The sequence below is a fragment of the Osmerus mordax genome, chromosome 19, assembly GCF_038355195.1.
Source record: "Osmerus mordax isolate fOsmMor3 chromosome 19, fOsmMor3.pri, whole genome shotgun sequence".
Classification (NCBI taxonomy): Eukaryota; Metazoa; Chordata; class Actinopteri; order Osmeriformes; family Osmeridae; genus Osmerus; species Osmerus mordax.
Genome location: NC_090068.1, coordinates 9,930,382 through 10,065,272, shown reverse-complemented (window position 1 = coordinate 10,065,272; position 134,891 = coordinate 9,930,382). Strand labels below are relative to the sequence as shown.

At 44.5% G+C, this 134,891-nt stretch overlaps 24 protein-coding genes, 1 long non-coding RNA gene and 2 other non-coding genes across 27 annotated transcripts in view; 12 read left to right on the top strand and 15 right to left on the bottom strand.

Annotated features, from left to right (window-relative positions):
• caln2 (calneuron 2) overlaps window positions 1–1,154 on the bottom strand; it is a 12,973-nt gene extending 11,819 nt beyond the window's left edge. The window contains exon 1 of the mRNA XM_067257488.1: window positions 1,135–1,154. The gene's annotated coding sequence lies outside the window, so the exon portion shown is untranslated. The remainder of the gene's footprint in view (window positions 1–1,134) is intronic.
• A 13,644-nt stretch (window positions 1,155–14,798) lies between these two features.
• nf2b (NF2, moesin-ezrin-radixin like (MERLIN) tumor suppressor b) lies at window positions 14,799–19,856 on the bottom strand. Its single transcript, XM_067257052.1, has 17 exons — window positions 19,485–19,856; window positions 18,947–19,064; window positions 18,699–18,824; window positions 18,488–18,610; window positions 18,189–18,272; window positions 17,910–17,978; window positions 17,741–17,823; window positions 17,571–17,646; window positions 17,292–17,429; window positions 17,106–17,180; window positions 16,890–17,003; window positions 16,666–16,788; window positions 16,329–16,546; window positions 16,111–16,213; window positions 15,850–15,980; window positions 15,467–15,635; window positions 14,799–15,231 (listed from the first exon to the last, which is right to left on the bottom strand). The coding sequence occupies exons 2-17, from the start codon at window positions 19,034–19,036 to the stop codon at window positions 15,184–15,186; spliced, it is 1,770 nt and encodes a 589-aa protein (XP_067113153.1). The 5' UTR covers window positions 19,037–19,064; window positions 19,485–19,856; the 3' UTR covers window positions 14,799–15,183.
• A 175-nt stretch (window positions 19,857–20,031) lies between these two features.
• On the top strand, window positions 20,032–22,787 carry mettl27 (methyltransferase like 27). Its single transcript, XM_067256883.1, has 5 exons — window positions 20,032–20,176; window positions 20,480–20,608; window positions 20,747–20,882; window positions 21,086–21,178; window positions 21,272–22,787. The coding sequence occupies exons 1-5, from the start codon at window positions 20,060–20,062 to the stop codon at window positions 21,511–21,513; spliced, it is 717 nt and encodes a 238-aa protein (XP_067112984.1). The 5' UTR covers window positions 20,032–20,059; the 3' UTR covers window positions 21,514–22,787.
• Window positions 22,788–22,920: 133 nt separating this feature from the next.
• Window positions 22,921–24,658, bottom strand: LOC136962947 (claudin-4-like). The gene is made up of 2 exons (XM_067256882.1): window positions 24,460–24,658; window positions 22,921–24,364 (listed from the first exon to the last, which is right to left on the bottom strand). Exon 2 carries the CDS (start codon window positions 24,203–24,205, stop codon window positions 23,249–23,251), a length of 957 nt encoding a protein of 318 aa, XP_067112983.1. The 5' UTR covers window positions 24,206–24,364; window positions 24,460–24,658; the 3' UTR covers window positions 22,921–23,248.
• A 1,188-nt stretch (window positions 24,659–25,846) lies between these two features.
• LOC136962954 (claudin-4-like) lies at window positions 25,847–26,899 on the bottom strand. Its single transcript, XM_067256888.1, has one exon. It carries the CDS (start codon window positions 26,808–26,810, stop codon window positions 26,178–26,180), a length of 633 nt encoding a protein of 210 aa, XP_067112989.1. The 5' UTR covers window positions 26,811–26,899; the 3' UTR covers window positions 25,847–26,177.
• Window positions 26,900–27,092: 193 nt separating this feature from the next.
• On the bottom strand, window positions 27,093–29,601 carry LOC136962956 (claudin-4-like). The gene is made up of 2 exons (XM_067256890.1): window positions 29,051–29,601; window positions 27,093–28,355 (listed from the first exon to the last, which is right to left on the bottom strand). Exons 1-2 carry the CDS (start codon window positions 29,544–29,546, stop codon window positions 27,787–27,789), a joined length of 1,065 nt encoding a protein of 354 aa, XP_067112991.1. The 5' UTR covers window positions 29,547–29,601; the 3' UTR covers window positions 27,093–27,786.
• A 1,724-nt stretch (window positions 29,602–31,325) lies between these two features.
• LOC136962952 (claudin-like protein ZF-A89) lies at window positions 31,326–32,191 on the bottom strand. Its single transcript, XM_067256887.1, has one exon. The coding sequence runs from the start codon at window positions 32,111–32,113 to the stop codon at window positions 31,481–31,483; it is 633 nt and encodes a 210-aa protein (XP_067112988.1). The 5' UTR covers window positions 32,114–32,191; the 3' UTR covers window positions 31,326–31,480.
• Window positions 32,192–32,841: 650 nt separating this feature from the next.
• Window positions 32,842–33,768, top strand: cldn29 (claudin 29). Its single transcript, XM_067256889.1, has one exon. It carries the CDS (start codon window positions 32,876–32,878, stop codon window positions 33,503–33,505), a length of 630 nt encoding a protein of 209 aa, XP_067112990.1. The 5' UTR covers window positions 32,842–32,875; the 3' UTR covers window positions 33,506–33,768.
• Window positions 33,769–34,169: 401 nt separating this feature from the next.
• Window positions 34,170–35,624, bottom strand: LOC136962951 (claudin-4). The gene has a single exon (XM_067256886.1). It carries the CDS (start codon window positions 35,278–35,280, stop codon window positions 34,645–34,647), a length of 636 nt encoding a protein of 211 aa, XP_067112987.1. The 5' UTR covers window positions 35,281–35,624; the 3' UTR covers window positions 34,170–34,644.
• Window positions 35,625–36,886: 1,262 nt separating this feature from the next.
• Window positions 36,887–38,119, bottom strand: LOC136962950 (claudin-4-like). The gene has a single exon (XM_067256885.1). The coding sequence runs from the start codon at window positions 37,917–37,919 to the stop codon at window positions 37,257–37,259; it is 663 nt and encodes a 220-aa protein (XP_067112986.1). The 5' UTR covers window positions 37,920–38,119; the 3' UTR covers window positions 36,887–37,256.
• A 5,003-nt stretch (window positions 38,120–43,122) lies between these two features.
• cldn3d (claudin 3d) lies at window positions 43,123–44,886 on the top strand. Its single transcript, XM_067256884.1, has one exon. It carries the CDS (start codon window positions 43,370–43,372, stop codon window positions 44,039–44,041), a length of 672 nt encoding a protein of 223 aa, XP_067112985.1. The 5' UTR covers window positions 43,123–43,369; the 3' UTR covers window positions 44,042–44,886.
• A 2,168-nt stretch (window positions 44,887–47,054) lies between these two features.
• cldn3c (claudin 3c) lies at window positions 47,055–49,250 on the top strand. The gene has a single exon (XM_067256644.1). The coding sequence runs from the start codon at window positions 47,188–47,190 to the stop codon at window positions 47,839–47,841; it is 654 nt and encodes a 217-aa protein (XP_067112745.1). The 5' UTR covers window positions 47,055–47,187; the 3' UTR covers window positions 47,842–49,250.
• Window positions 49,251–52,737: 3,487 nt separating this feature from the next.
• On the top strand, window positions 52,738–57,114 carry abhd11 (abhydrolase domain containing 11). The gene is made up of 6 exons (XM_067257145.1): window positions 52,738–52,928; window positions 53,313–53,448; window positions 53,604–53,777; window positions 53,979–54,149; window positions 54,381–54,562; window positions 54,733–57,114. Exons 1-6 carry the CDS (start codon window positions 52,801–52,803, stop codon window positions 54,866–54,868), a joined length of 927 nt encoding a protein of 308 aa, XP_067113246.1. The 5' UTR covers window positions 52,738–52,800; the 3' UTR covers window positions 54,869–57,114.
• A 386-nt stretch (window positions 57,115–57,500) lies between these two features.
• bicdl2l (bicaudal-D-related protein 2-like) lies at window positions 57,501–60,422 on the bottom strand. Its single transcript, XM_067257143.1, has 6 exons — window positions 59,726–60,422; window positions 59,162–59,281; window positions 58,909–59,067; window positions 58,651–58,742; window positions 58,444–58,564; window positions 57,501–57,990 (listed from the first exon to the last, which is right to left on the bottom strand). The coding sequence occupies exons 1-6, from the start codon at window positions 60,341–60,343 to the stop codon at window positions 57,604–57,606; spliced, it is 1,497 nt and encodes a 498-aa protein (XP_067113244.1). The 5' UTR covers window positions 60,344–60,422; the 3' UTR covers window positions 57,501–57,603.
• Window positions 60,423–61,058: 636 nt separating this feature from the next.
• sumf2 (sulfatase modifying factor 2) lies at window positions 61,059–63,531 on the bottom strand. Its single transcript, XM_067257002.1, has 9 exons — window positions 63,346–63,531; window positions 63,092–63,236; window positions 62,875–62,989; window positions 62,722–62,766; window positions 62,237–62,387; window positions 62,070–62,125; window positions 61,812–61,896; window positions 61,475–61,616; window positions 61,059–61,347 (listed from the first exon to the last, which is right to left on the bottom strand). The coding sequence occupies exons 1-9, from the start codon at window positions 63,398–63,400 to the stop codon at window positions 61,242–61,244; spliced, it is 900 nt and encodes a 299-aa protein (XP_067113103.1). The 5' UTR covers window positions 63,401–63,531; the 3' UTR covers window positions 61,059–61,241.
• A 184-nt stretch (window positions 63,532–63,715) lies between these two features.
• Window positions 63,716–68,819, bottom strand: LOC136963027 (T-complex protein 1 subunit zeta). The gene is made up of 13 exons (XM_067257000.1): window positions 68,597–68,819; window positions 68,001–68,064; window positions 67,289–67,423; window positions 66,984–67,157; window positions 66,711–66,814; window positions 66,309–66,579; window positions 65,821–65,903; window positions 65,228–65,324; window positions 64,978–65,125; window positions 64,650–64,783; window positions 64,336–64,438; window positions 64,151–64,223; window positions 63,716–64,043 (listed from the first exon to the last, which is right to left on the bottom strand). The coding sequence occupies exons 1-13, from the start codon at window positions 68,731–68,733 to the stop codon at window positions 63,971–63,973; spliced, it is 1,596 nt and encodes a 531-aa protein (XP_067113101.1). The 5' UTR covers window positions 68,734–68,819; the 3' UTR covers window positions 63,716–63,970.
• Window positions 65,420–65,550, bottom strand: LOC136963679 (small nucleolar RNA SNORA15). Its single transcript, XR_010879025.1, has one exon. It is a non-coding gene; the product is annotated as a small nucleolar RNA SNORA15 (small nucleolar RNA).
• Window positions 66,054–66,191, bottom strand: LOC136963680 (small nucleolar RNA SNORA22). The gene has a single exon (XR_010879026.1). It is a non-coding gene; the product is annotated as a small nucleolar RNA SNORA22 (small nucleolar RNA).
• Window positions 68,820–69,236: 417 nt separating the features above from the next.
• Window positions 69,237–73,986, bottom strand: LOC136963049 (protein NipSnap homolog 2-like). The gene is made up of 10 exons (XM_067257039.1): window positions 73,892–73,986; window positions 72,946–73,085; window positions 72,694–72,739; window positions 72,495–72,589; window positions 72,096–72,166; window positions 71,676–71,816; window positions 71,522–71,553; window positions 70,860–70,954; window positions 70,620–70,703; window positions 69,237–70,496 (listed from the first exon to the last, which is right to left on the bottom strand). Exons 1-10 carry the CDS (start codon window positions 73,981–73,983, stop codon window positions 70,432–70,434), a joined length of 861 nt encoding a protein of 286 aa, XP_067113140.1. The 5' UTR covers window positions 73,984–73,986; the 3' UTR covers window positions 69,237–70,431.
• A 147-nt stretch (window positions 73,987–74,133) lies between these two features.
• mrps17 (mitochondrial ribosomal protein S17) lies at window positions 74,134–75,861 on the bottom strand. Its single transcript, XM_067257555.1, has 3 exons — window positions 75,778–75,861; window positions 75,271–75,423; window positions 74,134–74,717 (listed from the first exon to the last, which is right to left on the bottom strand). Exons 2-3 carry the CDS (start codon window positions 75,391–75,393, stop codon window positions 74,376–74,378), a joined length of 465 nt encoding a protein of 154 aa, XP_067113656.1. The 5' UTR covers window positions 75,394–75,423; window positions 75,778–75,861; the 3' UTR covers window positions 74,134–74,375.
• A 16,466-nt stretch (window positions 75,862–92,327) lies between these two features.
• LOC136963573 (fibroin heavy chain-like) lies at window positions 92,328–113,224 on the top strand. Its single transcript, XM_067257726.1, has 41 exons — window positions 92,328–92,523; window positions 94,659–94,742; window positions 94,923–95,003; window positions 95,087–95,233; window positions 95,413–95,439; window positions 95,604–95,678; window positions 97,493–97,633; window positions 97,717–97,785; window positions 97,910–98,314; window positions 98,543–98,614; window positions 98,899–98,961; window positions 99,035–99,082; window positions 99,188–99,267; window positions 99,712–99,831; window positions 100,164–100,694; window positions 100,909–100,980; window positions 101,047–101,469; window positions 101,919–102,149; window positions 102,345–102,434; window positions 102,543–102,575; window positions 102,676–102,747; window positions 102,814–102,951; window positions 104,993–105,209; window positions 105,294–105,326; window positions 105,459–105,713; window positions 106,204–106,269; window positions 106,401–106,439; window positions 106,520–106,759; window positions 106,954–107,067; window positions 107,230–107,286; window positions 107,389–107,445; window positions 107,563–107,664; window positions 107,844–107,876; window positions 108,268–108,294; window positions 108,405–108,431; window positions 108,517–108,531; window positions 108,660–108,683; window positions 112,522–112,581; window positions 112,673–112,788; window positions 112,832–112,951; window positions 113,138–113,224. Exons 1-41 carry the CDS (start codon window positions 92,448–92,450, stop codon window positions 113,222–113,224), a joined length of 4,767 nt encoding a protein of 1,588 aa, XP_067113827.1. The 5' UTR covers window positions 92,328–92,447.
• Window positions 113,225–113,245: 21 nt separating this feature from the next.
• On the top strand, window positions 113,246–113,800 carry LOC136963076 (uncharacterized). Its single transcript, XR_010878965.1, has 3 exons — window positions 113,246–113,506; window positions 113,601–113,636; window positions 113,743–113,800. It is a non-coding gene; the product is annotated as an uncharacterized lncRNA (long non-coding RNA).
• A 522-nt stretch (window positions 113,801–114,322) lies between these two features.
• LOC136963073 (uncharacterized) lies at window positions 114,323–115,689 on the top strand. The gene is made up of 5 exons (XM_067257073.1): window positions 114,323–114,507; window positions 114,599–114,655; window positions 114,743–115,273; window positions 115,416–115,451; window positions 115,586–115,689. The coding sequence occupies exons 1-5, from the start codon at window positions 114,457–114,459 to the stop codon at window positions 115,628–115,630; spliced, it is 720 nt and encodes a 239-aa protein (XP_067113174.1). The 5' UTR covers window positions 114,323–114,456; the 3' UTR covers window positions 115,631–115,689.
• A 363-nt stretch (window positions 115,690–116,052) lies between these two features.
• Window positions 116,053–118,433, top strand: LOC136963074 (uncharacterized). Its single transcript, XM_067257074.1, has 5 exons — window positions 116,053–116,156; window positions 116,252–116,308; window positions 116,406–116,438; window positions 116,756–116,821; window positions 116,929–118,433. Exons 1-5 carry the CDS (start codon window positions 116,063–116,065, stop codon window positions 116,973–116,975), a joined length of 297 nt encoding a protein of 98 aa, XP_067113175.1. The 5' UTR covers window positions 116,053–116,062; the 3' UTR covers window positions 116,976–118,433.
• Window positions 118,434–119,653: 1,220 nt separating this feature from the next.
• On the top strand, window positions 119,654–126,919 carry LOC136963071 (LIM domain kinase 1-like). Its single transcript, XM_067257071.1, has 15 exons — window positions 119,654–119,892; window positions 121,706–121,844; window positions 122,585–122,694; window positions 122,779–122,955; window positions 123,073–123,178; window positions 123,275–123,546; window positions 123,873–124,062; window positions 124,285–124,371; window positions 124,506–124,637; window positions 124,785–124,844; window positions 125,011–125,076; window positions 125,208–125,394; window positions 125,481–125,536; window positions 125,735–125,892; window positions 126,032–126,919. Exons 1-15 carry the CDS (start codon window positions 119,849–119,851, stop codon window positions 126,591–126,593), a joined length of 2,346 nt encoding a protein of 781 aa, XP_067113172.1. The 5' UTR covers window positions 119,654–119,848; the 3' UTR covers window positions 126,594–126,919.
• A 783-nt stretch (window positions 126,920–127,702) lies between these two features.
• Window positions 127,703–129,682, top strand: LOC136963572 (septin-4-like). Its single transcript, XM_067257725.1, has 9 exons — window positions 127,703–127,837; window positions 127,923–128,019; window positions 128,175–128,261; window positions 128,333–128,456; window positions 128,563–128,697; window positions 128,798–128,915; window positions 129,013–129,114; window positions 129,307–129,403; window positions 129,498–129,682. The coding sequence occupies exons 1-9, from the start codon at window positions 127,703–127,705 to the stop codon at window positions 129,680–129,682; spliced, it is 1,080 nt and encodes a 359-aa protein (XP_067113826.1).
• Window positions 129,683–132,396: 2,714 nt separating this feature from the next.
• LOC136963072 (septin-4-like) lies at window positions 132,397–134,647 on the top strand. Its single transcript, XM_067257072.1, has 9 exons — window positions 132,397–132,506; window positions 132,620–132,743; window positions 132,841–132,975; window positions 133,085–133,202; window positions 133,332–133,433; window positions 133,509–133,605; window positions 133,712–133,868; window positions 134,193–134,229; window positions 134,395–134,647. Exons 2-9 carry the CDS (start codon window positions 132,658–132,660, stop codon window positions 134,464–134,466), a joined length of 804 nt encoding a protein of 267 aa, XP_067113173.1. The 5' UTR covers window positions 132,397–132,506; window positions 132,620–132,657; the 3' UTR covers window positions 134,467–134,647.
• Window positions 134,648–134,891: the final 244 nt, after the last annotated feature.

The following is a 134,891-nucleotide window of genomic DNA, read 5'->3' as shown; positions in this document are numbered from 1 at the left end:
CGGTCATGATGACAAAGTCACCTTGCACTCTTGTACATCCTATGCCACCATTCAGGTACGACCTTCACTGTGGTCCCTTACCCGTCGGGGCTGTATTCTACCGTGATTGACATCTCTGCTGACGCCCTCGCATGGCTTTCCATAACGTCGCCCCCCATTGCGCGTGGCTCATCTTCTGACAAACCACGCGGAGGTGAAGAATGGACATCCACCTGCCGCAACGGCAGCTCCACGAGTACCGACCTCTCCGGTCCCATCTTCAGAATCTGAGCTACCTGGATTTCTCTGATGTCTTCCGTTGCACGAACATGCGACCGGAGACCGAAGAACGTCCGTTTCTTTTAACGAGACTCCGAGCAGGCGTGGATCTGTAGGTGCCCTTGGTTCTGTAGGCTACTTTGACAAAGAGACGTTAGCTAGTGAAGAGGACACAGTGAGCCTCCATCGAGTAGTGTCAGTGGAAGAGATGTATTTTATCCAACAACCAACCCCGCAGAGCGTCCGAAGTAAATAGACTGCGCGACTGAACTCCATAGGCTATATGCCTGCCATGCGCCATCCCGCCAAGTCAACCCAGGAGATTGGGAGGACAGAAAAACTCAGGCACGCCTTCCGTAACAAATTCTCTCTCACACACTTCCATCCATTATCACACTCATACGCTGCACTCACATGAGGCGTTTTAGCACCAGCAGCCATGGCAAGTCTTTGGGGCAGGATGAGGGATGGTATTTTGACGGGTGACAGATTTGGTCATTATAGCAGTGGAGTTCAAGGCAGGATCTGGCTGGTGGACACGCTTGCGCGATGTGAGATTCACATGTTTCAGAAAAAGCCTACAGGTCTAATCATCAGACAGAGCGAAAGGGGGTGTTTCAGACACTGAGATAATGAAATAAAAAGGAGTAGATTATTTTAATAGTGCTAAGGCATATTCCTACACTGCTTTTTAAAGGTAAAACAGTCAATGTGTTCAACACATACAGTCTCAAGTGCTGACCATCCTGTTCGCTTCCTCTTTACACCAACAGGTGCAGCTGCAGTCTAGGCTCTGTCCATGCGTAACTGGTTGCAGTGAGTCACAACGGTTACCGCCTTCATGGATCAGGGAATTGGTGCCAATAGAAAGCTTACCTGTTAAATCGATGATTGCAGTCAATCAAGGTTCAATCTCCCATGGGCTCCTCTCTGCGCGTGCAGAGGCTTATCCGACTTTGACACACTGTGTTTGCATCAGGTGCTGAGCAATTTAAGAGCCAAGCAGAAGTAAGGGTTTCTAAAATATTTCTCTGCTTGGACTAGGTTCCGAAAACCGTTATGTTAAACATCAAACTGCACTTATTCACTGGCAGTTGCGATTTCCATTTAAAATTCCACTTAGGTGCTTAATGATATGCTATTGTTTCCTAAAATCAGCTGTGATGTGTTTGAATGGCCGTCCATCCGTCTTCATCTCCAATCTCCATATCTGAGAGTTGGGTGATGATAGTGGTACTGGTCTTCAGAGCCCCCTCCCTGTGATTCACTCCCGCGGCACAGACGGACGACACCCAGCCGCCCACGAGTCTGGAGCGTGGTGTTAACCGTAGCCCACTCTGTCTCTATAAATCTAATATCAAATGCTCTGTCGAAAAAAACACGGATTAACGTGGGTAGTAGAAGATCTATTTAACGACCGCGTCCACTCTTGAGATCGATAAAACAACAGTTGACGGACGGTTTCGGTTGAAAGGGATCCCCCGTTGTTGCCAGTCCATTTGTCTTCTGCTGTTGGGAGAGTTAACCCATTTATAGTCCAATCGGGGGTGGGAGGGACGATAAGCCCCGAGCAGAGGTGGAGGTGTGTTCGTGTGATGTCGATTTGCTCTGTGGACACGGTTTCTCTCGCAGTGATTTATACCAAGTGCGCGTGTGTGTATGCGTTTTTGGGTTTGTTTGTGTGGGTGTTACAACTCCACATCAAACACTCAACATTCTGAACTGGTCAATTCCTTCACGAAACCTGATATTTGACTGCTGTCAAATGAATTTCACCACAAGCAATATGGGATTTTTCTTAGTTCTTCCTTAAGGAATAAATGAGAATGTTCAGCTCAGCCCTCCAACAGGAAGTTGACCAAAATCTCACAATCATTTATTCCAATTGCCCATTGACCATTACGGAGGGGAGGGGGGGGGGGGTATCTTTTGGGATTAATATACAAAAATAAATGTATTGAATTCTTAAAGCAATAGTATAACCTCCAAACAAGAGGTATTATTTCAGTATTTGCCTTATGTATTGTTTACATGATTCCTGTAACCAGGCAGTGACAACAGTGCAACATGGGCTAGCTAATTGTGAGTGCTACATTACATGATGGGAATGCTAAAAGGATAGGCTCTTGTGGTAGTGCTAATGTGCCGCTCTCCATGGTGCTGAGCAGTTTCTCCAGTTCTGCAGAGTGAAAGAAACCAAAGAAAGGAGGAGTTATGAGGTTGTGTGTTTCTACAGGTGTTTGTACGCTGAGGAGGGCTTGTCCCTTTCTATGTTCAGTTCTGTTTTCCATATAGGAACCTTGTCAGTGTTTCTGTGACTGTTGAAAGAGAGAAATGAACTGAAGCAGTAGAACATTTTTTATTTAGTTTGTAATTAAGCTGACAGGTCACCTTCAATTAGAGAAGCGAGAATAGGGAACAAGAAACCTAGTGATGCAGATGAAATCCATATTATATAGGATGTAAGAGTGCTTCCTTCTGCATGTAAATGAACTGATCACACGGGTATCCAGACTTTAATGAGAACTTTCTGCTAGGATTACATGCCTTCCCTTCATCTGGTTTGAGTGTCTGGCCATGAGCCCTGAGGGAGGACAGCTGGGCCGGTATCGGCGATAATGATCCACACATTTTCAGGTGCTGGAGAAGGGGACTCATTGACTATAAATAGGTCTGATTGCAACTGATCACGTCTGAGTGGAACACAGGTGCCTTTTAAAAAAAAATCTCCCACAAACTCGTTTTGTGAGTGAGTCATGTTTGTGCGCAGGACATTTCACGAAACAGTCCCTCTCGATCCCACACGCAAGCGTCTAATTGCCATGAAACACGGGGGGGGAGGACGCAGGTATTTTCTTGTCGGTTTAAACATCTTGTGTAATGCTACCTGCATCTTGTGCAGTGACCTGTTTCAAAGGAGGAGAATATAAAATGTACTTGGATTAAATAGTGATGTCTAGCTTGACCTCCTTGTACCCTAAACGTTTGAAGGTCAAAGTTGATGTAGATTGACAGAGGGTTGTCGATGCTGTTACCCTCAGTAAGAGTTACACACACACCAAACACAGACACAGACACACACACACAGAAAGAGCAGTTTCAGCTTGCAGGCCTGCAATAATGTATTCACCCACCCTTTCCAATTCAACCTCATTTTGATTAGCATATAAACATTTTCATCATCCATTCCACTCCATAGCTATTATTCGTCTTCTCCCAGAATGTGTTGACCTTCCACGTGGAAATGGGGGGTGCTGTCAAATCAACACTCGGGTCTAATAATAGTAGCATCAGGAGCAATTCAACCCCTGAAATAATACATTCAATATATGCACATTCACCCAAGATAGTGCTGACGAACTGAGATACCCAAAACAATCAGAAAACAGGTGTGTGTGTGTGTGTGTGTGTGTGTGTGTGTGTGTGTGTGTGTATAGGCGGAAATCTCGGTAAAATCCTGGGAAAAATATGATTTGTCCCCCCAATAAATCACTGTAAACATAAAGGAAATGTCAATAATGTTAATAATCTACATCTAACATATTACAATGCAGGCTATGTGTTACAGCAGTAATTTTGGTGTCCCCCTCAGGAATTGCTCTTGAAAGTTTTTAATAATTGTCCCCCCCAAAATTGATAGCAGATTTTCGCCACTGTGTGTGTGGTGCGGCAAACATATGTGCTGGAGTGTACCTGTCTTCCTATGTTCAGTTCATTGAAATTGTCTCAACATCCACTTAATTTACTTAATAACTTAAAATACTTGTGATGCGTATGAATTGACAGACATACTGATTTGTAGATGTAAAATGTTCTTCTGTTGGATAATACAGGTTAATACTTTTTTTTACAATCACAAACACACACATGCACACACACTGACGCTCTGCCCTGTAAAATAAATGATTTTCCAATACGACCAACAGTAAAACTTTGAGCCCCTGCAGAAGGTTATGCCTGTGGCAACACAGGCATTATGCAACAGCATGTGAATTTAACATGAGACCTTCAGAGTCAGAAGTGATAGCAGTAAACTAAAAGGAACAGAGAACTGCACATACACCCATGCATTCACACACACGCACACACACACACGCACACACACACACACATGATATGGCTTCCTAGAACAGACAGTGACAACACACAAGGGTAATCTGACATCTTCAATGACTACATTCCGTGTTGGGTGATGGAAATGTGCTCCGAGATGTCGTTTCACTGAAATGAATTTCCAGAGCAGGCCTTCTGATGCACAGCACCCATCGATGGAGATGAAATAGGTCTGTTGGGGAACACAGCAGGGAAGTTGCCTGTGTGGCCCTAGCATTCGGCTCACGTGCACAGGTGAGTCTCTTTAAAAGCTCATAGAATAAATTCCAGCTCAGTGAAGAGTTGGTTGTGGTGGCCTCACAGAGCTGTCAAATGGATTTCTGGTTCTGTTATGTGAAACCATAAGATAGTATTAATTCTTTTCTTTTTTTTTTTACCCCTGCTTAAATGTTGCAACCACCTGCACATATATTTTCCTATTATACTGTGTATAAAGATGAGAGATATGGACGTTGACAAGGTCCATGCTGTTTTAGTGTTAATAAAGTAAGGCATGGATTCCATCTGCTTTCTCTAAGGCAGTAAACACATGCTAAGTTTTAAAAAGTCACATCAAATAAAAATACACATTCCACAGGGAAAATGGATTAAAACACAATTTTATTAGATTGAATGCATTTAATGTTAATTTGGCCTGCATCTCTCTGCCATCTAACATAATTATGTGTTGGACGGACATCAAAACCTCAGTTTCTGACCTACAAACATCCCTGCATCCGAAATACATGCGGCATCGGTGGACTCCAAATCAAGAGCACTAACAATCAACATGTGGAAGAAAAACGAATTTGTCCTGCAGTACGTGTGTGTCTGTGTGTGTCCCCGTGTGTGTATCAGATCTGTGCAGTATGCATACAATCAGTGTGACCTTGTACATTGAGACTGGCTTTGGAGAAAACATTGAGAGGAATGAAGAGGGGAGAGGGTTGCGCTTGTCTGAAGCCACCAGATAACGACTGTTGCTGCGTCTAAAACGTTAACTTGTAACAATGACATGAATATAATACATTTCACAAATAGTAAATCACATGAAAAATGGTGAGCTGAACTGTTTCTCACACCCTCAGGGTCGGGTACAGAGGTCGATTCAAAACTCAGAGCTCATTCTTTATTGCTCATTCCTATAGCTGCCTGTCAGAGCAACCATTTAGAGGCTGACAATATCCTCTCCAGCTCTTAATAAAGCAGTAATCTATAATACATACAGTGTCACATATATCCCTCTCCTCTCCTCCTCCCCAGCTCACCTTGTCCACCACTGCATCCTCCAGACACCACTTTCCCAGGTCTGCCATCCATCCTACCCTCTTCCCTGCACTCCCGTCTCTCTTCCTCCCTCTCCTCCACTGTGTTAATAAGTGATGACTCTGGCACTAACGTTGGTCTGTTTGTTTATCTGAAACAGTGAGGGGAGACAAGCCCGTCGGGAAGAATTAAATATGTCTGAAATGCTGAGGCACATGTGCACATGCATGCACACACACAAACACACACACACACGCAAACACACACACACACAAACACACGCACACACATACACCCATAGTCAGCTAACCTTAGAATCCCTTCTGAGCCATCTCGAGTCACGGCTCTCTAAATTAAATAACGATGAATTCAATTAGAGTAAATGAAACATCAGTGAAGTGCGGTGAGGGGGAGAGGGGGAGAGGGAGAGAGGTGGAGAGGTAGAGAGGTGCAGAGGGGCCGAGGGGTGGGGCTGTGGAGGGGATGCAGAGGCAAACTAGGGATGGACTGAGAGGGGAGTGGTAAGGAGTGTGCACAAGGTTAGGAAGGAACATGGGTATATGAGGACAGAAATGTTTGTTTGGAGAAAATGGATGGTTAAGGAAATGAAGGAAATTGTAAGGCAGTGTGGAGTAAGAGGAACAGAAAAGAAAGTGGATATCAAGAAGGATTAAGCGAATATACAAGAGGGTGGGTGCACTCATTGTGGCAGAGTAAATGGTTTCATGTTGATGCATCACTGGGATAATGGATTTGTTGTGATGATTCAGACACACAAAAAGTACTCTTAGACAGAGTTTTCTTTGTGAACGTTCCTACAGGGCCCGGAAATGACTGGGGATGGAGTGACAAAGTGGCCTCTCTGGTAGTATAACAACCCATGGAAATGTGAAGAACATCAGATCTGGAGCTCAATCTGCGCCACCCCCCTGCAGACAGTGCCCCTGTTCACCCCCCCTCCCTGCAGACAGTGCCCCTGTTCAACCCCCCTGCAGACAGTGCCCCCCTGCAGACAGTGCCCCCTGCAGACAGAGCCCCCCTGCAGACAGTGCCCCCCTGCAGACAGTGCCCCCCTGCAGACAGTGCCCCTGTTCAACCCCCCTGCAGACAGTGCCCCCCTGCAGACAGTGCCCCCTGCAGACAGAGCCCCCCTGCAGACAGTGCCCCCCTGCAGACAGTGCCCCCTGCAGACAGAGCCCCCCTGCAGACAGTGCCCCTGTTCACACCTCTTCTCTAAGCTCCCTGTCCTCAGCAATCTCCCCATATTTTCCAGTCTCTCTTTCCTCCATCCATCCCTCCCTCATTTCCTCCTCCCCCCCCCATTCCCCCAATATCTCTCCACATCTCTCCCTCTGACAAAGTGGCCTCTCTGGTAGTATAACAACCCATGGAAATGTGAAGAACATCAGATCTGGAGCTCAATCTGCGCCACCCCCCTGCAGACAGTGCCCCTGTTCACCCCCCCTCCCTGCAGACAGTGCCCCTGTTCAACCCCCCTGCAGACAGTGCCCCCCTGCAGACAGTGCCCCCTGCAGACAGAGCCCCCCTGCAGACAGTGCCCCCCTGCAGACAGTGCCCCCCTGCAGACAGTGCCCCTGTTCAACCCCCCTGCAGACAGTGCCCCCCTGCAGACAGTGCCCCCTGCAGACAGAGCCCCCCTGCAGACAGTGCCCCCCTGCAGACAGTGCCCCCTGCAGACAGAGCCCCCCTGCAGACAGTGCCCCCCTGCAGACAGAGCCCCCCTGCAGACAGTGCCCCCCTGCAGACAGTGCCCCCCTGCAGACAGTGCCCCTGTTCAACCCCCCTGCAGACAGTGCCCCCATGCAGACAGTGCCCCTGTTCAACCCCCCTGCAGACAGTGCCCCCCTGCAGACAGTACCCCCCTGCAGACAGTGCCCCCCTGCAGATAGTGCCCCTGTTCACACCTCTTCTCTAAGCTCCCTGTCCTCAGCAATCTCCCCATATTTTCCAGTCTCTCTTTCCTCCATCCATCCCTCCCTCATTTCCTCCTCCCCCCCCCATTCCCCCAATATCTCTCCACATCTCTCCCTCTGTCTCCAGGGACCAAGAAAAGAGGCCAGCACCGTCTTGCTGCAAGTTTGGGCTTTATCGCCGTGGCAATGGGGCTGTCAAGGCGGGGGAATTAATTGTTTCTGGGATTCCTATTGGCCCAGAGAAGAACTTCATAGAATGGCTATTATCTGGAGAGAGGAAAGAGCGAGAGAGGGAGAAAAAAAGAGAGAGAGGGGGTGGGGGGGGAAGCAAGAGAACGGAAGAGGGAGGGGTTTTCCTTCCTTTTTCCATCCGCAGGCCGCTGTTACTTCTCTGTTGCTGTCCCCCTGTCTCCTCCTCCTCTGCCAGGGCGAGGCCCCCCCACTGAGCTGCATGCGCTGGAGGACATAGGTCAGGGGTCGAACAGGGGCGCGTTCACCTTGACACGGCACAGCCAACCAGCAGGCTGCATGTCCATCTCAGAAGTGATAGCGCTATAAAAAAATTGTCTGGTACTCTGGAAATACAACAGTACATCTGGGGTTCCACAACCATGCCTTTTAATGAGGTGCTTTAATGTAACACCACTCTTCGTTTTCATGTCCTTCTATAGGAGAGCTTACTGTAGACAATGTTGAAACCACACTGGCTGAACATCTGGGGCATGACTGTAGATGAAAACAAGACAATGTTCCTTTCAGTTATGTGAAAAGCCATGATCGATCTCCTAATGCTTGTTAACTGATATCTGTGTGAAGTATTGATTGGGTAACAAGGCTCCAGTGGAGACTGATTCTAACACACAATTAAGTGCTTGTTTCTGTCACTCAATGGAATGAGCGAGCTAAATCTGTTTACATTCTCTCAATGTCAGTTGATCTTCAGTTTGTTTCTTGCACCAAGGGATGGAAAAGGTACCATGGTACCATTGATTTTTTTAAGTAAAAAAGAGAGTGGTATGTTTATGTGCGTGTGAAAGCAATAGGAAAATCATGATTTACTGAAATGTTTTCTGGCATTAGTAAACTGTATTTTTCTCCTCTGTTGCATTTAAAAAACAATTGGTCTAACAAGTGAAACTCAAATTTGCCTCTAAAAAATGCATTCTGACCAAGGGGAAAGTATCTCTCACGCACTCCTTCTCTCTGTAACGACAGTTACTAAGTAAGGAAAAGGACTGGAGAGAGAAGACAGGAAGTTGATACAATTGAACGAGAGAAAATAGAAAGTGAGTGACATATTCGTGTGTGTGTGTATGTATGTGTGTGTATGTGCACGTACACTGTGTGTGCTGAAGGTATGATGTGATTCATGACTGCATTCGGAGGGGGTAGAGTAGAATCAAGGACGCACTTAATATGGAGAGGGGCTCCCATTAACATGCCAGCTAACCAGAGACTTACAGAGCGGAAGAGAATTAGCTCACGCACATGTGCATATACATACACACTCTGTAGTCAGGCAAATACCTTTGTGTTGCTATATCTTGATACATTTTGGCTGAGCTTGTTTTCACACATTGGCTTGTTTGACTAGGTTGTGCAAAATACACAAAACAATGGATGACGTGTATTTAAGACATAACATTGTTTCTTCTCTTCTACTCTGCACTGTGGTATGGACTATAATCGTAGAGTTTGTTGACTTGTTAACGGGAGTTACAAACCTGAGTGCTCATTAGAAACATGTGGAGACTCTCTTCTAGAGTGTGGAATGGCTTTCCACACACACACAAACACACACACACACACACACACATAAACACACCAACACACACTCCTGGCGGCAATGCTCGCTAATTACAGGGAGTAAGATCTCAAGGGGCCTGGGAAAACAGAGTAATGCCCCAGGGCATGCTGGGACCTGTAGTGCCCTGCAGCATCTTGGGACGAGGAGTTCTCCCATTTAATCACAGTCTCTTGCCTGTTGGTCACATGACCAAGAAGTAGGCCAGGTCCAGACAGAGGCCACGTGTCTGCAGCTGGAATAGTATTGTGTGTGTGTGTGTGTGTGTGGTTGGGGGTGGGGAATGAGAAGGGAGGGGGAGATGGACAGAGAGTGTCATCAGCTTCTGGGGTTTCAACATAAAGGATAAAGAGAAATTACACACACACACACACACACATCACACATACCCAACTCTCCCATATACACACAGAGATCCATACAGCCACGCTGCCAAATCTAAGATGATAAGATGAGGTGTCTTTTGGAGATTGAGCCAAAAGAACTAAGGAAATGGACACACGCACACTTTCACATATATATATACACACACACACTCTATTTTGGTCCATGGCTTATAAAAGCTCATGGAGACCAATAAACAGAGCTGGCAAAGGTTCTCACTCAAAGTTACTCATATTTTAGGCTGATTGCAGTCAGATTAATCTAGTTTAAAAGGCAGTGGAACAATATGGAGAAGGAGCAATAAACAGACACAGACTTCACAAAGATGGCTATTTGGTTTAATAATTGAAAACAACCAAGTTGATTTGGATGTCTCAGTTCGCTGAAGTGAGTTTTCCATGCATTTATATTATTTATCATCCTGCTGATGTTTCATTAACGTGAAAAATCATTTCTGGCAGTTATGTACGTGTGTGCATCCAGGGAGGAGGGAAAACAGGAGATCTCTTTGTCTCTCATGTCCTTATGAGACAACTTTGTTAATGTCTCTTTAATGGTAGACCGAGCTTCTCAGATTCCTTTGTATGACATGCATCCAGTCCTGTAAACCTTGTTAATGACCAGCAAGCCTAACGACATAACCTGCAGAACTGCACCTGAGATGGATACAGATTCAGGATGTCACCTCTACACACTGCACCAGTCCATACAGGCCAATGAACGTTCACGGACTACAATACCCAGCATGAAAACACATGTGGGTAAACCCCCAGTGAAACATCAGATAAAGGGCTGGATATGAGGTGACCGGCGGTTTGCTGAAGCCTTCAGGCTCACAGGTTAATTGATCAAATGGGACAAATACTGTAGAGACTGTGTGTCTGACAGACTGGCCAGCACTGATGGACTTCAGAACATTGGCCATACACACAGTAAAAGACAAAGAAAAGGGTACACCCTGACACACCCAGCAGAAATACACATACACACACACACACACATACACCTGAACACACACATGAATACACACTACAAGATCAATATCTCATTTGACACAGCTACCACCTTCACCAGGTCTGGCCAGCACAGCGAAATGTGACCTCCAACTCTAATCAGTGGCGACAATGACCCCATCTCTCCCTCAAACTACATGTGACACTGCAGATTCCCATCACACTGTGTGATTAGAAAGGGTTTGCTCTTGAGAGGGGAGTAAAGTGAAAACAGTATTATCATTTAGAATAGCTAACTGTGACTGAGATGAACAACTGACCAAAGTGGAAAACACATTGTGGTTCAACCTCGCATTTTGTGTGTATGTGTGCATGTGCGAGAGAGAGAAAGAGAGAGAAAGAGAGAGAAAGAGAGAGAGATGAAGAGAAAATGGGGTGTGTGCATGTACCTCAATGTATGACTGCCATAGGTGTGCAAATGTGCGCGTGTATGTCATTGTGTGGGACTGTCTATGAGTGTGTGTGTTTGTGTGTTTGTGCGTCAAACCTATGCTGGGCGTGTTTCTCCCTCTGTGCTAGATTTGCATCTCAATGACAAAGTTTATCTGCCAAACCGGCTGCACTCTCTCTAACTCCCAAAGAAAAGCCCCATTAAGACCCCTCTCAGAACCCAAAATCCAAGCTAGATATATTCACTACCTTCCCCCTTGGCAGACCTGCGATTCTCACAGCTTCCAGTAAAATGAGAAAGATAAACAACAAAGAAACAATCTTCCTGTGAAGGTGCCCTCTTTGTCCTTTCTGGTCAGAACATCAGAGACCACATTCTGTTTAGCTCACACATACACACACTCACACACGCAGGTCTTTCAAACCCCTGTAGATATTTAACACCATGTGCTGTCAATCATTCCATGCAGCCAATCCTTGAAGGATTTTGACAGATGGAGTACTAGACTCCCACTGGACAACACAGTTGATCCGGCCCATTGACCCTGTCAATCTTGGTTCAGCCATCCCATCTTTCAATTCTGCAGAATGGTTGTGCAAAGCAACCTTGTTGTGTTAAACACCCTTACATACTTAAACACAGACACACACACACACCCACTCATATGAATTTCACAAAGTGGTGTGTGAGACTGTGGTTATGTTTGCAGTTTTTGCAACTTCCTGCTTTGGGCTGCAGGGCACACAGGTCTAGAGGGGAAACCATCTTTCGTTCAGAGTGTTATCATCACACAGCAGAGACAGCTCAATTGTAAAACACAATTGCCCTCTCACAATGAAGTGCACATCCCTACTGAAATACAGTGTGGAATGCACATTAACTGCAGAAGGATCACATTTACCCAGAACAACCCCTGGGAAGGGGAGCACCAGTAAGAAGCATCCTTTAGTTATACAGGACCAGTCCTTATTGACACACCCACACAAGCACCAGACAACATTCAATGCACGGTAAAAATTCCAAGGCATGCAAAAAAAAAAAGAAAGAAAAAAAAAAGCAGCCTTCGACAAGCAAACAAAACAAATATAGCTTTGTTTCCTTTTTTATCTTTTCGCTCAATAGTTTCTGGGTCATGTTATTTCAGTCTTTAAATGCCTCCACGGCTAAAACCCATTAAATCCCTGTATTCTCGTTCTCCGTGCAGAACGTGTTCAGACTTCCTGGTGTCTTTAGTTTCTGCTGTGTGCTGCCTGAACCCGGCTAGGTCATCCAGTCCCTAAATGTGCCTCTGCCTCTGCTCCCTCGTTGGTCTAATCTGTGTGTGGGATGCCTGGAGACTTCTCCCAGACAAAACAACCAAAAGATAAAGAGTTCATGTTCTGGTAAGTGTTCTTGTCTGCTACCTAACAGTGTTTGAACAATTAGAACAAATGAAGACCAAGGCCAAAACATGGTCACACTATCCTTTTCTGATCAGATAGTAGAATGAGGCCATGGGAAACCACACCTTATTATATTTGAGCTGATGAAAGCTGCACAAATGGTCCTCATGACTTACCTTCACAAGCTGGTTGGCGCTAAACACACACACAAACAGGTTAATAACTTGTATTAAAAGATAACAGGAGCTCTTAATGGGATCGTTTTATCTGATTCCATTAACCTGATTGGCTTGACTCTCCCCCCCCCCCCCCCCCCATTATTGAGGAGCTGGATCTCTAGTGCCCTCTGGTGGACCTTAGCTCCATGTAGCACCTGCAATATTACAGTGTTTCGAAAAAAACAAAACTTGGAACTTTTTTCTTCTTCTCATATTTGTTTATTCGCATAAGGTTTCAGTCATACACAAGCATTAGCTAAGCCCTTGATGTCTTTAAATATGACATTTTTATTCAGTTGGCAACTTGGCACCAAACACATTGAAGTGCCATTTACCTGGTACTGTGACTTGCTTCACCCAGGAACATCTTAAGACCATTAAGGCTGCTTAACCCTATCTATGAGGTCGGATCATTAGTAAGCTGACAGTAAGGAGACTGATGGGGAAGCAGTACAGTGGACAACAGTGACGAGGCATCATTAAGAGTTGACACAAGGCACACAGCAAGGACCATGTCACCCACATCCACGAAAACGGCAACCGTCATTCAACTGAAATCTTCACAAACGTGGAATTCTCTGACACGTCTGTGTTTAACTGGGCTGGCTGTGTAGAGCTGGGATGAGGGACAGACGATGCACTCGGATATTTGACCATCTGAAACCGCAACTATTCCAATCCACTCATTCATTTACCATTCTAACAAAATGTAGGCTGAGAGTTAAAAAAATATATATGGCAAGAACTCACATCAATGTAGTGTTTCTGGTCTTTAGTAGTTTGCATCCTCAGTCTTCCCTTGAATCAGATAACGTCTTCATACAATGGCGTGTTTTTCTCTGTGTAGTGTATCTTTTGTATAGTGTGTATCTTGTGTATAGTGTGTGTAGTGTATCTTGTGTATAGTGTGTGGGTTGAGGAAGAATACAAACACAGAGCAAATCCCTAGCCTTGAAATCTTGCCTGGACTGCCAAGCAATTTTCCATCCGGACATCTGCCCATGCAGCAAGCATTGGCTCTCATCCAAATCTTTAAAAGGTTGGGATCAATCCCCAGAGAATGCCAGTTCAAACTGTTAGTCTATCTATAATTCAATAGGTTCACCAGGACTGACCCCTAACATTGACTGTAGTTTATAATCAAATGGCTTTTTAAACCTTCTTTACTGGAAAGAACAAAACGTCTCCTCTGCACCCCAGCATGTTCTGAAACTCTTCCCTTTTTCAAAAGATAAAACCTAGGCATCCTAGTAAGAAGAAAAAACAACTATCACAGCAACGTCTTGGTGGTAGCAAGATAACTTAAAATTGTGCTCATAAGATACCTTTGCTCCACAAAGCTGACCACACAACCCATATAGTTATGGCAAGTTATGGCAGGGTCAAAGTTCTCAGGCAGTGCTATCTGGACTGGAGTATAATCATCTTGGTCGACTTAGACCCCAAACGACAGTCCAGGGCTCAGGGTACTTCATACCTCATACTCACATTGAGCAACACAGGGAAGATGCTATACCTGAGCCTGGGGTGGGGCTATATATGTGGGGGCTACTTCCTGCTCACACAGGAAGTAGGCCCACAGACCCTGCAGGGAGCAGGAAGAGAGAGGACAGGAAGTGTCAGCAAGCTCTCCAGACAGCCCTTAAAAGCACTATGGCATAACGGGCTTCATAAACTACCTCCCAACAACACAAAGAAATTAACAATATGAAAACAGTAAGGCACATCGACGATTGATCTTAATAATAATATAATAATAATAATAAAAAAACACTTGAAATGACATCTTAGCTGAATGTTTAGGTTCATTTGTTTCTACAGCCAAGCATGATGCATACATTGCCGCATGCAAAGCTACTGTTGGGCAAGGCTGCCCAGGTACCAAGCATCAAGCGCTACCAACAAAAAGCAAGTAAAACACAAACAATGAAAATATACTGTGCCGTAACGCCGCTATTTCTTGGGAGGATGGAGTGTGGGCCCTGAATCTGGAGCTCAGAGAGACAGTTCCTGTCACTGCTGTCAGGAACACACACACACACACACACACACACACACACACACACACACACACACACACACGCACACAAACACACCTTAAAGTCCCCACCATAACGCATGGTCACAGCTAGCCTCAGGTACGCACACAGCGTCAGCACCCTGGTCCTGGGACCACAGCACCAACCCGAGGGGCAGCCAGTAGCATAGAGGACTGCACACCTAGCTTTGGGCTAGCATCCCCACACACTGGCTCTCCTGTTCTCTCTCACTGAGAGCCCACGGTGCTGTCTGTCTGGCCTGTGGAACACGGGGAGCATGCGTGAAAGGGTGTTTCTTCTCTTCAGAAATGAGTAGGCACGTCTTGGTAGCAAGCAGCAGTGAGTCAGTAGGTCACGGTCGACGCCTCGCCCCTTTGTCCGTGTCCTCCTCGGGGTACTGGATCACACCTCCTCGAAGAAGGCCATCTGGGCCATGTAGGCCGAGTTCCTCTGCCAGGAGAGAACAGGAGCCGTCAGAGAAAGAAGCTTTGAAGGACAGGGTATGCGTAGCGGGTAATACAGTAGCCCACCACTAAAACACACAAGCTGACTCTGAGGTGTCCCCTGCTCGCATATCAAGTTTTAATCCGTTTCAGAGGTTACGGTCAGATATCCTTGGACGGTGGCATGGAGTAATGACGAACATCTTTAAAAGACAAAAAACAACACACATACGCAGACGTACGTTGCTGTGGGGTATGTAGGGAGGCTCGGGGAGGTAGCCCCTGGCCTCACTGCGGAGGCTGTACACGGCCGAATGCTGCTGCTGTTCCTCCAGCTTCAGAGACTCGATCTCTGACTTGAGCTCCTTCAGCTGGTCCTGCAGGTGCTTACTCTTCTCCATGTACTCCAGCCTGGGGGGGGGGGGGGGGGGGGGAAGAGAGAGAGAGAGAGAGAGAGCGATAGTAAAAATGTGACTGAGAAAGAGAGGAGGGGAGGGGGCAACGTGCGACGAAAGGCAAAGGAAGGATTGCAGGGCTGAACAACACAAGGCCACACACGCACACACACCACACTGTCATGCGGGTCTCTCAAGAGACATGAGAGACGAGCCGGCCCCCAGCTCACCTCTCCCTCTCTATCTCCATGGACAGCCTCTTCATGTCGGAGTCCTTGAAGTCCAGCCTCATGGACTCGGGCTCGTAGGCCAGGTCTCCCGTCTCAGGGGGAGGCGGCGGGGTGGAGTACGCTGCTATGAGCTGGAACACACACATCCAGGTGGAGTTCAACAGTGTACGAGGGAGATTCGGTTTAGACTATATGCATGCTCCAGTCCCAGCTGCTATGTCTACAGTGTGTGTGTGTGTGGGGGGGGGGGGTGTTGGGTACCGGGTACGTGGTCTTGGTTATGTCCAGCAGCTTCTGCTTGGCTCTCCTCTCAGCATCCTTCGCCTCGTTCAGGTCCTGCTTCAAGTGGTCCGCCTCCTTCGACCTGGGGTGGCAAAAACAAGCCAATCAGAGGTTTGAGTCGTGTTTGCCCACTGTGAGGACAGCCCTTCTGAAACGAGGGGACAGGAGGGTGAAGGAGGGAGGAGCCTTCTGCGGACCTCCTCTCGGACTGCTCCACCAGTTTGACGGCCAGCTGCTCGGCCTCTCTCATCTTCTGCTCCATGAGCCTCTTCTCCTCCTTGGTCTTGAGGGCGGTGACTTCCAGCCTCTGCCTCTCCTGCTCCGCGTCGGCAGCCTTGTGGGCCAGCAGCTTGGCCTCCTCGGACGCTATGGTGGCCTTCTCCGCCAGCAGGTCAGCCGCCTCCTCCGAGCGCAGCTGGACAGGACACACACGCACAAAGACACACACAGACACACTTTTCCTTTAGTGCTGATACTGGTGCTGGCCCTGGTGATCTGCTACTTTCCACCTCCGCTAGGATGACCGGCTCATACCAGCGCCTCATTGGCCAGCCGAGCCTCGTCCTGCAGCTGGAACAGCCGGCGCTCCATCTCGTCCTTCGCTCGCTCCGCCTCCTCCCTCATCTGCTTCTCCCGAGCCAGGATCTGACGCTCCACCTAGCGGCAGGGAAGCCAATCACAGATGGGAATCAGCCTTCGATAAATCGATCCAAACCAGATGAATAACCACGGGATAGACTCTCTGGCTGAGAGCTGACCTTCTTCCTGGCCTTCTCCTCTTTAGCCTGAGCCTTCATCTGCTGCACCTCGATGGAGTCCACCTTCCTCCTCCGCATGAAGAGGTCATGGTTACCGATGCAGAGCTGCAGAATCTGCACGCACACACACACACTGTTTCTGCTGGTGTTTATCTACCATGGTGCACAAAATCTGTTTGATGTTCAGATCACGTTGACATGGAAAAATCTAATAACCAGTTTGTTGACTCTCAGCTGGGAGGAGTAGAATTTGAACACATCCATCTTCTTGTCCAGAGGCTTTATCGTGAACTGCAACAGGGGAGCACAGAGAGTTCAGCTGGTGGCACGCAGACACAGCTGTTGTGTATCTCCACTAATAGGATCTTACAGTTGAAATCCAGTACTAAACCAGAAGCTCACCTCTTTCTCGCTGTAGGAGATGTTGCGGATGCCGCTCCAGGTGAAGGACTTGTTGGGGTTCAGTTTGCTGTTGGGGCTGTAGATATGAAGACCTTGGGCAGCCACTCCCAGAAGCAGGTCAGTGTCCCTCTTGTTTTGCTACATGGCATCATTTGTTATTGGACCACATTCGATTTCCCATACCTTTACATTATCAGTCAATTAAGAACAAGGTACATAACAAACAATAGTAAACAGATTTATTACAAAGGGAACAAAAACTGCTGTTCAAGGACTTACAGTGATGGCAAAGTAGCTGACTCCATACATCTCCAGATCCTGAGCGATCTTCAGATAATCCATCTCAGCCTCATCCCTGGTGACAGAAATACAGCACTTAACATTCAACTCCACTCAGGTCCGTGGATTTCGTTTCTCATGCTGGTTGAGCTGTCAGTGAGCACTCGTACCTGGCGATGCCTCGGTGTTCAGCGTACCAGGCTGTGATCTTCTCCTCCCACATGTCTGCTGTCATCTGGTACTGCATCAGGACCTGCACACACCAAACACCGTTCGTGCACAGCTGACACTGGAAATGCCTCAGGCACCCGCAGGCACCCGCAAACACACACTACTTACACTTTTGGGCAGGAGCTCATCTTGGGCCAGGAACCCTGGCTTGTGGAAGTTTGGGTCATAGTCTCCATACTGTAGCAATAACAAAAGGACAGGTGTGTCATCCTTGCACTGCCGTCTATTAACATCAAACACCGAGGACAACTACAAACTTGAATATGCTGCGAAGCAACAGCTATGAATATGAATGACATAGTTAAAGAGATAAAAATCAATGAGAGACTTTGAGAACAGTACCAGTCTGGATGCAACACATAGTATGGGGAGGTCAGACTCTCTTACCTTGGCCTGAACTGCATAGGATGCGAGGAGGACAGAAGCTTCAGGGGAACAGAAAATCTCTTCATCTAAAATCTGTTTTTTCACCTGAGGAGAATCCAAGACAGGGAGTCAGTGTTGCAGAACACAGTGCAGCCATCAAACTTGAATTATGTCCTCAATAAATCTCTCTGACAAGAGCACAAATTCAGAGCGAGACTAAAGAAGTCTAAATACAAAAGAACACCTGGGCCATATTCAAAGCAATGAAGGAGTGGCTTCCTTAATAAAAATGATTGACAGGCAGGAGAAGGTGATGCTACCTGCAGAAAGAAAAGATGCTGAGTTATTTCCTGGACCAACTCCAGTTCCACCTTCTCTGGGAAAAACTTGGCCAGGAAATGAAACGTTATGGGCGAGTCCTTCGGAACCTCTTGATCTAGAACCTTAATTAAAAAACAAAGATTTGACGTTAACACACCGGTTTAGTTTCAACTGTAAAACAATGTACCGCTGCTCATCCTGGTCACTCACCCGTTTCTCTGTCTTAAGCCAAGCATACGTGTCCTTGACCATGTACCTGAGCCCAAAGAACCAGGTTTCCCTCAAGCCCACCGTGCGACACACCAGATCAAACAGGTCTTTCCCTTTCCACTTCACCTGAGAGCAGCGGACAATAAGTGGAAAGAGAGCAAGAGAGGGACATTTATATTGATCGCTAACGCTTTTGTTAGTTGTTATGACACTGATGCAGTTTTGGGCTGAAACAACTAGACTATTACCTCGCAGCTGAACTCCACTTCAGCATCCATAGTAATGACTTTAACCTTGAAAGTCTTTGGTTGTTTCTTTTTTAAGCCTAATATCGACATCTTGGCGTCTTGATTTTAGATGTGATACCTTTTGAAAACGCAACATAAAATCCATGATCACATTACCATAATTCTTGTGGCATCAACATCTACCAGTAAACGTTGTTTAACAGTTAGCTCTAGCTAAAAACACAGATACATGTTGCTGTGTTATTGTGGAATTTGCAAGGTACTGTAGATACGTTTAGGCCTACCAATCAGCAACATTTTAACAAAAATGTATATACAAAAGGACATTTGTCAGCTCATACATTTGCTGCTGTATCGCAGGGAGTGATTGCTAGCACACTTCTTATTTATAATGATTAGCACACAATTGTGCAGGATAGCTAGCTGGAAATAGATAGCTAACCAGTACTGTAAGCTGACCAGCTGTGTGCTAGGCTTTCTTGCTCTGCTTCTAGCTACAACAGTTGCTAAACCGGAAGGAATGATCATCTAACAATACCTTCTAATGTCGTTTTACTAGATGTAGTCCGTGTAGCGACCTGAAAAAAATAGTAAACTTTTTCGGGCCCAAGTCAAAGGACGACAGGCAGAAAAGGTCTGAGCCAATGGTTAGCAAGCTAGCAGTTAGCTAGCTAAATTAGCAAGCACTAGCTACCAAAATGCGATTATCCCAGGACTTTAAAACAAATCAAAAGCAAAGTAGAGGGATGAACAGAACTTTTTACAATCGTCCATAATGACAAACACGCCATTCAGAAAATTCAGATTCATACGCTACGGGTGTCAGACTGGACGGTAAGCAGGTTGCTAGCTAGCTAACAAACTGGCTAATGTAACGTGAGCTAGCTGGCATGTTTAGCTAAGACTTTCCAGAAACTATTGTTTTGACTCCAAAGTTGCTCGCTCAGCACTCTACAGGTGGGAACGTGAATTACATCGGCAGTGGTTACAAATCCGGCGCGTGCGCTTTGACAAGCTGAACATTGCACTCGCAATGCAATGTATTGCTAATGCAACTGGCCACGACTCTGTAAGCAAAATTCAAATACGACAGTTCTCTACAGTTGAAGAGTAATGTCAGTTACCAGAACGTTTGCGGAGGTGAAGAAAGTTATCTTATCTGCACACAGAAACACAGGAGCCGACGATAAAGTTGGCTTCTACGACACATGGGCAGATAATTATGACCAGGTAATGTGTAAACCTAAAATATTTCCAACTATAAAAACATGCACGTAACATTACCTCCTGCGTTAAATTAATCACCACGACCTTGCCAATGGTAGCTGTAAATAAACAGATTGAATGTATGTGCTTTGGTTCAGTGTTCAGGAAACGCTACACACAAAACAGCAAACCCTAGCGGCTGTCGTGGGTTACACTTGTGGAACCCCATACATTCCCAACAACGTAAACAAACGAAGGAAAGCAATCTTGTCGATTTATACCATGCGTGTGTGTGTGCACTTTTCGTTGTAATTCCCGATTTTCTAGGATGTTGGTATTCTGGACTACAGAGCTCCAAATCTTGCTGCAAATTGCCTGTCCTGTAGTTTCCATGGGGATCGAGAGGAGGCTGTAGTTTTGGATGTTGCTTGTGGGACTGGATTGGTCGCTGCACAGGAAAGTACACAACCGGACTTTCACTCAGTCAATAATCACAGAAATTGAAATGTGGTCACGCTCAGATACTATCCTTAAATATTCATACGTCACAATAATGAATAACCAAATGTCTCTTATATGTTTACTTATAAACAGATGAAGAAGATGGGCTTTGGTCATTTTGTGGGTGTTGATGGGAGCAAAGGCATGTTGGAGCTGGCGAGTAATACAGGGCTTTATCAGGACCTCAGGCACTGCACGCTCGGAGTGGAGTCATTGCCTGTCCAGTCAGGTATCCTATGCTTTGAACTGTCAACTCCATGTAAATATCAATTTATATTATTGATAATATAATTGTTTTAAATTAATTAATTAAGGTAATTACTGTGCTGGGATCCAAATGGTAATCCACTCACTTATCCTGTATTATCAGCCCTCAGTGTTGCCTTTTCTCATTATATTCTTCTCTCAATGTCTCACCATCTTCTCCTGTAGGTTCGTTTGATCTAGTTGTGATTGTCGGAGCTCTGAGTGTTGGTCAGGTACCTGTAGTTGTGGTGAGAGAGCTTTGCCAGGCTGCCAAACCAGGTAAAGGCTAATCTGTTTCAGTATAATGAATAAGGCTTGACAACTACATACAAATATGAGCAAACCCACATACCTTCTGCTACCTGTTCCCAGGGGGCTATGTTTGCATGACAACCAGAGGTAACCACGACAACGTGGATTACAAGGCATCCCTGGAGCGTGAGCTGGATCTCATGGAAGTGGAGGGACTCTGGTGTCGAGTGATGGTCACAGAGGTTGAGAACTGGGAGAGAGCAGTTTCCGATCAGGAGGATGGATACATACCTGGAGCAGTATACCTGTATCAGAGGTCACTACGGCAACGGAGCACATCATCATCATCACCACCAAAGTGACTATGCATCTGCAGGACATATAATAAGCTGTTTGTTTGTGCAGGAAACAATTGATTTTGTTGGTGTAATCCTCTATTTAGGTTTCTACAGACCCTACTACCACAAAGTCCTGTTCACACCCTAGATTTGCAGTGCTGTCTGATCAAACTGTGGTAGGAAGGTCTGGGGCAGTTGAGACAATGACAAGGCTAACCAGTTGTGACTCTAGATGACTGTTTATTTTGATTTTACTCAAAATTAACCACTAGGTTGCAGTATTTACCTGGCAGTTAGGAATACCTTTGGGTCTTACTCTGAAAAGGGACTATATCACGACAGAAGCAACTGAAAATCTTGAACAAGCTCAACAGATGCGTCAGTCTTGTTTGCCTGTGACGTTGTTGCTAAATTTGGACTGGATCTTTACATTCAATTGTCTGAGACTCTTTAACCTGACATCATCCTTCCCTCTGCCTGCTCATGTAGTGATCTCACCCCTGCTAGCCATGACTGATACACACACGCACACACACACACACACATACACAGACCAACATCGTTCAAGTTCATGTCAAGAACATATTATTGTCACATACACACTTTAACACTTCAGACACACGCACATATATACTGTTATCATACAAGTCAGTGCCACATCAATGTATTGAACATCTTTCATGGCATTCTTTTAACAACATGGTTAGAGAAGACCTGAACATTCTATCCGATAAACACAGAATCTGTCACAGTTCAGGAGATTACTACAGGAGAGGCTACCTTGGAGATGTAGTAATCTCATCACCCACATATCCTATGTCAGCCTTTGAAAGACTTTATATTGACATTTGTATGTTGATACATCTTGTTAAGACTCCATGTACCTTACAAACAGCTCTGTATTTAAGTTGATGTTTTAATCACGAGTCATTGTGAGCCTATTTGTGAGCCTATTTGTGTCCAATGTTCATGTATTATACTATTTTAATTGGAGACATTTTTTGATTCCTATTTGATCATTATTTGGAGTTTACGTAAATAAATAAAAAATCCCCCTAAAGAGCATAATTGATTTTCTTTCTTTTTAAAATCATTGCATCTGGACCAGCAAACACACTACAATATTCTACACTTGGAAAAATAAGATGCAGATGAAAGTAAACCAATCCAGGAAAATCACATGGTCTGGACTAAGTGAAACTCAATTTGAATAATTCACAAACACACCTTGTTTCTGTTCTCTCTCACTGCCAGTCTGCCTGAGCTCGCTCTCTGTCAAACCGGTTTATCTGGTGGCTTCTAAGTATGAATGGTGACGTTGGAGGTAATGGCTTTTTTCAGACCACACATACAAACCAGAGAACGGCCATTTTCCTAACTCTATAAGCAGTCCATACCAGTGTCCATTTTACGATACAAAAACAAACAGAACACTTTCCTTATATCTTTACTGTAAAAGTATCAAAGAGCTTTAACATAAATATACAGCTACAACATCAACGTAACATATTTACATCAAATTACAAAACCTTTTGTGTAGTTCATCTAAAGTGTATTACAAAGTTATAGTAAAAAGACAAAACATGCAACCTCTTTCAGTGCAAAATAGACTAAATCCTTCATCTATTATAATGATCCACTCCATATGAAAAGTGATCATAGAGCAAAAACAACATTGCATATTATTAGTATTTGCATAATATTTTGTATCATACTTCAATGTCTCTGAGTGTGTGTTTGTGTGCACGTGCCTGTGCTCTCATATGTATGTTTTTCCTGCATCTGAAGATTCCTGAAGATTAGACTTGGCTGACTCTGCAAAACTCTCCTCAGACACAACTTGTTTCAGCTGCTCAGACTTTGTAGACGCCACTTCACTCAGCTCTGACCTACTGGAACCTAGTCTCTGCATCTGAGACTTTGTGGACGGTGCCTTACTCCCTCCTGAGCCCCAAGACCCTAGCGGGACCTCCTGTCCAGCCACAGAAGGTGCTACCGCCCAGGGAGGCTGCTTGTACATCAGTCCCCTGGTCGGAGACATTGTGGGGGCTCTCCTGCTGCGTTGTGAGGCTGTCTGGCTGGATCCTCCAGTGGACGAGCGGACCACAAGGTAACGCACTGAGGGGCTCTTGTCTTCCTCGTCATCCTTCCGGGGTAAGGAGGTGAAGATGAATAATCCCCCTCCCAAGATGAGGAGGATGGCTGCTCCGAAGCCCATGTACAGACACGCCCCCAACTCCCTCCTCTCCGTGTCCGTGGCGACGCTGTAGAACTGTCGGACAACCGTGCCGGCCGTCCAGGACGTAGGGATCAGACACAGCAGCCCGGTCACCGCTAACGTGACTCCTGCCGCCAAGGAAACCTTGACCTTAGCCTTGCCTGCTGCTTCATCCAGGAAGCGAGTGCATTTCCCGCCGACAAAGGCCAATAGGAGTCCCACGGCGCCGATGACGATAGCAAAGGAGATGAGGGCGCGGGCGGCCTGGAGGTCGGAGCTTAAAGCCAGCATGGAGTCGTAGGGCTTACACTGGACTACACCCGTGCTCTGGCTCGCACACGTCATCCAGATGCCCTCCCAGATGATCACCGCAGTGATTATGTTGCTGCCCACGAAGGCTGTGACCCGCCAGAAGGGAAGCACACTGGTGACAATGACCAGGCCCCAGCCCAGCAGGCTCAGGGCGCTGGCCACCATTTGCGTCCCTAGAGAGACCATGGTGGAACAGGTTGCTTGGTTCTGTCTGCACCCTCTGGTCCTGTTTTGTGTCTCTCAGGCTGTAAGAGGACTTGCTGGTCCAACCCTGGCTCCTGTTCCTCACTCAAGTCGACGTGCCAGTTGTCCAGTCAGCTTTGTTTTGTTCCAATCTCACCACTCCTGTCAACATATCATCAGTGTACAATTGACCTTAGTCCTTCTCTATGCACTCATCTAATGCTACCTGATTGCAGTTGTGCACCTGGATTGCCTACTGGTATCTGTTTACTGACAGCATTCCCTGCTCACTCTCCTTTGCTCTCTCTCTCTCTCTCTCTCTCTCTCTCTCTCTCTCTCTCTCTCTCTCTCTCTCTCTCTCTGTCTCTCTGTCCCCCCCCCTCTCTCTCTCCCTCGCTCTCTCTCCCTCTCTCTCTCTCTCTCTCTCTCTCTCTCTCTCTCTCTCTCTCTCGTTCCCCTCTCTACTTATTTTTCTCTCTGTATTTTTCTCACTTCCACTCTCTCTCACTTGCAGTGATCTAGGTATACTACACCTTTCTAGTGAGAGAAAGAAAGAGAGAGATGGTGGGAGGGTCAGGACTAACTGTGTGTGTCTTTGACAGCTGTGACATCATCACCTTCTGTCCCAGTTAAGCAAGATTCTTTGTCAGTAGAAAAAGTTGTCTCCTTGTTTTGTAGACACTATAAAATCTTCGCATAGAGAATTCGAAAAAAAGTTAGATATTAAAGCAGAAAGGTGGGCTGATACACTGATCTTGCTGTCTTTTTAATGGAGGATAACATTTTATTTTATAAATCTATCCATCTAGTTTGGTTACAACTGTTATTTGTGGATTTCAAAATGTGTTTGGGAGTGTAGTATAATGCGTCAGTGTGTGTGTGTGTTTGTGTGTATGTCTGCGTGTGTGTGTAATAAGATATCCTGAGAAGTCCATTTATTCAAACAAAAGAGAATTCTCTGTGAAACCAGTTTGAAACCGTATGCCCCCACACCATCCTCCCTGTTGAACATCCCTTTTCAGCTTTACAACCCCGTCGTTTTTTAATCCCACTCTTCTTTGATGTTTTGATGTAAGGAGACCTTGTGTGTGGAAAAACTCAGTCTGTTCAATAATGTCTCCTTTCATTAGGAAAGCCTTTCAACAAGAAACACACATTTCTAACTGAACATGACAGTGTTTATGTTGTGTTTGAGGTGATCTATATCTTCTCAGCTGGACATGAAAAGAGAAGCCACCATGTTTATACTGAAAACAGAGTCGATGATGTAACTTTTTAAAAGATAAACATTCTGTTTCAATTTTCCTTACCTGTGTTTAGCCCGCACATATAGATATAGGTATGTTGATCAGTAATGAATGATGCTATGCAAAAATTTGTATAAACTTGTTCTGTTACACTCACACAGACACACATACCTTATTGTGACATTGTTCTTGCAGTGTGTCACATGTCCTAGTTACATGACCTGTTAGTACAGATTCCTTCATATGTAAATACTCGTAAACAGCCCAATGACTTCCTCCGGTATTTATCACCCATTGGTGAGCCTTCATAAACAAACTCATTCACATCAAAATACAAGAAATTCATATGAAAGCTTAGGTCTGTCTTTCATAAACATTTATTTGCAGTAATGATGTCTGTGTTTTAGTAAAGCAGCATATGATATACCATGTTGAGTATGTTACAGAAAATCGACACACAAAAACAAACAGTACGCCCACCAATAAACAAATACGAAGACCACTGATGAAGTGCTTGTCTGAATCATGAACTATTATTGTCATTTTTGCAACTTCCTTGGAACAAGTTCCACAAAGAATGTAAAAACATACCACATATGATTCCACTCAAATACTCACAAACCCACATTTACATAGACATCTTTGTCAGTTACACCAGTTAAAAGAAAGGACCCAAGTAGTGACTAAGCCGGAGCTCTTCCCCACGGTAAGTCCAACTGATTTATTCCTCACACATAGGCTTTGGTACTGGGAGAAGAACTGGCTTTGCCGTACTTCACATTGTATTCATTCTCATCTCTGGGGGGACAGGAGCTGCACAGGAGCGCTCCACCCAGGAGAAGAAGACCCGCGGTCCCCCAGCCGATGTAGAGAGAGGCCCCCAGCTCCCTCTTCTGACCACTGGAAATTAAGGGGTTGTAGAAGTCACGGATGATGGTATTGGCTGTCCAACACACGGGAACCAAAACCAGTAGCCCTGCGATGAGAAAGAGAATGCCACTGCTAATGGCCACCTTGGCTTTGCTTGTCTCGTTTTCCACAAAGTTGGTGCACTTCCCTCCTGCAATGCCCAGCAGGGTCCCAAACACGCCAGCTATGATGGCCACGATGGTCAGTGCCCTGGCAGCCTGCAGGTCCTTAGGCAAGGCAAGGAGGGAGTCGTAGATCTTGCATTGCATCTGGCCAGTACTCTGGGTGATACAGTTCATCCACAAGCCTTCCCAGACCACCTGTGAGGTGACAATGTTGGCTCCGATGAAAGCAGTGACCTTCCAAGTGGGGAGAGCACAGATGATTATGCTTCCCAGGAAGCCAATGACGGCCAATGAAAGGCCCAGAATCTGTTTCCCTGCCGACACCATGTTAAGGATCTACAGATGTTTTCGCTGGTGACTTGTTGTATCGTCCTCCTAGTCCAAAGATGAGATTGACAATGCCTCACTCCTGCATACAGTATACACAGTCCTTGGTTTCATTGTGTAAGTTGTTGAAATATGGGGAAGGGTTTTTTCCATCGCTCTCTGTCTGTAAAACTGGTTTCTTATGTTAACTAACCTTGCAACATCACTGACAAGATTTCCCCCTTACTCATACACAGTCAGGTAAAAACACACACAAATACAAACACACCATTTGTTAGTCAATGAAGACTAGGAAGTTTCAGTTTAATCAGAAACATATTAATCAAACACTGTACTTCAAACTATTGCATTGTGTCTTATGATTTTACTTATGACAAGATCATAAGTTATTGGCTACATTATTATACAGTAAAACTTCTGCTATACATTGTCATATCTTCAAAAATCTATGTTTTTACATTAAGTGTATACATATGTACTGGATCAGTTTGTCATCAAAATCATCTCATGTATCAATACAAATAGCTAACTCACATGATAGTTTATGCAGGTTTATTTATTAAAAATAAATATTGTCCTGTGAGGAGGCCCACGTTATGTGGTGGGCTGAGCCCATCTCCCTCCTGAGGATGCTACAAAGAAGTCACAGTAAAGAAATACAGCATGCTTAGATTACACATATTACTCTGGCATTTTTTCGATAGATAAAGTCAATTGATCAAATATGTACGAGTATTATACATTTCATTAAAATCTTATCCCAGTTCTTTGTAAATCTTTCACAGCCCCCATGACATGCCGTTTAATCAAGCTAATTGTTTACTTTGATGGCCTGTCCAGTAGTTTGGATTCCACCCTCTGGCTCATGGAGCCACACATGTACAGAGGGCTGAGTGTGCAAAGCAGACAACCATAAGCATCTGCTAATCCAGTGTTCATCTAAAATCCCCATGGTCCTTCAGCGATTCCCTGCGTCTTAGCAGGGAAATGAGCTGCACAGCATCCCCCCTCCGATGATGAGCAGAGCTCCAGACACCCATCCAACGTAGATGGAGGCCCCCAGCTCCCCTTTGCGCCCATCGGTGACCAGGGGGTTGTAGAACCCAGTGATTATGGAATGGGCCGACCAGCAGACAGGAATTTCACAGAGGACCCCAGCTGCTATGAACACCACACCTGCCGCAATGCCAATCTTGGACTTCCGTGGCGAGTCATAACTCAGGAAGTTGGTGCAGTTGGCCCCGACTACAGTCAGACCGATTGCAACCACGCCGACAGCAATGGAGAAACAGATGAGAGCTCTGGCAGCCTGTAACTCCTGGGTCAAGGCTAGCAGGGAGTCGTAGACCTTGCATTGCATGTGGCCTGTACTCTGCAGGACACAGTTCATCCATAAACCTTCCCAAAACACCTGGGCTGTGATAATGTTGGCTCCAATAAAGGCAGTCACCTTCCACATGGGCAGGGCACAGATGAGGATGGTGCCCAGGAAACCAATGAAGGCCAAGATGAAGGAAAGAATCTGTCTACCCATTCTTTTTAAAGACAAGTTTGAGAGTCAATTATTTTACTACAAAACGACATGATCCACAAAAACACTGATCCCACGTACCGAAATCAGCGTTATTTCCAAAAAGGGAAATTCTAAAAGTCCGTGGGAGCATTACGCGAACTGTTCCGTTTTCTTCCTTTTCCACACTGCAGGTATTGAAGGACTGGGAGGAGACTTGACTGTTCAGCGACTCGGGTTTCCTGCTTGTCCTGATTCTTTTTGCACAGCGTTGGGGCGTGTTTCCACAAATGGTCAATGCAATCCCCCCAAAGAAAACAATTCTCCCCTATTCCAATATTTCTGGGCATTGAAACTAGCGGCAAAAATGACGCAACCATGTGCACGCAAATCTACACGCACCGCATTATCAGGGGTAGTAAAAACGACAACACGCTGTATTATAGAAAAGTAACACATTTATTGAAGCAATACAATAAAATAAAATACATTCAGATTAAAACATTTTAAAATCCATGTTTTACTTTGGGTTGAACGAGTTGAGAAATCTCACTGATTAACCCTTCACTGCAGAATCGTTGAGTTCCATCTTATCAAACGTAGGCGCCTCCGTTGGCTGCAGATCGCGGTGCTGAATATTTGGCGGTGTATCGTCCCTCCTCGTTCTTAGGACACTGGCAGCAGAGCAGGGCGCCACCGATTAGCAGGAGACCAGCTGAACCCCAGCCGATGAACAGTGATGCCCCCAGCTCTCTCCTCTGGGCGTCAAGCATCATGGGGTTGTAAAAGTCCCTGATGACGGTGTTGGCGGACCAGGACACAGGGATTAAGACCAGTACCCCTGCGACGATGAAGACGACTCCTGCAGCAATGGCAACTTTTGCTTTTGCCTCCTCATCTTCAATGCAGTTGGTGCACTTCCCACCAGCCATGGCGAGGAAGATCCCCATGAAGGCCACCAGAATGGAGATAACGACCAAAGCTCTAGCTGCCTGCAGGTCCTGGGGCAAGGCCAGCATGGAGTCGTAGACCTTACACTGCATCTGGCCTGTACTCTGCTGCACGCAGTTCATCCACAGACCCTCCCAGAAGATCTGTGCGGTCACAATGTTGTTCCCAACGAAGGCTGTCACTTTCCACATGGGTAGTGCGCAGATGACGATGTCTCCAATCCAACCGATAATTGCCAGGGCGATGCCCAAGAGTTGGAACCCAGCGTTGGCCATAATGGTGGATGACTGAAAACTTGAATACCCAAAATAAAATCAACACCCGACTGTGGTAAGCAACAGGGAAGCACAATGATTCCGAATGGGAAAGTGTTATATATATGGCCTACCCACGTGTTCGGGATTAATTAGTTATATTGAGAACATCTGTGAGGACCCTAATTAGAGATAAGGAAACACAAAACTGGGTGCAGTTACACGCCTTTTTAACACGTATTTTGGCTACAAAATAGTAGGCCTACTACCTGTAATAGGCTCTCAGATCATAAATAGAACTTATAATGGTCTCACACTTTCCAACAATTGACAAGCTAATTGTAGGTTTAGGACACAATTAGCTTATCAGGACAATGCATTTGTGGAGATCCAATTAAGATTTTGAGTCGAATTTGTGTGAAATCCGATGGTTGTAGAAGGTTTAAGTGAAAAACAACCAACAACAATTCTCCCCTATTCCAATATTTCTGGCCATTGAAACGAGCAGCTACAATGACGCAACCATGTGAATGTAAATCTTCCGCGCATTATCAGGGGTAGTTTAGTTCAAGTTCAAGATCAAGTTCAAGTCTTTTATTGTCAGATGCACAGAACAACAGTCAGACTGGCCACTGAAATTCTTAGGACAAGACAACTCAAAGCAACCTGGCATAACATAAGTACTCAGAACATAAATTACACCTATGATAAGCAAAGTATAATAAACCTAAATAAACAATACAGTATACTAAACCTCTAATACACAACCTATACCAACCTTAGATCTATACTAACCTAAAGACAAGTGGGGTAACAATTAGTGCAATATTGCTGATAGTGCAACCAGTAGCTGTAAGTGACAGTGTGTAAAGTGGCTAGTGAGAAAGTGGCGAGTGTATCAATGTCCATTCAGAAGCATGATGGCGCTTGGAAAGAAACTATTCTCCAGTCTACGTGTGCGAGAATGAATGCTTCGGTATCGCCTGCCAGAAGGCAAGGGGTAAAAAGACTGAAGGATGGGTGGTGACAGTCTCTTAAAATCCTGCCAGCTTTCCTGAGGCATCGTGTGTGGTAGGTGTCCTGTAGGGCTGGGAGCTTCCTGCCGATGATCTCAGCAGACCTGACCACACTGCATAGGCCCTTGCGGTCCCGGTCTGTGTAGCTCCCATACCACACTGATGCAACCAGTCAGTATGCTCTCTATAGTGCATCTGTAGACGTTTGTGAGGATGACTGAGTCCATGCCAAACGTCAGTCTCCGGAAGAGGCGTTTGCGGGCCGCTTTGACCACCTCAAGGAATCTGAAGCAGCTGACCTTTTCCACTTCGGATCAGTTAATGTGTAGAGGTGCATGCTCATCCTCCTGCCCTCCGAGTCCACAATCTCCCTAATCTTGCTGACATTGAGAGGTAATTGCCTGAGACCATGTCAGGGTATCAACCTCCTCTCTGTAGGCTGACTAGTCACTGTCAGATGAGGCCCACAATGGTTTTATCAGCAAACTTAAGGAGGTTGGAACCGTGCTTTGCCGCACAGTCATGTTTGAACAAGGAGAACAGGAGAGGGCTGAGCACACAGCCCTGGGGGGTGCCTGTGTTGGTGATCAGTGTGGATGAGGTGCGGTCACCCTTCGCACCACCTGTGGCCTCCCCGTCAGGAAGTTGAAGATCCACTTGCACAGGGAGGTGCCAAGTCCCAGGTCCACAAGCTTGGAGGGGATGATGGCATTGAATGCTGTAGTCAATGAACAGCATCACATACGTATTCCCTTTGTTTAAAATAAATCAAGACAACGCTGCATTATAGAAAAGTAACACATTTATTGAAGCAATACCATTAAATAAAATACATTCAGATTAAAACATTTTAAAATCCATGGGTTACTTTGGGTTGAACGAGTAGTGAGAAATCTCACTGATTAACCCTTCACTGCAGAATCGTTGAGTTCCATCTTATCAAACGTAGGCACCTCCGCTGGCTGCAGATCGCGGTGCTGAATATTTGGCGGTGTATCGTCCCTCCTCATTCTTAGGACACTGGCAGCAGAGCAGGGCGCCACCGATTAGCAGGAGACCAGCTGAACCCCAGCCGATGAACAGTGATGCCCCCAGCTCCCTCCTCTGGGCGTCAAGCATCATGGGGTTGTAAAAGTCCCTGATGACGGTGTTGGCGGACCAGGACACAGGGATTAAGACCAGTACCCCTGCGACGATGAAGACGACTCCTGCAGCAATGGCAACTTTTGCTTTTGCCTCCTCATCTTCAATGCAGTTGGTGCACTTCCCACCAGCCATGGCGAGGAAGATCCCCATGAAGGCCACCAGAATGGAGATAACGACCAAAGCTCTAGCTGCCTGCAGGTCCTGGGGCAAGGCCAGCATGGAGTCGTAGACCTTACACTGCATCTGGCCTGTACTCTGCTGCACGCAGGTCATCCACAGACCCTCCCAGAAGATCTGTGCGGTCACAATGTTGTTCCCAACGAATGCCGTCACTTTCCACATGGGTAGTGCGCAGATGACGATGTCTCCAATCCAACCGATAATTGCCAGGGCGATGCCCAAGAGTTGGAACCCAGCGTTGGCCATAATGGTGGATGACTGAAAACTTGAATACCCAAAATAAAATCAACACCCGACTGTGGTAAGCAACAGGGAAGCACAATGATTCCGAATGGGAAAGTGTTATATATATGGCCTACCCACGTGTTCGGGAGTAATTAGTTATATTGAGAACACCTGTTCTCAATAATAAGTTAATTATAGATGAGGAAACACACAGCTAGGTGCAGTTACATGCTTTTTACTTATTGGCTCCAAAATAGTAGGACATTTTTAAACAAAATTGAACTAATAATGGTCCCACATTTTCCAACAATCAACATGCTAATTGCAGTTTCAGAACACAATTAGCGTAGCCCTGTTTGTGGAGATCCAATCAAGATTTTAAGTCAAATTTGTCGAACAGAACATCTTTTATGTGTTCCATATTTGCCACATAAGCAAGTTCTAAACTAAAAAAAAAGAGTGAAAACAACATTTCGAAATCCCATTTGATAAAGTAGTAACTGTTGCAACGAGGCTACAATTTTTATCTGGACATGAGCCTTGCACATTCCAGTGCTTCTTCGTTGGATTTCGCCATAGATCACAGCTGTTGGTGTGAAATCCGGGGGTTGTGGGAGGTTTACGGGGAACTTGATGGATGTGATCTCCTAGTAACGAAGTCAAAAAGCACTCATGAAGGGGGCTTACAGGGGGTTGCGTTTATAAAGCTATCCAGCGCAAGGGGCCTTATTCTGCGAGCTCTTGAAGGCTGAAATCAAAAGACCGGGGCAACAGTAGACAGCGATGGCATCTTTAGGGCTGCAGATTCTGGGAGTTGGGCTTGCAGTTCTCGGCTGGATTGGAAACATCCTCATTTGCATCCTGCCCATGTGGAAAGTATCGGCGTTCATCGGCAACAATATAGTGGTGGCGCAGACCATCTGGGAAGGACTGTGGATGACGTGCGTAGTGCAGAGCACTGGTCAGATGCAGTGTAAAGTCTATGACTCTCTCCTAGCTTTGCCTCCGGACCTACAGGCTGCTCGGGCCATGGTGGTCATTGCTATTCTGGTCTCTCTGTTCGGCGTGCTACTGTCGGTGGTCGGGGGTAAATGTACCACCTGCATTGGGGATCAAGTCGCCAAGGCCCGGGTCGTTATCTCCGCGGGTGTTTTCTTCATCGTGAGTGGGTCATTGTGTCTAGTCACGGTGTGCCTGCCTGCCAATGCCATCATAAAGGACTTCTACAACCCCATGATCCCAGACGTGCAGAGGAGAGAGCTGGGTGCGTCCCTATACATAGGATGGGGTGCATCCGGGATGCTGCTTATCGGGGGCGCGCTTCTGTGCTGTCAGTGCCCATCGAAGGGGGACCGCTATGGAGCAAAGTACACCGCACCGAAGTCCACTGCGTCAGGGAAAGAATTTGTGTGATTTTCTTTTTGTCTTAATTTTTTACTTTTAAAACATGATTTCTCAATTCAATGTGTTGGATCCCATGTGAATGTTATGCGAAATGTTTTATTCCGTTTTCGAGTAAACTAGACTAGCCCTAACATTTTCTGAACAATACTGAACTAGTTCTGTTTTTCTTTTCTCTGGAATCTTAGTTTTGTACAGTAGCACTTAAAACAACTTAAACACTTATAAGCGCTCGTGTTAGCTGTCGTTTATTTTTATACTAAATAAAAGCCTTTGATCAGCCTTTTTATAAGAACATTGTTTTTTTATGTGTTCCTTATACAGTGAAAATACCGTATGGACAGAGTTGTCAATCTCAAAACAAATAAGTCACATAATATTTTATAGATGTTTTTACATAAAGGCAAGCACGAAAATGTATGGTGTATGGTGTGCAAGCCAGTCACCTGACCATACATTACATTTGCATAATGAACAGATGCACACTCAGGAGACAAAATGCGTTTCTTAGCAACATGTTTCCATGCGACGGAGTGTGTTGTCTCAGAATGTGACATCTGTTTTATTCAAGGCAGAGACTTTAAATTATAGTTTTGGCTCACTTGGCTTAACTGGGCCAAGAGCCCAACGGTTGAGAACCTCTTCTGAAGAAATCCTAGAGCAACTTTCTTTTGTCAACTGAATAACAGAAACACAACTTCAGCCCAAATAGTGTGCAGAATAAAACATTTACAATAACAAAAGCCTAGACATGTTCACCTTTATTTATTGAAATTACAAACAAACAACAGATTTGTGCAGAAAATACATGTATTGGCCAACATCTGCAATATACCAGGAACATACACACGATTTAGTTAGGCCTATCATGATTATTTTACACAGTAAATTTGAGAAAACCTAATTGTTGTAATGGTATATTTCATAAGTCACATCATATTTTTCATACAATGCATTTCATGGGTTGGAAAAGTTGGAACAGTCAAATCATTAACTGCAAATGTACAGCATTCCCCACTACTAATCAACGAGTTGCACATCAAATACTATTGTGCAGTCTAAGAAGAACCTTATGAGCAGTGCAGTTAGTACATGCACCTCTCCACACATTACATTGAACATGCCAGGATTTGGAATCCATAGAGACTCACTCAAACATAGTTCATGGGAAGGGAGGCTGCTCTAACCGGGGCAAATTTGGCTCCTCCGTACATTTGGTTTTCCTTAGGGGGGCAGTTCTGGCAGAGCAGCCCCCCTCCCAGCAGCAGGAGTCCTGCGGACCCCCACCCTATATAGAGCGCTGCCCCCAGCTCTCTCCTCTGAGCCTCTATCAACAGAGGGTTGTAGAAGTCTCGAATGACCGCGTGGGCAGACCATGACACTGGGATGATGATGAGGAAAGCCCCGATGATGAAGATGACCCCAGAGACAATGCAGGCTTTGGCTTTGGCGTTCTCGTCCTCTATACAATTGGTGCACTTCCCTCCGGCGATGGCCATCAAGACTCCAAACACTCCAACCATCACTGAGATGATGACCATGGCTCTGGCTGCCTGCAGGTCCTGGGGCAAGGCCAACATGGAGTCGTATATCTTACACTGCATCTGGCCTGTGCTCTGGACCACACAGGTCATCCACAGACCTTCCCAGATCACCTGGGCGGTGACTATGTTGGCTCCTACGAAGGCAGTGACTCTCCACATGGGCAGGGCGCAGGTGATGATGGTGCCCAGCCAGCCGACCAAGGCTAGAAGCACACCCATGATCTGAAGGCCCTGGGATGCCATGCTGATCCTTGCTGTTGCTGCTCAGAGACAAGTAAAGTATTTAGGGCACCTGCTCGTTTCTCCACCGCACAGACAATTATGAACAATCGTGTTTGTGGGCCGAGTAGACTTCAGTCAAGACAACCTCTGAAGTATTCTCAGTCTCTCACACAGACAACAGATGGAGGCTGTCGTTTGTTCCTTTTCCGTCAGACTGGACTGATAGAGGTTATTCCTCCTGGGTTGGGATCCTGAGGGTTTGTGGCTGAGATATCTTGTTATAGAGCTGCAGACTTTCGAGGGTGGGGTTTCTGTGCTCCTAAACAAAGAGGGGAAAGCTGACATAGGATATGCCTTGTTTTCTCTCTCGGGTTATTGTTCGCTGTGGCATAAACTGAGGGATCATCAACATCGTTCTCCTCTGCTCAGTGTCTGTTAGAAACACCCGCACACACTGCACAAGTGCAAAAACAGAGCACACACATACAATGGTGCTTCAAAGGCATCAAAAACATACATCTCATTAGCCTGATTGTCTATGGAACTCTATTTTAGGTTAATACAGTTACAAGCGTCAGCTGTACCATGTTTGTGCTGCAGGGGGCAAAATAGACAACTAAGGAGATAACCTCATTTGAGCACGTTCACCTGAACACCTGTTCAGGGGCAGGCCTGCTTTTGCTCCTACCTCTTCAGTTCAAATAATGGCAACACCCCTGGGGCTAAGTGCCGTTGCGAAGTGAATCAGTGAATGTCAGTGAATTTGTGTAGTTTTGCATTTTAGCATTAGTAGGCCTACCCTACCTGTTTAGAGACAAATAACAAGTTCCCCACAGTGAAAAGAAAAGCAACAGAAACAGAAAACCTTAATTAGTTGCATTCTTGCATGGTTGCTTATTCCAATCCTTTTATATTTGTTTAAAAAAACGGTTGAGATTGACAGTTGACACTGAACGTAATTTCAGTAGTGTTGATTGCACTAGTATACTCCGGGCCAATTCATGTTCTTTATAAGTGGCCTATAAATCGTTATCTATGACGGTGAATCCGGCGCATCCCGATTGTCCAACCAACATAAGGCTTCTTAACAATGGACATCTGTACGGGACAGTAACTTTGTATTCATTTATTTAGTTTGCGTCTTGTGCAATGTTTTGTTGAATGTTTTTAGTTCACACTGTGCGAACACAGACGGTATCTGCCACAGCCAAATGATAGGTGTCTGTGACATTTCTATCCCACAATAAACAAATGTCTAATTGACGGCATTTTACATTTTACATTCTACATAACAGCAACTAAATTCGTTTCTAGTCTGCAAAATGGTGCAATTCAAAACACCTCTATTGATCATCGTTTTGCACCCAAACCGGTTTTTAAGCCAAGCAACAAGCCGTTGCTCCATCGCACTGCCACACCTAGACCTGATCTGGAAGAAAAGAAAATTGATCCTTCTCAAGTTCTCATGCACTTGTGGCAAACAGGGCCTTGGTTTCTTATAAAATCCTATTACACGACAGTATCTGGTCATGTTGAAACAGTTGGAGATTCGATTCTCTTACTAAACAATCTCAAAGAATTGATATTCATATACACTTTCAAACTGAATCACAAACGCATTCACATATAAAAATAAAAAGTATTTATTAATAGTTGTGTGTTGTAAAAAGAAAACAATCCTCATAAGGTAAGATTACACAATTAGGATAAACAGTGAAAAGTACAAAACACAGAAACATTTATTTACATACACACCTTACAACATGTCAAAAATAATTATATACCAGTACATAACTGAAGACAAAACATTCAGTTCTTTTTTTTTAGGCGTGGCTCATGTAACTTTTACTCAACCCACAAACTCAGAGTTTTTCATTGCAAAGCTCCCCTAAAAAATACATCCCCCTATCAAGCAGTGTTGGATTTGACTGCCCCAATACACAGTTCTGCCTGATCTCAGCTGTACACAAAGACAGACCTCAGTAGTCTTTGTCCATTCACACATAGTCCTTTCCAGATGCAGGTGCCGAGCTCTCAGACCTGGGTCCTGACCTGGGAGCCGCCTTATATCTGGCGTTGTAGGACATCTTATCCTCTTTGGGAGGGCAGTTGCAGCACAGCAGGCCACCTCCGATGAGCATGAGAGCGGCGGCCCCCCACCCAATGTAGAGCGCAGCCCCGAGCTCTCTCTTCTGGGAGCTGACCAGGAGCGGGTTGTAGAAGTCCTGGATGACGGTGTTGGCTGTCCAGCAGACGGGGATCAGACAGAGCACTCCGGCCACAATGAACGTCACCCCAGAGGCTACACCCACTTTAGCCTTGGACGCCTCGTCCTCAACGCAGTTGGTGCACTTCCCTCCGGCCACGGACAGCAGGATGCCCATGATGCCCACCACGATGGAGAGGATGGTCAAGGCTCTTGCCGCCTGGAGGTCAGAGCTGAGGGCCAGCATGGAGTCGTAGATTTTACACTGCATCTGGCCTGTGCTCTGCACCACACAGTTCATCCAGATGCCCTCCCAGATGGTCTGCGAGGTGACGATGTTGCTGCCGATGAAGGCTGACACACGCCACATGGGCATGGCGCACACTATTATGGCTCCAATCCAGCCTATGAGCCCCAGGGCTGTACCCAGCATCTGCATCCCAGCGGACACCATCTTGGATTAGTTGTTGTTTCTTTGTTTTGGTTAAAATCAAGTCCAGTCGGTCTGTGTCCTTTATCTTCTCTCTCTCTCTCTTGTGACGTAGGCCTGGCAGTTCTTTGTCTCCCTCACTGTAAGCTGAAGAAAATTTGTACTTTTGTGGATGTGTTTGCTTCTCTTGTCTGTCTACAAATGGGGGAGGACTAATAGCAGAGCAGGTACTTATGGCTTCTTCTGATAAGGGGAGGGCTTGTAGGAAAAACACCTCACCACCACCAACCTGCTAGTCAGGTATCACCCCTCCCTGCCTCTGCCTCTGCCTCCTTCTCGCTCACCCTCCCCCACCTGTCACCCTCAGTCATATTATTCATTAACAGGACAGGCATTTTCATGTATTTTTTAGCTTTTGTAACACATCGAATGAGTATGTTCTCCTTTCAGATAAACAATGTTTATAAAATGTAATTTATAACAGTAACATTACTCTCCTCTTCAATCTACTTCTCCCTGCCCCTCCCCCATCTGGTTTGTCTCAGTTGGTGGGTGGGGGTTGAGGGGTTGGGGGTTAGACTAGCAGAAACTGTCTTCCAAATTCCAGTGACTCAGACGACTACCATATCATGCCATATATGGTCACGTCCTTTGTGATGTCATATGTCACACTTTTGTCACAGTGATGCACAGTTTCCCTATACTCATTAGGGACTGTATTAGAATAATGGTTACACATGCTTGTGGAGTATTATCAATCAAAACCCAGCAACGTTTTAGTTGAAAACCTAGATATTATTGTGACAGGACGGATAAAATGTAGTATGTAATCCACAGTTTTATGCAAAGAGACTGGATAACAAAATATTTTAGCCAATGTCCGTGTTTAACTAAAGGTCAATGTTGAGAGCAATCATAGCCACCTTCAAAATGGAGCTGATGGAAGAGAGGAAGTACCTATTTTATTGATCCTTATCTGGTCTTTTAAAAGAACAATGACCATTGTTAGTTTGTTCATTGGTCATTGGCATCTTTATTTAGCTAATGAAGATAGGAGTTGCTTCAGTCCTTGCCCATCTGTTCTATCAGAAATGTATCAGTAACTTACTAGAGAGAAGATTATGTTATACCCAGGAATACTAAGTGAAAGTAAAAACAAATATGTTTGTCATGGAAACTTTTGTTATATTAGGAACTTATATATTGAGCTGCAAAATACATCTCAGTTTCTTCTGCTTTGATCTGACAACTGTTATGTAATTGTTTTGCCTTTGTGGCCCATTGTACAGTACACCAACTGTTTTCTGTATGTCATAATAACATAAACAATTATTTTTTTTCATAAGCACAAAGGCCTTAGCTTTGTGAAAGGTGTTATTGGATGTGTCACATCCTCTAAACCAAGCAGTTGTACTCCTGTAGTTTCTGTGGCCAGTGGTGAGGTGACTGACTCACAATATCTTCATCCAGCTGGTAGTTGTGGGCCAAGTAATAGAGGCAATCAACAAGATGTTGATGAGGTAAAGGGCACTACCCTGCCAAAAGAACATCCCCGAAATTATCCTCCCCATGAACCTTATCCTCTTGAAGCAGTGAAACATAGTAATGGTTGTTCCAGAAACGCCCATTCACTGGACATTGTGAGCTCACTGCTGGTAAAAATTCAGATTGGCAGACATTTTAACAAGTTGTTACAGAGCACTGAAACCTTTCTATCTATGGTTGAAACAACGTTGGCTCTAAACTAGCTGAGAGCAAAGTATAACATGTTTCATCAGAACATTAAATACGATTATTAAAGTATTAGATTTCAACAATTGCTTGACAATTTGACAATTACTTTTCTCGCATTATTCCATGGAAGCTATGTTCCAAGGAAGCTCTAAATCGTTTTAACAAAGATCTAATCGGGGAGGACTGTTCCCACAGAGACTTGGTTCCTACTTTGGTTGTAGGTTAGACACATGCACCTGACCGAACCAGTCAAACCTGTTCCTCAGTGGGTGTCTCCACACTATTGAAGCAGTAGTCACACCTCACTACAGGTGGTAGTATGTGGGATTCTTGAATTTAATTAATTTAATTATCATGATTTAAACAATCCATCCCAACGAGATCTGTGGTAGTCTGACGAGTCAAAGAGGAGGAGACGGGCTTCTGAATACTTGTTCTATCCAACTATTGGCTCACTGACAGCCACAAAAGACTCACAGAGTACAAATAAAATTCGTTCACTTTAAGGAGAAGAGAGAGAGAGAGAAAAATACTGGTTAGCTTGAGAGTGAATGCATCCTCTGTGCGTGTTCTGAAGGACAGTTGTAGTCAGATTGTGAGAACAGAACAGACAGGGTTTGTTGACCAGAGAGGTAAACAGGCAACGACCCCTTGCTGGATCAGATAGCGGGAGTTCTGGTCCCTCGGACAGTCTTAGCTACTCACTTCTAAAGTTAACCTTTCATGTCTAAATCTGACAAAACAGAAGGACTCTGAAGTATCTGCAGTTCTCTCATGTATCCAAAGGGAGGCAGTATCTTACTGATTAGTCAATTTGTTTTAAAATGTTTGTGTAGGCCAACGTGAGAACATTATATTGTGAGTGCTCTGTTTCTCTCAGTTTCGATCTTAGATGTATGGTGTGTGTGTGTGTGTATGTGCAGGTGTTTGTGTGTGTTTGTAATACTTAGGTATTGAGATCCATTGGTTTCAGACTATGCTAAAAGAAGGAAATGTGAATATTTGTCCTGAAATGAACCCCAGTCAAGTAATCTTGCTTGACTGCTCATAAACATGAATGGTTTGAGCATATAGCTTCATGAACTAAAGGAAGCAAAGGATTTTTGAGTTTTATCAGTTATCAAAAAGTCTTAGCACAAATGTGTGAACTGCAAGAGGAACATACACGTCACATCCAGTTTGCCATGGCAACAAAAAAGTTACACAGCTTGCACAAAGGCAGCATTTGTAGAGGCCCCAAGGCTAGGTCCACATGAGGGATGGGGGGATTTTCAAGGCTTTGCCAAGTCCAGTCAGTGGGTGAGACTTTGAGGCACTTTTATGTGTCCATAAATCTTATGGGAACATAAAATACAAGTCCTCCATTTCAACGGATATCTCATAGTTCATGGGGCACCAAGAATGGATCTGCCAACCAGTGATCTGACCTACTAAAGATAGCTACAGGAACACGCTAGCTGCTCAAAGATAACGTATGAAATAACAAAGTTTGTTGAAAATATATAGCAAGCATGCATAGTTTGTTGGCAAGCCAAGGTTGAAAATCCATAGTTCATGAAGGAAAATGATTCCCTTAAACCCAATTTATTTTTACTCTCTTGTAAAGTTCATTTGGTGACTCTAAATTTAGGTTAGTGCTGCACCCATTATGCCATACTTTTTATGTGTGTTCTTCCTTGAAAGGACAATGGCTGCACTCTGAACTTACAGGTGTGGGGAAGTATACAAGCAAACAGATGGAATGTGAAAGAACGCCGATGATCTATCTGCTAACTCAACTGAAACTTGTTAATCAACCGCCAGTGTGTGCCAGCTCAGGCTGTTTCCTGAAACCTCATAAAGGACTTTGCAAACACAAGGGTTGAAATTGTCCCTGGTCGATCAATAGAGAGATACAATATTGATACTGAGAAGGTGCAGCACTTTTCCTGTGGCTATCTTCTCTTACTGAGTCAAACAGTAAAAAAACAACCTTTGTCTTATTTTCAGATGTGAAATATATTATATATATATATATTATTTTGAAGAGGGTTAAAAACCCCCATCTTATTTTATTGGGGAAACAATTAAGGGTAATTGCTAATATTCTATTAGGCTTGACTGATTGAAACCTAATCAAACCACATTCTGTATCTGAGATGATAAATTATTAATGACATATTATGTTTACATTATTAAATAGTTTATTGGCTTTTACCATTGCTGTGTTAAAATGTGATAACGTGCATGTGCAAATAAGATAAGAAGTGCATTGGATTTGAATTATGATAGCGCAGGTTTTTCAACCTTCACTGGACATGGAAGACTTCAGTTTTTTTTAATCCGAAAACAACTATTTTGATAGCCAGTTGGTCAGCATTTTGGGTCGTCATAAATCAATTTGGTTTGTATTTGGGTGGGTATTTACTGTACAATTTGTGCTTGTCTCTGGACAAGCAGTGCTTAGGGCCTGTTCCAGACAAAAACTTTATGTTCTCTCTGCTCTAGGTATTAGGCCAACAGAGTTGCCATAATAATAATTATGCCAACAGTAATAACTCGTTGGATAGTTGGCTGTTCCAAGTTTGACCTGCCTAAACATCGGTATAAATGTAACACTCAGTCACTCCTCCCACCACCCCTCACCTCACCCCTCCTCCACACCCCACCCATCCATTCCTCAACACCCACCCCTCCACCTCTTCACCTCTCTCCACTCCACCCCCCACTTCTTCAAACACTAATCTCGACCTTGATAAAAACAACTACACAAAGTCACCCTTGAATTAGATACATGAGAACTGAACAAAGTACATACTTTTGAGAAGAGAGATTCCACTTATGTTTAAATAGGTTATGTACAAAATACAGTAGAAACTGATTAAGGTGAGGATTTGGATTGGTTTGATTTCAACCAGTCCATGTGTTACCACAGGCACTAGCACACAGAATGTGACCGGCCTACACTCGAACCATTGGTGTCTCCTCAGAGTACATGTGAAACTAACCTTGAACTGAACATTTCATCTCTGCAATCTCCGGTTTCCCTTAGAAAGTCAGTTACCTACTTTTATACACAAACACCCATGTACACACTAATTCATTCTATCTGTGAGCACCCCACCCCTGATCCTCACATGGTTACCAATCAACCACACAACAAGCTCTGGCTTGGCCATTCATTACCCTGCAACACCAATAAAAAGGAGGGAGCCTGCGCTGCTATGAACTAACTAAACCATAAAACCTTTTTCATATGAGAGATTAACACACATTTCTCTGTCTCAGTATCGCTGTCTTAAACCCACAAACACTTACACGCACACACACACACTGGCAACAAATGAGGACGATGCCCAGGACACACCTGATTGGCCTGCTGCAGCGTCTGATGTCATCCCTTGTAGGTGGGCATGACGACTTTGCAATAGAAGGCATATAGATAAGAGTGAAAAGGCTATCTTCAAGTGAGCACGAACACACAGGGAGCCCGAGAACACTGTCAATCGAAGTGTTACACTGTACAAGAACAGAAGGGAAAGAGAAAGATCTGAGGAGGGGCGTGCGAGCAAGCAACTGACAGAGGAGAACAGGTTCGAGTGAGAAGGAAGGACGCTTATCCGGAGTGGGAAGCCGAGAAAAAAAAGGACAGGAAGGGGATCATCGAGGAGACCAGAGAACAACAAGGAAGAGGTGCCGTTGACCTAGAGGCCGAAAGAAGAGAAGCAGGCCATCCTGAGAGCTGTGTGTGAGAGTGTGCCATGGCGTCGTTCGCTCTGGAGCTGGTCGGTGTCCTTCTGTCGGTGCTGGGCTGGGTGCTGAGCGTGGTCAGCTGCGCTCTGCCAATGTGGAGGGTTTCCGCTTTCATAGGGGCCAATATTGTCACCGCTCAGGTCTACTGGGAGGGTCTGTGGATGAGTTGCGTGGTCCAGAGTACGGGCCAGATGCAGTGTAAGATCTACGACTCCATGCTGGCCTTGCCCCAGGACCTGCAGGCAGCCAGAGCTCTCTCGGTGGTCTCCATCATTGTGGGGTTGTTGGCTCTCTTGGTTGCCATGGTGGCGGCCAAGTGCACCAATTGTATTGAGGAGGAAGGTGTGAAAGCCAAGGTGATGGTGGCCTCCGGCGTTGCCTTCATCCTGGCCGCTCTGTCTCAACTGGTCCCCGTCTCCTGGTCTGCCCACACCATCATCATCGAGTTCTACAGCCCCATCATTCACTCGTCTCAGAAAATGGAGATCGGCGCCGCATTGTATTTGGGGTGGGCAGCAGCCGCATTGCTATTGGTCGGGGGGTCCATCCTCTGTTGCAGTTGTCCTCCCCAGGAGGATAAACCCACCAGATACACCATACCCCCCCAGAGTCGGATGGCATATTCCGGAGTTGCCAGGTCAGTGGCCCCCAGCTCATACAACAGGAGAGATTATGTGTGAGAAGGGTCTCCCGTGGGACAGGATGGGGAGATGCAGAAGGGCCAAGCAGAGATCACAGTGCGCATTTGGGCTGAACTAAGAATAGAAAGGCAGGTTTCTACCTCCAATGACCAGAGGAATAGGAAGACTCTTTATTTTTAGGACAGGATGCTAACCAAAAACTCTGAATCAGGTTTACTCTCATTCAGTCTGTTTAACTGCCCTTTTAAATGAAAAACATATTTTCTACTCTCATGCGTTGTGAAATATTTTTGGTGCCATATAAACATGAATTAATGAGCAGCCCTGTGTGATACTAATGCAATACTTTTAATTGAAATTTAGTTGATCAATTGGATGTATCTTAAACTGAAGCCATTTATGGTTCTGTATATATGGTGCATAATTTAGTTTATTTAGTGCATCATCCTTATGCAGCTACTTGACACACTCCGACACAATTCACTTTGTAGAAAAAGACAGCGTATTATTGTGTTTTCACAGTGTTTTCAATTTGTTAGTTTTTTACAATGAACAACACTAATTCAGCATATATATATATATGCTTTGATGCATTTTGGTGCATCATTGTAAGGTCAGACTGTAGGTGAAGCACACCAAGAATATGAGGGGCAAAGTGCATCTGACCAGGACTGTTTGGTTTGGGAGTATCGTTTGTTTTAGATAACAAATCAGTTTTACTACCAGGTGTTGCAAACTTTTTATTTCAAAGTTTGAACTGTATTGACATTTCTTTGATGACGTTTTCTTTTCACTTTATTGTCATTGTATAATACTGCATATACCTGATTTTGAGTTTTAGATGATGTATGCAACTTAAAATAATTTACCATTGATGGATTAAAATAGTGTCTGATCCATGTTTATAATAAACATTTAGTAAAATACACGTGTAATTGTTGTGTAATTAATTCATGTTGTATTCCCCAAAAAAGTACATTCTGCTTACACTTGGTTGTTTTACAGTATGTGTATTGAAAAATACTATCTTATGAAATGTTACTTTCTAGATGACATGGAGGACAGAAATACCCTTCAAAGTGACACTGAGAGAAAAGGGCTTGGAAAGAAAACACATTAAGTGAACCTCGTTTAGCACACAGTAGCCTAGTAGCTACCAACATCAGAGGCTGGGAAAATCAGCTGAATTACATCAGAATTATGAAAAACGGTTTGCCCATTGGATACTGTTGTAGTTAATTAGTGGAATTGTTTTCTTCTGTTTTCATGACTTGTTTTTAGGGTTAGGGTTCCTGAGGAACTCAAACAGATGAAGTAAAAAAAAAAAAGAAGCTGAACAGCTGAACAGAATGGAAGAAAACACAGGTTTTGATGCATCAATTCTACACATTTGCATACAGAGCTGCACAGTTTCGGTGGTGGGTAGATTTCCAGTTGGTATTACGTCAGAGGATTATTTCTGTGAACAAAAAAAAAGATAGGAAAAGTTGTTATTCGTATTAAGTGCTGAAGGCCTCATTTGAGATGAGGCCAGCTGGTCTGAGCAGCCCGATGACAGATTGGCTGGTGTGGATGCTGATAGCATTTACCTCATTTGAAATTTACATTACATTACATTTACATTTAGTCATTTAGCAGACGCTCTTATCCAGAGCGACTTACAGTAAGTACAGGGACATTCCCCCGAGGCAAGTAGGGTGAAGTGCCTTGCCCAAGGACACAACGTCATTTGACACGGCCGGGAATCGAACCAGCGACCTTCTGATTACTAGCCCGATTATCTAACCGCTCAGCCACCTGACTCCCGAAATTTCAAGCAGCTCCTCTGTGGTTGAGCAGGTGCACAGTCTCTGTAGGAAGTCAGGTGGCTGAGCGGTGAGGGAATCGGGCTAGTAATCCGAAGGTTGCCAGTTCGATTCCCGGTCATGCCAACTGACGTTGTGTCCTTGGGCAAGGCACTTCACCCTACTTGCCTCGGGGGAATGTCCCTGTACTTACTGTAAGTCGCTCTGGATAAGAGCGTCTGCTAAATGACTAAATGTAAATGTATGGTCTTCATCTCAGGAGGAAAGAGTTTCAAAGATGTCATTAATTTGTCCCTGTTAGGAAACTCTCTGAAAACCCTTTGGAGTACAATTGTATTAGTATCATTACTGATAAAGCAGTACCCTTAAATGTGGGTCTGAACAGCACTTGAAAAAAAAACAATATTTTAATTAGTTAAGTTACAGTTTTAAGGGCCATCTCACAGTTATTATGGATATTGATAACCTAAGGGGCTTGTGTAGGTAGGATGCGACCGAAACCGAGCTGATTGAATAGTCTGTGTGCTAAAGGAGTCAGAGCGACATGTGAGCTCTGGTCATATTTGCACTGGGAGCAGTTATTCAGGTTTTCCTTCACCAATCCCTTGTTAAAGTTCCTGATTACCAGGAAGCATAGGTCCAAACAAACTTCATTATGACCACAAGAGAATGGGTCTGTGTGACAGGTAGTCACAGACCCAACTATGTAGAAAGGGCTACAAACTGTTGACCATATCACAGCGGCCTGCTCTTAAAGCTTCTGTTTGTCTCTTGTTTTCTTGCTAGGGGCATGCAAGAAGGAGGGGGCATGGGGGCTCTCTGGTTTACAGCCTCTGGGGTGATTGTTTCTAAGACAACAAAGCCTCTCCATCTCCACCATTGTTTGAGGGGGGTGGGAGTGTGCTAAGGTACCTGTACATCAGGTTACATCAAGGCTGCAGTTCCTATACTAAACATACCAGTGTCCAGTTGTAGACCCTTGCCTACTAAGCCGAGTCTCTCTCTGTTCCTGGTTGAAATCATCATAGCGTCATGTCATCAGTGAAACTCAAACTCCCTCCTCCTCTCCTCTCCTCCCCTTTCATCCCATCCCCCTACTTCGCTTAACCCTGTAAGCCACCGTGGGCAGGTGTTGTTTTGTGAAGATCCACAAGATACCTGTTCTGACATCATCTGGGAACTCCTCCCTCGCCTCCCACGGCAATAAAGGATCTTTGTTTCTGTGGCAGCATCACCAAGCAACACCACTCCCTACTTATACATCAGGAAGAAGGAAACAATACTATACCTCAGGGTGAAAAGAGCTGGTACAAAATCCTATCTAAATTCACATTTCAGTTTATTAAGAGCTGGTGAAGGGAACACAACCATCCACACAGGATGTCGATGGGCTTGGAGATTGTGGGCATCGCCCTGGGAGTCATAGGATTCATCATTGCCATCGTGGTCTGTGCCCTGCCTATGTGGAGGGTCACAGCCTTCATTGGATCCAACATCATCACCGCCCAAGTGATCTGGGAAGGTCTGTGGATGAACTGTGTGACTCAGAGTACAGGCCAGATGCAGTGTAAGATCTACGACTCCATGTTGGCCTTGCCCCAGGACCTGCAGGCAGCCAGAGCCATGATTGTCGTCTCCATCATCCTCGGGGTTCTTGGGGTCCTAATCTCCATAGTCGGGGCCAAGTGTACCAACTGCATCGAAGACGAGGCCTCCAAAGCTAAAGTGATGATCATCTCTGGGATTTTCTTCATTCTGGCTGGTATCCTGGTCCTCATTCCTGTTTCCTGGTCAGCCAGCTCTGTCATCCGTGACTTCTACAACCCCCTCCTGATCGAAGCCCAGAGAAGGGAGCTGGGGGCGTCTCTCTACATCGGCTGGGGGGCCGCCGCCCTGCTCCTGATCGGGGGGGCCCTGCTGTGCACCTCCTGCCCTCCCAGTGAGAAGAGGTACAAGCCCCCACGGATGGGCTACTCTGCCCCCCGCACCGTGAGCGGGGGAGCAATGGGATACGACAGAAAGGACTACGTCTGAAGGAAAGGCAGCTTCACCCCCACCAGCCTGATGTTGGGATGGAGAGAAGATGCGGAGAAGATGGAAACGAAGGCATTTCTATACTGCACATGCATTTGCTGTCTGAGAAGACATACAGGGCTGAAAGGTCCTGACTAGACTCCGATATGAAGGGATGAGTATTGGGTTGATTGCTTGGCTTTTCCTTGGGAGTGCATGCATGTTCATTGTCAATGTTGTAGGGCCAAATGCTGTACATTTGTGTTAGTAGAAGCTGTTAATGCAAAGGCTACTTGTATAATCATAAGGATTGTACTGTAATTCATCTCTACTGTGAAACACAGAGAAGGAAAAAGAAAAAAACGTTTGTTGCTTTAGTTAAGCCTTAAACCTTTAGTTTTATGTACATATGAGAAGAAACTATTGCAACCCTAAAGTTGTATGAAGTCATGACATATGTTTGAGCTTCTTTTGTGTCTTAGTAGCTTTTGGCAGGATGGTATGATGTTTCACAAATGTTTTCAGTTAAAACTCTACTATTTTTCTGATAATGGCAAGGAAGTTTTCACTAGTTTTTTTTTTTTTACATGGATTTGGTTATGTGATTGTGTGTGTGTGTACGTGTGTGTGTATGTGTGTGTGTACCTTTGTGTACTTTGCATGTATTTGGTTGTATGTATTTGGTTATGATAGATTCTGCAGGGACAGAAACTGAAGATGATAAGCCTCAGGTCGTGACATTGTAGATGCCTCTTCCTCTTTGCAGTTTCACTCTTCTACTTAGGAACTGGCTGCAGTGTGTGTTGTGTGAAGCACTGAATGTGTTTTATGGTGATGGTATTATTTTACTTTCTGTTGTTTTTTTCTTTAAAAGGCAAATGTTCTTTACTGTCTGTGAAGCATATTTTCCTGTTATTTTTGTAATATATTTTCCTGTAAATTGTGTTGGGCTTTTGTGCACCATAAGTTGTGAATAGATGACTACTGTCATTGTATAGTGGTGTTGCTACAGTAATTTGAGAACTTGAGGGGGTAGTCCAGACCTCTCGCAAACAATGGAACCAAAGGAATTGTTTGGTAATGAGGAGTGGTAGTTACAATAGTACCTCACAGGTGCATTTGAATATGTATGGTTGTATTTGTATGATGTGCGTGTCTTTGTAGGATGTGTGTATCTGTGTGTGGGTTTGTGTGCGTGTGTGTAAGGGTGTCTTTTTATGGTATGTGTATGTGGGCATATGTGTGTCCTTGAATTTTATGTTACACATTTACACTTTTAATGTATAAAAGCAAAATTAACACATTTTACTTTTTATTGGATTACTACCATTTCAATTCCTCTCTTTTTCAATACATTTGTTATGGTTTGGTATACAATAGTTCAGTTGTCTTTATTTTAAGCCAGATCACAATAAAGATTTAAAGGTCAATGCTTTTTTGTTAGTGTGAAGTGTTTTCTGATTATGTGGAGTGTTCGGATGGGTGTGGGTTGTTCTGAGAGAGCATGCATATTTAGATATGGCTTAGATTTGCAGTCAAGACAACAAAAACTAGTAACACTCAAAACAAACACTACAGCACAGAATCTTGGTTTGGAAGGAATAATGTTAAGTAATTATTATGTTTTTTTATTTTTTTGTTTGACCCCAGGAAGATTAGCTCGTCCCACTTTGGTGAAGGCTAATGGGGATCCTTTTAACAATAAACAATAAACTGACTGCATTATCTGATAACAGGATATCAAAGAATATGTAAACACACAGTAGCACACACCTGCACGCCATTCACACATCTCCTCCGAAATATTCTGAGGAAGTGATACCGCTTCAGAGTATCTCCTTTGTGTTCGGATGAGTCGTTTCGTTTAAACTTCCCTATGTAAAGCAGAGAGTGAGGAAAGAACATTTACTGTACATAGAAAGTACTAAAAAGATGAAGTAAAATACTGGTGTACGTTGTACAATATGTTTTTGTCCCTCACAGGATCCTGTTGTGTCATTGACTTACTTAACCACATGGGTTCAGATAGGGGTTGTTCCGAAACTATCATAACCATAAAGCCATGTCGATGTAAATTTAACATGGGTAGAGATGGCTCCAGGGAACATGTTTTATTGCCTCATGTTCATCCGGAAATACCTCAGAGAGGAACCTTATCTTCCAATTACACTCCTTAACTTTAATTCTACACACACAAACTGGCATCACCCTTGTTCTTAATATATTTCTTTCCGGTATTCATGAATATCAGTCGCCATGGGTTGCAATGGAACACGCACGGTCACCATGGGAGCCATGTTCCGGGGGAGTCAGGTGGCTGAGCGGTTAGGGAAGCGGGCTTGTAATCAGAAGGTTGCCAGTTCGATTCCAGGCTGTGCCAGATGACGTTGTGTCCTTGGGCAAGGCACTTCACCCTACTTGCCTTGGGGGAATGTCCCTGTACTTACTGTAAGTCACTCTGGATAAGAGCGTCTGCTAAAAATGACTAAATGTGTAAAAATGTTCCAGGGACTTCCACACCCATAGATATATATATCTCTATGGCCACACCTTTATCTTAAACCTGAGGTGGTCATAGAGGTCATCTCTTCCCTGTACAGGAGAAAGGGATAAGAAACGGTAGCTGGAACACAACCCACTTTATGTGTTTTTCATTATTTTCTGTATACTTATTAATCACCACAGCATTACATTCAGCCAAACTGAATTGGAAAGCGCATGGACACATTATCTTTGCCAAGTAAAAAAAAAAAAAGGAATCAAATAAATTGAAAGAAAAAAACATTTTTTCACAAGTTTCCTTTGGCTGGCCTGACAGATTTCCCAATAACAAGGTGCTCAATAGTAGGCAAAGTCCAACAAACCACTGATATGGACACTAGTCTAATAATCCAAATGACCCGCATTAACCTAAGGTCATCAGAGAATTGTTTACTTCTACGATTGTGTGGTTGTGAGATGCCAACACCTCAAGTGCCTTTCAACTGCAAACGTGTCAGATATGAGATCACAATCTGTCATTGATGAAAGCAAGGTGGCTTATCTTACGTAACATCTTCTCGTAGTAGTCGGTGATGAAGAGAAGCCTCACTGTTCAACTAAAGATCTTCAGATAGAGGTCTAATCAGTCACACTCCTGTCAATCATACATTACTGTACTAACATGGATGTAGTAGCTTACAAAAACAAATAAGTACACACACACACACCGGTAAAGTGTTATGTACTTCTGGACTGAACTTGTGAGATAACGTTTAACAATCTCAGGAGAGATACTGTCTGACCCTAAACTAAGCCACACAGATTTATTCAAACCAACTGATGTGTTTGTTTGTATACTACTCCACATTATTAGTACGTAGGGTGAGCAACGATTTCTCCACCAGTCAGCATGAATCCATGTTTTTTTTTACATTTTTAATCCATCAGAAAGAGACCAGATAGGAATCTTAGAGGTTATTCTCAGCTCTCAAGAGCACACAACAAGGAAGGACTGGCATTGAAAGCAAGTCTGCAGAGTTGAATACTAATGCCTCACATTGACACACTGATTTTCCATGGACATGAGAACTGTCCTCTTCCTATCCCACCACCCTGTAATCACTTCCTTATCAGGTTGTCCCAAGAGATTTGAGCTTTTTTATGACTAAATGAGACATTCATTTGTAAACATAGATAAATGAGCACTGTTGAGAAAGACAAAACCATTTATCCAAATAAATGACCAACTAAAATTACTTTTCACAAACTTCAACTTGTGTTAGAAATACTAGTGACTAGCCTCATTGACTAAAGTGAAAAGTTTGATCATTTATAAAGTGATCAAGTCAAATTTTCAGTAATTCTCTCTCTTTCACACACTCTCCCAGTCTCAATCTCTCTCTTTCCTGTCCTCATTACTACGACCCTACTCCACACATTGATTCTAGGCACTTAAAACCAGGTTGATGACACAAATGATGTGTCTCTGTCCTATAATAAAACTTTCTTTACAAAAGAATATAGAGATCTTCAAATAAATTGTTCAATAGTCTAAAGTCAGTCAATGGAATTGTACACAGTGCACAACAGAGTTAGAAGATTGTCTAAATTATTTTCTTGAATACTTTTCTTGTTGATTGCTGGCATGGCTACCACTTTTTGATGAACATGTGGGATTTGGTATTTGGCTCCACCTAGTGATTTGAACAGACTGCTCTTGAAACGTCGGACTATTTTTATGTTGGAACAAGGAGGGAGTAACGACTATGGCTTCATGACGCAGAGTAGGATGGCTGCTAGTTGTAAAGAACCCCCAGTGATGTTGATATATTTTGTACATTCTGCACATTTGTTAGAGATGATACAATTCCCAGCATTCAACTCAGTATTTTTTCGTTTTTTGTAGTTATGAAATGTCTGTTCATAAGGAATATTATTTGATTAATTTGCTGCTTTTTTTTTGCAATGTTTAGAGATTCATTAATGTAAGGGTTCGTTAGGGTTAAACGTAAGCTGTAGCCCAAAATGTATTGAAATATGTAAAAAATAAAAATTGTTTAAATTCTTTATTTTTGTATCTCCTGCTATTGTTGTAAACGTTTTAAAGCATTAATAATAATAACGATTTAAGTCTAAATGCGTTTGTGTGCATGTGTGTGTGTGTGTGTGTGTGTGTGAAAGAGAGAGAGACTTTCTTCAACATTAATGTTTATCTTGTCATGGAACAGAAAATTGCACTACACAAATAGATAAAACCATCTATACTGTGTAAATAGACAATTTACACAGTATCTGAGAAGATCAATTCCAAGAAATCTGAATGCAGACTCGTTTTTTTGATACACGGGGGGATAATACTGAAACCTGGCAACCTGGTTTCATTAGCCACACAAGCTCGCTCTCCTCCACTGTCACTGTGAAAGCGACTAGCTAGAATATACTGCTGCCGAATTTAAAACATATGTTGGCAATCAATCAATTAATCTATCACGACCTGTCATGAGTGTTTTGTGTCGCATAATTCAGAGAGGACTTCTCAACGGACGGACATCATGTCGGTTTGTAACGGGACAGCGAGACATCTTTGGTGGCGTGCCTCTGATGGCTCGTTCAGTTGCTTCCAACTGGTAAGCTAGCTAGCACACTAGCTAACGCTGCTAGATATAGATGGCTAATGCCCTCTACATGTTCAGGCTAATAGCTCAGCAACGCAGCTAGCTATCCAGACGACCCAATGATGACAATAACAGCAACTATGTATTTAGACAAAGAAAGTAGCACAATTTTGAAGTGATGTGAATTACTTTTTGTCTTTCTAGTATTGCAAGATAAACAGCGTGTTGAACTTGATTGGCTGACTAGCTAGCGTGCTAGCCAACATCAGTTAGCCAGTCAAATATATCAATCAATGCAATCAGATACTTGTCATATTGTGTGCTGTCATTGCCTAGGACTTCTGCCCTATGTGAGAACCTTGCAGGACTTATGACGATAAGTAATTTCTTTTCCAGCCCTGTCAACCTGACCTATGACGTGTTTGACGGGAAAGGAGAGAACACGCCTCTTGTGTTCCTACATGGTCTGTTTGGCAGCAAATCTAACTTCCACTCAATTGCCAAATCCCTTGTGCAACGGACAGGCAGGAAGGTAACGCTGATTGGTGGGAGACTGTCTTAGAGGATCTATCAAGACCTAAAGTCATAGGAGTAGCTCCAAGTGATAACATTACGATTTCTCCCTGTCACATGGTCTCCTCCCTCTCCCCCCATCCCTAGTGTTCTAACTGTCCTTTGTCCAGTTAGGTGCTGACAGTGGATGCCCGTAACCATGGTACCAGCACGCACAACCCAGAGTTGACCTACGAGGCAATGACTAGTGACCTGAAACACCTGCTTGCCCAGCTGCACATTGGGAAGTGTGTCCTAATTGGACACAGCATGGGAGGCAAGGTAGCCATGACGACTGCTCTGTCGCAGGTGAATACCCCAGAGTGATAAATGGCGTTCCTGATGTTGCATTCATCACATTAATGGATGACTTTGATTGGAGTGTTTTTTGTATTTTTTTTTATCCGTCAGCTAGTCACCATCTTTATCCCTCACTTCTTCTTACTCACCCCCCTTCCTCTGCCCTCTCAATCTGTTTCCTTCCTGGTCCCCCTCCTCGTCTCTGTCCAGCCCAGTCTGGTGGAGAGGTTGGTGGTGGTGGACATCAGCCCAGCTCAGACCACCACACGCACCAACTTCCGCTCCTACATTCAAGCCATGAAGGATGTGAAGATCTCCAGCGACATCCCTCGCTCCACTGCCAGACGTATGGCCGAGGACCAGCTACGCAAACTGGTCAAGGTCAGATCTACCATGCGGTTGTTCTCCCTTCCCCTTAACCTTCGAGGGCTCACAGGTCTAAAAGAGAGCTTGGCACTGTGTTGGGTGCACCTCTACGCATCTGAGTTCTGTAGATTTTCATAATCATTCTACATACTTTTTCCAGACCCAGCGCAAAAGGTCAAAGTACACATCTTGAGCAGTGGTGTCATATTAACAGACTGGATTTACTGTGTTCTGAATGCTTCACAGGAGCACTCAGTGCGTCAGTTCTTGTTGACCAATCTAGTGGAGCAGAATGGTCACTATGCATGGAGGGTCAACTTGGATGCCATCTCGGCGCACCTTGATGACATCATGAGCTTTCCAGACTTTCCTAACACGTACGAGGGTCCCACTCTTTTTTTGGGTGGAGCTAGCTCTGCTTACATCAGGTAAACCTCCCAGACAACTACTGTTACTAACTATGAAATAAATGTAGGTTGATCTCATGAAATGGTTGTCACGGACACCAGGTGCTTGGTCGTACATCTTATCAATAATTAATTTTATTTCTCTTTCACTATCCCCTGTGCTATCACCCTACCATCCACCGCCTTCCCAGCTCTGATGACTACCCAGAGATCCAGAGGTTGTTCCCTTGTGCAGATATACAGTACATCCCTGATGCCAGCCACTGGATCCATGCTGACAAACCTCTAGACTTCATCAGTTCCATCATATCCTTCCTGCAGTCCTAGCTCCTATTACGGAACCCTTCAGCTACGCTCAACCACAGCAAACAGACAGTCAGAGGGTGTGGCATCACCAACAGGAGACAGACAGAGAGTGCTAAATGCTAATCCAGGACCAACCTCACCCTGTCAGTGCAGTCAGTCCTACTTGCATTCTTATTAATACTCTCAAGGATACAGTGTACAAATGTCTGTTAATGCACTTACTAATCACATTTTAGTTAGATAGGTACATAGTTTAGGCAGATAGATTAGGTAGATTTAGGTATTTATATGGATGGAATAGATGGTTAGAAAAAATGTACGTAGATAGGTTGATAGATGCCTAGAGTTGCAGTTTTAGGATAAGGGAAATATTTTGGGCTATTTACTAATCCAAAGAGCCTCCCATTGTTGCACAATAGCGTACTGTATCTCAAATCAATTCATATCAGCACAGAAGAATGGCTTTTGGTCAATTCTAATGTAGGTAGTCTTGTTCCAGCTGTTCTGTCTGAGCTCCTTTCAGGTATGAGTTATAAGGGATATTGGCAGTAGATGGGGACAAGACCATTCCTAAACCATACTACTGCATAATAGGAGCACAGCGCTTAGTAGGGAGTCAGATGGGCATTAAGTAAAGCAGCACTGGGTCTGTCTGATGGAAAGATTCAGCAATGCCTGAATCTCTCCAGCCACCATTGTTCATAGAGTAACCAATTTATTTTATTATGATGTTGTTTGGAAGCACTTTTAGTCTTCGGTCTGGAATTCATCACAGTATCTTTGTCACATACTTTAAAAAAAATCGCTCTCAACTTTGTGTTTTGCAGATGTGCTTGCACTTTTACAATGTGATGTCAACAAGATGGATAGCTACCTTTTTCTGCTAACACAAATTAAGGCTAAGTTTACAGATACTGTATTCAGTAGATGTCTTAAACACCCCAGGTTACAACAATCAATACTGTGGCTATACTGTACACTACACTTTAATCTCAAGCAGCCATTGTAGTTGTAACTGTATAGTCTTTTTTGTTTGCAATTTAATCTGTGTTTTAGTGCAACATTATTTTGTAATACTTAAGAATCGGAGCTAACTCTTAATATAACATAAAAAGTTATATACTTTATGAATATTCATCAAATGATGTGCTGCAAAAAACATATAATGTATCTACTAATATTTTTTAATGTTGTCAGTTACCATCTCCTGTGTTCCTCTGTGAAATGTGTGGGAAAAGTACAGTTGGAAAAGTGATACTGCCATATGTCTGTTACTGAGTAAGCAGTGTATGTTGTAAATGTGTGTGCCTCTTTCTCGTCTTGAGCTCTTTTATCTTCTAAGCGTCTCGATAACAGTTTACTCTTAATAGCCAGCAGCATTGAGAATGGCAACTATGTTGCCAATTGTGTATATTATATCAGAGATGCTACTCTACAAGGGTTTTGGTGTATGTGTGTGCTAGACTTGTATTGATCATTTTATAGCACTGTCTTTTGAAATCAGCGATCTACTATGGATGTCAGAAAAACCCCTATATCAGATGACCCCTATTTATAATGAAATGGGTAGATTGAGTAGCTAAGCAACCCCCTACCCATCATAACTACTGACCTCCAATCAGTTTCATCGTATTGCACATGTGGTTAGGTGGGTAGGAAGGTCAAAAATAGCTTTAGAAACAGGTCCCAGATCAGTATTGTTATTGCCTTGATGTTGGAAAAGAATGTGTGTGGTGGGGAAACAACTGGTGATTGTATGAAGATGTTATTTTATTTGTGTTGAAATCTACAAACACTAAACTCAGAAGTGTGAACTGTTTTTCTTCTGTGAGCATGCCTTCTCTTCTTTGGTTCAACTGTAAATTAATGCACAGCTCCAAAACATTGATTCAGTGATGGAGTAAATTGGCTCTTAAAACCTTGCAACAGGTAAAAAAAAATTGTTTGGAAAATGGCAAACATGAACTTGACAATGTTATTTAGTTGTGTGAAATGCATATATTATACATGTGAATAATTGAGACATACAGTATATGGAAATTGTATAGAATGTATAACTGATGTATAATAAACATTTTAAAATTAACTTGTCTTGACCTTAAAATAAACTTGTGTTTTCACTGAAGATGGCCCTTAGCCCCAAAGTGCAGGCCAGCCAAATAGCCTTACAGGCATATAAACAAAATACATAACTGCTGTGTTTTTGTATTTTCATTCTTTCATTTTATGTGAATGTGAAGACCCACATCTCACATGACCACAATGTAATTTGTAAGTTAAAATAAACCATTTAAAATTTGAATCCAGGCTGTTGCAGTACTTCCGCAGCTTTCAGAGCATGCACACTAACCCAGTGAGTTAACAGGGGAGCCCTGCTTTCTTATGGTTTTCTGACACCCCAACTCTGCAGGTTTTACAACTAGCTAGTTAAATGTCAAATTTAAATGTTGAGTGGAACTTGTTATGATCCCTGATAGCTCAGTGGTTAAGGATGTGAGCTACTGTGTGAGGGGTCTTGTGTTCAAATCTGGCTGAAGGATCTTCTTACATAAAACAGAATAATCAGCTTTCTAATCATACTCACAAAACAAATGAAAGTTTGCTGAAGGATTTCTAAGAACTCGTTCACGAAATACAGTGACGATAAGTAGACTTAAATTTCAATCTTTATGGTCTTAAGATGTCTTAAAAAGGTATTACATTTGACTTACTGAAACCTGCAGGAACCCTGTTCCTTATGTACGTCATGAATTATCTCAGTCCAGCGCTACATTATGGAATCCTTCATTCTCTCTGCTGCTGCCTTTGGAATGCTGAGACTCCTGTCTGTCATTCTGGTCGCAAGGACGATCACTCTTCCCCCGACTCCAGATTTTTTTCCATTTTGTCGTAGGTGCTGGGGAGGGGGTGGGCACAGGGACAGGTTTAGGGGAGGGGGTATGGACAGGTGTTGAAGGGGTGGAGTTGGAGGAGAAAACCATGCGGGTTTTTGGAGATGGGTTGGAGACAGACATACTGACTGGTCTCTGGATGGGCGGTTTGTTATTCCTTCTCAGTAGCCCTGAACGAGAGGGCTTCTTCTGGCATTCCTCTGCCTGTTGCTGACTCTGGAGATGGTGGTGGAGGATTATCTGGACATCCTCCTAAAACACAGGCAACACAAACTGCCAGTAACCAAACATGGCCAAATGCACTAGTACAAGTATGGGTTTGTTTGATGTTATAATGATGAAACAGAGACAAAACTACCCAACGAAGTGGACAGTATTATTATTCACTAGGTTCACGTAGCCTATTGCCAGATGGCCACACCGACCTCCAGGGTTTTAAGATATTGTTCTGCCTCAGTGCACAGTACACTACTTTTGTTTTGTCAGTCAATTAAAACACAGATGTGATTGTGTGAGTGTGTCTCCGAAAACAGTTGCAGATACCACTTATGTTTATTCTTTAATCCACTAACATTCTCACACCTGCTGAGACCCACATGTTTATGATCCTTTCACTAATAAAACACAAGGTCAAACCTTTTTTTGATAGTCTTAGTTTTCCTCTGACATTGATTCTTTCTCATTGGACATTCTCACAACAATTACCTTCCAGGCTTCTAGTTCCAGGGACATCTCCAGTCTTTTCTGTACTTCCTCCAAGAGATGATTGTTAAGTGACATCATCTCAGTCTTACTGCGCAGAAGTTCCGCCTCCATGGCCTTCTTCCTGTTAATCAAAATCGCAATCACAGATTATTTGTTTTCTGTTACAAGAGAACCTGCCACTCTTTGTGTATGTGTGTGTTGACTCACTTTTCCATGGCCTCATCTCTGTCCCTTAGAGCCTGCTGGAATACAGAGCTGTCTTCAACACCTTTGCCTTTCCGTGACCCACATTTAGAATCCTGAGAAAAGAATGGTTGCAAGGATTCTGATGGTGTTCATTTCAACAAGTCGGAAGGAATATTTTCATCTCGATCACTAAGTGTGGTGCAGGGTACAGAAGAGGAAACTCGGAACTGTTCTTAAGGTTATTGGTTACTGAGTGCATGTGTATGGCTTACTCCTCACCTGTGCGGTGTGGCTGATTGCTAACTTGCGTGCTACATTCTGTAACTTGATCAGTGCAGAGTCAAGGCGGTTCTCCTGATCCAGGGGTTCTACTGGCATGGACTCTGTTTCTGTTAGAGGAAGCAGCAACCTCAGAACAGACAGAACCTCCTCAGTGACCTACAGACATAGAGAGAACATTTTAAAATGATGGAATGAAAACTTCCATGGATAGTTTTTTGTGTGTGTGTGTCTGTGTGTGTGTGTGTGTTACCTTTTCTTTGTGTTGGCCCCATCGAGGGCCATCTTTGTTCTCCTGTAGTTTGTCTACCTGAGCCTTCAGTCTCAGACTGCGTCTGCGAGACAGCTCCACCTCCCGACGCACCTCCTTCAACTACACCCATACACAAAAACTATTCAAACCAGTGCATCAAACAACATTCCACTTACACACAGTCAACAAAGTATAAAACAAACGTCTTGCTACACGAGATTCCTGAAGTAATCAGTGTAAACATCCAGACACCACTGACTCAGCTAATATAAATCCCATTGTCCCTTAACATTCATATCCCAAGGCACAAACAGCTAAGTTTCACTGACAAAGAGGAGAAAAAAACAATTGCCAACACTATATTTGCGATCACGATCACAGATCAAGACCATTAAGTTGTTTAAGCACACATAGTTTAACCACACATGCAAGTTCTGCATTAGATAAAAGACATCTTAATATGTAAACCCAAACCCGACACAGAATACTAGTTTGTTCAGGGACCAAACATGCGCTTCCCATGTGCAGTTTGTCATCCTTATGAAAAACCGACTCTTCTCTTACTGTGTCTGAGACGGGTCCTAGAGTTCTCCGGCGGGTAAGAGGTCGGCCACTGCTGATCAGGTCCGGTAAGGCTCTCTCTATGTAGCTCATCTGGGACAAGCTCTCCCCTTCCCTGACAGCCTCTCCTGGATCACAACCATCTCCCTCCCTGACCATGATCCTACCGTCTGGACCCTCTCCCTCCATGGCACTGAGCAGACCGACATGACAATCTCCCTCCATGGTCAGAGTGGGGACACAGCAGTCAGTGACTGTGGTTGAATCATTCAATTCCAGGCACTCTATTGTCGGACAGGGGAACAAACAGTCACCGGCCGCAGTTAATGATTCAGCACAGACGTCCTGAGGAGTTGATCCATCTGAGTCCACTTCCTCTTGCTCTTCTTCCTCTGTCACTTCCTCTTGCTCAGGGTCATCTTCTTCTTCTTGTGTCCCAGTTAGGATTTCATTGACCTGTGGCTCAAGATGTGTCAGCATCGTAGGTCTTGTGGTTGGACTGCCTCTGATCGAGTCAGGTGTGTGAGATTGGTCCTCCAGTGAGTAGCAGAGTCGCTCCATAGCGGTGAACTTTGGTCTCAGCCTCTGGTTAAGGACTGAAAAAGATACAGATTCTTCCATGGCCTCAAACGTTCTCTGGCTCCAACTAGACACACACCAACAAGACAAACAGGAGAGGACTGAGCACTTTGTTGGAGTGAAAGAAAAAGGGGAAGATAGAAAACAGGGAGGGATTGCGAAGCTTTAGAATGTCTCCCGACTTGTTTTTCCTGATCTTAAAGAGACTCGTGTGACTCAGGACTCATGTCTGGTGATGTCACAACGTGATGTCATGGGGGCTGAACCTAAAACACTTTTGTTCCTCATTTTTAACTATCGCTACGGAGACAGCGGAGCCTGGATACAGATGCGTAAACATATCAGAGCTTGAGGGCAGTCGTGAGGGAGGAAAACCTTTGATCCCTCAACACAAGTGAAAGATTATGCAGGTGTGACGTCTGCCACCTGTCTGAACTCCAATCCTCTAATCCCATTGGCCCCCTCTCTATCTGGGTGAATCCACACAGTACAATGCTTAGCAGCAATCCAGTCATGACAGAGTCAACAGTAGAACAAGGTCAGAGACTGAGCTCCACTACCTCTCTTTCATCCCCACTTATCACAGGAGGTTCATTCACTCTCTGCCCACAAACAAACGAAACCATCTCAAAACCACTCATCCCCAAAGACAATAGCTCTGTTGCATGTTTGAAGTACTTGTGTATGGGGGTAGGGAGGGGTGTAATGCTATACTGTAAAGACAATAAAAGGTGTAAAGCATAAAAACAAGAGCATATTTTATTATTCTTTATGTCACAGTAATAGAAAAAATCGTCTTTTTTTTTAACCTCAGGTCTCCACAGGAGAAAGGTTTACATCCCTCCCTGCATCCATCACCATGAACGCCAAAACTGCAGTTGTTTTCTACATGTATATTTGAATCCATTTGACCTCCTCATCCATGTTAAATCCTGTCCTATCACAGCTCTGTTTTCATCTTCTTCTTTTTCTCTGGTTTCTGGTCTTGGCTGGCAGCACACCTGAAGCCCAGATTATCAGAGGCTGAGTCTGGAGTGTTCCCCATCCTGGATGAAACACGACCATCATGTTGCCGTTAGCAACATCCCACTTCAAGGCAGATCCAAAGTAGATATTCAATTCAAAGAGAACCAGCACCAAGGAATCCAAATAGGGTCCAATCATGCACAGTACCTGGTGGTGATTCGAGCCTTGTGATTGGCTGATCCATCTGAAGTATCAATCCAGGAAGCGCCTCGGAGGACATACATTGGTCGAGCTCCAGGAAAGGGCGTGGCCGTCCACTCCCATGCATTTCCCATCATGTCATACAACCCTTGAAGAAGAAGACACACACTTAGTACAAAACCTCCAGCTGAACTACACACATCACAGCCAAACCTTTATGTAGCTAAATATAACAGAGCTACCTGTAACTATCAATACAATCATCTATGCTTTTTGACTTTTAAAGATAGCTCTTCATGCGTTAATAGGACATTGTGCAGGAGGTTGATAGGTGCATTGTTACCATAGCTGTTCTGAGGTGGGAATGCAGTTACTGGAGACAGACCATGGTACCCATCCTCTGCCTTGTCTCCATCAGGGAACAGACCCTAATATACAGTACACATCAGGTGACCTTACTATGTAATATCAGGCTGATTCCAGGTCAGGTGACACAAAATACATAGAAAATGTGATGAGGGATGTAGACAGTACTGTTTTATTTGTTCTTTTCTTCCATTATTCTTGTTAATTTAAGGAGGGTGAATATGATTAATCTGACCTGCCATAAATTGGTCCGGTTGGGCTGGAACTTGTTTCCCCATGGATATGTCCGTCCTTGTAGAAGAGGATGGAAGAAGGTATGTTAAAAATGACGGATCAGTCGCGGATCTCTCCCACCATCTTAACGTGAAGTTAAATCCCCACAGAATCAGCAATCCGTCTCACCTTGCAGGCCCCCACGTGCAGCCCATTCCCACTCCTCTTCCGTTGGAAGTCTCTTCCCTTTCCAGTGGCAGAAGGCCCGTGCATCGTTCCAGCTTACCTGAACCACTGGGGAGTCCAGGTGATCCCGGATCCCAGAACCAGGCCCTGCAGGCTGGGCAAGGGAGGGTGCAACGGTCAGTGGACAGAGCCAGCTTGGGGTGATGGGGCAGAGCCATATGACAGTACAATAAGGCTTACAGCTTTACCTGATTCATCAAGTCAAGTGATTTATTTATCATGTGTGCAGTGTAACACAAGGTAATCCTGAACAATAACATTCTTAAGACATGACAAGCAACCACTATGTAGTGGGCATTACAAATGAAAATGTTAAGCCCTAGCAGAGTTGTTTAGATTTTTTCTTGCAAAAGTATCTGAGAATAAAAGCATATCATGTTCAAAAGTGAATCGGCGGAAAAGCTGAGATGCCGCTGTCTTGACTTTACCTGTCTCCAAAACACCCGCTCCACTGGCAGCCACCAAGGTGCAGACTGGGATGTGGGAAGTTAAAAAACGAAATAATTTAGTTTGAGGAGCTTTGAGGCAAATAAAAGATTAAGATTTTTGGAACGTGCAATGTCTATGTTATGTTAACACACCTCAATTTTTTCAGTAACCTTACTCTTCAGCTCGTCTGACACAAAGTCCTGAAACACAAAACTCCAGCCAAACGTCTCAGCTTCTGTTTTGTACTTCTGTGCCCTGACAAACTCTCTGTTGATAGATATTGAAAGACAGATTATGCTATACGTTGTGTTGCCCCCAATGAGGCATTATACAAAACGTATCATTCGCATGCTGTTAATTTTATCTGACCTGAAGTAAGAGTTAGTGACGGGGTATTTATCTATGCTAAAGGTTCCGACAGCGACTTCTTTCGTTGGCGATTCTCCATCTCTGCCGTCCGCTGCGTTCGTACCCATCGTCATTTTACCTCCTGGAATGTGAACCCCTTCATCACCTGCATGAAGAGTTCGAATCACTGGTTGGACGAATTTTGCAACTCCTAACTTGCAAGCTAATAACGTTTCCAGATTGTATATCGTGGGTGTATATTAACGTATCCTCACCTGCTATACAATACGTTGTGACGGACAGCCACATCAATGCGACTGTGACATCCATTGGTTACAAATGCGTGTTCGGATTGGGCATTTGGCACAAAACTTGCAGAATCTTTAATCGATTGTCTGTTCTATATAGCTGGCACACGTTTTTCCAGCCTTTACTTTTTTGCCTAGCGTTCTGACTAGCGGTTTCAGACTGTTTCAATGAGGGACAGGAAGTTGCGGTCCGACTGAACTGTTCCGTGGAAATGCGAATATACAACGCCTAGTTCCTTCTCGTTCCAACCTTCCCAACTCTGATAATTCAAGCACTCACATTACATAAATTCAGCATCCCTAAATAATTTGTGAAAATGATACTTGCCACATCAAATAGGAATTCAGCCAAGAGAACTTTTAATGGGTACAAACAAAACTGAGTGGTACAGTTCAGTGCTTCAAACAAATCTCATAAATAAAACAATAGTTTGGAGGGATAATTCAGGGGCTTACAAGGGTTTCTTTGACAAATAATGATGGACATCATTACATTACAGTACAGTGAAAGTTTCATTTGTTGGACAGGGCTATTTTCCATGTTGAGAGTTGTATTTAGGGAGAGAATTTAGAAGGGATCTTCCGTTGACCTTCAACCCTTTAGAGAAGACATACCAGCCCTCATGATCTCATCCACCAGCAGGATGTTACTGGCAATTACCGTGCTGGAGAAAGAAAACAATTGAGTTAAATTGTATTTTATTAAGAGGTGAAAAAACCTCCACCTATCACTTCACTTAGTTCATACAGTTAAGCAAGTCCTCCACCTTACCATGAATGAAGAAGCTGTTTCTTGACACTGTAGTTGTCCCAAACACCTGCCTCACCAGCCACCATGGGCTCACCTGAGGAGAGAGAATCAAGTCAAACATTAAACCAGTGAGAACCTGCCAATACCCAGGCCCAGCCACCCCTTGTAAACAACCGTACAGTATAGGGTTGACCTGTGTGACTGACCTGAGCTGAGATCCACTCCTACCAGCTGGCCAGACTCCTTGTACTCAGTCTGCAGCTTCACTAAGGTCTCCTGGGCATCATAGCCTGAGTTCTGGGCCAGAACCTGAGAGAGGGAGGACAACAGAAGAGGAAATTAATGTTGCGTTCTGTTTTGCCAAAGTGTTCAACAATCATTTATTAGAAGGGCGAAAGAGGTAAAGACAAAAGAATGACAATCGAGAATTCAGTCCAAAAATAAATAAATAAAGCTTTTTCTCCCAGAACACATAACTGCTTGGATGCCTTAGTTAGTAGCAGACACTGGCTTGTCTTACCTTGGGGATAATGAGAAGAGCATCTGCAAAGGCCTGCACTCCCAACTGGGCCCTTCCCTTCACCTTGGACTTGTGCTTCACCAAAGCATCAGCCACAGCCACCTCAAAGGCACCTGCTCCAGGCACTACACTTCCTACGGAGGGAGAACAGAAGGGTGAAGACCTACACTGACACAGCCAATCAACATCTCACACACACAGCCATCTCCATTCCCCTGAGAATTGTTATATAGGCACACTGGCTTGAATTTCACCATGTCAATGTGCCAAGTGACATTTATTAAAATAAATATAAAACAGAATCAGTACGTTAGCATCAGTCTCCTACCATCCTCAATGGCGTTCTTGACTGCTCTCAGGCCGTCCCTGACGGCATCTTTGATCTGTGTGAGGGTGTGCTTGTTGGGGCCCTTCACCAGCAGGGTCACCGAGCGAGGGTTTCCACACTTCTCAATGAAGGTGAACTTCTCCTCTCCCTGTAAAGACGTAACGGTACACATCAAAATACAACCGACCCTGCACCTTAAGCACTGGGATTCAAGTCATCTGAAGAGCAGATTAAAGGCCACCACACTCACCAGTGTGTGTTCGTACACCAGCCCTGCGTGGCCTAGGCATTCAGGAGTGAGGTCATCCACAGAGTTCATAGGAATACCTCCACAGGCCAGAGTGAGTCTGGAGAAGGAAACAAAATCTATATAGCACAAAACCTTTTGACTTAAATAATCTTGACTAAATATCTACACATTGATACCTTCCCAAAAGTGTAAGATTGTACTCATTCTCATAGAAACAGTGCAAGATTGGGCTCCCACTGCTGGTTATAGAGAGAGTGAGAAGTGCTTTTGCATGGTGTCTGACTGCATTTACTACGGGCAGAGTAACACAGAATTCTCCATGCCAACCCTAGAACACAAACACAGATAACGGACAAACACAGAAGCCTCGGCACAGCCACACAGGAGAGAGCTCTTCAGGTTTGACAGGACGAATACTAATAAATACATTGTCATATTGGACACAGTTCAGTAATGCCTGATAAAGGAAACCATGTGAGGGCAAGGCTGTACACAGCCTTTACAAGCTTTGTCACTGGTTATGAGTATGCGTTTTTTTCTGGTAGTAAGTAACTGGTTGTTTGTTAACATATGATCATTCTGACCAGCTTTACCTCTCCATGTTCCTCCTCTTGGCTCTGCGAAGAGCTACGATGCCGTCCTTGGCCAGAGTATCCAGGGAGTAGGGATCAATTCCCTGCGAGACAAAACCAGTCATGAGTCTTGGGAACAACACACAGGAGAGAAATCCCCACTAAACCCACTGTAATACAACACAATGTGGACTTTTACAGCTCTGAGCCAGTCGAGTCAAAGAACTACATCCGATACACATGTGACATGGTGAGATTGTACTGGTCCGCTGAATACATGTAGGAGAGGAGGCAGCTTTCCCAATGCAGAGGTACAGACCAGACTTCACTGTAGCACAGATACATGAGACCAGGGAGAGCTACACGAGCATCCGTGGGTGTTCTCTGTGCTAGGACGATCAAGCTTTTCCAAGCTGTCCGGAAAACAACTAATCAAGGAGATCGGTCGCAATTTCACAACATGGTCCGTCCTTGATGACATTCAGAACCTTCAGCTTCTCTCTCCCTACCTTCTGGTTTATGACGACAAAGCTCTTCTCCCCGTTGGGACACACGGCGTTCTTTAGAGCGATGATCTTCTGCACACGCTCCTCGATGAACTTCCTCTCAGCCGACACCAGCTTATCCCTCTCGTCCGCGCTCTTGTAGAAGAAGCCGGAGTTGACCTCTGTCTTCTCGTACTCCAGGGACACGTTGCAGGTGAGCACGTAGGCATCCTCCACACGCTTCTTCATGTCTGGGTGCCTGGCCCCGTGGTCCAGCACCAGTCCCCTGATTAGCCTGGGGAGAGAGGGGAGAAACAACATGGAGGAGACAGACACATGCTGTAGTGGAGCGTGCTTCCTTAACTGACTGTCAGATAGAGGGGTATGTAAAAAGACTAAGAAAGTGTTCGTGTGAGGGAGACATACTGTGTGTCACTGTCCGTCTTGTGCCTCATTTCCATGATCTCCACCATGAACAGGTCGATGGGCTCATTGGGTTTAGCGATGGCCAGCACAGCATCTACTACAGCCTGAAAACAACCATCCAACACAAACTGTCATCTGACATACAGTTGTCATAATAAATAGCTAGACTAGCAGAATCCATGTTCCATCTCCTCTCTCTTTAAGCTCTTCTAGCAACCTTCTGATTACTAGCCCGACTCCCTCACCGCTCGGCCACCTGTCTCCCAGTCTTACCTCGGTGAGGAGGTCAGCAAGCTCTTTGTGGACCTTGGTTCTGAGGGAGGTGCGTGCTACGTGGATGAGTGTTTCTCTGTCCATCTCCCGTGTCACCTTCATCTCCTCTAGTACCTCCAAGGCCTTCTCCTTCGCTGCCTCAAAGCCCTCGGCTATAATTCTGGGATGGAGGCCCTTTGAAAACAAAGGTTGGTCAGAAAATGATCTAGTTTACTGCTTTGTCCCCAAATATCTTAAGTACTCTTAATTTGTATAACAGGAAGAGCTATTAAGTATGTAATTATGAAAATTGATTGATCCCTCACCTCTGACACGTAGAGGTCAGCCTGTTTCAAGAGCTCCCCAATGATTAGGACATTGGAGGTGGTCCCATCTCCTGTGATGTCATCCTGCGCTGTGGCCACCTTGGCGATCAGTGATGCTGTCGGGTGCTGGATTTGCTGAATGAACAGGAAGAGACAAAAAATGAGTGGAGGAAGAACAGTAGTTTTACACTGAGTAAAAACAACCAATCAAAAAAAGAGTTGTGTGCAACTTGTGGATCCCAGTGTAGTTAAAAAATACAATCTAAGGAAATACACATGAATTATAATAGGGGATTTGCTTGTAATGGTCCGCTGAATACATGTAGGAGAGGAGGCAGCTTTCCCAATGCAGAGGTACAGACCAGACTTCACTGTAGCAGTTACATGAGACCAGGGAGAGCTACACAAGCATCCATGGGTGTTCTCTGTGCATTAGCCATTTAGTTAATCCAACTAACAAAGCAGTGCCAAATTTCTGTAATGTTTTAATAATCTATTTTCTATCCATATTCTACAGTAGATATAAACAGTAACTGTTCTCAATTAGATTATCCCTTACAGTTAATCCAGGGGATTGTGTAGATCTTGTGTAGTTATAATACTAGGGTGTGGTCAATTCCAGAGTAGCCACTTCAATAAACATTCGTAGCTGCAAAAGGGATAATCGCACTACTCAAATACACCTACATGCTTAAGATCATCCTTAACTTACCATTTCGTGCAACAAGACATTGCCGTCTTTTGTCAGCTTGATGTCCCCGGCACCAGATACGAGCCTGCGGGAAGGGACAGGGGAGTCATGATTTATGTCTAGCTAGGCTAGCTAAGCTATATTTATTACAACCAATTCACATCCACACAACAGCGTCTAATGAGAACAGGGTAAAGAGTCAAATATGTGATGTCCAATTTGACAATGGGTATGTAGCATTGTCTACCCATTGTCTGCAGACTACCTAGTATGAAAAGCAGCAGAGACTACACAGACCATGACGATGACAGGGTAACCATGTGGGGATGTCGGTTATCCGGTTAGCTGGCTAGTACGATTAGCCCATTAGCTAGCTAGGACGTTAATTGGTAGATAGGCCTTTGTCTTAAATGTACCTCGCTTTTTTATATTTATATCACGGATTTGAAAGTGTTCCGTTACACACAAATACAATATCACGCGCTAGCTTTCAAAACAACAATATAAATGTAGAACTGTCTACTTCTGTGTAACAGAAGGCTAACGTTAGCCAGTTAGCCAAGTAGCACGCGTGCTCAACAAAAGGCTCTGCATGCGCACTCAACGGTGGGGCTCACATTTTCATGGTCCCCTTTGGTCCCAGATTACTCTTCAACACATCCTGAAGTCCCCGGGCAGCACTAATATTCACGGCCAAGGCGGCCTGGGCCCTTGCCACCTCGGCCTTTGGGTTCAGCGCTTTCACGGCAGTCATGGTGACAAAACACAGCCAGTAAAGGGAAAGACTACCGCTTGTCGGGAGACAAGACAGCGAGGTTGGCTTCGGACGGTAGCGGAAAGGAGCGAGTTTCCAGAAGCTTCTACCGTGTGTTCTTCGACATTTCCTGCGAGAGTCCCGATTGGACAGCTCAGCACATTAAATACAAACGTCATTGGTTACTTTTGTTGTCAATCACGCAGAGATGTTCTGGTGAAAAACGAATGCATTTCTACAAAAATAGAGAATTGCAATTCCTATCAAACCATTTTACATAAACTTATGAACAATGATTGTGCACTGTACCTTGCTCAAGCGACATTAATGATCACTACATGTACGCATCTTTATGTAGTCTTCAATATTGGTAATTGATCATGAATTCTAATAGTCTAATTAGTAGTTTGTTTTGAAATCAGAAATTCAGTTTTTTCTCGTGGTGTACTTAACTGAAAGCACCTACAGCTCATTACATTGATGACCAAAATATGACAGAGCACTTGATTTAATCAGAAGTTTATTCAATATGTACAACTAAAGCACTGCATTTCATATTTATTACATTCAGAAACTTTTCTGGAAGAGCATAGGTTTCAGAAACCCGCTCGTCATTTACACATTATGAAATCACATTCTCAAACTCTTCGACCTTATCTATGAACTGACCATCTCTAAAGAATCATCCCTGTAACAGCATGGGTCACCTGATTGGTTGATGTGTTGGTTGGCATGAATAGGTGTAACCTGATAGGTATATATAGGGATAAGTCTCAACCATAAAGCCAAACCAATCAGGGTCTTGCTGGTAGGCTACCATATTGTATTTTTACTTTGAACTCAATCAAAAACAATAGTGCTCCCCACTTCATCAGTGTTATGACAAAAAGTCAACAGCACCCAATTGCTGTGGTCAGTTAACAGTTGACTGGGCAACCATAAGACAGGCAAAAGAAAAACCAGGAGGACCATTCACTTACTTACATGGGAAAAGAAAATACTAAATCATAATTTCCCTCCAAGAGCAATAATGATCTTATACAATCAATTGGTTCTGTGTATACAAATATGTGGCTGAAATCTAACAAAATGTGTCATTTTGAAGCTCATTTTTCGAAAACCTCGACACACTTTCACAGAATGACTCACTCTCGCAGAAGTGTCTCCAGCCTGTTTTACAGTTGCATAGCTAAAATGTCACACATTTTTTGGAATGAAAGCCAGTTAATGTCAGACTTTGGACTTAAGACTAAGCGAGACAGCAGGAACTTTGCCTGTGAAGGAAACAGGACTAGTACTGGAGACCACTGGGGCAGGGCAAGAAATACATACATAAAACAAAATTTCATCTCAATTTGTAACCTAGTTCACCTAGTAAAACTGACCATCCATTTGGGTGATGTAGACAGCTGAGAACAGAGAGAAAAAATAATTATGTTGATTCAAGCACAACATATGGAGTGTCAGGAACAGTAACAAATCATTAGCAGTAACTTATAACATAATTGTATTGACAATTTGTTTGACCTTTTGATTTGAATCGTGTTAGGTAATACAGAAATAAAAGGGTGAAAAAACCCCAGACAGAGATAAAGTGGCAAGCCTGTTGATGTCACTCTGAAATCCCAGGCAGTGCACACTCTGGAGGTTGGTTACGTTCTCTACGGATCAGGGTGGAAATAGCTGTGGTGGCATTTGCTACTTCAGAAGAGAAGTCTTCATTGGGATCATTATTCTTGACTCCATGTGCTGGATCAGAGGAACTAAAATACAAGGAACTTAAATGACTCTTTCCTTACACTCTTAGAAGATAGAAACATGTCATGGGGGACACCAATAAAGGACCAAGTGCGCAAGAAAGAAAATCAATAAGATACTAAGCTTACCAGTGTAATAAACAACTTCATCCCAGCCATCATGTTGCCAGGCTGCATTTCTGGTGTCTTCTCTTGACTGGAGATCTTTGTAAGCTAATGAATGCAACATTAAAATGTAAGTATTTTCCAGTGCATCAAATCAGCAGCATTTAAGATATTACAAAAAAAAATATGATTTGTATTGGGGATTTTGTTCCCCTAGAGGAAGAATGAAATATAAATGAATCCATCTAAACGTGTTAGTCTTACCCCAGAGGTGGTGTACCATGTAGAGGCTACCGATCTGAGAGAAGAAGCCTCCCACAGCTTCCTGGTCCTGCTGACGGAACTCTATGGCACGAGCCCTGTGGAACACACAACACTGGCTTTGCATGACCAGGACTCAACTGAATTGTTGCTGTCGAGAAACACAATCGTAGCTATTTAAAGAGAAATTAAGAATGTATACTCCATTAATATATATATACACACACTTTTTAAATATATAAACACAAATTAAATTTTTATTTGAATTGATGACTTAGATTTATGAGAAGGATTATCATTAATTCACTGCTCCTCTCTGATTACAGTTAATCTCCTCAGAGATTCGTATGTCTTTCTATCCGGAATTCTGGTTTGAATTGTCAAATTACAGCAGGCATATTCCATTACATATAATATATATTGGTCAAACATATTTTATTTATTCAATCATCTCTTATCACTCATGCTTGAGACATGCAGACGTAGTACAGGAAAGGTGTACCGTATAATCTTATAATTCAGCTACTACAATCTGTAAAAGCAATGGTGATATAAAGGAGTTCTGTATATCCTTAGGTGACATATTATAAAATAACACAATAGTGAAACATTCAATATTTGAAGGTTGAGCCTAAATAATAAAAATGAGAAAAGCGCTGCCTTACCAGTAGTTTCCCCACTCAATCATGGTTCCTGGCTAAAAAGGAAGAAGGAATAGGTGAGACTGATAAGGAAGTATTTAGTTGCCTGATAGCATTCAGTATACCCAGTCAACTAGTCAGAGACACAGCGATATTGAGATACTGAGGAGAGACTCACTCTGAGTTGGTAGGAGCGGAGCTCGTAGATGTTGGCTCCAGGACGCGGTACAGGCTCGTTCCAGAAGCTGAACTCCAGCAGCAGCTGGTTCTTCCGGGACAGGAGCATCTTCCCTCGCTCTTTTCTATACTCCATGAACTCCTACAGCAAGGTGATTAAACAATACAAAGTAAGCAGTGAACTTTCTCATGGGCATAAACTGCACATGTAAAGATTCATTTATGATGTGCACTCAACCAACTTTGCATGAAGCAAATCATAATTTTTTTATTATCCTTTTTACAATCGATGTCAAAGAGAGCTTCACAGATGACTACAGATCAGCAAATGTTAATTGAAATAGCATCAGGCTCCAAGATTTTAGAGATAATAAATTGCAGTCCTCTCAAACTGTTGCTCAATAGCAAATTCCTACCATACCTTATTCTGCCTGAGTTTGTTCATACACTCCGTTAGGGCAGGGTAGCCTCCCCGATATCTCCATAGGTGAACTGGCACCAAGGGGAAATGAGAAAGAAAAAGAGAGAGGACATGGAACATGGATTCTGCTAGTCTAGCTATTTATTATGACAACTGTATGTCAGATGACATACAGTCATCCCCCCCCCAGGGAGTCAGATGGCTGAGCGGTTAGGGAATCGGGCTATTAATCTGAAGGTTGCCAGTTCGATTCCCGGCCGTGCAAAATGACATTGTGTCCTTGGGCAAGGCACTTCACCCTACTTGCCTCGTGGGAAATGTCCCTGTACTTACTGCAAGTTGCTCTGGATAAGAGCGTCTGCTAAATGACTAAATGTAAATGCATGTGTGTGTCCTTACCGGCTTGGTCTTGTTCTCCATACCATGTGTTCCAGGTACCCACCAGATCACATGGGTAGTGAGAGTCAGCAGTGATGGAGGGAAGGACATCATCACTAGAAAAACATGAATTTAAAAAAGCAGACTGTAATTAATATAGGTTTCATTCAAACAAAGTCAATCAAATGATTGCTTACTAAAGATGGCAGGAACATCTTACCAAAGTTTGTTGTAAGCGTCAAGGCACTCAGGCTTGACATTGTGAACTGTAAGAGAAATGCTTTTAACGTTATACAGTATGTAACAGATTGCGTGGCGAAGGTCTGGAAAGAACGTCAGACATTTTTTAATCCACCTTAATCCTGCCTAAAAAATACAATCCAGACATTGTAATCTTGTACAGTTCACGTAAGAGCCTAAGATTTAAGTGTGGGCATGTTTAAATTTTGAAATTAGTCATAAAAATAAATACATTGTATCTTATAGAGGTTGCTTTCTTCCTTCTTAGCCAGCAGGTGAGAGTGGGGATCCTTTCTGGGATCCACCTTTCGAACAAACAGAGACTTGAACCAGCTGTCCTCACTGTTTTTATTGGTGGATGCTGAGAGATTCCTAAATGCAGTTGGGAAGATGAACAGAGAAAGTACTGTGATTTGAAGGATTGCAATGGTGACATAATTAAGCCATGTAGTACGCAACTCAAAACAAAAGATATGTCCATATAAAGGAACACTACAAGCTTATTTTTAATTCCATGTTCCAACACTGCTCGAGAGCAAATATAACTGGTAGCTTAAGTAGGTAATTTTGGCAGCTTGCCAACTGATCTGGTATGTACCAGAATTAAAGTCTGCATTGGATTCGCTAGCCTATATATTACAAGACAGTTTTAATGGTGTGTGACAAGATATCGTTGCCTAGTGCTCCACTTCTAACTTCTAACTGAATCATAAAAGAGGGTGCGCGAGACACAAAATAACTGCTTGTTGTGACCTTGAGCCAGACGTTCATTCAATTGCAAATCCAATGCTCTTACACAGCGTAAAGTGAATTAGCTAGTACTGTTGTCATCAAGGGCTAGCTTAGCTATGGTCAGTGTGTCATGCCTCTCTTGCAAAGTAGTTGCATATTTGCTTAGAAAGACAAAAACTAGAAAACTAAATAAAGAAAACTACTTAAACGTCTCTCTAAATGCACTTTGGTGCATGACTGTGAAGTAGCAGTTATATTTTAAATTCTAGCAAATAAATGTACGATTGCCCAAGTCAATGACACCAAATAATAGGTAGTAGCTAGCAGTAAAACGCCTCGGGAAAGCTAGGCTAGTTAGCTTACAACAAACTTTGCCAAGAATAAATACGCATATATAATTACGTTCACTATCATGATTATGTCAGCAATAAATCGGGCAGTCTAACCTGGCAATAAGTGAGACTTGTCCGTTTGTCCAGACCCCGTTTTTAGTCTGTTTCATCCCACTGCCTACACTGTGAAGGACTCGGGTCGCCATCTTTCCCCTGAATGCGCGTATACTACTGTACCAGTGCTGTCAAAAGTAGCGGAAAACATAGTACCACTGTCTCCACCAGGGGGCAGTACAACCTACAACTAAAATCTATAACAGAACTCCATTAATCTATATTTTGAAAGCCAGGGTGACCACTGCGCATCCATAATTTTATTTTACTTAATAATAATGTGCATATGAAACACACAGTCTTAGGCTTACTTCAGTTTGCCAGTGTTGAATGCAGTGGCTGTACTCCTTATTTCACGTTACAGTTTCCACTTCCCATTTTTTATTCAACATCAAGACACTTAAGTAGCACACTGAATTTAATCTGAAATAGCATGATAACAAAATATTCACAACACCAAATACATATTTCAAAAAAATGAACGTTAGACTGTTGTTGCTGCAGAAGAAGAGGCTGGTTTTGTACAAGCAGAGCTGTTGTCTGAAGAGGCGGCAGAGATGTTAAGCTCCTGTAATTTCTCCATTAACGTTATCTCCTGATCAAGGTGCTGTGTGGGGTTGCTTAGGGGCTCCAAGAAATCTGTTCCTGCAACCCTCTTCCCAGTCAGAGGGTCCACTCCTTTCCCTACTTTATGCACAATCTCTGCCAGTTCATGTTTCACATGTTTGGACCTGCGCTCTGTTAGGGCCTTCAAAAGAACTATGTCACCCACAGTGCACTGCTGCAAGACATCATGAGCAAAGTATGTCTTCTTCTTGTTGTAGAACTGTAGAATGGAGTGGGAAGACAACATTGTGTTATCAATGTCTATACTTTTAAAACATATCAGGAAAGCTTAAATTGACTACCTATACTTTTCAATTCTTTGTATAACTTCTATACTCTTTAAATAAGTCACTTGCGGGGTGAAAAAGTGACCAGTTGAACTGTACAATATTTTTACTGACACAGTAAAACACAGATAAAATGGAACAAACTCAAACTTGTTCAAGAGTCAGGGCTAGGCATAGGCTTAATGTAATGTCAATGTTTGATTTCTTCAACAAAAGCTTAAATTGACTACCTATACTTTTCAATTCTTTGTATAACTTCTATACTCTTTAAATAAGTCACTTGCGGGGTGAAAAAGTGACCAGTTGAACTGTACAATATTTTTACTGACACAGTAAAACACAGATAAAATGGAACAAACTCAAACTTGTTCAAGAGTCAGGGCTAGGCATAGGCTTAATGTAATGTCAATGTTTGATTTCTTCAACAAAATGGGGACATTCACTAAACCATGCTGCTGTAGCCCACACTCCCAGTCTGGGAGTTACCTTGAGAAGGTATGGGTCCAGGACCATTCGAGTCACTCGAACTTTGGCCGTCTTCTGCATTTTGGTGCCGACAACTTTGCCAATGATCCATTTGGCATGGACCGATGCCTTATTCACCGACATATTGAGTCTGTTATCAAGGTATGAATGAACCTAGTGTGGAAACAAACATGTTGTTATTAGATAACGTTTCGTGTTTGACAGTCAAGGTGCAAGGTGATATACTGTCTGTTTCATCTGGTACAGATCAGAGAATGACCGAATGAATGAAATTTGAAATACATCTCACATTAAGCTCCCTAACTATTTGCACAAAAACAGTATTTAGCCTAATAAAGCCTACCGGTAGTTACTACTGTATTAGCTAAGAGCTAGCTCTAGCTAGCTAGTTGCCAGGGTTAGGTTAGGCATTTAAAAGAATTTTGCATTTACTACTATCCTGAAAATTACAGAACATAGTAAAATATGAAAGATACTTGTCATTATCTACAAAACAATATCACCTACTGTATTTAATAACTGATCAACTGAAGGTCAGACACTCTTCAACGCGGACTCCCCATCCATGCGAGTGTGACTGTTTTGATGACGTGTTTCCAAATACGGGTTCAAAGGAGGGACATAAAACCCGGTTACGTACTTCAAATTAGTGTGTAAGTCCCTAGTGTTTGGCGTTGTTCAATTTGTCCTGTGCAATACTAGATTGGTGTACAGTACTGGTCGTTCTTGTATCCTATAGGTAAACTAGTCTAAATGCTCACTTTTGGAAAATGATTGAAGTACTACTTTCGACATACATTTTGTCTGCTTCTTGAGTTTAAATATATACATTTCAATTTCTATTGTAATTACCAACATCTGACCCAAGAGCTTGCAATCAAAGCAGTAATTTGGAATCAAAAGCATGTCTCCTGATTTGCAATGGAAACAGGTGAGTGGAGAACTGTAAATGTATGCATAGACCCAAGTAAATACTCTGTCCCTGAGTGGGAATTGGCAGTGCGTCAGAACCAACCACAGAACAATCTGGGCTTAATCAGATGCATTCAGGGGGAGAACAGGCTTGATTCTCTCTTTTTTTCCATGTAAGGCAGTCCAATCATTGGCAACTTTGACATACTCGCAGAAACAGCCAACATAAAACACTCCATAGTGTAAAGGACTATTCACACACACACAGCATCATTGATTGCACTCTCAGTTAAGGAAACACAACACAACACAATACATACTGGAATACAGCATCTGAGTTCAGGTACAATCTTTTGTCTCATAAGTAAGTTACAGCTTATGCGTACATATGGAACAGGGTCTTGCCTTCCCTGTTTCTTATTTACTTAAGGATAAGGTCATATGTTACATGCATGCCTTCATGCAGGAGGGAGCTGACATTCATGATATCGTCTCAGTCTCACATAAAGCCAGGAAAGGCCGATATGCTATGACACAACACAGAGGTACAGTTAAAACAAATGATTGCATACCGGCAAAAATATTGCCTTTTCTGTGGTCGATAGTATAGTTTGGTTTGCTCAACCGTGGACTGGTGTATGACATTTTCTGTTAGATATTAAGGCAAACATCTGGTTCAGCTGTTCAGAATTAATCTGATCGGATTTTGCCAATGGGATTGGATCAAATCTTGAAAATGGGTTTTTCAAAAGAATAAAAGGATTCTGAAATCGGATTAGATCACTTTATCCAGTCTTGATTTTGATCTGGATCAAATCTTCATTAAATGTTGTTCAAAACGTTTTAGTAGGACTGGGATTCCTTTGACCCCCCCAAAAAATAAGGATTATCCTTATCCCAGAAGAAAGGTGGATTCAGGGTGTATTTCTGGAGCGAAATGTAATAAAACTCTTTTATGAAGTATTACAATGACTCAATCATCAGAGGAGCTTCGAACAATGGCATTACTTGCATGTTCAGTCAGTCCCTCAGTCTGAGAGCATACTGGAGGTTGGTCTGGGTGTTCAACAATCTTGGCTGCATCATAAACGTGGAACGAAGAAGTAGCACCATGGACTCAAAAGGACCAAATTTCACAGCTGCAGAAACCAACGCACTAATGGAGGGTGTTAGGTGCCATTATGCCTCAATAGTAGGATGTTTTAATTCTACTAAGGGTGGAGAGGTAACTAACAAAAAGAAAAAAGAAATTTGGGCGAAAATCACCCAGAATGTGAATGATGTGGGGTTTGGTCAGAAGAGGACCACAGAGCAAGTGAAATTTAGATGGAAGAATCTGAAGGCCAGAGCAACAAAGGAAGCAAAAAACATCCAAACAGGCAACAAGACCATTAGGAGAGGTAATTACTCAGATGTGGTTCTTGACATTATCGGAGATGAAAACTTTCAAGCTCTGCAAGGGATTCAAGGTGTTGTAGAGGATGGTGTGCCAATGATTATAGAAGAAAGCGGGACAGTTCCTCCTAATGCAGAAGAAAACTTTATTCTGGATCTCATTCCTGTTATTGAGGAAGAAGGTGGATCCTCGCTAGTAGAGCCAGTAGTCATTGCCACAGGAGCTCAGAAAAGAGTCTGGAAGCGTTCTTTGCCAAACAAAGATGATGATGTCTATAAGTCACTTTTCAAACGAGAAACTGAAAAAGCAGACGTACAGATTCGACTGGCAAAGGAACAAATCATTCTTACCCAAATACAGCAAACCAAAGCCAAACTTGAGATCCGCCTTCTCAAAGCAGGGCTTCAAAAAGCTGGTCTATCCACAAATGAAGAAGAACTCTGAATGCTCTTTATTTTGTTAATCATTGGACATTCAGCCTTTTTATGATTTAAAACACATGTTAAAAATATCCACCATGTATCTGAGAATAATATACAGGACATTTTTGTTTATTTGTATTTATTTGTTGTAAGACAGATGAGGGGTCTAACAGTTTTAAATACATTTCAAATGGAAGGGGATGTTTATTGTTGATTTATTGTTTTGTCCTGTCTCTGAAAAAACACTGTAGTGACCCCCACGCTGGCTATTCTACCTGCTGTTCTTACCATAGTTGGTAGCCCACATTGTGACATGTAGATGTTATTCAATTTAGAGCACTGGTAATCCGGATTTGGTATACTTGAAAGGTTTGTATCTGGATCAGGATTATCCAATTTTTCCTTCTAAATCCAATAGTACCAGTTGAAAGGAACTGTCTTGATTAGTTGCTTGGGTGAATCATCTATAAATAGAGTTCAACAAATGCTCACACCACTTTGTTGGTCTTCATGCCTAGAATTCACTAGCCAGATTTAGGGTTTTGTCCAGGTCTTGTCTTATTGTTTACAGAAGGACAAGTTCAGCCTGACCAGAGACGACACACCCCATTCGCACAGTGAAGCCTAAGTGAAATAAACAGATTACAGCACTCACTAACTCAACTGAGCAAAGGAGAAAAGGATGTTAAAAAGCATGGTGCTGTTATCGTTGCCATTAGATCAAACAGGATTAAAGTGCATGTGACGTGTGGTTGGATGTTGCAACGACTAGCTTTGAACACTCACAAACAGAGGATCCCAAGTACTTATTCTTGATTTTCTGCTGTAATTTCTAGATCCACTAGATTTGTGTGTTGCAACGATTTGTACGTCGCTTTGGTTTCAAGCTTTTGCTAACGGCTAGCAGGTACAGTAAGGTTACGTCATCCAATGCAACTCATTGAATTTAGGCCTAGACTGTACCATGACGCAGGCAACACTCTCCTTCAGCCAGGCTCCAAGATCCAAGGTTAAAAGTTGAACGTGACCGATAACCCAGTGGCGGCAAACTGGCCTGTGGAAGGGCGAGTCTCGACAGACAGGAAATAGTCCAGCAGCACTAACATACATGGTTGGTGTGAAAGGGCAGTGAGTCATGTGGAATGACAGCTTAGCATGTGTTTGTTTTCACGGTGTTTTCACGGTGGATTGACTGAGAGGTTAATGAATGTGTTCCCCCGTGGGCTTCGGAGCCATTTAAAACAGAGTCGGTGATGATTAGAGAGATCACTATCTCAGCCCAGTCAACCGGGGGACCTGTTGCTGTCGTCTGTCATTCCCTCAAGTGTTGGTGCAACGGAGGTGTTGGTTTAACCTCACTTCTCAGACCTGGAGACACTGGGCCACAGTGGCACGTGTCTCGTTGTGAGAGAGTTCACATACTACACATTGAGTGAGGTCATTTTACAGGCGATGAAGATGCTGGTATCAAACTCTTGGTTGGATGTTTATGTCAAGTTGCAAGGCAGATCATATCTGTGGCAATAGTATTGATTTTCTGCATTTGCAGTTTCTTCAACCTGCCAACCTCAACGCTTTCCATTAGCCAGAATAACTCCTTACCCAGACATAGGTTATTTAGACTGCAACTATGTGTCTCATTTCTCAACTGCAACATTGTAAAAACTAATGACATTATATATTTTCCTTGCCCTTCCATCACATCAACCATTTTTGGAGTGTGTACTTACCTGACCACTTCGGACACTGCTTGTTGCCACACTTAATAGTACTCATGAATAGTGACTGTTTTAGCTTTATTTGCATGTTGATGAATGTGTCACCATGTCCTGTTTATGTCGGTGTCCACAGGTGCAATTACACAGGCTTGGGTCTGTGTTCATGACAGGTGCACAATTATGACATCACTTTGTAAAAGTGGGCCCTTGGGGACAAGGACATAAATCATCCAATAATGTTCTGAATAATATAGCTCTCATCTAGGTCATACTTCAGGACTCACTGTAGGGTGACACGCTTGTGCTCCATTAATCCAATCCCCTATGCCCCCCTCCCACCCACCCAACCCCCACATACACTGCTCTGACCCCCACTGCTCCCCCCTCCAACTCCTCTCTTTGGGAGTTTTTGCAAGGCCTACAGAGACCCACTGTTTACGTAAACACAAGACCAGCCTCACCTACCAACACATGGGCACAGCCAACACACCGAGAATGTTCTAGACATTCAGACAAGTTTATTGTTGTTTGCACATGAAGTATTTTTTATACGTTTTCGTCTTTCCTACTCTGGTAATAAGATACATTTACGTGTTCTGACTGTCAATGAGAGACACAGGAAAGGGGTAACTGGAGCTTACATATGTCATGATCATGTTTCATACTTTATGCCTTCTTGCGGATGCACGCCACAGCAACTTCTCACCAAAGGTCAAAGGTAACAATATGGTATCGCTTTGGTTAATGTGCTATAAATTAAACGTCTACATTGCAAGGGTTTTCTGATATTCCCTGGGCAGTGACATCATCCCTTCCTCTCTTTGTTGCCAGCCCCCTGACCTTGCCTTGTACTTGCCTGGTTGTAACACAATACTCCCCACCAAATGGGGCGTCACTGTCCTGCCTCAGGATTGATAATGGGGCTTCATGTGGTGGTTGAACTGATGTCCTTGCCAATGCCTGTGGCAGACAGAGGATAGCCTATTGCAGCTGCAGCTCTTTGGAAGGAAGCGCGTGTGAACCCATCCTGTGACCATAAATCCCCTCTGTGCTCATTGTATGCTTCCTATTTGGTCATCTAAAGAACTTATGCACATCTAATCCCTTGGTTCTTAGTTAAGGATGTTGGAATATGTTTCAGAAATGTGTTTCAGCAGAGCATGGCACAGACCTCCCATTTCCAAAAATGGAAGTAAAGAAACAAAAGTGAATGTGTCCTCTCATGACAATATTTCTGGCAAATGCCTCTTAACAAAATTAAAGTCTCATGTGCAGTAAAGCCGACAATTAAAGCCAAAATATATTTGTTCATACGACACCTGTGTATGTTTCCTGAAGGCTAGCAACTGAGTAGACATGAACAAATCAACACACACACACACAATCGCACACACACACTTGCCTTGAGGCCAGGGTTGGTTCCGGTAAGTTGGGAGCAGAGAGAGCGAGGCAGACAGTAGATAAAGCGTATCGGAGAGACCCCCGGTTCCTCGGCGCTGTCTGTGGGCCGAGACAGACTGACAGGACTGCTGACATGCTGACCGGGCCGTAACCACAGACCAGGGGACGACCTCAGCTCTGACGTGTTCTCTGATACCTCTGATGCCATGAGAAATGTACAGTAAAGCTCAGAACAGGTAGTGGTGGTAAAGCAGTCCTTAAAGAAGTCACGGGCAGACAGTTTGTTAGTGGACTAAGAGTGGATCTGCCCGTGTTTGCTCTGGTACTTTCCCAATGGTCTCTGTGTGTGTCTGTGTGTGTGTCTGTGAGCATGTGTGCACAGTTGGTTGGAAAAGGTTCATGATTTGTGAGTGTTTATTAATCTAAGATGGTGTCTGTTTTTTGTGTCCAGTTGAAAAGAGTTCCCATCATTGGCTGAATACTTTTCTAGCTGTCTCTCTCTCTCTCCCTCTCTCTCTCTCTCTCTCTCTCTTTGTCTCTCTGTTTTGCTACACTGATTGTGTACTGCTTTCATGGACCAATAAATTGAATGCGAGAAATTGTATTTGATTTCCATACTGTTATCCTGTGTGTGTGTGTGTGTGTGACCACGTAAGTGTATCAGGAGGCAGCATCACCAGCATTGGAAACCCCAGTAGTGTGAAGCAGTATCACTCACCCTGACAGATTGACTGTGATGTCATGATGTCACAATTAAAACAATGATGGTGGTAGAATACCATAGACGTTTTCCGCCCCAGCGCACTGATGTCATGGCTGAAGCTGAGGCCTGGGCCGTCCACAGATAAGGGAACTCTAGGCTGAGCTCTATCTCACAGAGCAGGCTGGAAAGAAACGTAGAGGCTAGCCTACTCCACCAACTCTGGCGAAATCTGCGGAACACACACTGCATGCTGCCTTTGGGTCATTGTGACCCACCGTCGTGGTGCAAAAGGTGGGTCACAATGACCCGAAGGCAGCACAAAGGGTTAGGACCACGATGACAAATGGTTATAGCGGCGACTATTAAAAAGGCAATAAGTCCTAATTACTCTCCCACAGCTGGGTCGTGTCACACGTGACAGAAGGTTAACAGCACAAGGGCCTGGCACACAGCCACAAAGCGAGTGGGAAGGACTGTGGAAGTCTTATAAAGTCTTTGAACTGTGAGCCTGATTGTCCTTCAGTAATTTGTAGTGAATGTGCTTTCAAATGAACTGATATGGGGATTTGGTTGTAGCCTAAATCAAGTGAATTGTAAAGGGGGAGATTTGCGGGTGTTTGCAGATCTGCAACACCACTGGATATTGTCTGGGTGTGATTACGCAGTCTTCCATTTCTGAATTAGACCCCATAAAACTTGATGATCTAAAATGGTGAAATTGGCTCTGGTTCCACTGTTTGTGGCAGGGATAGAGACAAATTGTGTTCTATTTCTAGAGGCAATTAAGACAATCTGCAAGGAAATTGACCCCATTATTCCAATCATGTATGGTTATGCTACTTATCACTGGTGAGAGAATTGAATCATGATTTTATTTCAAATCACCCTTGACTGGCTGCAAAACTGAGGGTGAATGACAGTCACCCCACCCAGCATTATCTTACAGTTTTAACAACAGATGCCGTTCAATTCTTCCTATCAAACCTCAACAGTTTGAGTAGTTTTGAGCATGTTCATATACATATAACGTACAAACTACATTTGAGCTGCATTCTAATCAAGATCTGGTAACACAGACAGACAGCTCTTAACAACATTTGACATAGGCAGAAAAGCACCCTGGTGGGTGTGAGACGTATGTCAGAGTTGACTTGGCCTCCAGCGTGTGAAGAGGTTCAGTCTCCTCTCAGTTTGATAAATGATATGTCACACCAGAGAGCTGCATGAGTCTATATAAAGATTACAGTAACCTCACCCCTTTTTTTTCTCTCGCAAAACATCGTTGTTCATGGTTCCAGCCTTTAGCTCACGGTTTCTGTTGCCAAAGTGTCTAAACTCAATGTTTATATCCTGGCTGTCTGATAGGGTCTGATTCTACGTATGGTCAGGGGTTAGGAATGCAGGTATGCACCACTTGCAGAGCTGCACACAGCTGCCAGAATTCAGACTGACACCTCAGCCCAATCTTTTCTCTCTCCCTCACTTCATGGAGTGATTAAATTCTCCTGTTTTGTTTGTGCAGTGATTCAGTGGTCTGGATCAGATGTAGTGTGCTCATGACTGTGGCATGCGCTGACAATACTGATATGTTTACCACTCACACAGATACATTGACATGCATGCCTGAGTACACACTCACACACATGCACACACGTACTTACATTTACATTTACATTTAGTCATTTAGCAGACGCTCTTATCCAGAGCGACTTACAGTAAGTACAGGGACATTCCCCCGAGGCAAGTAGGGTGAAGTGCCTTGCCCAAGGACACAACATCAGTTGGCATGACCGGGAATCGAACTGGCAACCTTCGGATTACTAGCCCGATTCCCTCACCGCTCAGCCACCTGACTCCAGACTGCTTGGATATAGGTCTGATCGTATATAGAGTTTGGTCATGATTCAAAGTGCTTTGTCGTTTCATCGTGTCGTTTTAACTGGGTTGGGATATGAAAGGGGGATGTTTTGATTCAGTTTGTATCAAGAGATGGCCACATCAAGGTACTTCTACCAACAAAATCCTTGGCATTTTCCATTGTTATTCATACTTTAACAGTTTGTTTCAAGTATTTCATGTTGGCTTAGATGGCAACAACGCCCTCAGAAAGTGCAGCTGCCCCAGAACCACCTGTAGTGTTTCAGCCAGCCTGGCTATGTTGATCGTCTCATCCCCACTGAGTCAGTGGGTGAATTCCAAAGAGACTGTTCCACTGGTCCATGCCCCACACATACACAGACTAGTCTGTGTCCCTGCTTGTTTTTTTCTCTCCTTCATCCATCTTTCTGTTTGTGCCTGGTTCTCAGGAGTCTCTGTCTGTTCACAGACACTTAAGAAAACACAACAAACGCAGAGACAACACGCTCCTCTCTCCATTCCACACATCGGGCTTCGTGCATCGTCATGGAAACAGCCGTGTTTACGTGCAGTCATTGCACAGCTCAGCGGTGTCCTGCCTGCTGACGCACACACACAGTAACTTACTGTAACTGTTACAGGCCTGGCCTGTCTGGCTGTCTCCAGCTTGGTACAGTAATTAGCTCATTAAGGAACGTGAATTTAAAAACCTGAGGCTGAGGGATGTTACAACAGAACCATTAGGAACTCCACTCACCTCTCTCATCATGTTTGATTTGCTTCTCAGCCCTACTATTCTATTTGTTCAACATGATCTATTTGTTAACATGGGTTTGATGGCTCTTCAGGGTAAAGTCACATTTCTTTCTCACAGTTGTGCAACATAGCTAAGCTGAAGTCGAAATAGAGGGCCAACAGCAATGTCTCAGTTCAAACAAGCTGTTTTATGAATGATATGTATCTTGGCTGAGTTTGTGTGTGGTCAGTTACTGATAAACATTTGGGCAACTGTATTTTGTCCTCAGTTGCAGACTGAGCCACCTGCTTGCTGTGGCTGTCACATTCTGATGACATCAATCACGGCGATAAGGGTCTGACACCGAAGGACACATGGCCAGTGTTTCAGAGCCCTCCCAGTTTGCATTGCTCCTGGGCATGTGGAGCAACTGGCCAACATCAGGATCCAGTGCAGAAAGGCCACAACATGCATACCTCTTACCAGCCCAGCGCTGACAACGCAGGTTCAAGATCACTGTGCGTAAAGTGACTGAAGGTGATAATGTGCGGAAGTAAATTGGATGTGTATTTGCTCCATGTGAGTCGGAGGCATGAGTCAGACATCAAGTTTTGTGTGCGCGTGTGTTCCTTCGGCATTGCACCAGCAAGCTGTTATTAGCCCAGACCAGGTCATTGTTGACTCAGAGAACAGAGAAGGTTCCAAGGCTGTTCTTATCTGACTGGCTGGCTTCCATCTCCATCCCTCCGTTAATGAAACATTAACACAGGCCTCCTCCAGGGACAACAGAGATTGGGTTAGAAAAGTAATTAATTTGCTGGAATATCTGTTGGTGTTTAAATAATAAAGCCAAAGGAGATTGTAAAACTCTCCCGTTGAAGGGGGGGCTCTCTCTGTCTGTCCTCCTCACTTATGCATTCACTCATTCACTTGTTTTCACACACACACGTACACATATGCACACACACACAACATAAGGGTGCCTATGGTGATATCAAGACATAGCAATATTAAACCTAAGCTTAGGACGTGTGCGTTCCATCAATATGGAGAACATAAGTCTTGAAATTCCATTCATTCACCCTTACCTCACTACTCTCATCTCTCAGACTGTGACCAATCAGTGGGCTTAGAATAGAAACCCACTGAAAGCAAGTGTGGTAAATTATATCAGGCAGAAGGTTTTAGCATGTACTCCAGGCAGGTTAGACGATATCTGATCAGACACAAGGTGGATGAGCTGGGTGTCTAATTGTCCTCGGTTGATGTCAGGAGGGGAACGAGATGATTACCGAGCCTAAATTGCATCCATCTGTGTGTTGCGTCCCTGATGTTGTAGTGCTGACAGAGATCGGCTCATCCCGCCTTCCCTCTGCTGGGTTCCCCTGCTCTGAGCAGTTGGGGGGAACGACTGCAGGATGACTTCAGATTGCATGATGGGGGGCTGGAGGAAGGAATGAATCAGTCAGGGATTGTTTAATGCCTGTTTCATGCCTCACCCCTGTATGACTAGGTGACTGGGGACGTGTTGATGAGCTGAACATGGGTTTGGGTTCCCTCCGTGATATTGGATTCCAAGTGCTGCACTCTCATTCTGTTGTCTCTACTCAGGACATTTCTGCACCTGGGCTTGGAGGTTTGGGGGAAATCTGGGTTCAGGCCAGGTTTTGGTTAGAGTTGTACGCAGATGCAGTGCTTTGGACTGTTTGTGTAAACTGTGTAAAGGTAGATCAATTGGTTGATGATGATCATGCCACAATGAGAAATATGCATGCCAGAAATGTATTTCAGAAATGTATTTGTAATTAGGGTTATCGAACCCTTCTGTTCCTCACACAAAAATGTCCATCTCAAAGTTTTTGGAAAGGAAAGAAAAATATATTTTTGTTGTTTAAATTAAGAAAACACTGCACCTTTTTCTTTCCTTTCCAAAAACATTGAGAAGAAACCTTTTGGGTGAGGAACAGAAGGGTTCAACTTGCAGTGGCCTCTTCAGGGCTTAATGAACGGACATCGTGAAACAGAGGTTAAGACTCATCATCAGGTCAATTAGATGTACGACATGTCTACATGTCTCCTGTGAGCTTTGATAACATCTCCATATCAACATTTGATAACAATTCCACAACGATGGGAAAAATGATGAACTATAAAATAGTCTTTGAACATCATTGGATTAAGCAGGGGTGTAACCAACAATATTTCTCAACCGATGTTTCCTTTTGAATAAATTAGATTATAGTTCAGATGTCAGTGATGAGTCTGTTTACTGAATATCTGCTCCTCCTGAGAGCATGTGGTTGTGAAACAAATCACAGAGACACTGGACGTTGTCATAATTCACAACTCGAGTCTACAAAGCAGAGAAGGGAGAGGACTGTGTGGTGTCTGTGTGCTTGTGTGTTGAGGACTGTGTGGTGTCTGTGTGCTTGTGTGTTGAGGACTGTGTGGTGTCTGTGTGCTTGTGTGTTGAGGACTGTGTGGTGTCTGTGTGCTTGTGTGTTGAGGACTGTGTGGTGTCTGTGTGCTTGTCTGTTGAGGACTGTGTGGTGTCTGTGTGCTTGTGTGTTGAGGACTGTGTGGTGTCTGTGTGCTTGTGTGTTGAGGACTGTGTGGTGTCTGTGTGCTTGTCTGTTGAGGACTGTGTGGTGTCTGTGTGCTTGTCTGTTGAGGACTGTGTGGTGTCTGTGTGCTTGTCTGTTGAGGACTGTGTGGTGTCTGTGTGCTTGTGTGTTGAGGACTGTGTGGTGTCTGTGTGCTTGTGTGTTCTGCCAAAAGAAGCTGCTGCAACGTTGACCTCATCCTCGAATTTATAGTCTTCTTGAAGAACACGAAACATCTGAAAAAGGCAAAAGACTTAACCATGTTACCACATACATGGTTACCACAAACATGGTTACCACATACATGGTTACCACATACAAGTCTCATTGCTAAGCCCTTTTTCTCCCGAAGGAAAGAGTTGGCAGGGAGTCGACTGTCTAGTTCGACTGTCTTGGTGTCTGAAACCTAATCCCTGACATCACACAGAAAACCACCTCAGATTTAGGCTGTGCTCAATGACCTGCAGAGCTTGTGTGACTCGGACATTCCCCTTTCTAAAATCAGAGCTCGTCTCTTTCTTTTGTAATGGAAGTATCTGAGATGAGTCAAGATTCATTTGACAGATGTATGGATGCAAGCACACGCACACATGCCGGGGAGCAATCAGAAGTCAGTAGCAGGACCACATGGGTTTCTGCTTAACTACTACTAGAGTACCTAGTCTTCTGATAACTGTACTTCTGTACTAATCTTACTGTTCAGTGGGATGAAGTGTGCCGCCATTTTGTTGTCCTGAAACATGGTCAGCTCCTCATATAAATACCATTAATTTTCCACATGGAGAATGCCAACCAGTTGAATAGACCACCATCTATTTCTCTAGATGTAAAAGATACATAAGCCATGCTGGTGACCTCTCAAAGAGCAAAGGTATATTGTCTTAACGATAGCACCTTCAAACGTTACAGGCAGGCAGGCCTCGCTCCCTGGGACCTCTACAGGGGCCTCAAACACGGGGGGCCGAGACAATATTGCCATTGATGATGACAACTACTTCTACAATTGAAGAACACAGAGACAAGATCCAGAGAAACACACACACACACACACACATGTTGGTCATTCCCAGTACAGCCACACACTCTCTTCACACATCTCTTTCCCACATCGCTCACTTCACTTCTTTTTTTCTCAGCAGTTTGATGGATGATCCTTTCCGTACTCCATGGTGCTGTACTGTTTGTACAAGGCCCTGCTCTTGTTTTGGTGTTTTTTCGACCCCCATGGGAGTGGCCTCTCCTCTCCACCCAGAGGGTCGTTATGAGTCATGGGAAGGGGACCGTTAGCGATGGACGACATCATGTCGTGTAGCTCATGGGACGTCACACTTTTTAGCTGTGTTTAGTGTGCGAGTGACTGCAGCGATACTTGCCCTTTACAGTGACGATGCTTAAACAGGCTATTTTAGTGAAGTACTTCTGTCTAAAACAACCTGTCTTATGACAGCGGGTTACTGCATTATTCACTCATCAATAAACATTTCCGTCCTGCAAATGTACAGTATAAAACAAACTTAAACGGCAACCTCAGTCAATATATTTTCGTTTAAATCAAAGATATCTTCTCGAGTTCCCACAGCAGTTCTCGACCTCCACTGGTCCACCTGTTCACAGCAGCAATCCTCCAGGTATGCCGAGCAGATTCCCACGTCTGTCTCCACCCTCAGCCCTGCCTCGCCCAACGCCCACAGCCACACAGAGCGCCAGCCTCCCAGCAGTCACATCTGTGTTATCGTTGCAGTCTAACGAATCAAACGCTGTGCTCCACTTCTCACATTTATCTGGCCCAGTCACACTCCACTGAAGGAGAGGCATCTGTTGACAGTCTGCAGTTAAGCCTTTACATGGGTTACTAACAAATACTTTCTTACTGTGTGTTTGCAGTCTGAATAATGACAGTGGGACCTAGGACCAGTTTTGATACCACAAATGTACAATACATGGATGGAAATGGAATGGGACAGCCAGCACAGTTAAAACAGATGGTGGGGTGAATGGGGGGAGTTGATGGAATAGGAGAGGAGTTTAAGGGTGAGGTGTGGTGTAGGTAGTTTAGGAGTAGATGGGGAGTTTAGGGGTGGAGGAGGTGGTGAAGATGGTGATGGTGGAGGACAGGAGTTCAGGGGTGGAGGAGGTGGTGGTGGAGGAAGAGTTTAGGGGTGTGTAATGCTTTGGCAGGGGTCAGCTGTGAAAGCCAATCCTACTCAGACCTTCAGGCTGACAAATACCAGTGCTCAAGCCAACTTATCTGTGTGTGCAAGTGTATGTGTGTGTATTTGTGTGGGTGTTTGTTTGGGGTTTTTCTCTCCTTGCCTCACTCCCTTACTCTCTGGAGCAATTTACCAGTCTGGAGGGGGTGAGCAGGGCACAGTATACGGCCATATATGGGGAAGCAGACATTCGGTAAACGGTAGGTAGACGTTAGGTAAACTTAAAACAGGCACTTCTCAGTCGGCAACTTTATTCATAGTACTGATATGCATTTCTGAGCTGGCAATGCTCTGGGCACTGGGCACTGTGTGTGCGCCTGTCTGTCTAATGTGGGTATGGATGGTTGCAGACAAATGTGGGAGTGGGCCTGGACAGGTGGTGGAGGGTTTTGTACTGCAACTGTATGTGCAAATGTTTGTTTTATATATTATACATTAAATTGTATTTGTTTAGCAGATCCTTTCATTCAAAAAAGACACAACGTTGGCTCTGAAGTGACAAATGAAACTCACAAGACAGCGGTACAACAGGATTTCCAATACAACATGCAAAGAAAATTACAATTTTGCAGGTGTTGTAGAAGAAATGTACTGCTTTCAGTGACCTTGGGCCAATCAAAAAGTTATTAGGCCAGGTGGAATTTGTGTGTCCAAGTGTGCGAGTTCTCGAGTTCTGGGTGAGTTCTGTGTTTGGGGTGTTTCTCTGTGCGAGGCAGTTCACACTCCTGCTGTCAGAGGGAGAGAAGTGACTGGCTCACGTGTGCATCAGAGCAGTGTTGAGACGAATATACACCCGCAGTGTGACTTGTCATATTATGATGAATTACAACGTCCCTGTGGGCCAGACTAGTTTTCTGCACACACTACCAGCATAGTGACAGACAAATCTTGCTGCCCCCTTTTTCATCTCAGAGTGTTGTGTTTATTCTCCCTGTCTGGCATCTCTCCATACTCCTGCCTTTATCGCCCTCAGAGAGTAACAGACTCTATACATTTCTCTATACATATCTTCTTTCATTTTTCTTTTTCTTTCTTCCTTTTTTTACCCCTTGTCTTTTCGGTGCTTTACTTGTCTCTTATCTCACTGCATAACTATGTTGCTGCATCAAAGCTGAACACAAATCATGCGACCACATTTGACTGGGGAGCAATAAAAAGTACGCATTCAGCCCAATTTAGGAGTTCAGGTACTGCAGCCTTTGACATACAAACATGCAAACACACACACACACACTCGTACGCTAATAAAGTTGTTTCAGACAGAACTCAGAGCCAACAGAGTGAAGCTGATCACGTCTCATAAACACTGAACCCTCGCCAGGCTGGTTTCACGTGGCCTCTAACTGGATCCCTGTCTGGGTCTGAGGTTCACTGCGGCAGAGGGTTCATCAGAACACTGATATCATTCATGTGGAACCTAGACTAAACTGTATTTTTATGTAAACTGGAATCTGGATCTAGATGCTGCTGAACGTGCACCCCATCTTAAAGAGCTTACACAAGGAAATGCAGAACGACACATTTGTCAAAGTGCATTCCGATGCTGCATCATTTGAAGTCAAAAAAATCGAACAATCCCTACCCTCACTACCTCCACCACCCTCTGTTTTGCTTTCTTCTTCTCTCTTACTCTCTCATCATCCTCTCTTTTAATGCAATGCTGTTGGCTTGTCTGTTCCAAGTCCTGTAACCCCCAGAACCAGAGAATGTTCCGGCGCTGCACCCAAACCCAGGCCCTGCAAGACAGAACCAGCCAGCCCAAACAAGGAGAAAAAGGCACAATTTGGAGGTTCAGCCCCATAACAAATGGCTGAAAAAATCACATGCAGTTTCCAGGAAAACCCCTTTGTGCTCCTTTAAGGAAGCCGAGCTCAAACCTAGCTCCAAGGAGAGCAGAGGAGGCAGGGATATTTGTGTATACAAGGTAATGAACAAAGACCCAGGGGTTGTGGTAGTAAAAGTATTTTGCAGGCAGGTGACTCATAAGAAATGTTATCATCTAGGTAATGCCTTTTGTTATGACTGTTGTTAGGTTGTGCTATATATGTGTGTCTGTGTGAGTGTGTGTGTGTGTGTGTCTCTCTTTTGCTCTCTCTCTTTCTTAAATAAAACAGTTCCTGTCCCCAGGTAGTGACATCACGGTCAAATGAGAGTCTCTCTCTCTCTCATCTCTCATTCCCTGTCACATTACAGTATATACCACAGTATAATAATACATTCCCACAATAATGGTCATAGGTGCAAATTTATTTCTGCCGGGTAAATGTCCAATTCTTTAATTATGTGGTTGTTCATGAATAACAGGTTTACGTTTCAGTTTCCCTGGTTGGTGACATGACTTCATGTTCTCTTCAGGAAAGGACTCTGTGATGAGTGGAGCTCTGCCAAACACCCCCCACCCTCTCACACAAACACACACACGTCACACACAAATGTCACACACACACACATACACACTCACGTCACTGAGTGGATAAAGTGGCCAGGACACTGTGAGAGTTCACGGTCTGTGTACCTGTGTCTTAAAACAATAAAGAGAATAATTGTACACATTCTTGGAGGTTTACATGATGTGTAAACTTCTGAGAATTTCTTTTAAAACACAGAAATGTAATTGCCTTATCGGGCCAGTTCAGTTACTTCTTTTCATGGACTTAAAAATTACGTCATTTAGAGTCAATTACCTCTATTTTTATTTAAGTTTTCTCTCTTTCTTTTTTTTCTCTCCATCCCTTCTCTCCCTTACTCCCCTGCCCATTCTTTCCCCCTTTTTGATTGGGTGGGATGAGATCTAGGGTCCCCCCAACTTTCTCTCTTTCTGTCTCTCTCTCTCTGTCTCTCTCTCTCTCTCTGTTTTTCTTTTTTTCTGTCTCTCTCTCTCTCCCCCTCCCTCCATTTCTCCCCCTCCATCTCTCTCTCTCTCTTGCAGGCAACCTTGCTTTGTTGGCAGGAGTGACCCAAATAAAAGCAGCCCCACCAGTCACAAGGGGGGAGAAAAGCCCACTTGGTCAAATGAAGTGATCCATTGAACCGAATGTGTGTTCTTTCTCTCTCTCTCTCTCTGTCTCAGCCAATTACCTAGTGTCCTGTCTTGCATCTCTCCTTCTTTTCCTCATTCATTCGCCCTCCTTCCTTTCCTGAAGGCCTTGGTGAGCCCTGATAGGCTTGCAGAGAATAAAACCTTGGGCTTGGGAGAGGAGAGGGACATTTGGGAGCGAGATGGCGAGAGGGTCTGTGGCCTCGTTCCTACATGGATTCCTGCTCCTCGGTCTGTGGAAGCCTTCATTGCAAGGAGGTAAGACACAATTACTACTATGGTCATTGATGCTTAGCTGCACAACACCTGTGGCCCTGATGGAACCTAAAGTTTGGCTAGAGAACTCGGCAATTGGGCATCTCTTGAGCTAGTTTGTGTTCAGATTTTTATGCATGTATGTTGCGGGGTTACTGGGAGATGCCACATCCAGCACAGGTTTCTGGGAGTGCAGGACAGGGGGTTCCTCTGCTGGCTCTGATGGTAATCGTTGGAGACAGCCTCCATAACTTTGCTGGCGGTCTGGTGGTGGGTGCAGCCTTCACCTCATCTGCTGAGATGGGCATGGCGACCACTGTGGCCATACTGTGCCATGAAATACCACATGAAATGGGTACAAAATTACAGAACACCTGCCTGGTTGTCTAGCAGTAGAGAACTGTGCAGCTATGAGCTGAGATGCTCTCCCCTCTGCATGTTCTGAAGCCATGGCATCAAGGGATGATCCACTAGTCTATATTTCATACCTGGGGTCTGATATAGTGGGGATGGAGATGATCCAAGGAGACCTCAACACTAACTCCTTCAATGTACTACTTCTATTGTTGGTTTTGTTACATTTGTGTAGAGGCACAAAGCCTTCACTGTACCTATCATTAATTCCAATAAGTTCAAGTACAAGTTTTTAGTTATATACACATGCAAGGAATTGTGTGATTTTCAGGCCAACAGTGCAAACAGTAGAGTTAGAGAATATATAGAGATAAGATATACATAAAGAAATTCAACCTCATGTAAACAAGGTACCATATTTATCTATTATATAATAGTCTGATATACTCCATTAACTATCCATCTTTTATTTATGTTTTAAAATGTTATAAAAGAAACAAATGACATAGCCCTAGGAGAATTGTATGAAATTCCCTCCTTGTAAGAGAATGCTAGTGGTACTGGATATGCACTTCCAGCCTGTTACATCATTTGGAATCACCCATGACTCCATCCCCATGAAACACAGGGATGGAGTCCGATTGGTTGTATGGTTTCTGAGTATTCATTCTCCTGTAGGTCATTGGAAGCTTGCTGTTACTACTCTTACTCTCACACACATAGAACCAATTGTAGAGTGTTTGTAATGACATCAGTGTTAACACTCGTAACACTCTAAAAACAACTTTAATGTTCATGCTGTGTTGGTCTTGTTTGCCCAATGCCAGTCTACTATATATGGCGTCCTACAAAATAAAATTGAATAGCTTCTCCAACAAGTCTTAAACACTTCTTTTTTATCTCCTGTCCAACTGGGAGGTCTGTGTTTCTGCCACCTCATTGGCAAATGACTGAAAAGGTAGTGGAGGCTAAGCAGTTTACTCTGAATGGCTGAAACATACATGGCTTACATTTTTCGTTCTGTAACCCCCATTTAAAGGGCTCCCCAATGGATCTGTCTCCTTCACATGTGGGAGTGTGACTCCTTAAAACGTTTCCTTTTATAGTTGTTCTCTATTTATGGCTATCGTGATTCATGAAATAGGATATATGTGCTGAAATGTGTGAGAATTATAACAAAATAAACATTCCTTTTGGGTGAAGAGGTGAGTCTTATCAGCTGCAAAGAAACTTAGACTTTCACCACAGGGAAGGTTATCTGTTATCCCTCAACCTTCATCCCCCATCCTGGTCTGCAGATAATGTATAAATTACATTTGACAGTTCATAAAAAACTCAGTTGTGACTATTTGCATGGCACCATTCTACTTTTTTGGCAGCGCCATTCTAGCTATTTATGCAAACAAGCTAAACCATGTGTTCTAAATTCCACAACAGGCAATACAAGGAAAACTAGGCTTCATTAGCTCTGATGGATGACTCATAGGATTGCAATGGTTCTGGTATCCCTTAAGAGTCCAGAACAATGAAAACATGGTCCAACATTAGACCAACGTTTATGTGCAGATAAGGCAATGGTTTTGACTGTTGTGGAATTAATATGGAAAACATGGTTTATGAAAAACTAAGAGAGAGACATTAGCTGTCGTTGATTCTCCACTAATGTCTTACCTTGTTGTTAGACAATAAGAGTACATAACTGTGTGTGTGTGTGTTGTGTGTGTATTTGTAGACATACTGTCTTAAATGATTTTCACAGATGTTGTTGTATTGCTTTGTTCTAGGCGTGTACATACCTGCAGGTGCAGGGGGAGGAGCAGGAGCTGGATTAGGAGCTGGGACAGGACCAGGAGCTGGATTTGGTCCAGGTGGTGGAGCAGGAACCGGATTTGGCCCAGGTGGTGGAGCAGGAACCGGATTTGGCCCCGGTGGTGGAGCAGGAACCGGATTTGGCCCAGGTGGTGGAGCAGGAACCGGATTTGGCCCAGGTGGTGGAGCAGGAACCGGATTTGGCCCAGGTGGTGGAGCAGGAACCGGATTTGGCCCAGGTGGAGGAGCAGGAACCGGATTTGGCCCCGGTGGAGGAGCAGGAGTAGGCCCTGGAGGTTTTGGTCCAGCATCTGGTGGAGGTGATTACTTATTTAGCTGTTTTAGAAAAACACAATTTAATTACTTTACAAATACAAATCTTGTTTTTACATTTTGTTTGTAGCTGGACGAGGAGGAGGCCCAGGAGGAGTTGGGCCAGGAGGAGTTGGACCAGGAGGAGTTGGACCAGGAGGAGTTGGACCAGGAGGAGTTGGGCCAGGAGGAGTTGGACCAGGAGGCTATGGAACTGGTCTTGGGCCTGGTGGAGCAGGTGAGGAGATCTACGTACAGTATAGATTATAGATGTGACAGACAAAAGGAAAGAGGAAAGAAAGTAGGAGGCTAGAAGTAAGAGAAATGTAGTTATTGTAGCATTATGCATTCTTCTCAGAAATAGCTTAATTTAGTCACACTCCTGATTCTTGCTCTTGATTCATGTTCTCTCTACAGGAGCTGGTGGTACACCTCAAAAAACAGGTAAGACTAACCCAAATTATTTAACTCAATTTCATCTAAAGATCTACATTTCCTACAAAATCAAGAAAAGAATGTCTCTGAACTTCATAGAATGCATGTACTGTATTTCTCAGTCAGTTGGTCTGTATTCTACCTTATACTAATATTTGAGTCTTAATTCCCAGGAGGTGGCTATGGTGTTGGAGTTGGAGGTCCTGGAGGACTCGGGGTTGGATTTGGAGCAGGTCTAGGAGGAGGAGGCAAATGCTTAAAACATTATTCCATCAGACTCACCACCTGTAACACAAAATATTAATGAGTTGACTTAAACCACCACACTTCAACATAACTAATCAGTTTGACGTCACTCCCGGACATGCCTCTCTAGTAATCCCCTATTATAGGCCAACATTAGTAGGCATACTCATTAACTGCCCACCCTAGTGAGCCCCCCTAATGCTGCTGATCCAGATTTGTAGATCAGATATCATTTACGTACTAGTTTAGGTGCTGTCTGATTCTGGAAACCTTAGCAGCCAAGTCCAAACAACAAAGACCATACCATAATAATCTGCATCCTCTGTCCCCAGTGCTTTACAATAAGTGGAAGTTCTCCACACTGTACTCAGTTCAGTGACCATGCCCCTCTCATAGGAAACTATAAATATTGTTCCACTGTTCAAGGTTCTGGGATTAATCTTACTAAGATTTACCCATTATTTCATTTCCTGACACAGCAAAGCCACTCTATATTGTTATAGGGGCCACATACTGACAAAACTCACATGCATACACACACTCACTCACACACACACACACACACACACACACACACACACACACACACACACAGATAAGAGCTAACGACAGCACAGCCTGATTAAGAGTGGAAGTTGTCACCTCAGACCGAGAGTAATCAGTTTTGTCCTTCTCTGTTTATGAATCCATGACATATGGCTCTCTCACATAGGAATGTTGGTGACGCTATCCGAGTGTTTGTTGGAGGTTATGCCCCAGCTCTGTGGAACCTTTGGATTCCACCCATTACGTCTTGATGTAGAAAGTGGGTCACTGTGTAAGCACAGGAAACAGACACACAGAGGTCACAGTTTCCAGTTGACCACAAGTCTTGTAATCTCCTTAGTTAATCATTCACCCATTCAACTGAATACACTCAGTCTGTGCTTAAGCTGCACAGCTTCACTATGATGAAGACCAAAACGTCCATTTTGCATTACCTGAAGAAGCATTAACTGAAGCAAGCCAACCAAGATGCTATGTATTTCAAGTTGACCTGCATCACTCATCTATGTTTTACCAGAGAAGGTTGATTACTGGTGAAGTTCTCTCTTACCTCTGTATTTGCAGTGCCTACTAGAGTGTCTATTCAAATGAGCATGGGTACTATTGCTATACAAGTATAGAAGTCCAGTGACTATGGAGTACAAAGTGAAGTAATGGGACAGCTAAGTTCTAACAGAAACGCTGTAGTCAAAGCGTCAAAGACTAATGATTGAGGTATTGTTAAACCACAGCATCCCTCACCTCAGCGTACATTGCCTCACTTTGAGTCTTCAAAGGCCTCTCCCTGGTCTCTATTATGTTCTCTCTTTCAAGTGTGTTGTATTCCCTCTCTGTTGTGTGGTAAACATTTACTGACCTGACCATAACCCAGCCCAATGAGACTTTTAAAAGGTTTTAAAGTCAAACATCCACACTTCAAACAGGTTTGTAAAAACGTCCCAGGGAACATATTAGTGTCACAATAAACCTGGCCAGGGAAATGAAGTGTTACAGTATTGAAGGGTCAAAGCACCAAACAACAGATTGAATTAATTAATAAATGAGATAAAGCCCATTTTCTAGTTCTGGGAATATAACCAGATAGGCCACAAGAGGGTACACTATCAACTTCCCAGTTCAGTCCTGCTGATCTACCTCCTGCAATAGCTTTTAATGTCTTGAAGAATTGCTTCAGATGTTCTTCACATGCTGCAGAAGGTAAAATGTTCTTAAGGTGTTTAGAAGGAAAAGTACATTTCAGAACAATAAATAAATGCCATGTTCTCATTAGGATATGGAGGCCTCGGAACAGGGGGTGTGGGTGGAGGAGTACGAGGAGCAGGTGGCCTGGGAGTTGGTGGTGTTGGATCTGGAGGCCAGGGAGCTGGTGGTGTTGGACCTGGAGGTCAGGGTGCAGGACTAGGACCAGGAGGTCAGAACGTTTTCCTTCAATCTAAAGTATTTATTTAAAAAAAAAACACTGCAAACTGTTGGTTAATTTCTGTCTCACCTCAGGTGGCTATGGAAGTTATGGCGGACCTGGTGGGGGTCAGTACCCTGGAGGCCAGAAACGCCCCAAAACAGGTACAGGCTTAGGGTGCAGTAGGTGGGACCACACTCATAGATAAAATATAGATTCTAATATTTTTTTGAAATGCTATTAGATTTGTATTTTTTTATCTAGAATTTTTTTAAACATTTGCATTAGGAGCAGGAACAGCACTGGGAGGCACTGGATATTGGCCTGGAGGAAGATATGGGCCTGGAGGTGGAGGAGGATTTGGGCCTGGAGGTGGAGGAGGATTTGGGCCCGGAGGCACTGGAACAGGTCCTGGTGGTGCTGGTGGAGCAGGTCCTGGTGGTGCTGGTGGAGTTGGGCCTGGAGGTGCTGGTGGAGTTGGACCTGGTGGTGCTGGTGGAGTTGGGCCTGGTGGTGCTGGTGGAGTTGGGCCTGGAGGTGCTGGTGGAGTTGGACCTGGTGGTGCTGGTGGAGTTGGACCTGGTGGAGTTGGGCCTGGAGGTGCTGGTGGAGTTGGGCCTGGAGGTGCTGGTGGAGTTGGACCTGGTGGTGCTGGTGGAGTGGGCCCAGGTGGAGCTGCTGTGCCAGCAGGAGGTCAGTGGTAGAACCTTACTAAAATATTCCCTCACACAGTGAAAAGTAAATACACAAATCAAGACAAAAGGAGTGACATCAAATACTTCACAGAATTTGACTTCACAATACTATTTATTTAAGTGTTCACTATCAACTATTTTTCAAAATATGATGTAAAGTGTAATATTAAGGTTAATCTTTTATTAATAAAGGGGCATTTAATGAAACTGTTTGATATTCTGCCAGTGTTTCCTCAGACTGGAGTGCCAGGGGGAGGACTTGGAGGGAAAAGCAGTGGAAAAGCCTCCAAAGTCCCAGGTAAACTACAAATCCCAGAATGAAAACTCATTATGGAATTACAAAACATGATTATAGGATGCAGAGCATGCTATTCCACTGTAGAACTTCCTAGAATGTCTGTTATTCATACAGGTGTTGGATTACCGGGACTTTATCAAGGGGGAATTGTGCCTGATCAAGGTATGTCAAACAATTAAAATGTTGCATTTAGGTGAATCTTTTTGGTGACAGTTACTCTACACAGTGTGATGTTCATCATCTGGCCAAGCAGTGAGTAATCTCTCACCCTGACTCCTATTCAGGTTTTGGAGGGCGTGGAGTCCTGCCTGGTGTTGCCACAGGATCTGGACTTGGACCCCAAACTGGTAAGTCGTCTAGTGGCTGAACTAACCAACTTCAAGTCTTTGTCCCCTCTGACTTTGTCTGCTCTCCTCCCAGGATCTGGAGTTCTTGGCCAGGGAGGAGTTGGAAATGGAGGTGGTGGAGGTCAGTGAGCCTAAATTAAAAGGATAGCTTGACATTCTTGACATAAATGTTGACGGATATTCAATTTTGTTGTTGGTTTCATAAGATGTGTATTTCTGCCTTTAGCTGGCCGAGGCGGTTTTGGTGGACAGCAGCTGCCAGGAGTGTTCCGTGGATACCCGCTCATATCACCCAAGTCAGGTACTGTACCCAAGAAAACATCAAAAGGCAATCAAATGTTAAATAGTACAGATTTCATAGTATGTCATAGAGAGTGTAAGGAAAAGGCCATACTCTATGTCCCAGTAGTGTGACCTCTTTCTCTTTGCTCTTCATGTTTCTTATCTGCCTTTTCTCATGCCATTCATTCCCATAGGAGCTGGGGGTAAATCAAAGTCTCCAGCCAAAGCTGCTGCTAAATACAGTAAGACAACAATAACCTTTAGGAGTCCAGGTTGATTAGTAGTTCCGTTTGCTTAGCAGTTTCAAGATTTAATACAATCCAATGCCAAAATCCAAACAGATAACTTGTAAACTACTGGCTTCAAAGATAAACATAGCATTACGTTTCCTTCCAGGTGGGGGTGGGGCTGGAGCCGGAGGTGGGCCAGGTCAAGGGACTGGAGCCGGTGGCGTCTTTGGCGGTGTAGGTGGAGTTCCTGGGGGAGCTGGAAGCGGTCTCGGTTTTGGAGCCGGTGCTGGAGCTGGGGCCGGCACACAGGGAGGACCTGGGGGTGCAGGTGGAGTTCCGGGTGGAGGGCCTGGAGCAGGTGGCTATGCATGTTACTGCAGGAGATAATGAATCTTTAATGACATTTAATTTTATAAAGATTCCAGACATATTTCATGTGATAGATTTTATATTATTCTTTATATAGTTTTTCACTTCATATCTTACAGGCTATGGGGCTAGTGCCAAAGCACGTAAATATGGTAATTTGCTGTACTATCTTTTACCTATAAAAGTAGCTTGACATTACTGACATTCATTATGTTCTGTATTTACTACCTCCCATCGCTCCAGGTCAAACTGGAGGTGCTGGTACCGGACTTGGCCAAGGAGTTGTACCTGCATCTGGGATTGGAACTGGAGGAGTACTAGGGGGTGGCTATGGTCCTGGAGGAGCTGGTACTGGTCCTGGTGGTGCTGGCTATGGGCCGGGAGGGGCTGGTCCAGGAGGGGCTGGTACTGGGCCTGGTGGTGCTGGTACTGGGCCTGGTGGTGCTGGCTATGGTCCAGGAGGGGCTGGTACTGGGCCTGGTGGTGCTGGTACTGGGCCTGGAGGTGTTGGCTATGGTCCTGGAGGGGCTGGTACTGGGCCTGGTGGTGCTGGTACTGGGCCTGGAGGTGTTGGCTATGGTCCTGGAGGGGTGGGTACTGTGCCTGGAGGTGTTGGCTATGGTCCTGGAGGGGTGGGTACTGGACCTGGTGGTGCTGGCTATGGTCCTGGAGGATCTGGTACTGGGCCTGGTGGTGTTGGTACTGGGCCTGGTGGTGCTGGCTATGGGCCTGGTGGTGCAGGAACTGGACAAGGTGCTGGCTATGGTCCTGGTGGAGCAGGAACTGGACCAGGAGGTGCCGGCTATGGTCCTGGTGGAGCAGGAACTGGACCAGGAGGGGCTGGTAGTGGAGGTACTTGGTTATCAGAATTATAAGATCTTATTTTGAATTGTAAATTAGGATGTCATTATTTGGGAAACAATACATTTCTATGTACTTTATGTTACAGGATATGATCGAGATGCAAAAGCTCGTAAATATGGTAAGCACCTCCTTCTTATGCTGCATGAATAAGACTGTGAGATAAAGCTGAAATGAGCATCTTTGATGGTTCCTCCTCTTTTAGGCATGCTTAGTGGTGCCCTTGGAGTCCCAGGTGGTGGACAGGGTGCTGGACGTGGAGGACTTCCAGGAGGAGGTGCTGGGGCTGGACTAGGCCAAGGAGGAGTGCCTGAAGGAACAGGCTATGGTCCTGGTGGTGCAGGAACTGGACCAGGAGGTGCCGGCTATGGTCCTGGTGGAGCAGGAGCTGGACCAGGAGGTGCCGGCTATGGCCCTGGTGGAGCAGGAGCAGGACCTGGTACTGGGTATGGTCCTGGTGGTGCAGGAACTGGACAAGGTGCTGGCTATGGTCCTGGTGGAGCAGGAACTGGACCAGGAGGTGCCGGCTATGGTCCTGGTGGAGCAGGAGCTGGACCAGGTGCTGGCTATGGTCCTGGTGGTGCAGGAACTGGACAAGGTGCTGGCTATGGTCCTGGTGGAGCAGGAACTGGACCAGGAAGTGCCGGCTATGGTCCTGGAGGAGCAGGAACTGGACCAGGAGGTGCAGGCTATGGTCCTGGTGGAGCAGGAACTGGACCAGGAGGTGCCGGCTATGGTCCTGGAGGAGCAGGAACTGGACCAGGAGGTGCCGGCTATGGTCCGGGTGGAGCAGGAACTGGACCAGGAGGTGCAGGCTATGGTCCTGGTGGTGCAGGAACTGGACCAGGAGGTGCTGGGCCAAGACCAGGAACTGGAGCTGGAGGTACTTTAGCATAATTACTGTAGAGGTATGTTAAGGGATAATGTTAAACTGACCAATTATGTTCAAGTTAGGTGGTTTCAGTCAACTAATTCATGTTCTGTGTTACAGGATATGATGCTGATGCCAAAGCTCGTAAATATGGTAAACTCATTCTTCCCCCTTCAAAGGTTTTACATCACAGCATGGATTACACCAAAGAATAAAGCTTAAATGGGCATCACTGATGTTTCTTCCTCTGGTAGGCATGCTTAGTGGTGCCCTTGGAGTCCCAGGCGGTGGACAGGGTGTTGGACGTGGAGGACTCCCAGGAGGAGGTGTTGGGGCCGGACTAGGCCAAGGAGGAGTTCCTGGCAGAACCGGCTATGGTCCTGGTGGTGCAGGAACTGGACCAGGAGGTGCCGGCTATGGTCCTGGTGGAGCAGGTACTGGACCAGGAGGTGCCGGCTATGGTCCTGGTGGAGCAGGAGCTGGACCAGGAGGTGCCGGCTATGGACCTGGTGGAGCAGGAACTGGACCAGGAGGTGCAGGCTATGGTCCTGGTGGGGCAGGAACTGGACCAGGAGGTGCTGGCTATGGTCCTGGTGGTGCAGGAACTGGACCAGGAGGTGCAGGCTATGGTCCTGGTGGGGCAGGAACTGGACCAGGAGGTGCTGGCTATGGTCCTGGTGGGGCAGGAACTGGACCAGGAGGTGCTGGCTATGGTCCTGGTGGGGCAGGAACTGGACCAGGAGGGGCAGGCTATGGTCCTGGTGGGGCAGGAACTGGACCAGGAGGTGCAGGCTATGGTCCTGGTGGAGCAGGAACTGGACCAGGAGGTGCTGGGCCAAGACCAGGAACTGGAGCTGGAGGTACTTTAGCATAATTACTGTAGAGGTATGTTAGGTGGTAATGTTAAACTGACCAATTAAGATAAAGTTAGGTGGTTTCAGTCAACTCATTCATGTTCTGTGTTACAGGATATGATGCTGATGCCAAAGCTCGTAAATATGGTAAGCACATTCATCCCCTTTTAAAGATTTTATATCACAGCATGGATTACACCAAGGCATGATGCTGAAATTACATATTTGATGTTTCCTCCTCTGGTAGGCATGCGTAGTGGTGCCCTTGGAGTCCCAGGCGGTGGACAGGGTGCTGGACGTGGAGGACTCCCAGGAGGAGGTGCTGGGGCTGGACTAGGCCAAGGAGGAGTGCCTGGCGGAACTGGCTATGGTCCTGGTGGTGCAGGAACTGGACCAGGAGGTGCCGGGTATGGCCCTGGTGGTGCAGGAGCTGGACCAGGTGCTGGCTATGGTCCGGGTGGAGCAGGAACTGGACCAGGGGGTGCAGGCTATGGTCCTGGTGGAGGAAGAACTGGACCAGGAGGTGCAGGCTATGGTCCTGGTGGAGCAGGAACTGGACCAGGAGGTGCTGGCTATGGTCCTGGTGGGGCAGGAACTGGACCAGGAGGTGCTGGGCCAAGACCAGGAACTGGAGCTGGAGGTACTTTAGCATAATTACTGTAGAAGTATGTTAGGTGGTAATGTTAAACTGACCAATTAACATAAAGTTAGGTGGTTTCAGTCAACTCATTCATGTTCTGTGTTACAGGATATGATGCTGATGCCAAAGCTCGTAAATATGGTAAGCACATTCATCCCCTTTTAAGGATTTGACATCACAGCATGGACTACACCAAGGCATGATGCTGAAATTACAACTTTGATGTTTCCTCCTCTGGTAGGCATGCGTAGTGGTGCCCTTGGAGTCCCAGGTGGTGGACAGGGTGCTGGACGTGGAGGACTCCCAGGAGGAGGTGCTGGGGCTGGACTAGGCCAAGGAGGAGTGCCTGGCGGAACTGGCTATGGTCCTGGTGGTGCAGGAACTGGACCAGGAGGTGCCGGCTATGGTCCTGGTGGAGCAGGAGCTGGACCAGGTGCTGGCTATGGTCCGGGTGGAGCAGGAACTGGACCAGGGGGTGCAGGCTATGGTCCTGGTGGAGGAAGAACTGGACCGGGAGGTACTGGTTATGGTCCTGGTGGGGCAGGAACTGGACCAGGAGGTGCTGGCTATGGTCCTGGTGGGGCAGGAACTGGACCAGGAGGTGCTGGCTATGGTCCTGGTGGAGCAGGAACTGGACCAGGAGGGGCAGGCTATGGTCCTGGTGGGGCAGGAACTGGACCAGGAGGTGCAGGCTATGGTCCTGGTGGTGCAGGAACTGGACCAGGAGGTGCTGGCTATGGTCCTGGTGGAGCAGGAACTGGACCAGGAGGTGGTGGGCCAAGACCAGGAACTGGAGCTGGAGGTACTTTAGCAAAATTACTGTAGAGGTATGTTAGGGAGGGATGTTAAATTGACCATTTATGTTAAAGTTAGTTGGTTTCACACAACTCATTCATGTTCTGTGTTACAGGATATGATGCAGACGCCAAAGCTCGTAAATATGGTAAGCACATTCATCCCCCTTCAAAGGTTTTACATCACAGCATGTATTACACCAAGGAATGAAGCTGAAATGGGCATCATTGATGTTTCCTCCTCTGGTAGGCATGCTTAGTGGTGCCCTCGGAGTCCCAGGTGGTGGACAGGGTGCTGGACGTGGAGGACTCCCAGGAGGAGGTGCTGGGGCTGGACTAGGCCAAGGAGGAGTGCCTGGCGGAACCGGCTATGGTCCTGGTGGAGCAGGAACTGGACCAGGAGGTGCTGGCTATGGTCCTGGTGGAGCAGGAACTGGACCAGGAGGTGCTGGCTATGGACCTGGTGGAGCAGGAGCTGGACCAGGTGCTGGCTATGGTCCTGGTGGAGCAGGAACTGGACCAGGAGGTGCTGGCTATGGACCTGGTGGAGCAGGAGCTGGACCAGGTGCTGGCTATGGTCCTGGTGGAGCAGGAACTGGACCAGGAGGTGCTGGCTATGGTCCTGGTGGAGCAGGAGCTGGACCAGGTGCTGGCTATGGTCCTGGTGGAGCAGGAACTGGACCAGGAGGTGCTGGCTATGGACCTGGTGGAGCAGGAGCTGGACCAGGTGCTGGCTATGGTCCTGGGGGAGCAGGAACTGGACCAGGTGCTGGCTATGGTCCTGGTGGGGTAGGAACTGGACCAGGAGGTGCTGGGCCAAGACCAGGTACTGTAGCTGGAGGTACTGTAAGATAACAGCTATAGCAGGCAATAAGAATTTGTTATCAGTCGTATAGATGTTTACTGGTGTCAATCAATATATGCATGTTATATTTCACAGGATATGATGCAGATGCAAAAGCTAGAAAATACGGTAAGTTATTATCTAAACTCTGTATTATCTATTCTGAATTTGTCATCACAAATATGTATTCGATAGTAAATAGTAGAGTATTCAGTGATTATCCATGACGGTTCCTCCTCTGGTAGGCATGCTTAGTGGTGCCCTTGGAGTCCCAGGTGGCGGACAGGGTGCTGGACGTGGAGGACTTCCAGGAGGAGGTGCTGGGGCTGGACTAGGACAAGGAAGAGTGCCTGGTAGTCAGGGCAATGGTCTATATGGATTAGGTGTTGGTTATGGACCAGGAGGAGCAGCAGCAGGGACTGGTCTTGGGCAGGGAGTGGGACTTGGGTCTGGGCTTGGAGGAGGAGGAGGAGGAGTGCCTGGCCGAGGTGTTGGAGCTGGAGGTATATTATCTACGGATTTAGCAATGGCAAATAACTGATAGCTTTGTTTGTATAAGCTAACTAGTTGCATGCTCTATCCCATAGGATATCCTGGTGGTACAAAGACTCAGAAATATGGTAAGAAATGTTTCACCATGTCCAAATGTTACTATATTTTGTTGTCAATCTGTTATTGAGCATTTATCTCCAAACCTAAATCATATTCTATTTCCATAATATACTTTAATCACTCTGTTGTGGTCCGCACAGGTCCCGGTGGAGGTGGTGGAACCCCTGGTGGTGGTCTTGGTGGCAGGTTCGGTGTCCCTGGAGGAGGTGCAGCCCTGGGAGGAGGTGCTGCCTCACCCTTTGGCCCTGGGGCAGGAGGTGTAGGAGGAGGGGTGCCTGGGGCCGGGTATGGAACTGGAGCAGGAGCAGGTCCAGGAGCAGGTTATGGTCCAGGAGGTGGATATGGAGCCGGGGCAGGGGCAGGGCCTGGGGCTGGATATGGACCTGGCTCAGGAGGTACTAATAGCTAAATGACTGATCTGATCAATGTAACTTTGTTTTTCAGAATCTTGTTATTAATGAAAGAAACGTTTTTATTTATTATTTCAAGGATACGGACCAAGATCAAAAGCTGCTAAATACGGTATGAGTATTCATGATCCATCAACTTGATGATTATGCTCTCTATCCGAATGTTTTACCTGTGCACCTGCCACCTCACCCATCTGACATCTCTCCTCTTCCCTGGGTGGAGCAGGGGGTGTGCCAGGTGGCGGTGGTGTCCTTGGCATTGGGGGGGTGCCTGGTGGTGGCGCTGGGGCTGGACTAGGAGGCAAGTTTATTGGTCGTACTGGTCCAATATTAAGAGTTAATTCATACACAAACACATGGGTTACACATTTGTTCAGATATGTCTTGGTGGGGGACCAGGGGAGATGAAAAAAATAAAACAATCAAACTAATTAAATGTTTAAAATATGGTCCAATTGCTAATTGTCTAACATAGGAGGATATGGTGTCAGACCAGGGGGCTATGGAACTGGACCTGGTGGCTATGGGACTGGACCTGGGGGTAAGTCTGTACTGATATTGGAGGGGGAGCCGGGGAGGGAAGCAGGTACATATTGCTGTAACAAAGTGTTTGGTTAAGTTTGTATTCTGCTTTCACTGTTTAATCACTGATAGTCTGTTTGTGATCCTCAGGATATGGCCCTGGAGCTGGATCTAAAGCAGCCAAATATGGTAAGAATAGGTTTCCTTTCAGATTTTACGAGAAATGCATTTAATGTAATGTGTTATTTTCTTATATTTCTTGCCTAAAGGTCAACCAGGTGGGACTGGAGGAACAGGGACTGGGACTGGAGCTGGTGCTGGGGCAGTAACAGGAACAGGAACAGGAACAGGAACAGGAACAGGAACAGGTGCTGGAGCTGGAGCTGGAGCTGGGGCAGGAACAGGAACAGGTGCTGGAGCTGGGGCAGGAACAGGAACAGGAACAGGTGCTGGAGCTGGGGCAGGAACAGGAACAGGAACAGGTGCTGGAGCTGGGGCAGGAACAGAGGGTAAGATGCTTGAAAAGGCCTTCGGGTACAGCATAGAGTAGGTCATGGGGATAATAACATGACTTTACAGAGAATAACATTGATGATTTTCCTATTCTCGTGCGTTCCTGGTAGAGCTCGCGCAAGCAAACTTTCAGAATTTAGTTGATTTTAAAAGAAGTAGGTGGAGGTTTGTTTTGTTTGTCTTTACAAAGGAGTGTCGGGTGGAACAGGAAATGGAACCGGAGGCACAGGAGGTTCAAGAGTCACACCTGCCCCAGGAGTAACAGGAGGTCAAGCAACAGCGGCAGGCACCGGGGCAGGAGCAGGTTAGTCATATCCAGGGCCTTTCATATACATATATAACAAGAAGCAGATTATGCGACCACATATCAAATGTATCTATGGTTGATACTTTTTGGTAATCTCATCTGCTTCTTAGGCAGATGTTCTCACTTCTAGTCTCTCTCTTCCCATCCTGCTCTATCCAGGTGTCCCCGATGGTGCTGGAACTGGAAAAGAGGGCAAGGATGGTGATGGAGCTGCAGGTACAGGTTTGTAAATGTTAAATCAGATGAAGGCATGGCAGTTGAATCAACAGTCCATTATTTATGTATTCATGCATTCCACTGCATTTACCTTTGTTTAAGGTGAACCAGGTGGTGCTGGGGGAGTTCTAGAAGGATCTGGAAGTTCTGGAGGTGACGGTATGCCTATAAAATAGCTTAACTTAACATCTTAAATATATACAGTATATTAAGATATAACAGTTAATTTCCTTTGTGTGGCCAAGATGGGTTCGTTGATGGGGTTGTGTATGGTAGGTACTGGCATCACAGGTGGACCAATAGATGGAGGGATTGAAGGAGGACTAGACATAATCACTCCTGGTGGGACTGGAATCCCCATCATTGGTGGGAAACCAGGTAAGACTGGAAATGAACTCTTCAGGTCCATAGCAGTCTAAAGAACAATAGCGAATGGCATACAATAACACTCATAGAACAAATTAGTTCATTCATACTGCTCACAATTTCTATATCTAGCCTTGCCACTTTCATCTGCATCATCCACATTGTCATTTTCTTTGTGCTCTGCTTTCAAGACAAAACCGACCTTGGGGGGACCCCTGTTCCAGGTGTGGCTTCATGCTGTTGACATTCCTGATCTTTTAAAATTCATATCTTTCTGCTTCACCATCTCCACTCTATTCTCCTTGCCACCCCATCTCAATGGCACTACTTCTCACCATCTGCGAAGGAAGCTTAACCATTAGTCTATGTCTGGTTAGCTTGTTCAAATGCAACCATCACTGGCGTACTCTTTGTACTGCGGTTATTCTGAAAGCATTTTTACTTCCCTGTAGGTTTAACAGGAGCATTTCCATCTAGGGTTTTCCATCACTTTAGTATTGAACCCATTTTTACACTATATTATGACCAAGAAATGTTTGTACAAACGTTTGTATGGATTTATTGTAGCTTTTTGCATTGAGGGTGTTTATTGTAAAAGTAAATGTTCTTTTACAGGTGGAACTGGAGTTCCAGTACCAGAAAGTGAGTGATGTTTTTTATTATAATTGTAAAATAAATATATTTTATGTTATGACTGCATTCAAAGTTATATTTACTGTGTAACAATATGATTTTTGTACCTGTGATTCTAGTTGGTGCTGGAGTAGTCCAACCCAGTGGTAAGTTTCAGTTGTTTACTGATTTAAGAGTTCATAAAACGGATTTATTATTTCTTAACTATGTTCCCTTCCCTTATATGTACAGCTGGGACAGGTGTTGGTGAGTATCATCAACATTTAACTCATAATTTTGTAAAGCATGCACAAGGTGAACAATTGCCTCTAACATTTTGTGTTTCTCAAAAAATATTTCATCTTCACTTGGATCGTTCTTCCTCTGCTCTACAGCTGGAGCAGGAGTGCCCTCTAGAGGTGAGGATGAGCATAAGCACATCACAGTTTTGTGTCAGTGACAATACCCTGTTCAGTGTCTCTACCTCTCCTTCACATTATGTGATACATAATCTGGTGGTGTGACTTGTGTCCATAGTGTTTTTGCAGCAGACTCAGGTCAGAGCCAGTCTGGTGCTGGGAGTGTTGGGTAGACATGTTACATTCCGGGGAGACTTCAGATTAATATTGGCATGAAAAAATATATATAGCCAAGAGAGGAGTCAACTGAAATCTGTATACTGAACTGCCTAAAGTCAGGACCTATATAACATGGAATCCCTGAATGATATGAAACATTTGGTCTCTTCATCAGGTTCTTCTGGTTCCTCGGGTATTGGGATTGGTGTGGGGTTTGGATCTGGTACGGGTGTTGGTGTTGGTGAGGGTACTGGTATTGGCATTGGTATTGGGTACGGCTCCGGCGGGAACTCCGGGGGTATCGGGGTCGGTCTCGGTATCGGTATCGGTTCCGGTGGTAAAGATGGAGGAGGAGGTAAAATATCCGCTGGTACAGTGTGTGACTGACCAGACTATAACATGACAGCGGTATGGCTGGGCTGTGACTTCTACTAATGGCCTTGTGGTGAAAACAACAACTGCTGGGTTTGCTGATGGTCTGCTTTGGTGCACGGTTTTTACTAATTATGATTTTGAGCCAGTGTAAAGATAAAATACTCATAAGATAACATTATAATGTTTGAAGTGCATATGGACCATTAAAAAGTTCTAATTGAATCCTAAAATGTCCTAACAGTGCTCTAACCCTGTGAAAAGGTCAATGTTTTGATTTGATTAGATTAGTCTGGTCATGTGGTCTGGCTGTCTGACTGACATATAGAAAGGTGATTGGACTTCTTTCCGCTGGCACCAAGAAACTAATCAATAATATCGTCAACAATAATGAAGACCAAACTAACCATTAAGTTATGCTGCCCCTGACGGATTGTTCAGAAAGAAACTATAACACTTTATCAGAGTAACAAAATATATAAATAAAATCTGGTAACACTTTATTTTAATTTAAAGCCTTTATAAACTATTTGTTGACTAATTAACCTTTAACCCCACACAGAAGATTGTTGTTAGTTAGTAATTTATCTCCAAATTTGTATACGTGGTTTACAAAAAATAATTATTAATACGTCATTCCCAACACATAAGCAATTAGTATACATAAACGCAACTGTGCAGCAATGGATTGCAAATGTTCAACAAGCATGACTTTCAGAGTAAAACTAGCTGCAAGCAAACAAAGGCAGTATTGATGACAAATCCAGTCCCTTTACTAACTGTGTTAGCCAGGTAATGTTAAGTTTTAAGGCCTTGGACTATGTCTTAGCAGGTTCGGGCACAGGTATTGGTATAGGTATCGGTATTGGTGCCGGCGGAAAATCCACTGAAGAAGAAGATAAAGGTGATGGTTGCATGAAGCACATTTTACCAGAACCAACTGTTGTAAAATGTCAGAAAATGTAAAAGTTTTCTGTAAAACAGCACCCATATTGAATAACATTAGATGATGCTGTGCTAAAAAGTTTTTAACAAGAGGAAATGGAAACCATTGTGACAGTGGATTCCAGAACATAATCTCCACATCAGTGTGCATTGTCGGGGTCAATATTGGGGACTAAGTGACTTCTCATAATGACCTTGTGGTGAAAACAACAACTGCTGGGTTTGCTGATGGTCTGCTTTGGTGCACGGTTTTTACTAATTATGATTTTGAGCCAGTGTAAAGATAAAATTACTCATAAGATAACATTATAATGTTTGAAGTGCATATGGACCTTTACAAAGTTCTAATTGAATCCTAAAATGTCCTAACAGTGCTCTAACCCTGTGAAAAGGTCAATGTTTTGATTTGATTAGATTAGTCTGGTCATGTGGTCTGGCTGTCTCAGACATATAGAAAGGTGAAATTGGATTTCTTTCCGCTGGCACCAAGAAACTAATCAATAATATTGTCAACAATAATGAAGACCAAACTAACCATTAAGTTATGCTGCCCCTGACGGATTGTTCAGAAAGAAACTATAACACTTAACCAGAATAACAAAATATATAAATAAAATCTGGTAACACTTTATTTTAATTTAAAGCCTTTATAAACTATTTGTTGACTAATTAACCTTTAACCCCACACAGAAGATTGTTGTTAGTTAGTAATTTATCTCCAAATTTGTATACGTGGTTTACAAAAAATAATTATTAATACGTCATTCCCAACACATAAGCAATTAGTATACATAAACGCAACTGTGCAGCAATGGATTGCAAATGTTCAATAAGCATGACTTTCAGAGTAAAACTAGCTGCAAGCAAACAAAGACAGTATTGATGACAAATCCAGTCCCTTTACTAACAGTGTTAGCCAGGTAATGTTAAGTTTTAAGGCCTTGGACTATGTCTTAGCAGGTTCGGGCACAGGTATTGGTATAGGTATCGGTATTGGTGCCGGCGGAAAATCCACTGAAGAAGAAGATAAAGGTGATGGTTGCATGAAGCACATTTTACCAGAACCAACTGTTGTAAAATGTCAGAAAATGTAAACGTTTTCTGTAAAACAGCACCCATATTGAATAACATTAGATGATGCTGTGCTAAAAAGTTTTTAACAAGAGGAAATGGAAACCATTGTGACAGTGGATTCCAGAACATAATCTCCACATCAGTGTGCATTGTCGGGGTCAATATTGGGGACTAAGTGACTTCTCATAATGACCTTGTGGTGAAAACAACAACTGCTGGGTTTGCTGATGGTCTGCTTTGGTGCACGGTTTTTACTAATTATGATTTTGAGCCAGTGTAAAGATAAAATTACTCATAAGATAACATTATAATGTTTGAAGTGCATATGGACCTTTACAAAGTTCTAATTGAATCCTAAAATGTCCTAACAGTGCTCTAACCCTGTGAAAAGGTCAATGTTTTGATTTGATTAGATTAGTCTGGTCATGTGGTCTGGCTGTCTCAGACATATAGAAAGGTGATTGGACTTCTTTCCGCTGGCACCAAGAAACTAATCAATAATATCGTCAACAATAATGAAGACCAAACTAACCATTAAGTTATGCTGCCCCTGACGGATTGTTCAGAAAGAAACTATAACACTTAACCAGAATAACAAAATATATAAATAAAATCTGGTAACACTGTTTTAATTTAAAGCCTTTATAAACTATTTGTAGACTAATTAACCGTTAACCCCACACAGAATATTGATGTTAGTTGGTAATTTATCTCCAAAATAGTTTATACATGGTTTACAAAGAATAGTTATTAATACGTAATTCCCAACACATAAGCAATTAGTACACATCAACGCAACTGTGCAGCAATGGATTGCAAATGTTCAACAAGCATTACTTTCACAGTAAAACAAGCTGCAAGTTTCCCAGTGAATATAGAACAAAGACAGTATTGATGACAAATACAGTCCCTTTACTATCAGTGTTAGCCAGGTAATGTTAAGTTTTAAGGCCTTGGACTATGTCTTAGCAGGTTCGGGCACAGGTATTGGTATAGGTATCGGTATTGGTGCCGGCGGAAAATCCACTGAAGAAGAAGATAAAGGTGATGGTTGCATGAAGCACATTTTACCAGAACCAACTGTTGTAAAATGTCAGAAAATTCTTAAGTTTTCTGTAAAACAGCAGCCATATTGAATAACATTAGTTGATGCTGTGCTAAAAAGTTTTTAACAAGAGGAAATGGAAACCATTGTGAAGGTGGCTTCCAGAACATAATTTCCACATCAGTGTGCATTGTTGGGGTCAATATTGGGGACTATGTTAATTTTAATGATTTGTTTTTGCAGGCGCTTCACTTGGGGACATTGCTGGTGGGCTTCCTGGAGCCAAACCTCTAAAGCCTCCAGGTAAGATAAAGAATGAACAGGCTCCGAATGGATGGTTTTTGGGCTGTGTTCTCCTAAGTTACGCTGGTGCTCAGGTGCTGCCTACCCATAGGTGTCCCAAGAGGAGACACACCTGGTGAAGGAGATGGTGAAGGTGCAGAAGTCATCGAAGGAGGTCCAGGAGGAGTTGAAGGAGGACCAGGGGGTGTGGGAGGAGGGCCAGGAGGAGTTGGAGGTGGACCAGGAGGTGTGGGAGGTGGCCCGGGAGGAGTTGGAGGTGGACCCGGAGGTGTGGGAGGTGGCCCGGGAGGAGTTGGAGGTGGACCAGGAGGTGTGGGAGGTGGCCCGGGAGGAGTTGAAGGTGGACCAGGAGGTGTGGGAGGTGGCCCAAGTGGAGCTGGAGGAGTAGGAGGAGGACAAAATGGCACCATAAAACCACCTAAGGGTACTTGTCATAATACGTTTAACATTACATACTAGCTATGTGGCTAGAATTTTGCCCAGTCTCTGATGCGATTATGATAAAGGTAACCATAATTAAAATGAGGATCATTATGGCTTGTGTCTGCACCTCCAGGATATGGCCCTGATGGGGCTGGCAGCCTGGGTGCTGGAGGAGTGGGAGGAGGTCCTGGAGGAGTTGGAGGAGGTCCTGGAGGAGTAGGAGGAGGTCCTGGAGGAGTGGGAGGAGGTCCTGGAGGAGTTGGAGGAGGTCCAGGAGGAGCAGGAGGAGGTCCTGGAGGAGTTGGAGGAGGTCCAGGAGGAGCAGGAGGAGGTCCTGGAGGAGTTGGAGGAGATCCTGGAGGAGTTGGAGGAGGTCCTGGAGGAGTTGGGGGAGGTCCTGGAGGAGCAGGAGGAGGTCCTGGTACAGGAGTGACCGGAGGGACGGGTCTTGGCCCTGGGGCCTCCGGTGGTGTAGGAACTGGAACCCCCAAACCTGGCAAAAGTGAGCTACATTTGTTGTCAGTAGTTACATATTTTTGCTGCTTATACTGCCAGTTACAACTAACTGACAAGGATTTATCTTGCTATCAATGCAGGCTATGGAGGAGCTGGAGCTGTCTTACCCGGTGGTGGTATGTTTATTTTTATCTTGGCTGCCCAAATGCTTCAATCAGTTCAACCCCCCAAAAAGTTCTCTTTTTGGATTACGAAAATGTAACAACAAAGCTTGTTTCTTAGGTTTACGTTATCCAACGGGAGCTGGAGTGGGACAGGGATCCGGAAAGCCAGGCAAAGGTACATTTACACATTCTCTATGTTTTTTTTACAGTTACATTGTTATGTTTCTACTTACTGCATATCAAACATCTGTTTGGAGAAAACAATTTAGTAGGTTAATGATAACATTTCTCTTGTACTTAGGATATGGGGTTCCTGGCCAGTTTGGAGGGGGACGGGGAGGGGTCGGGCCAGGGGGCTTTGGTGCTGGTCCTGGGGGCTATGGACCAGGTGGGGCTGGAACTGGTCCTGGGGGCTATGGACCAGGTGGGGCTGGTGCTGGTCCTGTGGGCTATGGACCAGGTGGGGCTGGAACTGGTCCAGGGGGCTATGGAGCTGGGCCTGGGGGCTATGGACCAGGTGGGGCTGGAACTGGTCCAGGGGGCTATGGAGCTGGGCCTGGGGGCTATGGACCAGGTGGGGCTGGTGCTGGTCCAGGGGGCTACGGACCAGGTGGGGCTGGAGCTGTACCAGGGGTCTATGGAGTTGGCCCAGGGGGCTATGGAGCTGGTCCTGGAGGATATGGAAGCAAACCAAGCAAGAGGGGTGGTGCTGGAGGTGCTCTAGGTGGAGCTGGCAGTCTCGGGGCTGGAGGACTAGGAACAGGACCAGGAGGACTTGGCAGAGGCCTCGGAGGAGGCCTAGGAGGGGGTCTAGGAGGTGGTCCAGGTAGCTATGGACCTGGTGGAGCAGGTCCTGGAGGCTTTGGTGGAGCTGGGGCTGGTGGTGAGTTCCACCTCAAGCTATATACTTTATCATTGTTTGAAATCAGCCTTAGTATTTTATCAAAGTACATACAACATTTACTTATTTTCAGGTCCCAGATATCCAACTGGTGCAGGAACAGGGACAGGCACTGGAAAACCACCCAAAAGTATTTCACAAACAGACTACACAGCTTATTTCCTTAAAGGGTATGGTCTTAATATTTACACTAAGCTTATTTACCTTACCCTTCCAGGCTATGGGGGAGCTGGTGGCAGTGCTGGAGCTGGACGAGGTGGCTACGGACCAGGTGGTGCTGGAGCAGGACCAGGTGGTTATGAACCAGGTGGAGCTGGAGCTGGACCAGGTGGTGCTGGAGCAGGACCAGGTGGTTATGGACCAGGTGGAGCTGGAGCTGGCCCAGGTGGTGCTGGAGCAGGACCAGGTGGTTATGGACCAGGTGGAGCCGGAGCTGGACCAGGTGGTTATGGACCAGGTGGAGCTGGAGCTGGCCCAGGTGGTGCTGGAGCAGGACCAGGTGGTTATGGACCAGGTGGAGCCGGAGCTGGACCAGGTGGTTATGGACCAGGTGGTGCTGGAGTTGGACCAGGTGGCTACGGACCAGGTGGAGCCGGAGCTGGACCAGGTGGTGCCGGAGCTGGACCAGGTGGTTATGGACCAGGTGGAGCCGGAGCTGGACCAGGTGGTTATGGACCAGGTGGAGCCGGAGCTGGACCAGGTGGCTACGGAGGTGGAGGAATGGGAGCAAGGAAACCAGCTAAATCAGGTCCATATAGTGATGGGTCACACACAAATCTATAAACAATAGAGCTCATCCAACTCAGAATTCACCTATATACGAACATAACCGTTAAAAAAAGCGCTATTGCACCTACTTATTTAACCCTTCTCTTCTTCCATACTTCTAGGTTATGGCTCCTTGGGCGGTGCGGGTTATGGACCAGGTGAGGAAGAAGTCAAGCTTTGACAGCCTGTACACATAATGAGTGCATGTTCAGGCATATTTATACTCTATTACATATCCATCTCACATACATTAAAAGACCTAGACTCTAACACACCTGTACCTGTCCCCCAGGTGGAGGAGCAGGGGCGAGACCAGGAGCAGGAACAGGAGGGCTAGGTGAGCTGCTGCCCCCAAAGTTGACCTGTCCAACAGGGGTACCTGGTGTGTAGGTGTAGCAGGTGTTAATGCTCCACTATGAAGCCTCTGATTGAATTTAGACCAGGCTAGGCTTCGAGTTAATCTGTCCTCTTTCCAGGGTATGGCTCCCTGGGTGGAGCTGGATACAGACCAGGTGAGAGGGATCAAGTAACTCCTATAGCACTAGATGTCAATGTTGCAGACCCTGCTCATAATTACAGTACAAGCACTCTAGGCCTAAATTCACTGTTATGTATGTTTGCAGCACGCTCACACCTGCGCACATTATTCAGTCAACCAGAGATCGGCGTAGCTGAGTGTGCAGTAGTTTGGCTATCCTTGGACACCAGTCTTGGTTGTTGAGAAGCTCACCAGTATTGTTCTTTGTTCCAGTGTTTCGAGTAGCCCAACATGTTGTTTGCTTGTTCTCCAGGTGGAGGATCAGGAGGAGTGCCTGGTGCAGGAACTGCAGGGGGAGTAGGAGGTGACCCAGGGCGGTTACCAGGTGAGCTGGAGAATCTCTATTCAACATCTTGCTAGTTGTGCTCATGGAGGGTGGAGTTTCTATGTGGTCCTGACTACAATGTGTCTGTTCTGCAGGAGGGGGTACTGGCTATGGTGGTGGTGGTCCTGGTGGTGCTGGTCCTGGGTATCCAGGTAACACATCAATGCCTCTCTTGCTTTTGATGTTAATATGAAAAGATAAATTCCCTTCAGTTTTTTATTCTGAGTAATCTGGGTTGGTCTCTTTCAGGTTCTCTAGGATACGGAGCAGGAGGACAGAAATGTAAGCATACTCTCCTCTGGCATCAACATCACAGCACACATGGTGCAATTAATTACAGTCATGACCACACACACCCCACACACACACACACACACACACATACACACACACCACATGTTATTCTTGGTTGACTCCTTCCGCTCTTTCTATCTCTTCAAATTAATATCCCAATTACCTATAGAAATAAGACTGTTTCAGCCCATTTGTTCATGTCTGTTCCTGTGGTAACCAGGGATTACTGCAACATCTTCATATGTCAAAACACACTAAACATAAGGTCACAGTTTAAAACAGCTTATTCTCGTTATCTCCTGCAGCCAAGGCAGCAAAAGCAGCCAAGTATGCTGCCATGCAGGCCTTCCTGGGAGCAGGGGGCTATAGAGGTAAACCAGCCCACCGATTTACGTGATATTATCATGTAAGCCACAGTCACAGGAAAGTCCCTCAAAGAGGTATTACTGACACTAACACACAGTCCTTGCTCTGTCAGGGGGTGCTGGATGCCAGGGTAAATACTGTGGCAGGAAGAGGAAGTGAGAGACCAACAGAAGGAAGTGACCTCATTAAAAAGTGGTGCTACTGCCTGATCCCGAATGTATTTTTTTTTTACTTGCCTTGGAAGCTACTGCTTCGTTTGTACACGAGATATGAACGCCAATTTATAGAGTTTGACCTACTGTACCAAAGTTTTTGTTATTTCAATGTGCATTGTCACTCACTTTAACTTGTTCAGCTACTAGCCCACACCATGAATCCTGCTTGTGTATAACACTGATACAGAGGACCTCTACAGTGAACCTCCCTAAACCTGTCTGTACAGTATGCTGGCACTTACAACCTTTGCTGAGGCTTAGACACCTGGGTTATATTTACAGGATGGCTTCAGGTGCACAAGCTGCATTGGTTTTTCTTAAAACCTTGGATTTTAAATGTGTCACATGTTTGTGTGTGCTTAAATCTGTCCCATGGTTTCCAGAGACAACGGCTGCTGGTTTAGTAGGGAACTGTGAAATAGAAATCAGGATATGTCTGAAGAGTAGTGCTTTGGCTACTGTTTTAAGTGTATTTGAAGATCTCTTAACCTTCTAAAGCAGTGTGAGTCTGGAGCAACTCTTCTATTTCAGATAATCATCTTGCATCAGCAACGTCTAAAAATATGGAAGCTTATCATCCCTTAAGCTTTTGGCAAAGGTTATATTAGGATCTTTTGAAGTCATCTGTAGGGCCTTTACATAATATATTTCAAGCTATTTGATACTGGCATCATGTGAATGGCTATGTTAGATATGTGAAATATTATCAGTGTCTTAAAAACATATATTGGTGTTGGGGCAACCATATGGGTTTAGTTTGTGTCTGAAAATGTGCATGTGTCATGTCTCTTTTTTATGCAACACTGAGGATATGATTATGATGACATTTGGCTTGTACATTAGCAGTTCATGAAAGCTAAATGTTTGGAAACATTATGATGACACTCACCACAAGCTGGGTATCAATGCTCTACTGAGGTCAGCATCGTATTTCTGATTGTTTTACCTCCACTGCAATTTTGTTTTATTCACTCTGAACTTGACAGTTCATGTTTACTTAGATTTTTAAATTATGAAATAAACCAAAGATATTACAATTTGCCATTTAATCTCTGTGCAGGATTGTATGTGCGTTAAGAATACGTATTGTGTGTATGTCTGAATTGTAAAATCTTTTCAACATTGCCTCCACTATGGTTACAAAGTCAAGTGCTTTATTTTGTGCTGTTTTTTAATTCTCTCTGACACCAATATTACCTGTGATGTCAATTTGAATTAAGTGTCTGAGTTTGACACAGTTTTGGGCTTACCCTTGTGTTAATATCGTTGAGCCCTGTCAAAAATAATCAGTGTTTTTGTCATCTGTGGTTGTTTTAATCTGATTTTTAAAGAGATAACAATGCACCTTTTTAACAGAACACGGTTTGTAAGACTTTCTTTCATAATTAAAGAAATGACCAGAGCACTGTTTGATGACTATTAGTCTGTATAACACATGATATCTTTTACCAGAACATTTCTACCAGTGTAAAAGTTGAAATACCAGTACCAGTTGAAATAATGAACTACAAATACATGCACTGTCACCATTACAATTAATACAATAACCCCACAGAAGTGAGAACGAAATGCACGTCGGCTTCCAATTAATTTTCAATGAAACCGGGCGTTGATGCTCGCGTAAAGTATCAACGCCCAATTCATTGAAAATTAACATGCAGGGTAAGGGGATTGGCTGTTGTGCCATACCATTTTAGACTCTCCTCAGCAAACTGAAATAGATAGCCCTCTCTCTCTCTCTCTCTCTCTCTCTCTCTCTCTCTCTCTCTCTCTCTCTCTCTCTCTCTCTCTCTCTCTCTCTCTCTCTCTCTCTCTCTCTCTCTCTCTCTCTCTCTCTCTCTCTCTCTCTCTCTCTCTCTCTCTCTCTCTCTCTCTCTCTCTCTCTCTCTCTCTCTCTCTCTCTCTCGACCTTCTGGCCTCAGCTGACATTCTGTATCTAACGTCGTTAGATACCGTTTGGCTCCTGACATAGTATACCACTCTAATGAATTACAGCCTGGGTCTATACTTAGATATACAGGTCTTTAAGAACCCTGCTGCTGGAAAAATAACTGCATCTATTTCAATAAGGAGCGTGCAGTTGCATTAAACATCCATAAAGACTTTGCACATAAAACACCCCCCGTTCTGTTGGGGTAGGAATTCTGGCCTCCTTTGCTTTGCCAGTATTTCCTCTGCAGTCTGAATAGAGTGTGTTGGACCAGCACTAGGACAGTGCAGGAACTGGGGCATTCATAAAGAGATTATGCTTGTGCATGTGTTGATTGGTACAGGACCGATTTATGTTTGGTGCCTGATTTGGTTTTTAGTTAAAAAAATAAGACAAACACACACAAACACACAGCCAGTTTATCTGCAGTATAATTTTGAATTTGTGTGCAGCTCTGTAGCATGAAGTCTCACAAGCTATTTGAATGAGAAAGGAGTGTAACTCTATCTCCTTCTGGTGAAGGTCTACATACTAAAAGTTGTTGGAGGAGGAGTGGGTTGAGGGTGTCCGTGATAGGTTGTGTGTCTGTGGCCAGCAGAGGGGGCTGGGTGGATGATGTTACTGGGTCAGGACTTGTTTCTCACAGGCAGACACAGACAGCGGTGAGGGAGTTCGGAACACAGGAAACGCCTGAGCGAACGGGAAAAACACACAGCTTACTAGTACTGGTGTGTCAGAGAGAACACACACACACACAATCAGCCATACAGTACCAAACAACAAGCTCTCCTCTGCTCTGTTGTTTTTCCCCTGTCTAACTGGTCTACTGAGGGTGAGAGAGGATCGTTGTGAGTGACAGCTGTCTGTAGGAGGAGGGTCTGGGAGGAATGTCACGGCGGGACCAGCGTTTTCGGCGAGGAATGAAAGGAAGGTAAGATTCTCTGTTCCTATTGTGTGCTTGCGTCCGCGTGTGGGACCACGGTGGTGCGTTAAAGTCTGGCAGCACATATGGTGTTTCAACACATCTCGCTGTCTTGCAACATAGCCTATCCCTTCATCTGAAGACACTGCTGAAATGTTGTCAACACATACAACACATATTCGTAGGAAATATCATCACGCTCTCAAAGTCAACCAATGGCGGTTGGAAAAGTTAGCAAATAGATTATCAATTGTGCGAGGCAGACTTACAAAGCTAAAGGCTACAGGACACTACAGTACATGACTAACACTGTTAAAAGGAAGTCCTGTTGGGAGTGGATATAGAAAGGGTGTCACAAGCATATGACATTTGACCCTAGCCATGACATCATAATACGGTCAGGTCCCATTGTGTTTGAAAATGTACGTGAGTGAAAAAGATATTTACTCAAGCGTAGAAAGATTGAAGACTTTAAAAACAAAGGTAGGAGAAGGACTTTGGGTTGAAAGGAAGAGAATAAGAGAGGGATAAAAAAGGTATTCCAAGGCCGGGAGGATTCCAGTGATGTTTCTGACCCAGATGTTTCAGTGAAGCAGAGTTCCAGATGTGCTGCGACTCAAACACCTGGTGCCAGAAGCAGAAAAATAAAGACTGGACTGAAATAAACTTGCAGCTGTCTCCTGTTAGTGTTAAATTCATGTGTCATTTCCTCAGAAAGAGTGAGGCGGAACTCTGTGCTTAGGGCCATCCAAGGGAAATTATTATCTGAGGCACTCCACGAGGAATCTCATGATTATAAATGAATCTTTGTTTTCTGTGAACAAGCTAGAGGTGCACTAGTGGCTTAACAGCCGTCTTTTGTTGTATTTTGTGAAATACCGTTTTCCAACTATTTATTTCATAGCACAAGTAACATTTACAGTAATTTGTTATTTCATGAGAAAGACATTCAGCCGTCAGCAATTGTCTCCAACACAGGAAGAAGGCTGCATTTTTATCTCTTCCTCTAAAGATTTCATTCTTCATTGTAAGACAGCCTAATCCATTCTCCATTGTAAGAAAACACGGCATTTACACAGCATAGAAGAGGAAGCATGGCACATTACTCTGCACAGGAAGTCTACTCCCACCCCGGCACTAGTGTTGGAAAGATAAGAGAGCAGGTTTTTACAGAACATGGTCCTGGTCTGATATCAGTTCCACACCATCCCCTTATTAGCGTGGATCTGACGAGGCATAAATATTGAAACGCTTTGTCATGGAAACACCAAGCCTTTCAGTGGGCCCAGTGGAGCATCAACTGTATTACTTTCACCAATCAAGTCCCTCTAGATCTGCATACTGTAGTGCTGAATGGATGTTAAGCTACAAGGTTGGTTTTGCTGACTACATTTGAGCTATTAGTAGAAAGAATACAGTGAATTGGCTGAGGACATCATAACAGTTACACTTTTCTTTTGACAAAACTGGATTTCCTGTTGGAATGCTCTGAATAACACAGCCTATTTATTTAGCTGGCAGATGTTATCCTCGTCACTAGTGAAAGAACACAATCTAATCAGGTACAGGCACAGCAGAACATGAGTTTGATGAACGAGTTTCATTTCATACTTTTAGCCGAGGAAGTCCATACCCCACTGATTATTCGAGGATGTCATGGTCCCAGGGTCTCCCTTGACCTGTGTCAGACCAACCTCATTCCCAACACTTCCTCGCAAACACCAAACAGGAAGTCCCCTACGTGTCATCTCTAACCGTCTTCCTTTGCGTCATAAGACTCCTGGCTGACTCCTGTCTCTTTGTGTCTCTCTGGGGTTGGCAGGTGCTGTGAATGTGGCTGTATCTTGTCGCAGTGGTACTATGAGAGGGAGGCTAAGCTCTACTGTAAGAGACACTACTGGGCCCGCTATGGGGAGCACTGCCATGGCTGCAAGGAGGCCATCACTACAGGGCTCATCATGGTGAGAGACTCACTGCCAGACCTTCCTATTCCAATACTCGCATCATCACTCTATCATGCCAGACATCATGCCACATCACAGAAACTAACCTTGATAAGTCAGTTTTCACCCATCGTATGACCCCAGACTGCTGGTAATTGGTAAAGAAATTTTCTATTGGCCTAATTTCACTCTCACTAATTAGCGATTACCATCAAAGGAGTTACTGTAAAACATAATCTTTCCCAAAACAGATTAGCTGTACATCCGGATTCCATATTACCTACTCGATAGTTTTCTGTACTGCTGCATACTTCTTTAGGGATCTCACAGAACTCTTTCGTTTTCCGTAAGTGATATGTTGACATTTTTTTAAAGGGGTTTCAGGACCCAAATGACACACTTGTGTATTATCAGTAATTAAGGTAAATAAACTTTTCTGTATCACCATTAAACTAACCGCAGAGTAAAGGACTGTAGTGAGTGGGGTTGTTGAATCTGGTATACAGTGCAGGTATGCACGTACAGACAGATAGGAAGCCTGACATTAGGCTCCCTTAGTGGGAGTCCCTTCCTCTTGACTCCCAGTTTCCTCCTGATATGAGGACGAAAGTTGTCTCTTTTCCCAGGTTTCAAAGCAGAGGATTTCCCTCTGAAAACATTCTGAGAATAGATTGACCCTCTCTCTCTCTCTCTCTCTCTCTCTCTCTATCTCTCTCTCTCTCCCTCTCCCTCTCTATTCTTCTTCTTCTTCTTTGTAGGTTGCTGGAGAACAGAAGTTCCACCCTGAGTGTTTTACCTGTATGAACTGCGGGATGTTTATTGGAGACGGAGACACTTACACGCTTGTGGAACGTTCTAAACTCTACTGGTCAGTCTGGTGAAGGAAATCAAGAGGGGGGTGTTTATAATAGAAACAGATGTTAAACCCTCCTCTTTCTAACCTGTTCTGTAGTGGTCACTGTTACTGCCAGGGAAGGGGTTCCCCTGTGAAAGGGTTGAGCGGGCCCCTGACCAGGAGTCACCACACAGTGGCGCTGGTGTCTCTCCCTCACCCTGTCATCGGTCGCCGAGGACTGGCTGTGTCTACGGATCACAGTCAAAAGGAGGGGACGGTTGTCAAGGTGACAGAGTGAGTTGGTTCAGTCTGAGAGAAAAACCCTGCCCTGAATATTTACTGTATTGACAAATTAACTGAATTAACTCAAACTAAATGAACTTATCCCTCCCTTCACTCTCCCCTCTACAGGTTGGGCGGAGCTCTTCTGACCTCTGACCTGCTTACCTCCATTCACATTGGTGACCGGGTCTTAGAAATAAACGGCACTCCAGTCCGAAATATTTCACTGGATGAGGTAAGCATCCACAACTGAACCCCTATGCAGGTACACCTTCCATGACAGTTCAAAGATACAAAGCTAAGCCTACGTCATACATGGCTTTGTCACCAGATACAGCACGTAATCCAAGACACAGATCGCCCAGTTCAGCTGACGGTAGAGCACAACCCCTCTACCTCTGGAGATCCTCTCCCCCCCGCGGTCGCCCAGGACACCAGCCCCTGCACTGACTCGTGTGTCCATGACAACCTCAAAAGTTCCCACAAGCTCCCCAGCCTGGAGGAGGAGCCTAACCCAGAGGAACAGACGGAAGAGCCAATCAGACTCAGCCGTTCACCGACTCATGGCCAGGGACTCACGGGAATGCGCTCCAGACACATCCTGTAAGTCTGAGTGACTCCACCCACAGAAAGAGAGATTGGTAGCGATCTAAAGAAGTCAGGTGGCTGAGCGGTGAGGGAATCGGGCTAGTAATCCGAAGGTTGCCAGTTCGATTCACGGTCATGCCAACTGACGTTGTGTCCTTGGGCAAGGCACTTCACCCTACTTGCCTCTGGGGAATGTCCCTGTACTTACTGTAAGTCGCTCTGGATAAGAGCTTCTGCTAAATGACTAAATGTAAATGTAAAGAAGTTACACGTTTAGTAAAACCTTCACCCTCTCTTCCTCCCTCTCTCACGCACACACATATTTTCTGGCTCTCTCTCAGACGTAGCTGCAGTATAGATAAGTCCCCCCTTTCTCAGGGTGCTATGCCGTTGCAGTCTCAGCGGAGGGACATGGCTCGCTCTGAGTCATTGCGTGTGGACTCTGTAGAGAAAGCCCACCGAATCTTCAGAGCCTCGGACCTCATCCATGGAGAAGTGCTTGGCAAGGGCTGCTTTGGGCAGGCCATCAAGGTACAGCACAGCCCACCACAAAGAAAGATGAGGATGACATACCATTAGCATAACAGCCGTAAAACGTATTACGGGGATATATATATAAAGCACATTTTAAAACAGCCAACGCCGACCAAAGTGCTGTAATTTGTTGCAAGATGACAGTGTACCATTTAAAGATACGTTTGTGACACTGCATGCCAAGTACAGTGTGACAACCCCACTGTGTGTGTTCTGAAGGTGACACATAAGGAGACAGGGGAGGTGATGGTGATGAAGGAGCTGATCCGTTTTGATGAGGAGACACAGAAGACCTTCCTCAAGGAGGTGGGTGAAACGATCCACAGTCTTGTCGGATTTATTCATGAGATCATCACATTATAATGATTGTAATTATAATTATGATATATTGTATAGGGATGTGAAAGAAGATAGACTAAACTCCTGCCACCTGTGTGCAGGTGAAGGTCATGAGATGTCTGGACCACCCCAATGTTCTTAAGTTCATCGGGCTACTCTACAAAGATAAACGTCTGAACTTCATCTCCGAGTACGTCCAAGCAGGGACTCTACGAGAAACCATCAATAAAATGGTTAGAGGATGTGTATGTGTGTGTGAATATGCGTCTAAAAACAAGGATTACATACTAGTATTAGGGGCCAATGTGTTTGTGAATGCACTCTTTGAATAGCGAGCTGGTAGTTGGAGAACTAATTATGTTACATATTCAATGGTCTAGGACAGTGACTTCCCCTGGAGAGTTAGAGTGAGCTTTGCCAAGGACATTGCTGCTGGAATGGTAAGTCTCTCTTGACACATTAGGGGATTTTGGATGCTTTATTATTTAATAGAAAGGTTTCACTTATCTCCTGTCATTCTCCATTGTCTGTCATATTCTACCTCTTCCAGACTTTTCTTTCCCCTCTGCTTCTTCTCTCAATATCTCTCTCCTCGTTTTCTCTCAGGCGTACTTACATTCCATGAACGTCATCCACCGTGATCTCAACTCACACAACTGCCTTGTTAGAGAGGTGAGTGGGTGAGCTACACATCCCTCAAGGACAGGAACACAGAAGACAGTTAAACTGTCCATGTATTACAACCCAGAAAACTGTGTAAGGAAGTTCAGTAAATCTCTGTAAATCCCTCTGTCTGAACTCAGAACCAGAGTGTGGTGGTGGCAGACTTTGGCCTGGCCAGGCTGGTGGTGGAGGAGAGGAACCAGGGCAGGGCACCCTCTTTGGGGAGAACTTCAGTAGGGAGAGTGTCTGAGCTCCGTAAGCCAGACCGTAGGAAGAGATACACCGTGGTTGGAAACCCTTACTGGATGGCTCCTGAGATGATTCATGGTGAGGGATGAACGCGACGAAGGGTCTTTGGGAATAATGTTCTGATGTTAAGATATTTCTTTGAACTTCTCTGCTTTGTGTCCCAGGAAAGAGCTATGATGAGCGGGTGGATATTTTCTCATTTGGCATCATGCTGTGTGAGGTATGTAGAAGTTCAGCAACATCTACATTGGGCATGAAATACAGCTAAAGCCAATATACAGTTAGATGCAGCAGCTAAAGCTGATCTAAAAGTAATTGTATCTACGCATGAGTGTCATTTTGTGATGAACCACATACTGTAATTTGATTCATATTAAAGGTTTCCTATTGTTCTGCCACTTGTCGCTCTCTGTCACAGGTGATAGGCAGAGTGAGTGCTGACCCAGACTACCTTCCAAGGACCCAAGATTTTGGTCTAAATGTCCCAGGTTTTCTGGAGCAGTACCACCACCCTGAGTGCCCCTCTTCCTTCCTACCCCTAGCAGCGCTCTGCTGTGACATGGAAGCAGATACACGGTAAACATCCATCAACAAACACCTGTCCAGATACACTTTCCACTCACTGCCTGATCTTATATTCATTTGACTTTTGCCTTTTGCCTTTTTACCTATCTTTCTCTTAACTTTCTTTCCATTCTGCCTCTCTGTCTCTCAGTCCCTCCTTTGCTAAGCTGGATGAGTGGCTGGAGAACCTGTTAATGCACCTGGACATTGGACTGTCTCTCCTGTCTGAACTGGAGCAGGTACGCCATGCCTTCTGGCAGCTCTATGACCGCTCTGACAACCAGGGCCACTACCCAGCCCAAGAGCACAACCTCTCAAAGACCCAGAAAACCTGCATAAAGCACAGCCACTCCATGGACAACAACTGCTTGGAGCCCCAAAACCACAACAGCTCTCAAAATCATGATCCCATGCAAAGTGATTCAGAACTCCAGAACAATAGACAAAGCCCTGACCACAACCACACTTTGGATGGAGATACCAATGACTCACAAACCAACAGCTCCCAGAAACAACTGCAGTCTATGAACCAAGACCTTAACCATGACTGTTCAAAAAGCTTTGAACACAACCATAACCAACCAGTACCAAACACACCACAACATGGCCCGGTACAACACATTCTTAGCCCACTGCCAAGCCGAGTCCATAGACCCAGGAGGGTATGCCGGGTGGTATGGGACAGAACCACAGAAGAAAGCTCATTCCTATGACTCCATGAGAGACTTACTTCAAGACTGTGTCCATTTTTGGTTTAAATTCACACAATGATGGCTTTTAACTCTGATACTTTATTAATAATGTTATCTACATCAACACAGTAGCTAGATGTGTCATAATTTAAGGCTATACAGACTTTCATTAACTTTACTGTGTTTATATGGAAATTTACATAAAGCTGTGAACGATTATATTTCATATTATTTGCCAACATTTTTCAACTGGGCTTTAGCTTTTTTCGTGTCTTTGTTTTTTTATGATGTATGTAAGCTATAAGACATTTAAATTAAATCTGAGTTTTGTTTGATCAAATTGAAAAGATTCGAGTTCGCGAGCTTCATGGATTCGAATTTTAAACCGTTGTAGGGGTGCTAAGGATAAGGATGCAGAAGGCCGAACATGGTAGCTAAATTATTACACTTAATCTTGAAACATACTATTTTATTTTAAGTTTAGTATTAGTAGATGTATTCATACGTTCTCTTAAGACGTATTTCTTATTCAATTGAATCAAGCAAACCGATAGCCAAATGATGCTGGTGGCTAGCAAGTAGAGCTAACGTTAGACAACAGTAGCCTGTCCAAGAGAATACAGTAGAACGAAGACACATTCGCAACATACTAGCTAGCACTAACTAGCTAGCTAGCTTGCGTGTTTATGATTAGGCTAGTCATCTTACCTTACCGTTTTCAACCCAGGTACACAGACCGAAGGAGTTTTTAGTGGTAAGCTGTCTAGAATATGTAAATCTGAAAAGCGTGAGTCTCACGGTGAATGCGTGAGCCTTGAGAGGCCAGTACTGTAGTGATGTTATAGGCTTATTTACCAAAAGGGTCACATTGTTTTTTTTTTTACGACAGTAGCCTACCAGGTCGAATTGGTAGCCAGGCTTGATGTTAATCTATTTGCTTTCAATCCTCTCCTCACTCCTGCAATACCACAGAAAGCGAGGTAAGGCAAGTAGGGACAGTTGCATAGAATAAAGCTACTGTTTATCAAGGATTTAATGTTTGTCAATCAACAAGACTCCCACCATGGATTCCCTTCGTCTCCTCTGTCCAGTACTCAAACCTCTCCACAGATGACACCTATAGTTTCCTTATGGAACTCCAAAAAAGCAGCACAATTGTGTTAGGAGAGCCGGAGACAACTTACATTACTTCCTCAGATAGCCAGGGCCCCCCCATTCGACCCAAAAGCCCCTGGGGTCGCCTCGACCCCTATGACTCCAGTGAGGTGATGCAACCACATTCCATGTTGAAAAGGAGGTTACTGGTAATGTTGCTTATTTTACCTACTAGATATGTCACATTCACAGCAGGACCTGGACAGGGAGTATGTGGGTTTTGCCACTCTGCCCAACCAAGTACACAGGAAGTCAGTGAAGAAAGGTTTTGAGTTCACTCTGATGGTGGCAGGTAAGGACAGATGCAGGGAGTCCTTTGTGCATTAACTACCCTAATGATATATGTTGTTTTGGTGTGTCATCTTCTTTGTCTCCTTCCGTTTCACTCTTCTCCCACTCTGAACCTCTCTTTCCATTCTTGTTCCTGTCTTTTCCCTCTCCCCATAGGAGAGTCTGGTCTGGGTAAATCCACTCTTATCAACAGTCTGTTCCTCACTGATCTGTACAAGGACAAGAAGGTTCTTGAGGCCTCAGGTACTGAACTGTTTAGTATACTAATAAAAACAAAGGCTGCATCCTTACTGAAGGATTTTCTTTTCCCCCAGAGAAGATGGTTCAGACTGTGTCCATCACTAAGAAGACTGTTCTCATTGAGGAGAAAGGAGTGAAGCTCAAACTCAACATTGTGGACACACCAGGATTTGGAGATTCTCTGAACAACTTACAATGGTATAGCCACACACTGTATCAGAGTTCTCTTTTCACTTCTCCTTCAGGCCTCCTAGATCTAGAGTGAGTAAGAACGTGTGTGTGTGTGTTCATGTTTGATGGGAAGCTGGACAGTGTTGTCCAACTACATTGACCATAAGTTTGAGCAGTTCCGCTTGGATGAAATCGGTCTTAACCGCAAGAACACCCAGGACCACAGAGTCCACTGCTGCCTGTACTTCATCTCCCCCCATGGCCACGGGTAGGAGACTCACCTAGGACACACTCACATGACAACATCCTTCATAATAATCCTATATACGATGTACATTTAATCAAATGTGATTCTGTTTTTGATACAGCCTGAAGCCTTTGGATGTGGAGTGCATGAGAGCTCTCCAAGACAAGGTCAACATTATCCCTGTGTTGGCCAAAGCAGACAGCCTCACTAGGATGGAAATCACGCAGATGAAAGCCAGGGTTAGACTCTATTACCCTGCTGTTACTGACTGATATGAGCAAGTCGGTTTAGGTTACCTTTCTCTTGATCTCTCTCTCCCTCCCTCCTCTTTTGTAGATTCTGAGTGAATTAGAGAAGTACAAAATTAAGATCTACCATTTTTCTGACTGCGACTCAGATGAAGATGAGGAATTCAAGCTACAGGAAATAGAGTTGAAAGTGAGAGCTGGCTTAAAGCCCTACAGCACCCAAACACAGTTGATATTCCAGAGCTATCTGAGATGTGTTCACCCTTTTTGCCATGCTCTGTTTAGTACAGACTCTTTGATCTGTACTAATAGATGGGATATCTGAGGTTGGCAGATGACGATGCTATTCTTGCTGCTCTCCCCCTCCCTCCCTCTCTCTCAGAACTCTGTTCCGTTTGCTGTGATAGGCAGTAATGCTGTGGTGGAGGGTAACGGCAGGAGATTCAGGGCCCGTCTCTACCCCTGGGGAGTTGTGGAAGGTGCAGAGGAGGAGGACACCAACAAGTCAAAGTTATCCACATCATGTCATGATTCAACTTTTTTCAACGCTGATGATTTGTGTTGTGTTGGCAGTTGATAATCCTGTCCACAGTGACTTTGTGCACCTGAGGAACATGCTTGTGAGGACACACATGCAGGACCTGAAAGATGTGACCCAGGAAATACACTATGAAAACTACAGAGCACAGTGGCTTTGTAAAAACGTTGACAATGTAAGGAGTTTTATAATTGCGCTGAGGTTTATCATAATAGGCTAATACTATACATTTAAATGTTCAGTAGAAAGTAAACACGATGGGCGTCTCTCTTAGAATGTATCCAATGTTTTGTTAATTTCTTAGGATTCTGACAAACCTGAAGTGTTTGTCTTGGAAACTGATGAGAACAACACGATCACAGCAGCTGGAAACCAATAATAAAATGATATGAAATTAATGCTTGCATTCAGACACAGCATTCCAATTTAAATTAGTAATTGTTTTATAATTTCAATATTTCGATACGCTCTGGATAACACAACGATCAGGTAATGTAGTGTATATATAACATTGTTTGGAAGTCCTTACCTGTCCCTGACGCAATCCAATCCCTAATGTTGTGGTACACGTCACGGCAAGCTCCACTGTCCGCTGAAGGTGGTGCTGAAACGAAGCCTATATATGCCAGTGTTTCTTGTGAAAATTTATATTGCATTTTCAAGAGCAAACGTGCGACTTAGGTTTTACATTTTGGACGAAATTAATTTGAATCAAGGGAACTTTAATCAACTGAGCGCTTTGGACTGATACGGAATTCCCCTGGTTCGTGTCCGATGACCACCTGACTGTCAACCCAACATGGAACACATGTCATCACCCGTTAGGTTTCGAAGCGGTTGCAAAAAAGGTAACACCCACCTTTTGACTAGTTTTGTAGTTATGCATTCCATTAAAGAGACTGAAACTTTCTGATTGGGTTCAAAGTGATTGGGTAGGCTACTCTTGCTTATGCCCCAATAGAAAGATTATGTAGCCTATCATTGTATTGTAGGCTATATACATACCAGTAATATTAACGTGACGTAAGGAATCATCAGCCACATTTGTTTGATGTTTAAGTGAATATAAAATATAGCCTACTAGTAAAAACTGTCAAAATGAATGGGTAGAACTAAAATGTATTCAATGTCTACTCTTACCCTCACTGCCTACTGCTGCGGTAACATATCTACATCTACCAGAACATGAGGTAGGATCTTTGGCGAAACAGATAATAGTAGTAGTAGTAGAATAGTCGGTTGTACAATAGTAGAATATGTGTATACAGTAGTCTATGTGTGCAAGAACAAGACAAATCTTCTACCCCCACCCTATTACTGGAGATCAGAGTATTAGAGGTTGAGTTAAGCCTACTACAAAGGGTTGTGGGTAATTAAAGCTGACAGGTAGGCCACAGGACCTGTTGTTGACTAGACCTGTATTGTCGGTAGCTGTTGCTCGTTCTCATCGAGTCTGGTCATGGCACTCCATCCAAAACAGGCAAGACATGCATGATAATGATTACCATGAAGGATTATGGGCCATGTAGGCGGGGTTACAGGCTTTGCTGGAAGAGCACTGGGAATATTGACCACCATCACTTCTTATAAACAGACCTGTTAATGTTGTGTAAAGTTACTCAGTATGTAAGTTTCCAGTTTGTGTGTGTGTTTAAGTTCATATATTTACAGTATATATGTGTGCGGTTGTGTTTGAATCAATTTGTTTTATAGTTAATCCTCCAATGTCATAGAAATAGTCTGACATATCGTACTTAATCAGGACAGTAAAAAGCCTTCCAAAGCAAGAACAGACTCATTTTCGGCCTAACATTCAACTCCACACTTTCCAGTTTCCAGACAGTTGATGAGGTAGCATGGTGTCTGGTAGCATGGTGTCTGATAGCACAGTCACCCTGCCTGTCTCCAACCTGCTTATCCAGCTGGATCCATGTCACTGTAATGATTTAATTGAATCATAGTTAAAAAATGATGTGTAAAGACAGGGTGGATCTAAATTTCCTAAAGATCTTGGTTTTATCATTGAGATGCTCACCACACAAAGAAGTAGAGTGCAATCAGTGCAATTGAAGGATCTTTTACAATTTGAGAAATGTTTTACTTTATACTGACACAAAACATATTATTCTAGATGGCACACCCCCCCCCCCAGATACAAGACTAAATACTTTCCACCCAAGTGAGAAAAGTGTGTGAAATTATTTGGTCCCAGTCCTCTTCTTCCTTCATCCCAGTACCTCTCCCTCCTGTCTCAGTTGTCCAGTCTGTCCATCGAGGACCCAGAGGATGCAGAGCTGGCCTACACCATGAAGGACCTTCCCCCTCCCTCCGGGGAGAAACACCCAGGCCTTCACACACCCGTCATCGACTGTGAACCAGAGGCAACTGGGATGGGGCCTGATCTACTCCCCCACACCCAGAGGACATCGCCTTTGCCTCGGCCAACACCGTGCAACCCTTCTGGAACTCCAGTCACCCCTCCGCGGCCCAGCCGTGTCCCCTTGGAAACAGAGTTCCAGCCCGTGCAGCTACGGGGGCACCAGCTGGCCTCTGTGGGCTCCTTGGACTACCCTCAGAGCCCCTCGCGACCACGCAGTCCCTGGAGCCGCTTCGACCCCTATGACTCTGCAGAGGTGGGTAGTAGAGAGACTGGAGGGAGGATGGATTTCTGTGGTTTTGGTGTCATGCTATTTTGCTTATTTTCTGTGGTGCAGGACCAGGACAAAGAGTATGTGGGCTTTGCAACTCTGCCAAACCAGGTACACAGGAAGTCAGTGAAGAAAGGCTTTGCCTTCACTCTCTTGGTTGCAGGTGAGTGAGTGATCCAAGCTGCATGAGCTACATGCAAGCATGTTATTTTACCATTCCACCATGACAGGTACTACAGTTGTTTTTAGTTCATGTATTTGATAACAGAATAGTGTCAGACCACTTTCCCCCTCCTGTCTTATCACTAGGAGAGTCTGGTCTGGGTAAATCTACGCTGGTCAACAGTCTGTTCATTACAGACCTCTACAAGTATAGGAAGGTGCTGAATGCAGAAGGTGAGATACTAACCTTGCCAGTCTATCGGTGGCATCCAAAAGAACTCTTTTTGAACTCATCAGACCTAACAGTTCTTCTAGAATCTTTAACTACTGCACATGTGTGTGTGCAGAGCGGATAACTCAGACAGTGGACATCGTCAAGCACAGCATGGGTATTGAAGAGAAGGGGGTGAAACTCAGACTCACCATCGTAGACACCCCAGGTTTCGGAGATGCTGTGAACAACACAGAGAGGTACAGTAAATGCCTAGTGTCTGACAATGCCATCCTCAGCTTCATCTTTACAATGATTGTAGTCTCCTTCGTGTGACCTATTTGATCTTCTATGTAGCTGGAAGGAAATAGAAGAATACATAGACCAACAGTTTGAGCAGTACTTCAGAGACGAGAGCGGCTTGAACAGGAAGAACATCCAGGACAACAGAGTCCACTGCTGCCTGTACTTCATCTCTCCCTTTGGCCACGGGTAGGAGGGTGCACAATCACGCCACACCCCACGCTGCCCGCACACGCTCAGACCGCTGGCGTTGGAGAACGTCCTCTGTCTCATAGCATTCCTGTCTGCTGCCTCACAGGCTCAGGCCTCTGGATGTGGAGTGTATGAGGGCTCTGCATGAGAAGGTCAACATCGTCCCCATTCTGGCTAAAGCAGACAGTCTGACACCAGCAGAGGTCCACAAGAAGAAGATGAAGGTACAGGAACCAGGAACGTTCCTTCATGTGATGTTCCATGCTGGAACTGCGATATACTGTATGGGGTCTTAATCTTCTTGATCTATGCATTGTTAGGATTGCTTATTCTTTGTGTGTGTGTGTGCACAGATCCGAGAGGAGATTGAACACTTTGGGATTAATATCTACCAGTTCCCAGAGTGTGACTCTGATGAGGACGAGGACTTCAAACTGCAGGACCAACTGCTCAAGGTGAGACCTGGATCTGTCTGTTTAGATGACTCTGGTTTATACTAAGCATTTCCCTCTTTGTCTCTCTCTCTGCAGGACAGTATTCCGTTCGCAGTAATAGGCAGTAACCTGCAGGTGGAGAGTCAAGGCCGAAAGTTCAGAGGCCGTCTCTATCCCTGGGGAGTAGTAGATGGTACGACTAAGGACCAGCCGTCCTACAATCATGGTTGGAGAGTTGATGTGGGTGACCTACTCCAGTAGCACTGTGAACTAACAACGCTGTGTTGCTGTGTTGCCAGTGGAGAACCCAGCTCACTCCGACTTCCTGATGCTGAGGAACATGCTGGTGAGGACACACATGCAGGACCTGAAGGACGTGACGCGGGAGACGCATTACGAGAACTACAGAGCCCAGTGCATCCAGAACATGACCCGCATGGTGGTTCAGGAGAGGAAGCGCAGGTGGGGGCCGACACTCTCTGGGACGCTCACACACTCGTGTTCAGACGGACAGGAGTACATAAGAACACTCTTTGGGACGCTCACACACAGACGGACAGGAGTACATAAGGACACTCTCTCAGACGCTCACACACTCGTGTTCAGACGGACAGGAGTACCTAAGAATACCCAGAGACATCTGATGTGTTGTTATCTACCTGACAGGTTTTTTCATTTATTTTTATGTGTATTTCCTGTTTGTGTTTCTGGCAGTCTGCGGGACAGGATTCAGAGAGAGAGCGCGGTTGACTTCCCCCTTCCTCTGGTTCCTGTTGACAGTGAGACTGAGAAGCTCATCCTGGAGAAAGATGAAGAGGTGAGACATGCACACATGTACAATGTCACACACTAATACTATATGCTATGGTCCTACATGTACAATATATACAGTACATACCATATCAAATAACAGCCGATACCGCGTAGCATCGGAAAATGTGCCATAACTTTGCCTCCTTTCTCCCCGTCCCTCTTCCCCAAGTTGAGGAGGATGCAGGAGGTGCTGGAGAGGATTCAGGAGCAGATGCAGCACGGGCAGAGAGAAGGCTCCTGATTTACCCAGGATTCCCTGAGCTTCTCCTGCGCCCCGGAGGCCCCAGCCATCTACATGACGCTTTCCTTTCCCCCCCACGATGCTCCTTCCTTTGTTTCACCAGAATAGTTGAAGAGACCCCAGAAGGTCATTCCTCTCCACGGACGCTTGGTTGTCCCTCCTCTGGGACCGTGGCACCTCAGCTGACATGCAATAAAGACATGATCTGTACTGGGCTGTACCTGCTGTTCTCATTGGCCCTAACGGGATGGCAGCGTTTGTAGCCTCCATCAACGTGGAGGACAGCACTGTCGGCTCTTTTGGGCTTCTAAAAAGAGAGGGGTGAGGAGACTAAATTGAACATGGCCAATGTTGTAAATGTAATAAGATTTATTAAGAATCTTCATAGTTATTTCATCAGCATAATTTTCTCATTAGTATTCTTT

Bases quoted from the DNA above. Each gene is read 5' to 3' on its own strand.
- LOC136962956 (XM_067256890.1), bottom strand. From the start codon at position 29,546: ATGGCCAACGCTGGGTTCCAACTCTTGGGCATCGCCCTGGCAATTATC. The intron at 28,356-29,050 runs TCGGCTGGGGTT...TCTCAAACTTGT, and splicing joins GCTGGGGGCATCACTGTTCA to CTTTAAAAAGAATGGGTAGA.
- cldn3c (XM_067256644.1), top strand. From the start codon at position 47,188: ATGTCGATGGGCTTGGAGATTGTGGGCATCGCCCTGGGAGTCATAGGA.
- LOC136963074 (XM_067257074.1), top strand. From the start codon at position 116,063: ATGTTGTTTGCTTGTTCTCCAGGTGGAGGATCAGGAGGAGTGCCTGGT. The intron at 116,157-116,251 runs GTGAGCTGGAGA...TCTGTTCTGCAG, and splicing joins TGACCCAGGGCGGTTACCAG to GAGGGGGTACTGGCTATGGT. The intron at 116,439-116,755 runs GTAAGCATACTC...TATCTCCTGCAG, and splicing joins CGGAGCAGGAGGACAGAAAT to CCAAGGCAGCAAAAGCAGCC.
- sumf2 (XM_067257002.1), bottom strand. From the start codon at position 63,400: ATGGATGTCACAGTCGCATTGATGTGGCTGTCCGTCACAACGTATTGT. The intron at 61,897-62,069 runs GTCAGATTAATC...ACTGTATATTAG, and splicing joins ACCGGACCAATTTATGGCAG to GGTCTGTTCCCTGATGGAGA. The intron at 61,348-61,474 runs GTACTGTGCATG...TGTTTCATCCAG, and splicing joins AAGGCTCGAATCACCACCAG to GATGGGGAACACTCCAGACT.
- mrps17 (XM_067257555.1), bottom strand. From the start codon at position 75,393: ATGTCGGTGAATAAGGCATCGGTCCATGCCAAATGGATCATTGGCAAA. The intron at 74,718-75,270 runs GTAACTCCCAGA...TCCATTCTACAG, and splicing joins TGGACCCATACCTTCTCAAG to TTCTACAACAAGAAGAAGAC.
- LOC136963049 (XM_067257039.1), bottom strand. From the start codon at position 73,983: ATGGCGACCCGAGTCCTTCACAGTGTAGGCAGTGGGATGAAACAGACT. The intron at 73,086-73,891 runs GTTAGACTGCCC...AACTGCATTTAG, and splicing joins CAAGTCTCACTTATTGCCAG to GAATCTCTCAGCATCCACCA. The intron at 70,704-70,859 runs GTAAGACTAACA...TGCATTCATTAG, and splicing joins CATGGTACACCACCTCTGGG to CTTACAAAGATCTCCAGTCA.
- LOC136962950 (XM_067256885.1), bottom strand. From the start codon at position 37,919: ATGGTGTCCGCTGGGATGCAGATGCTGGGTACAGCCCTGGGGCTCATA.
- LOC136963072 (XM_067257072.1), top strand. From the start codon at position 132,658: ATGGGTATTGAAGAGAAGGGGGTGAAACTCAGACTCACCATCGTAGAC. The intron at 132,744-132,840 runs GTACAGTAAATG...TCTTCTATGTAG, and splicing joins GCTGTGAACAACACAGAGAG to CTGGAAGGAAATAGAAGAAT. The intron at 133,606-133,711 runs GTACGACTAAGG...CTGTGTTGCCAG, and splicing joins TCCCTGGGGAGTAGTAGATG to TGGAGAACCCAGCTCACTCC.
- abhd11 (XM_067257145.1), top strand. From the start codon at position 52,801: ATGAGTGTTTTGTGTCGCATAATTCAGAGAGGACTTCTCAACGGACGG. The intron at 52,929-53,312 runs GTAAGCTAGCTA...TTTCTTTTCCAG, and splicing joins CGTTCAGTTGCTTCCAACTG to CCCTGTCAACCTGACCTATG. The intron at 54,150-54,380 runs GTCAGATCTACC...AATGCTTCACAG, and splicing joins AGCTACGCAAACTGGTCAAG to GAGCACTCAGTGCGTCAGTT.
- nf2b (XM_067257052.1), bottom strand. From the start codon at position 19,036: ATGTCGATATTAGGCTTAAAAAAGAAACAACCAAAGACTTTCAAGGTT. The intron at 15,981-16,110 runs GTACCCAACACC...TGTGTGTTCCAG, and splicing joins TAACCAAGACCACGTACCCG to CTCATAGCAGCGTACTCCAC. The intron at 15,232-15,466 runs GTACGTCTGCGT...CTCTCCTGGCAG, and splicing joins CCTACATACCCCACAGCAAC to AGGAACTCGGCCTACATGGC.
- LOC136963572 (XM_067257725.1), top strand. From the start codon at position 127,703: ATGGAACTCCAAAAAAGCAGCACAATTGTGTTAGGAGAGCCGGAGACA. The intron at 128,020-128,174 runs GTAAGGACAGAT...CTCTCCCCATAG, and splicing joins GTTCACTCTGATGGTGGCAG to GAGAGTCTGGTCTGGGTAAA. The intron at 129,115-129,306 runs GTGAGAGCTGGC...CCTCTCTCTCAG, and splicing joins TACAGGAAATAGAGTTGAAA to AACTCTGTTCCGTTTGCTGT.
- LOC136963073 (XM_067257073.1), top strand. From the start codon at position 114,457: ATGGACCTGGTGGAGCAGGTCCTGGAGGCTTTGGTGGAGCTGGGGCTG. The intron at 115,274-115,415 runs GTCCATATAGTG...CCATACTTCTAG, and splicing joins AAGGAAACCAGCTAAATCAG to GTTATGGCTCCTTGGGCGGT. The intron at 115,452-115,585 runs GTGAGGAAGAAG...CCTGTCCCCCAG, and splicing joins CGGTGCGGGTTATGGACCAG to GTGGAGGAGCAGGGGCGAGA.
- LOC136962954 (XM_067256888.1), bottom strand. From the start codon at position 26,810: ATGGTGTCGGCAGGGAAACAGATTCTGGGCCTTTCATTGGCCGTCATT.
- LOC136963027 (XM_067257000.1), bottom strand. From the start codon at position 68,733: ATGACTGCCGTGAAAGCGCTGAACCCAAAGGCCGAGGTGGCAAGGGCC. The intron at 67,158-67,288 runs GTGAGGGATCAA...TTGTTTTCAAAG, and splicing joins CTGACCTCTACGTGTCAGAG to GGCCTCCATCCCAGAATTAT. The intron at 65,126-65,227 runs GTGAGTGTGGTG...ACGTCTTTACAG, and splicing joins TGGTGTACGAACACACACTG to GGAGAGGAGAAGTTCACCTT.
- LOC136963071 (XM_067257071.1), top strand. From the start codon at position 119,849: ATGTCACGGCGGGACCAGCGTTTTCGGCGAGGAATGAAAGGAAG. The intron at 123,179-123,274 runs GTAAGCATCCAC...CTTTGTCACCAG, and splicing joins GAAATATTTCACTGGATGAG to ATACAGCACGTAATCCAAGA. The intron at 125,077-125,207 runs GTGAGTGGGTGA...GTCTGAACTCAG, and splicing joins ACAACTGCCTTGTTAGAGAG to AACCAGAGTGTGGTGGTGGC.
- bicdl2l (XM_067257143.1), bottom strand. From the start codon at position 60,343: ATGGAAGAATCTGTATCTTTTTCAGTCCTTAACCAGAGGCTGAGACCA. The intron at 59,282-59,725 runs GTAAGAGAAGAG...GTATGGGTGTAG, and splicing joins TAGGACCCGTCTCAGACACA to TTGAAGGAGGTGCGTCGGGA. The intron at 58,743-58,908 runs GTGAGGAGTAAG...TTCTTTTCTCAG, and splicing joins CAATCAGCCACACCGCACAG to GATTCTAAATGTGGGTCACG.
- cldn3d (XM_067256884.1), top strand. From the start codon at position 43,370: ATGGCGTCGTTCGCTCTGGAGCTGGTCGGTGTCCTTCTGTCGGTGCTG.
- LOC136963573 (XM_067257726.1), top strand. From the start codon at position 92,448: ATGGCGAGAGGGTCTGTGGCCTCGTTCCTACATGGATTCCTGCTCCTC. The intron at 107,068-107,229 runs GTTAGTCATATC...TGCTCTATCCAG, and splicing joins AGGCACCGGGGCAGGAGCAG to GTGTCCCCGATGGTGCTGGA. The intron at 112,789-112,831 runs GTTGGAGGTGGA...GCCCGGGAGGAG, and splicing joins TGGGAGGAGGGCCAGGAGGA to TTGGAGGTGGACCCGGAGGT.
- LOC136962951 (XM_067256886.1), bottom strand. From the start codon at position 35,280: ATGGCATCCCAGGGCCTTCAGATCATGGGTGTGCTTCTAGCCTTGGTC.
- LOC136962947 (XM_067256882.1), bottom strand. From the start codon at position 24,205: ATGGTCTCTCTAGGGACGCAAATGGTGGCCAGCGCCCTGAGCCTGCTG.
- cldn29 (XM_067256889.1), top strand. From the start codon at position 32,876: ATGGCATCTTTAGGGCTGCAGATTCTGGGAGTTGGGCTTGCAGTTCTC.
- mettl27 (XM_067256883.1), top strand. From the start codon at position 20,060: ATGTCAGTTACCAGAACGTTTGCGGAGGTGAAGAAAGTTATCTTATCT. The intron at 20,177-20,479 runs GTAATGTGTAAA...CCGATTTTCTAG, and splicing joins GGGCAGATAATTATGACCAG to GATGTTGGTATTCTGGACTA. The intron at 21,179-21,271 runs GTAAAGGCTAAT...ACCTGTTCCCAG, and splicing joins TTGCCAGGCTGCCAAACCAG to GGGGCTATGTTTGCATGACA.
- LOC136962952 (XM_067256887.1), bottom strand. From the start codon at position 32,113: ATGGCCAACGCTGGGTTCCAACTCTTGGGCATCGCCCTGGCAATTATC.